General features: G+C 45.9%; 2 protein-coding genes across 27 annotated transcripts; one reads left to right on the top strand and one right to left on the bottom strand.

Annotated features, from left to right (window-relative positions):
- Window positions 1-23040: 23040 nt before the first annotated feature.
- LOC118358514 (zinc finger SWIM domain-containing protein 6-like) lies at window positions 23041-99116 on the bottom strand. 25 transcript variants are annotated; one of them, XR_008079102.1, is made up of 17 exons: window positions 98265-99116; window positions 55962-56318; window positions 55309-55457; window positions 53811-53961; window positions 47876-48055; window positions 45358-45528; window positions 42948-43094; window positions 42579-42725; window positions 39602-39862; window positions 35969-36104; window positions 31251-31408; window positions 30979-31142; window positions 30795-30876; window positions 27567-28502; window positions 27468-27486; window positions 27402-27434; window positions 23041-27335 (listed from the first exon to the last, which is right to left on the bottom strand). XR_008079102.1 is itself a non-coding variant. In XM_052479098.1 (15 exons), the coding sequence occupies exons 1-14, from the start codon at window positions 98689-98691 to the stop codon at window positions 27637-27639; spliced, it is 3396 nt and encodes a 1131-aa protein (XP_052335058.1). In that variant the 5' UTR covers window positions 98692-99116; the 3' UTR covers window positions 23041-27500; window positions 27614-27636. The 25 variants fall into 25 exon arrangements, 2 of the variants coding, with proteins under 2 accessions (XP_052335058.1, XP_052335057.1); XR_008079101.1 differs by lacking the exon at window positions 27468-27486 and adding an exon at window positions 27501-27519; XR_008079100.1 differs by lacking the exons at window positions 27402-27434; window positions 27468-27486 and adding an exon at window positions 27435-27467 and having other exon boundaries at window positions 23041-27368; window positions 27534-28502.
- A 3636-nt stretch (window positions 99117-102752) lies between these two features.
- On the top strand, window positions 102753-104444 carry LOC118358515 (small integral membrane protein 15-like). Of its 2 annotated transcripts, none has more exons than XM_035736437.2 (2): window positions 102753-102965; window positions 103797-104444. In XM_035736437.2, exon 2 carries the CDS (start codon window positions 103829-103831, stop codon window positions 104051-104053), a length of 225 nt encoding a protein of 74 aa, XP_035592330.1. In that variant the 5' UTR covers window positions 102753-102965; window positions 103797-103828; the 3' UTR covers window positions 104054-104444. The 2 variants fall into 2 exon arrangements, with proteins under 2 accessions (XP_035592330.1, XP_035592331.1); XM_035736438.2 differs by lacking the exon at window positions 102753-102965 and adding an exon at window positions 103072-103362.
- Window positions 104445-140894: the final 36450 nt, after the last annotated feature.

Consider the following 140894-nt stretch of genomic DNA (forward strand, 5'->3'; position numbering starts at 1 on the left):
TCTAACTGTTTGTCGCCAATGCTTTAAGTCTGTTGCTCCTTACTCAGCTACGTATCTCAAAAAAGTATCCTTGGATGTTCTCTGATCAGTCATACATACCATTGAGGTGAAGAGATGTATAGTTACTACACCTGGCTGCTTCCTAAATGGCACCCTATTCCCTGTACAGTGCACTATTTAGAGAATATGGTGCCATCTGAGAGACAGATCTGGCAAGGGCTGAGTCTGAAGCTAAGGCTGAGGCTGGGGGATGGCTGGGGCTGAGACTGAAGCTGAGGCTGAGGCTGGGGGATGGCTGAGGCTTGTGCTGAAGGGATGGTTGATGGTTGGGGCTGGGGCTAGGGGGATGGCTGAGGGTGGGTCTGGGGGATGGCTGAGGCGGATGGCTGAGGGTGGGTCTGGGGGATGGCTGAGGCGGATGGCTGAGGCTGGGGCTGGGGGGATGGCTGAGGCGGATGGCTGGGGCTATGGGGATGGCTGAGGGTGGGTCTGGGGGAATGGCTGAGGCTGGGGCTGGGGGGATGGCTGAGGCTGGGGCTGGGGGATGGCTGAGGCGGATGGCTGAGGCTGGGGCTGGGGGATGGCTGAGGCGGATGGCTTAGGCTGAGGGGGTTGGCTGAGGATGAGGGGGATAGCTAAGGCTGAGGGGGATGGCTGAGGCTGAGGCTGGGGCTAGAGGGTGTGGCTTAGGCTAGGGCTGGGGAAGGTAATAATCATATTGTATAACTCAAGTTAATGAACAAAGGACCAGTTGATCAACCATAAAGAATGATAGGGAGTCACTAGGAACCAGCTCATGAATTTGATCTACTTTGGCAGGACTCCATGCAGTATAAATCTGTAGTGACTCAAGTTCAGGCTGAGAGACAGTGAGAGCGAGTGAGTGAGTGATTTTCTCAGGTGATGAGTACATGCTATCATAGAATTGGAGTTTAGACAGAGAATTAGGATTAAATCTAGTGCATTTGGCTAGGTATTATCAGTATTTCCACTAGGATAAAAACAGTACACTTTATTCCTCTACAGGGTAACACGCACATGGAAGCACACAAACACAGACGGAAGCACACACACACACACACACACGTGTAACTCCATTGTTCTCCTATTGAGTGGCTATTCTCTCTTCCCCTCTCTCTCTCTGTTCATCGGTATGCAGGCAGGGTCTTGCTGTAGCAGTGAGGGCAGTGGGGGCAGACTTGGCTGTTCTGTACCCTCTACATGTCTGCTAAATGACAGTAATTATTTTCCTGGGCTGCAGACGACTCGTGCATGTTTTATTCCCACCTCCACCATCTGCCTGGCCACAGAACACTAGTGAATTCAAAAACAGACCAGTTCTCCTGTCCACATCTCTCCCTATTGGGATTCTCTATCCCCCAGTCACTTACTGAGGGGGCCCAGTCTTTATTACCAGTAACACTGGGATGTATGGAGAAATAGACAGATGATGAGATATCTCACTGTGGTCAATTGCGATAGCTAACAATGGCTCACTCACACGTGATGCGGAGAACATTCTGGCACTAAATGGCTGCCGTGCATCCTCCAGGTGGGTGCTACACATCACCGATTGGTGAGGTGAGTTACTCCTCTTTCCAATGTAAAGCACTTTCAGGTCTGGGTGGTCTGGGTTCTTGCACAAAATGGCTGCTGTTTGTGATGCTTCACCAGACCAGGATGCTATCGAACACATCAATGGTGGGAGGGTGAGTTATTCACCCTTCTCACACAATGCAAATATATGTCAAAGCAAAAGGAAAGGTACTGGATAAATACCATCCATTAAAACTAGGGGATATTGTATATTTTTTATTCTGGCATTAGCAGATGGTGCGTTGGGTGGCATCTCTTTTCCAGCCATCCAAAGACAGGCTGTGCAGGCTTTTGTACTAGCCCAGCCATAACAAACCAGATTCAACTAGTCAACGAATCATCAAGCCCTTGATGAGCTGAATTTCCCCAGGACCAGGCATGATTGAAGGTCATTGTTCTTCTGTGAATGGTTTTACTGTATTGCCCAGTGTTTCCTTTGGGTTTTGTGTGTAAAGCGGGGACAGTCGAGCCCATACACTGCAACATGCAGGGCAGCCAGAACTGACATTTCAATAGTCAAAGAAATGTCATTGAGGGGATTGAAATCAAAATGATCTGAAATATAATACCATCAATTCAATAGTTTTAAGTTTGGATTGTTGAGTTGCATGCACACACACATACACATACCTCTGCAACTCATCCTTGTTATTGCTCTCTAACACTCATTCATCAGTGGAGGTGTCAGGGACACCATGGCAACAGTATAATGGGGTTACCCTAATCCAATCCCAGGGGCAAGTGCGGCCCTGACGGAGAATGGTTCTGGGCCTGAGTCCTATTCAAGTCAAGACAATGTGTCAGAGAGCACAGACACTGGAGAAAGCCGACACTGTCTTGATTGCTCTGTTTACTCTGCCCCTCTCGCCTCTATTCAATACCCCACTTTATGTTGTCCTCCTCTCTCGCCTCTATTCAATACCCCACTTTATGTTCTCCTCCTCTCGCCTCTATTCAATACCCCACTTTATGTTCTCCTCCTCTCTCCTCTATTCAATACCCCACTTTATGTTCTCCTCCTCTCGCCTCTGTTCAATACCCCACTTTATGTTCTCCTCCTCTCGCCTCTATTCAATACCCCACTTTATGTTCTCCTCCTCTCGCCTCTATTCAATACCCCACTTTATGTTCTCCTCCTCTCTCCTCTATTCAATACCCCACTTTATGTTCTCCTCCTCTCGCCTCTATTCAATACCCCACTTTATGTTATCCTCCTCTCTCCTCTATTCAATACCCCACTTTATGTTCTCCTCCTCTCTCCTCTATTCAATACCCCACTTTATGTTCTCCTCCTCTCTCCTCTATTCAATACCCCACTTTATGTTCTCCTCCTCTCTCCTCTATTCAATACCCCACTTTATGTTCTCCTCCTCTCTCCTCTATTCAATACCCCACTTTATGTTCTCCTCCTCTCGCCTCTATTCAATACCCCACTTTATGTTCTCCTCCTCTCGCCTCTATTCAATACCCCACTTTATGTTCTCCTCCTCTCGCCTCTATTCAATACCCCACTTTATGTTCTCCTCCTCTCTCCTCTATTCAATACCCCACTTTATGTTCTCCTCCTCTCGCCTCTATTCAATACCCCACTTTATGTTCTCCTCCTCTCGCCTCTATTCAATACCCCACTTTATGTTCTCCTCCTCTCGCCTCTATTCAATACCCCGCTTTATGTTGTCCTCCTCTCTCGCCTCTATTCAATACCCCACTTTATGTTCTCCTCCTCTCGCCTCTATTCAATACCCCACTTTATGTTGTCCTCCTCTCTCTCCTCTATTCAATACCCCACTTTATGTTCTCCTCCTCTCTCCTCTATTCAATACCCCACTTTATGTTCTCCTCCTCTCGCCTCTATTCAATACCCCACTTTATGTTCTCCTCCTCTCTCCTCTATTCAATACCCCACTTTATGTTCTCCTCCTCTCGCCTCTATTCAATACCCCACTTTATGTTGTCCTCCTCTCTCGCCTCTATTCAATACCCCACTTTATGTTGTCCTCCTCTCGCCTCTATTCAATACCCCACTTTATGTTGTCCTCCTCTCTCTCCTCTATTCAATACCCCACTTTATGTTCTCCTCCTCTCTCCTCTATTCAATACCCCACTTTATGTTCTCCTCCTCTCTCCAATACCCCACTTTATGTTCTCCTCCTCTCCCCTCTATTCTATCCGGTCACAACTTGCAGGCTTGTTTTCGAATTGCTGTGCGTTTTGTTGCCAACCTATTTTGCTACCTGACAACTTTACGGGTTTCACTTTTTAATTACCGTTCATATATTTATTTATTTTTTCCTCAACTTTTTCACTCCGGACGCGATTCGTCAGGACCTCCAACAGCCGAAGCTAAGTAGTAACATTAACATGATGCCTTCTAATTGCAGCCGCTGTGCTCGCCTTACGGCGAGGATAGCTGTACTGCAAGCCCAGCTTCAGACGCAATCGTTAGGCAAGGGTAATTTCAGTGTAGGAAAGGATGAAACAGCGTCTGTGCCACCAGTAAGTACAGATAGTAGTATAAATCCCCTGGCACAGTCCCCGCAGCCGGACAACTTTCTCACGGTTTCTGGAAGGAAATGCTGTAGGAAAGCTCAACCGGTGTCGCTCATTCAGCAGACAGAAACTTTCAACCGGTTCTCCCCATTAAGCAGCGGGTCGGTGTCAGAGGCCGAGTCTTCTCTGGTCTCTACTCCTCCCGTTACGGGGTCTGAGACGCCGAAGCTTCCCACCATTAGCTCTGACAAATTGAAAACTCTAGTCATTGGCGACTCCATTACCCGCAGTATTAGACTTAAAGCGAATCATCCAGCGATCATACACTGTTTACCCGGGGCAGGGCTACCGACGTTAAGGCTAATCTGAAGATGGTGCTGGCTAAAGCTAAAACTGGCGAGTGTAGAGTATAGAGATATTGTTATCCACGTCGGCACCAACGATGTTAGGATGAAACAGTCAGAGATCACCAAGCGCAACATAGCTTCTGCGTGCATATCAGCTAGAAAGATGTGTCGGCATCGAGTAATTGTCTCTGGCCCCCTCCCAGTTAGGGGAGTGATGAGCTCTACAGCAGAGTCTCACAACTCAATCGCTGGTTGAAAACTGTTTTCTGCCCCTCCCAAAAGATAGAATTTGTAGATAATTGGCCCTCTTTCTGGGACTCACCCACAAACAGGACCAAGCCTGACCTGCTGAGGAGTGACGGACTCCATCCTAGCTGGAGGGGTGCTCTCATCTTATCTGCCAACATAGACAGGGCTCTAACTCCTCTAGCTCCACAATGAAATAGGGTGCAGGCCAGGCAGCAGGCTATTAGCCAGCCTGCCAGCATAGTGGAGTCTGCCACTAGCATAGTCAGTGTAGTCAGCTCAGCTATCACCATTGAGACCGTGTCTGTGCCTCGACCTAGGTTGGGCAAAACTAAACATGGCGGTGTTCGCCTTAGCAATCTCACTAGGATAAAGACCACCTCCATTCCTGTCATTACTGAAAGAGATCATGATACCTCACATCTCAAAATAGGGCTACTTAATGTTAGATCCCTTACTTCAAAGGCAATTATAGTCAATGAACTAATCACTGATCATAATCTTGATGTGATTGTCCTGACTGAAACATGGCTTAAGCCTGATGAATTTACTGTGTTAAATGAGGCCTCACCTCCTGGCTACACTAGTGACCATATCCCCGTGCATCCCGCAAAGGCGGAGTTGTTGCTAACATTTACGATAGCAAATTTCAATTTACAAAAAAAAAAAAAATGACGTTTTCGTCTTTTGAGCTTCTAGTCATGAAATCTATGCAGCCTACTCAATCACTTTTTATAGCTACTGTTTACAGGCCTCCTGGGCCATATACAGCGTTTCTCACTGAGTTCCCTGAATTCCTATCAGACCTTGTAGTCATTGCAGATAATATTCTAATCTTTGGTGACTTTAATATTCACATGGAAAAGTCCACAGACCCACTCCAAAAGGCTTTTGGAGCCATCATCGACTCAGTGGGTTTTGTCCAACATGTCTCTGGACCCACTCACTGTCACAGTCATACGCTGGACCTAGTTTTGTCCCATGGAATAAATGTTGTGGATCTTAATGTTTTCCTCATAATCCTGGACTATCGGACCACCATTTTATTACGTTTGCAATTGCAACAAATAATCTGCTCAGACCCCAACCAAGGAACATCAAAAGTCGTGCTATAAATTCACAGACAACACAAAGATTCCTTGATGCCCTTCCAGACTCCCTCTGCCTACCCAAGGACGCCAGAGGACAAAAATCCGTTAACCACCTAACTGAGGATCTCAATTTAACCTTGCGCAATACCCTAGATGCAGTTGCACCCCTAAAAACTAAAAAAATGTCTCATAAGAAACTAGCTCCCTGGTACACAGAAAATACCCGAGCTCTGAAGCAAGCTTCCAGAAAATTGGAACGGAAATGGCGCCACACCAAACTGGAAGTCTTCCGACTAGCTTGGAAGGACGGTACCGTGCAGTACCGAAGAGCCCTTACTGCTGCTCGATCGTCCTATTTTTCTAACTTAATTGAGGAAAATAAGAACAATCCGAAATTCCTTTTTGATACTGTGGCAAAGCTAACTAAAAGCAGCATTCCCCAAGAGAGGATGACTTTCACTTTAGCAGTGATAAATTCATGAACTTCTTTGAGGAAAAGATTATGATTATTAGAAAGCAAATTACGGACTCCTCTTTAAACCTGCGTATTCCTCCAAACCTCAGTTGTCCTGAGTCTGCACAACTCTGCCAGGACCTAGGATCAAGAGAGACGCTCAAGTGTTTTAGTACTATATCTCTTGACACAATGATGAAAATAATCATGGCCTCTAAACCTTCAAGCTGTATACTGGACCCTATTCCAACTAAACTACTGAAAGAGCTGCTTCCTGTGCTTGGCCCTCCTATGTTGAACATAATAAACGGCTCTCTATCCACTGGATGTGTACCAAACTCACTAAAAGTGGCAGTAATAAAGCCTCTCTTGAAAAAACCAAACCTTGACCCAGAAAATATAAAAAACTATCGGCCTATATCGAATCTTCCATTCCTCTCAAAGATTTTAGAGAAGGCTGTTGCGCAGCAACTCACTGCCTTCCTGAAGACAAACAATGTATACGAAATGCTTCAGTCTGGTTTTAGACCCCATCATAGCACTGAGACGGCACTTGTGAAGGTGGTAAATGACATTTTAATGGCATCGGACCGAGGCTCTGCATCTGTCCTCGTGCTCCTAGACCTTAGTGCTGCTTTTGATACCATCGATCACCACATTCTTTTGGAGAGATTGGAAACCCAAATTGGTCTACACGGACATGTTCTGGCCTGGTTTAGGTCTTATCTGTCGGAAAGATATCAGTTTGTCTCTGTGAATGGTTTGTCCTCTGACAAATCAACTGTACATTTCGGTGTTCCTCAAGGTTCTGTTTTAGGACCACTATTGTTTTCACTATATATTTTACCTCTTGGGGATGTTATTCGAAAACATAATGTAAACTTTCACTGCTATGCGGATGACACACAGCTGTACATTTCAATGAAACATGGTGAAGCCTCAAAATTGCCCTCGCTAGAAGCATGTGTTTCAGACATAAGGAAGTGGATGGCTGCAAACTTTCTACTATTAAACTCGGACAAAACAGAGATGCTTGTTCTAGGTCCCAAGAAACAAAGAGATCTTCTGTTGAATCTGACAATTAATCTTAATGGTTGTACAGTCGTCTCAAATAAAACTGTGAAGGACCTCGGCGTTACTCTGGACCCTGATCTCTCTTTTGAAGAACATATCAAGACCATTTCGAGGACAGCTTTTTTCCATCTACGTAACATTGCAAAAATCAGAAACTTTCTGTCCAAAAATGATGCAGAAAAATTAATCCATGCTTTTGTCACTTCTAGGTTAGACTACTGCAATGCTCTATTTTCCGGCTACCCGGATAAAGCACTAAATAAACTTCAGTTAGTGCTAAATACGGCTGCTAGAATCCTGACTAGAACCAAAAAATTTGATCATATTACTCCAGTGCTAGCCTCTCTACACTGGCTTCCTGTCAAAGCAAGGGCTGATTTCAAGGTTTTACTGCTAACCTACAAAGCATTACATGGGCTTGCTCCTACCTACCTCTCTGATTTGGTCCTGCCGTACATACCTACACGTACGCTACGGTCACAAGACGCAGGCCTCCTAATTGTCCCTAGAATTTCTAAGCAAACAGCTGGAGGCAGGGCTTTCTCCTATAGAGCTCCATTTTTATGGAACGGTCTGCCTACCCATGTCAGAGACGCAAACTCGGTCTCAACCTTTAAGTCTTTACTGAAGATATAATATAATAATATATGCCATTTAGCAGACGCTTTTATCCAAAGCGACTTACAGTCATGTGTGCATACATTCTACGTATGGGTGGTCCCGGGGATCGAACCCACTACCCTGGCGTTACAAGCGCCATGCTCTACCAACTGAGCTACAGAAGGACCCCAAGACTCATCTCTTCAGTGGGTCATATGATTGAGTGTAGTCTGGCCCAGGAGTGGGAGGGTGAACGGAAAGGCTCTGGAGCAACGAACCGCCCTTGCTGTCTCTGCCTGGCCGGTTCCCCTCTTTCCACTGGGATTCTCTGCCTCTAGCCCTGTTACGGGGGCTGAGTCACTGGCTTGCTGGGGCTCTCTCGTGCCGTCCCTGGGGGTGCGTCACCTGGGTGGGTTGATTCACTGTTGTGGTCAGCCTGTCTGGGTTGCGCCCCCCCCCCAGGGTTGTACCGTGGCGGAGATCTTTGTGGGCTATACTCGGCCTTGTCTCAGGATGGTAAGTTGGTGGTTGAAGATATCCCTCTAGTGGTGTGGGGGCTGTGCTTTGGCAAAGTGGGTGGGGTTATATCCTTCCTGTTTGGCCCTGTCCGGGGTGTCCTCGGATGGGGCCACAGTGTCTCCTGACCCCTCCTGTCTCAGCCTCCAGTATTTATGCTGCAGTAGTTTATGTGTCGGGGGCTAGGGTCAGTTTGTTATATCTGGAGTACTTCTCCTGTCCTATTCGGTGTCCTGTGTGAATCTAAGTGTGCGTTCTCTAATTCTCTCCTTCTCTCTTTCTTTCTCTCTCTCGGAGGACCTGAGCCCTAGGACCATGCCCCAGGACTACCTGACATGATGACTCCTTGCTGTCCCCAGTCCACCTGGCCATGCTCCTGCTCCAGTTTCAACTGTTCTGCCTTACTATTATTCAACCATGCTGGTCATTTATGAACATTTTGAACATCTTGGCCACGTTCTGTTATAATCTCCACCCGGCACAGCCAGAAGAGGACTGGCCACCCCACATATGCTCTCTCTAATTCTCTCTTTCTTTCTCTCTCTCGGAGGACCTGAGCCCTAGGACCGTGCCCCAGGACTACCTGACATGATGGCTCCTTGCTGTCCCCAGTCCACCTGACTGTGCTGCTGCTCCAGTTTCAACTGTTCTGCCTTATTATTATTCGGCCATGCTGGTCATTTATGAACATTTGAACATCTTGGTCATGTTCTGTTATAATCTCTACCCGGCACAGCCAGAAGAGGACTGGCCACCCCACATAGCCCGGTTCCTCTCTAGGTTTCTTCCTAGGTTTTGGCCTTTCTAGGGAGTTTTTCCTAGCCACCGTGCTTTTACACCTGCATTGTTTGCTGTTTGGGGTTTTAGGCTGGGTTTCTGTACAGCACTTTGAGATATCAGCTGATGTACGAAGGGCTATATAAATAAATTTGATTAGATTTGATTTGATATTCAATACCCCACTTTATGTTCTCCTCCTCTCTCCTCTATTCAATACCCCACTTTATGTTCTCCTCCTCTCGCCTCTATTCAATACCCCACTTTGTTCTCCTCCTCTCTCCTCTATTCAATACCCCACGTTATGTTCTCCTCCTCTCTCTATTCAATACCCCACTTTATGTTCTCCTCCTCTCTCTCTATTCAATACCCCACTTTGTTCTCCTCCTCTCTCCTCTATTCCCTCTCTCTCTCTCCTCTATTCAATACCCCACTTTATGTTCTCCTCCTCTCTCTCCTCTATTCAATACCCCACTTTATGTTCTCCTCCTCTCTCTCCTCTATTCAATACCCCACTTCATGGGCTATTTTTCTTCCCCCTTCCCTCTCTCATTCTACTTGTCCTTTTCTTCCCCCTTCCCTCTCTCATTCTACTTGTCCTTTTATTTCCCCTTCCTCTCATTCTACTTGTCCTTTTCTTCCCCCTTCTGTCTCTTTCTACTTGTCATTTTCTTCCCCCTTCCCTCTTTCTTTCTACTTGTCCTTTTCTTCCCCCTTCCCTCTCTCATTCTACTTGTCCTTTTCTTTCCCCTTCCCTCTCTCATTCTACTTGTCCTTTTCTTCCCCCTTCCCTCTCTCATTCTACTTGTCCTTTTCTCCCCCTTCTCTCTCTCATTCTACTTGTCCTTTTCTTCCCCCTTCCCTCTCTCTTTCTACTTGTCCTTTTCTTCCCCCTTCCCTCTCTCATTCTACTTGTCCTTTTCTTTCCTCTTCCCTCTCTCATTCTAATTGTCCTTTTCTTTCCCCTTCCTCTCTTTCTACTTGTCCTTTTCTTCACCCTTCTCTCTCTCTTTCTACTTGTCATTTTCTTCCCCCTTCTCTCTCTTTCTACTTGTCATTTTCTTCCCCCTTCTCTCTCTTTCTACTTGTCCTTTTCTTTCCCCTTCCTCTCATTCTACTTGTCCTTTTCTTCCCCCTTCTCTCTCTTTCTACTTGTCCTTTTTTCCCCCTTCCCTCTCTCATTCTACTTGTCCTTTTCTCCCCCCTTCCCTCTATCATTCTACATGTCCTTTTCTCCCCCCTTCCCTCTCTCATTCTACTTGTCCTTTTCTCCCCCCTTCCCTCTCTCATTCTACTTGTCCTTTTCTCCCCCCTTCTCTCTCTCTTTCTACTTGTGCTTTTCTTCCCCCTTCCCTCTCTCATTCTACTTGTCCTTTTCTTCCCCCTTCTCTCTCTCTTTCTACTTGTCCTTTTCTTCCCCCTTCCCTCTCTCATTCTACTTGTCCTTTTCTTCCCCCTTCTCTCTCTCTTATTCTACTTGTCCTTTTCTTTCCCCTTCTCTCTCTCATTCTACATGTCCTTTTCTTCCCCCTTCCCTCTCTCATTTAACTTGTCCTTTTCTCCCCCTTCTCTCTCTCATTCTACTTGTCATTTTCTTCCCCCTTCTCTCTCTTATTCTACTTGTCCTTTTCTTCCACCTTCTCTCTCTCATTCTACTTGTCCTTTTCTTCCCCCTTCTCTCTCTCTTTCTACTTGTCCTTTTCTTCCCCCTTCCCTCTCTCATTCTACTTGTCCTTTTCTTCCCCCTTCCCTCTCTCATTCTACTTGTCCTTTTCTTCCCCCTTCCCTCTCTCATTCTACTTGTCCTTTTCTTCCCCCTTCCCTCTCTCATTCTACTTGTCCTTTTCTCCCCCCTTCCCTCTCTCATTCTACTTGTCCTTTTCTTCCCCCTTCCCTCTCTCATTCTACTTGTCCTTTTCTTCCCCCTTCCCTCTCTCATTCTACTTGTCCTTTTCTTCCCCCTTCCCTCTCTCATTCTACTTGTCCTTTTCTTCCCCCTTCCCTCTCTCATTCTACTTGTCCTTTTCTTCCCCCTTCCCTCTCTCATTCTACTTGTCCTTTTCTTCCCCCTTCCTCTCTTTCTACTTGTCCTTTTCTTCCCCCTTCTCTCTCTTATCCTACTTGTCCTTTTCTTCCCCCTTCCCTCTCTCATTCTACTTGTCCTTTTCTTCCCCCTTCCCTCTCTCATTCTACTTGTCCTTTTCTTCCCCCTTCCCTCTCTCATTCTACTTGTCCTTTTCTTCCCCCTTCCTCTCTTTCTACTTGTCCTTTTCTTCCCCCTTCTCTCTCATTCTACTTGTCCTTTTCTTTCCATCTCCCACCTAGGATTGTATTAGGACGTTTGGATATCTTCCTGTAGAAGACCTGGCCCAGAGACAACCTAAAGTAATAAACCTGGAACTGGCATCGGGCGCACTCACACACGTACACTGGCACAACCTTGCATCGACACACTCATTCACACAAACACATGGTCACCTTATCTCTCAGTGAAAATAAAAGGAGAGGAGAAGAGGATAGGGAAGTTTAAAAATAGGGATGAGTGATAGAGAATCAATGAGAATTAGAGGGAGGAGTAGAAGAAATGAACTATCTACATATAGGGTGTGTTCATAAATTCCCTCTGGAGTGCCAGGGTGCACTCAGAGTGCACTCTGGGCCTTCATAAATTCAGAGCATTGTTCATAAATTCAGAGCATTGTTCATAAATTCAGAGGTTTTGCTCTCGGGGCATTCAGAGCGCACACTGGATGCTCTGGCCGAGGAGTAGGGTTGATCAAAGCGTTCTGACCTCACAACGGCAGTCAAGCACCCAAGCTAACTGGCTAAAGTTGGCTAGCTTGCTATCTAGCTACTTCCAGACTCAAGTGAGAGAACAAATGAGAGTTACATTCTTATGCTGTGGCTAAATGAAACATTATTCTTTTGTTTCCTCACAGTCAATAAATGTCCATTAATTGAATGACAGGCTGAAAGTACAGGAAATATTCAGCCACCATTAAAAAACATGTTCCCTCATTAAAAGCCTTCTTCAGGGTGCCTGGTCCAATCACAACCCTCCATACTGAGTGAGTGACTTCCATAGGGACACAGTGGCAGCTTGTTAAGGGGAACCGTTTATAACAGTGCGAGGAAATGGTGTGTAACTCCTGTCACTGGTTCTGCATAAAAGAGAAGCAAGGGACTAGCCTGGGGCCATCTGCATTTGCGAGTGGGGGAAGGGGTAGTGATGAAATTTGCATCCCTTTGACTCCGTATCTCTGTACAGCAGAGAAAGAAAAGACGGTGACTGGTAGGGAGGCACAGCATGTCAGCAGTATAGGATATCCAAATTTGGGTTAGTACATAGTGTGAAAAGCATGTGAACCATGCAAGTTCTAAATTCTTTACTATGTGTCATATCTGTAGAACAGCAACAGACCCATGCATTTCATACAAATAACTATAGTATTCAATCAACTAATTCATTGTATTTACATAGCATAACACTTTTCACATCTTCATTTGCCACAAAGTACTGAGCAGCGTAGGCCAGCACGCTCAAAAGACCTAGCAACAGGTGACAGTTAAGTCCTACCGGTGGGAATTTCCCTACCACCTAACACCAGTAGTTTTGTCTTTACACAGAAATGCAAAGATGTTCAGTCCCCAGATGATATAGCATAAGGAAATATTGTTAATGACCATGGTTTGTTATTCTGTAGTCTTCATGACTATTCTACATTGTGCGGAAATCTTGCTGACTAAAAATATATGCTCTTGTTTATTTCTCACTCTATCCCTCTCTTTCCTTCCGGTGTTTCTGTTAATTGGACACAGAAAGCTGCAGAGGAGAGAAGGCTGGCTAACCGCAGAGCCAATCTCAGTTTCTTATTTAGCCCTGTTGTCACACATGGAATGTAAATGATATCTCCAGCTCACGTTAAGAACACCTGCTCTTTCCATGACATTGACTGACCAGTTGAAAGCTACGATCCCTTATTGATACCACTTGATAAACCCACTTCAATCAGTGTAGATGAAGCGGAGGAGACAGGTTAAAGAAGGATTTTTAAGCCTTGAGAAATGGATTATGTACTATGTGTGCCATTCAGAAAGTGAATGAGCAAGACAAAAGATTTAATAGCCTTAATAGCCAACAAATTTGGGTTAGTACATAGTGTGAAAAGCATGTGAACCATGCAAGTTCTAAATTCTTTACTATGTGTCATATCTGTAGAACAGCAACAGACCCATGCATTTCATACAAATAACTATAGTATTCAATCAACTAATTCATTGTATTTACATAGCATAACACTTTTCACATCTTCATTTGCCACAAAGTACTGAGCAGCGTAGGCCAGCACGCTCAAAAGACCTAGCAACAGGTGACAGTTAAGTCCTACCGGTGGGAATTTCCCTACCACCTAACACCAGTAGTTTTGTCTTTACACAGAAATGCAAAGATGTTCAGTCCCCAGATGATATAGCATAAGGAAATATTGTTAATGACCATGGTTTGTTATTCTGTAGTCTTCATGACTATTCTACATTGTGCGGAAATCTTGCTGACTAAAAATATATGCTCTTGTTTATTTCTCACTCTATCCCTCTCTTTCCTTCCGGTGTTTCTGTTAATTGGACACAGAAAGCTGCAGAGGAGAGAAGGCTGGCTAACCGCAGAGCCAATCTCAGTTTCTTATTTAGCCCTGTTGTCACACATGGAATGTAAATGATATCTCCAGCTCACGTTAAGAACACCTGCTCTTTCCATGACATTGACTGACCAGTTGAAAGCTACGATCCCTTATTGATACCACTTGATAAACCCACTTCAATCAGTGTAGATGAAGCGGAGGAGACAGGTTAAAGAAGGATTTTTAAGCCTTGAGAAATGGATTATGTACTATGTGTGCCATTCAGAAAGTGAATGAGCAAGACAAAAGATTTAATAGCCTTAATAGCCAACAAGTTCTCATTTACAACTGTGACCTGGCCAAGATAAAGCAAAGCATTGCGACACAAACAACAACACAGAGTTACACATGTAATAAACAAGCGTACAGTCAATAACACAATAGAAAAAAATAGTCTATATACAGTGTGCAAATGGTGTGAGGAGGTAGGCAATAAATAGGCCATAGTATCGAAGTAATTACAATTTAGCAGATTAACACTGGAGTGATAAATGAGCAGATGATGACGTGCAAGTAAAGATACTGGTGTGCAAAATAGTAAAAAAGTAAATAAAAACAATTATGGGATGAGGTAGGTAGATTGGGTGGGCTATTTACAGATGGACTATGTACAGCTGCAGCGATCGGTTAGCTGCTCAGATAGCTGATATTTAAAGTTAGTGAGGGAAATATAAGTCTCCAGCTTCAGCGATTTTTGCAATTCGTTCCAGTCACTGGCAGCAGAGAACTGGAAAGAAAGGCGGCCAAATGAGGTGTTGGCTTTGGGGATGACCAGTGAGATATCTCTGCTGGAGCGCGTGCTACAGGTGGGTGTTGTTATCCTGACCAGTGAGCTGAGATAAAGCAGTGCTTTACCCAGCATAGACTTATAGATGACCTGGAGCCAGTGGGTCTGGCGACGAATATGTAGCGAGGGCCAGCCGACTAACGCATACAGGACGCAGTGGTGGGTGGTATAAGGGGATTTGGTAAAAAAACAGATGGCACTGTGATAGACTGCATCCAGTTTGCTGAGTAGAGTATTGGAAGCTATTTTATAGATGACATCGCCAAGGTCGAGGATCGGTAGGATAGTCAGTTTTACGAGGGTAAGTTTGGCGGCGTGAGTGAAGGAGGCTTTGTTACGAAATAGAAAGCCAATTCCAGATTTGATTTTGGATTGGAGATGTTTAATATGAGTCTGGAAGAAGAGTTTTACAGTCTAGCCAGACCTCTAGGTATTTGTAGTTGTCCACATATTCTAAGTCTGAACCGTCCAGGGTGTTGATGCTAGTCGAGCAGGCGGGTGCGGGCAGCGAACGGTTGAAAAGCATGTGTTTGGTTTTACTAGCGTTTAAGAGCAGTTGGAAGCCACAGAAGAAGAGTTGTATGGCATTGAAGCTCGTTTGGAGGTTAGTTAACACAGTGTCCAAAGAAGGGCCAGATGTATACAGAATGGTGTCGTCTGCGTAGAGTTGGATCAGGGAATCACCCCAGCAAGAGCGACATCATTGATATATAACAGAGAAAAGAGTCGGCCCGAGAATCGAACCCTGTGGTACCCCCCTAGAGACTGCCAGAGTTCCAGACAACAGGCACACTGAACTCTGTCTGCAAAGTAGTTGGTGAACCATGCGAGGCAGTCATTTGAGAAACAAAGGCTATTGAGTCTGCCGATAAGAATACGGTGATGGAGTCGAAAGCCTTGGCCAGGTCGATGAAGACGGCTTGAGCGTGGCTGAGGTGCACCCGTGACCAGCTCGGAAACCGGATTGCAAAGCGGAGAAGGTACGGTGGGATTCAAAATGGTCGGTGATCTGTTTATTAACTTGGCTTTCAAAGACTTTAGAGAGGCAGGGCAGGATGCATATAGGTCTGCAACAGTTTGGGTCTAGAGTGTCACCCCCTTTGAAAAGGGGGATGACCGCGGCAGCTTTCCAATTATTAGGGATCTTGGACGATACGAAAGAGAGGTTAAACAGACTGGTAATAGGGGTTGCAACAATGACCGCGGACAGTTTTAGAAAGAGAGGGTCCAGATTGTCTAGCCCAGCTGATTTGTACGGGTCCAGGTTTTGCAGCTCTTTCAGAACATTTGCTATCTGGATTTGGGTGAAGAAGAAGCTGGGGAGTCTCAGGCAAGTAGCTGCGAGGGGCCGGAGCTGTTGGCCTGGGTTGGGGTAGCCAGAAGGAAAGCATTGCCAGCTGTAGAGAAAAGATTATTGAAATTTTGATTATCATGGATTTATCGGTGGTGACCGTGTTACCTAGCCTCAGTGCAGTGGGCAGCTGGGAGGAGGTGCTCTTGTTCTCCATGGACTTTAGTGTCCCAAACTTTTGGGAGTTAGAGCTACAGGATGCAAATTTCTGCTTGAAAAGGATAATCTTTGCTTTCCTGACTGACTGTGTGTATTGGTTCCTGACTTCCCTGAACAGTTGCATATCGCAGGGACTATTCGACGCTATTGCAGTCCGCCACAAGATGTTTTTGTGCTGGTCAAGGGCAGTCAGGTCTGGAGTGAACCAAGGGCTATATCTGTTCTTAGTTCTACATTTTTTGAAAGGGGCATGCTTATTTAAGATGGTGAGGAAATTACTTTTAAAGAATAACCAGGCATCCTCGACTGACGGGATGAGGTCAATATACTTCCTGGATACCCGGGCCAGGTCAATTACAAAGGCTTGCTCGCAGAAGTGTTTTAGGGAGCCTTTGACAGTGATGAGGGGTGGTCGTTTGACCGCGGATCCATAGCGGATACAGGCAATGAGGCAGTGATCACTGAGATCCTGATTGAAAGCAGAGGTGTATTTGGAGGGCAAGTTGGTCAGGATAATATCTATAAGGGTGCCCATGTTTACGGACTTAGGGTTGTACCCGGTGGGTTCCTTGATGATTTGTGTGAGATTGAGGACATCTATCTTAGATTGTAGGACTGCCAGGGTGTTAAGCATATCCCAGTTTAGGTCACCTAACAGAACAAAACTCTGAAGATGGATGAGGGGCAATCAATTCACATATGGTGTCCAGGGCACAGCTGGGAGCTGAGGGGGGTCGATAACAGGCGGCAACAGTGTGAGACTTATTTCTGGAGAGATTAATTTTTAAAATTAGAAGTTCGAACTGTTTGGGCATAGACCTGGAAAGTATGACAGAACTTTGCAGGCTATCTCTGCAGTAGATTGCAACTCCTCCCCCGTTGGCAGTTCTATCTTGACGGAAAATGTTGTAGTTGGGTATGGAAAGCTCCAAATGTTTGTTGGCCTTCCTAGGCCAGGATTCAGACACGGCAAGGACATCAGGGTTGGCGGAGTGTGCTAAAGCATTGAGTAAAACAAACTTAGGGAGGAGGCTTCTGATGTTAACATGAAACCAAGGCTTTTTCGATTACAGAAGTCAACAAATGAGAGTGCCTGGGGACACGCAGGGCCTGGGTTAACCTCCACATCACCCGAGGAACAGAGGAATAGGATGAGGGTACGGCTAAAGGCTATCAAAACTGGTCGTCTAGTGCGTTGGGGACAGAGAATAAAAGGTGCCGATTTCTGGGTGTGGTAGAATAGATTCAGGGCATAATATGCAGACAGGAGTAGGGTGTGGTGCGGGTACAGTGGAGGTAAGCCCAGGCACTGAGTGACGATAAGAGAGGTTGCATCTCTGGACGTGCTGGTTATACTGGGTGAGACAGATAAACAAAAAAATAAACAAAATGGAGTACCGTGATAAATGAACAGTCCAGCAGGCATCAGCTATGTAGCCAAGTGATCATATGGTCCAGTGAACAGCAATAGATAGAGCAGGGACACCCTAGAGCACTATTTACATTTGAATGCTTAACAGGACAGGAAAATTGTCAAATTCACTCACTTATCAAGAGAACATCCCTGGTCATCCTTACTGACTCTGATCTGGCGGACTCACTTATTAACACAAATGCTTTGTTTGTAAAGATGTTGGAGTGTTCCCCTTGCTATCCGTATATAAAAGTAAACAAGATAATGTTGCCGTCTGGTTTGCTTAATATAAGGAATTTGAAATGATTTATACTTTTACTTTTGATACTTAAGTATATTTTAGCAGTTACATTTACTTTTGACACTTAAGTATATTTAAAACAAAATCGTTTTAGACTTTTACTCAAGTAGTATTTTACTGGGTGACTTTCACTTTTACTTTTTTACTCAAGTATGACAATTGGGTACTTTTTCCACCACTGGGTAGGAGGGTCCAGGCCCACCAGTTTGTGGCAAGAACTGCAACACTGCTGGGTTTTTTCACGCTCAACAGTTCCCGTGTGTATCTAGAGTGGTCCGACACCAAAAGGACATCCACCAACCAAAGGACACAACTTTGGGAAGCATTGGATTCAACACGGGCCAGCATCTCTGTGGAAAGCTTTCAACACCTTGTAAGTCCTTGGCCTGACGATTTGAGGCTGTTCTGAGGGCAAATGGGGTGCAACTCAATATTAGGAAGGTGTTCTTCATGTTGGGTATACTCAGTGTATTTTCCACTGTGTTATTTATCATGCCTTTGGCCAATCACCATACTACTCAGCGTATTTTCCACTGTGTTATTTATCATGCCTTTGGCCAATCACCATCCTACTCAGCGTATTTTCCACTGTGTTATTTATCATGCCTTTGGCCAATCACCATACTACTCAGTGTATTTTCCACTGTGTTATTTATCATGCCTTGGGCCAATCACCATACTACTCAGTGTATTTTCCACTGTGTTATTTATCATGCCTTTGGCCAATCACCATACTACTCAGCGTATTTTCCACTGTGTTATTTATCATGCCTTTGGCCAATCACCATACCCTGAATACATGTACAAAGTCTGACTTCTCTTACCTACACTATTACGAAAAAATGGTTCCAAATGGGTTCTTCGGCTGTCCCCATAGAAAACCCTTTTTGGTTCCATATACCCTCTGTGGAAAGGGTTCTACATGGAACCCAAAGGGGATTTACCTAGAACCAAAAGGGTTCTTCAAAGGGTTATCCTATGGGGACAGCCGAAGAACACTTTTAGGTTCTAGATATCACCTCTGCAACTCAGCGTATGTATCACATTGTTTGAAAACACACGTTGTTTGAGAAAGAACACATTTTCTAATGAAAATCCATCTAGTCAATAACTGAACACAGTGTAACTTCTATACATTTTCTTTTGAAACATTCTTTACTGTGAACAGTAGGACTGGTAGGGCCAAGTGGCAGAAAGGCATTGAGAAGAGTGTTTTTACTCGATTTATCCCTTTCCGTATAACACGATTTCCTCTTGTCAAAATGACCATCCTGGGGATGTTGAAACTGCACTTGGTTGCCCTGTTACTATGCATAACCATTCTGACTAGCTCTAATGGAACAGGTTTGACCTTTGTGACCCAATGATTGTAAAAGTATAAAAATAAATGCTACGTGTAACACTGTTCTGTCAAGTTTATAGGCCTCTAAATGTTATCCTGGCTTTTTAAAAGGTTTATTTGTCAAATGAATAAAAAGATGAGTCTGTTGTGTTTCCATTGGGTATAACTTATGGACAACTTTCTCACTGTGTCATGCACTTTAACTCTCTGTCCTGGAGGACATATTCATTTGGTACCTTAAATAAAGTCCTTTATATAAAGCTGGAGTTAAATAATGAGAGCTGCTCCCGCCCTGAAGTCCCCCCTTCGGCTTGAAATTAACTTCTCGCTTTTATTAATGTCCCCTTATCGCTCATCGCGCTCACTGACCCGTCTCGCCCCTTCCCACTCAACCAGAGAGAGCGCTCTAGCAAGTGGTCGCTCTCTGCAAATGTAATTGAGGGCAATTTTCAAATTAAATTTTCAAAACCCTCCTCGATCTCCGTGAGGCAGGTGGCGGGAGGGGAGTGGAGAGTGGGGAGCGGATGTCTTGATCGGGTTTTGTGGGCAGGTACCCCGGGTCGAAGAGGTGGAATGATGAACGAGGGGCATTAATCTCCATGACAGGGAGAGGAGTTAGCGCCAGTGATAGCACGGCTAACGGCTTTAATTAGCATTTAATCAGACGCCCCAGGGCCGTTGGAGGGGAGAGGAGAAGATCAAACTGTAACAGCCATAGAAGAAGAGAAAGAAGACAGTCCCACTGGTGACCAAACTGCTGGCAGCACTGCTCGCTAGCATATCACGAAGAGGCCTATGATCTCTCCTCATGTATGGTGGTTTAGATTAGTACAATGACTAGGTAACTATTCTCTTGTGCCATAAAGATCCCGACCTAATATAAAGGTCTATCAAATTTAAACAGCCAGAGAAGAGGAGGAGATCCCACTGGTGATCAGAACACTACGCACTGCTGCGGCGTAGCCCTAGTGAGCATGCACACGCTTTTCATAGGTTGTTGCATGCTGTCCTTGGGTAGGTTCCTGGTTTAAATCTGTCTCAAAGGACCATGAAAAAAGGATGCCACTTTGAAACCATCGACACCTCTTTCGGAGTCCCCAGATTAACAGGTCTTCATATATACAGTCATTGTACAAGGGGCCACTCATTTCCAGAGAGGATAGACTCAAAGACATGCATCAAGACTCACCATATACCTTTTCCCATTCTAATGTAGTATCCTTGATTTCACCCTGACACTTGTGACAAGATGCATTAGGCATGTCTGTCTCTGCAAAATGTTTCTAGTGTAGAACTAATGGTTCTCCCCACTAGACATGTAGGATTAGGGTGATATCTGAAAGTGATTTGGCGGATGAGTGAGTGAGTGAGAGAGAGAGAGAGAGAGAGAGAGAGAGAGAGAGAGAGAGAGAGGTGTGAGTTGATGGTGATGGGGATGAAAAAGGCTTTTGGCACAATGTCATTAGAGGTATACAGTGAGACCAGTCTGTTCAGGCTGCCATACTGTAGGGATGTCACACCTGTTACACACCTGTTACTGAACAGGGTCCTATGCAGGGTCCTATCCTATGCTATACCACATACACACATGGACATAGGCACAGACACAAGAACACAGCTGACCGACAATCCATTTTCTCTCAACACCGTCAATGTTACATGCATCAAGACAACACAACAATTGGACAACACAACAATTGGACAGGTCTAACTTCTCTTTGATTGATGTTTGTAAAGTGTACACTGGGAGTCGGGAAGCACGTTCAGGGAGTGAATCATTTAACAAACTAACATGGACAAAACAAAAAACACAAGCAATGCACAGACATGAAACACTGAAAAGGAAACAATGCCTGGGGACAGACCTAAAGGGAGTGACATATATAGGGAAGGTAATCAAGGAGTTGGTGGAGTCCAGGTGAGTCTGGTTAAGCGCTGGTGCGTGTAACGATGGTGACAGGTGTGCGTAATAATGAGCAGCCTGGTGACGTAGAGCGCCAGGGAGAGTATACGTGACAATGTTATTTTCATCAGGAAGATATACATTCTGAGTATCCATGTGCACTGCCAACAAATTAACCTAATTACAGTACCAACACACACACACACACACACACACACACACACACACAGAGTAGGCCTACATTCGGAAAGTATTCAGACACCTTCACCTTTTCCACATTGTTACGTTACAACTTTATTCTAAAATCGATTCAATCTACACACAATACCCCATAATGACAAAGCGCAAACAGGTTTTTAGAAATGTACCTTATTTACATAAGTATTCAGACCCTTTGCTATGAGACTCAAAATTGAGCTCAGGTGCATCCTGTTTCAATTGATCATCCTTGAGATGTTTCTACAACTTGATTGGAGTCCATCTGTGTTTAATTCAATTAATAGGACATGATTTGGAAAGGTCCCACAGTTGACAGTACATATCAGAGCAAAAACCAAGCAATGAGGTTGAAGGGATTGTCCGTAGAGCTCCGAGACAGGATGGTGTCGAGACACAGATCTGGGGAAGGGTACCAAGACACATTTCTGCAGCATTGAAGGTCCCCAAGAACACAGTGGCCTCCATCATTCTTAAATGGAAGATGATTGGAAACACCAAGACTCTTCCTAGAGCTGGCCGCCCGGCCAAACTGAGCAATCAAGGGAGAAGAGTACAGAGAGATCCTCGATGAAAACTTGCTCCAGAGCACTCAGGACCTCAGACTGGGGTGAAGGTTCACCTTCCAACAGGAAATCGACTCTAAACACACAGCCAAGACACCGAAGGAGTGGCATCGGCCAAAGTCTCTGAATGTCCTTGAGTGGCCCAGCCAGAGCCCAGACATGAACCTTATCAAACATCTCTGGAGAGACCTGAAAATAGTTGTGCAGCGACGCTCCCCATCCAACATGACAGAGCTTCAGAGGATCTGCAGAGAAGAATGGAGAAACTCCCCAAATACAGGTGTGCCAAGCTTGTAGCGTCATACCCAAGAAGACTCAAGGCTGTAATCGCTACTAAAGGTGCTTCAACAACACTTGAGTAATAAGTCTGAATACTTAAAACTGTTTTTGCTTTGTCATTATTGATGAGGGGAAAAATGACTTAATCCATTTTAGAATAAGGCTGTATCATACCAATGTGGAAAAAGGGAAGCGGTCTGAATACTTTCCGAATGCACTGGTTACACACACACACACACACACACACACACACACACACACACACACACACACACACACACACACACACACACACACACACACACACACACACACACACACACACACACACACACACACACATAGCTTGTGCTGCTGCGTTGCTGTACCCACCTCTGTGTGTTTGTGCCTTATTACTGTTCACACACAGACAGTTTCAGTGTTTGTGTCAATATTTAATGAGTGACGGGGGAGTCTGGGGACCCCACGGCTGTCAGGAGTCTGTCTGGAAGTACCACCTGTTCCCAAATCCCCAAACACACACACACTAACTAATAAACAATGTTCTCTCAACACTGTGTGGAATTGGGGATGCTGTGGCAACATTGTCCATGCTACATACCTGTAAACAGGTGTGTGGTATAGACTGGTCCAGATTTGATTCACAAACTATGGATGTCATTGAATACTATTGTGATAGAGTTGAAAACTGCATACAGAACAACTGGATCCAGTGAGTGATTCTTAGTGATTTTCCTGATTGAGTTGCACTCGCTGGTCTGTTTCTATGCCGACCATCCTGTCGAGCAACCTTGTGTATCAGAATGAGATGTACTGTAACCACACGAATACAAAACCAAGGAGCCCAAAATGTACCTTTAAAAAAACTAACTTTAATTAAGACAAACAAAAAAAAGATTATAAAACAGTGATTTTAGTTACATAAATAAATTGATATTGGTGAATCAAATCTTAATTTCATAAGCATGTATACACCATGTATACATGTATCATTATAATAAATAAAGTGTGAAAACAGAAGATTCCATTTCCTACATGAACAGAAGAAAAAAAACAGCTAGAGAGAAAGAGGAAATCCATTCATTAGAGGACGAGACACACAGGACAAAGTTTTCCACCAAACACACGAGGAAATGCTTCGTTAAAAGCACAGTGTTTACAGAGCCATTCAGTTACTAATTAAGGACACTAAAGCTGGGACCAAGGTGGCTTGGCTTTCACTTCTTGGAACGTGTTTGGTTGTTAGAACTCCTGTTTGGTTACTTCAAAACAAGGCAAGAGAGAAGGCTGTTTATTCTTTAAAGAACAAAAGAGAAAGCACTTCAACAAAAAACAGAAAAATAAAGAAACAAGACAAGTTATTAGTACAATAGCCGGACCTCGTACAGGAAGACACACAGAGTGGTCTGGTCTGTGGCGTGTTCAGAAGCAAGCGGACATTTCAGTGGAGCACAACTCTTGTCCTGAAGGGTGACAGCCCTGCTGGTTTTAATAGATCACTTAGTATCACTGACTGACCTAGCTTTCACACCACTGATTAGCCAGATATAACTCTAAAGTCTGGGAGTACCAGATAAGGAAGAGAACCAGAAGACCCCGTGTCCTTCGAGGACCAGAGTTATACACAACTGGGTGTTGGTCATTTCTCAACAGCTGATCAATGTTATGATGCCACGTAATGAAAAATCAATGCTCGGGTTATCATATGACATGTCAATGGAATACTGTACATCAGTCAAATACATACATCTGTTCATTGTGTTACGTAACCCTTGAGAGAACAAGATCATATTTTCACTGTGCTCCAATACCTTGAATAGACACCAAATCAAACTGTTGATAGCAGTTCGATAATCTGAACCAATGTCTTAGTACTGACACTACCCTTGTGAGCCTACAGTGACCCTCCATTAGCAAGGCCAATGTGATGTGTTCTGTGGTAAAAAAAAAATGAAATTGAAAGAAAAAACACTAAGAGAAAAAAAGAGCAAGCTACAGCAGCTTCAAGTATGTCACATTACATAGAATACTCTGTATAAATGAGTTAACATATACGTTTGAATCGTCCATACACAGTACAATACATGCTCATATCATTGTTTCCTGTACTCATTCCTTCTTCCTTTTTCCTGTTAGTTTTAGAGAAATCCCTGAGAACGTCTTTTGACAGTTGCTGAAGGTTATACACATAGAATAGGCCTATTAAAACTGTATTATAATGGAATTCTAATTATCCTATGGTTCCACGTGCACAGAAGTATTGACACTGGCCCATTCTGGAGCTACACTCACCGATTCTACAGATGTGCGATCCTAATTTGAGCCTGTTTGCTACAGCAGGAAAATAATCCTGCAGCAACAGGAAATTTGAACTGTGTATAAAATAAATTGACATTTTTGTAGGGGTTGATACATTTTTCATAAGGGAAAATCAAGTCAGAAATTGTGGAAAAGTGGAAATTAAACCACTTTAAACATCAAAATACAAGTAAAACATTTCCTGTATTTTTTATTTTTACCTTTATTTATGACGGCCTAGGAACAGTGGGTTAACTGCCTGTTGCAGGTGATCCAATTAAGATCCTACATCTGTACAACTAGAACCCTGGTAACTTTGGCACTGTAATTAGTTACCCAGCCTGTATTCTTGTGTACACAGAAACAGCCAGGTCACCAGGTTAGTCTTGTGAATACATAAACAGTCAGGTAACCCGGCTAGTCTTGTGAATACAGAAACAGTCAGGTAACCCGGCTAGTCTTGTGAATACAGAAACAGTCAGGTAACCCGGCTAGTCTTGTGAATACAGAAACAGTCAGGTAACCCGGCTAGTCTTGTGAATACAGAAACAGTCAGGTAACCCGGCTAGTCTTGTGAATACAGAAACAGTCAGGTAACCCGGCTAGTCTTGTGAATACAGAAACAGTCAGGTAACCCGGCTAGTCTTGTGAATACAGAAACAGCCAGGTCACCAGGTTAGTCTTGTGAATACATAAACAGTCAGGTAACCCGGCTAGTCTTGTGAATACAGAAACAGTCAGGTAACCCGGCTAGTCTTGTGAAGGTTAGTCTTCTGAAGGTTAGTCTTGTGAATACAGAAACAGTCAGGTAACCCGGCTAGTCTTGTGAAGGTTAGTCTTCTGAAGGTTAGTCTTGTGAATACATAAACAGTCAGGTAACCTGGCTAGTCTTGTGAAGGTTAGTCTTCTGAAGGTTAGTCTTGTGAATACATAAACAGTCAGGTAACCTGGCTAGTCTTGTGAAGGTTAGTCTTCTGAAGGTTAGTCTTGTGAATACATAAACAGTCAGGTAACCTGGCTAGTCTTGTGAAGGTTAGTCTTCTGAAGGTTAGTCTTGTGAATACATAAACAGTCAGGTAACCTGGCTAGTCTTGTGAAGGTTAGTCTTCTGAAGGTTAGTCTTGTGAAGGTTAGTTTTGTGAATACAGAAACAGTCAGGTAACCCGGCTAGTCTTGTGAAGGTTAGTTTTGTGAATACATAAACAGTCAGGTAACCCGGCTAGTCTTGTGAAGGTTAGTCTTGTCAAGTCCTAAGACTTGAACCAGTAACTAACCCACAATTACAGGTTTGTTGGTTTTAAGTACATTGTGCACTGTAAAAAAAAATATATATATATATCCTGTTGTTTTTACGGTAACTTACTGGCAGCCAGTTAGTTACCTGTAAAAAAGGTTACCATGAATTCCAAAGAAACTTCTGTTTAACGGTACATTACTCTAAACTTTACTGTAAACATGATTTGTTGTTACAGTGTGGGATATTTCTGGCATAATATATACAATGCTGGTACTCTTGATAATACTCCATATCCTCATCTTATGGCCCATGTGCCATTACTGTTGTCCTGCATTGTTGTCCTTAATCTAACACAGATAGTTATGATTACTGCATCTGAAACAACACCAGTCTGTTAAGACTATTTTTCCAAAACTAGAATCTAACTAATACCTATGACACAGAGAAAACACAAGTGACGAGTCAACAGAAATACTAAATGGTGGTTTTCTCATGGAGCCGAGCTGTGCAGTGCTTCCAATAGTCAGGTCTGTGTGGTTTTAAAGCCCTAGTGTCTCTTTGAGGCTGCCAATGTGTTTTTAAACAAGCGCTTTCGCACAAGGGATTTTAAGCCACTTGACATATACTCAGTATAAAACCAAGATATAAAACAGGGGGATGCTAATAATAATAAACATTTCTGTTATCTGCTTTTTCCTCTCGCACACACATGGAAAAACACACGCAACATTCACAACGTGACATTTCCTCTTCTGAAAATAAAACACACATAGTACTGTACACAGTAATAATAATAATAGTAATAATGTTTATAACAATAACAGCAAGAATGATAATACTGTGTGGCTCTGGAAATAGTTTTTTCCTTCTTCTTTTGCTTTGTCTTCCAACTCTTTACTTGTCCATGTTTAAGTCCAAAGAAGTTCAAAAGGCAGACTCAAGTTAATATAAAAGTACTAGGGGCCGACCCTGGTCAGCCGAACCTCCCCCTCGGGGCCGACCCTGGTCTGCCAAACCTGTCCCTAGGGGCCGACACTGGTCAGTCGAACCCGTCCCTAGGGGCCGACCCTGGTCAGCCGAACCTCCCCTTCGGGGGCCGACCCTGGTCAGCCGAACCTGTCCCTAGGGGCCGACCCTGGTCAGCCGAACCTGTCCCTAGGGGCCGACCCTGGTCTGCCGAACCTGTCCCTAGGGGCCGACCCCGGTCTGCCGAACCTGTCCCTAGGGGCCGACCCCGGTCAGCCGAACCTGTCCCTAGGGGCCGACCCCGGTCAGCCGAACCTCCCCCTCGGGGCCGACCCTGGTCTGCCGAACCTGTCCCTAGGGGCCGACCCTGGTCAGCCGAACCTCCCCTTCGGGGGCCGACCCTGGTCAGCCGAACCTGTCCCTAGGGGCCGACCCTGGTCAGCCGAACCTGTCCCTCGGGGCCGACCCTGGTCTGCCGAACCTGTCCCTAGGGGCCGACCCTGGTCAGCCGAACCTCCCCTTCGGGGCCGACCCTGGTCTGCCGAACCTGTCCCTAGGGGCCGACCCTGGTCAGCCGAACCTGTCCCTCGGGGCCGACACTGGTCAGCCGAACCTGTCCCTCGGGGCCGACCCTGGTCAGCCGAACCTGTCCCTCGGGGCCGACCCTGGTCAGCCGAACCTGTCCCTCGGGGCCGACCCTGTTCAGCCGAACCCGTCCCTCGGGGCCGACCCTGTTCAGCCGAACCTGTCCCTCGGGGCCGACCCTGGTCAGCCGAACCTGTCCCTAGGGGCCGACCCTGGTCAGCCGAACCTGTCCCTAGGGGCCGACCCTGGTCAGCCGAACCTATCCCTAGGGGCCGACCCTGGTCAGCCGAACCTGGTCAGCCGAACCTATCCCTAGGGGCCGACCCTGGTCAGCCGAACCTATCCCTAGAGGCCGACCCTGGTCAGCCGAACCTCTCCCTCACCAGCATCATGAGTTTCTTCTTTCCCTTATAGATCTGTTTGAGGTTGTCTATGAACTGTGTGAACTGGATGTGTCCATCTTGGGCCATGAGGAACGTCTCCCGGGTCTTCCCCAGGAACTCTATGAACTCGCTGTAGTGGCGTGGGCTGATGTGCGTGAGGCGAGAGTGCGTGGTGTTGATGTAGGCCCCGATGGTAGCATCCAGCAGCTGCCTGAGAGGAGCTTTGTCCAGTGACATCAGCTTCCCAGAGTTCCTACGGCTGTGCAGTGAGGACACCAGCCCCGGTGTGGTCAGTGTGCACCGCCGCAAAATATCCGACAGCACCGTGGCACACTTCACACTCTTCACCACCAGGGGGATGACGGCGGCCAGCTCGTTCTTTCCTAGCGAGTGACTCAGATTGCAGGCCCACAGCACGTCGTTGATGGCTGGGTGGGTATCCTGGTTGTAGCTGAGGTTTAGATGAGCCATGGCTAGCGTGGCTAGCTTGTACGCCCTCATAGGGTACCCCCTGTGCTCCATGTACCTGGCTATCGTGAACAGCTGTGTGTAGCTCATCCCCGTGGCAGCCGCATCCAGAACGATCTGGTAGGCCGTCTCGAAGGCTATGTGGTCCTTCTCGCAGAGCGTGAGGGCGGAGAGGGCACAGTTCTGGGGGTCCTTCATGGCACACTGCAGGGCCAGGGTCCGGGCGGACGAGGCCAGGTTCTCCTGCTGGTGACAGTCCAGGTGCAGCCGGACGATGGTGGTGTTGGACATGACGGTGGTGGCCACGATGCTGGTGGCCTCAGTCGGGGTGAAGAGGGTGAACCAACTCTGCATGATGCTGTCCAACGCATACACCCCTGACACACACACACAAACACACCCACCACACACACACCACACACAAGAACGAGAAGTCAGAGATTTAGCAGAGTAATTTGAATTACAATATTTATTTTGAAGCTCTCATACTGAACTAAATATGAACTAAATACAGTGAGCTCCAAAAGTATTGGGACAGTGACACATCTGATGTTGTTTTGGCTCTGTACTCCAGCACTTTGGATTTGAAATAATAAAAAGGGGGTTCTACTAAAGTAATGTACGGAATTGTTTTAAGATGGCCATAGCAGGGATCATTCAGCTATTTGATATTGAAATGTAAGACCCCTTAAGGGGTTTATTTGAAGAAACATTGAATTTGGCATCACTGCTATTAACAGATTCACTACATGGAACAAGATAGTCCCCCCAAAAAATCTAAAGGAAGTTTGTTCTGAAGTGACTGTCCTATATCTGAGTGAGATACAGTATAAGAAAGATCAGGAAACATTTTACACATACATATACATACATATATATACACACACACACACACACACACACACACACACACACATACATACACATATATATATATACATACATTATATAAAGTATATGTAAAGCATTTAGGAACCGAAAGAAGCCCGACATTAGAATAAATGGACACATTTCTTAACCAAACAAAAACATCTCTGTATGACATCTTCACCGTTCTGTCTTTTTTTTAATGAATATGTTTCATATATATACACACACATATATTTGTACATTTAACCCCTTATTTTAGGCACTAACCTATAATCCATATACACATCATTTTTTACAACTGGTACCGGGGACCTTTAGACGAGTCTTGTGAGCTTGTATAGCAAAACAACCAGCATGTACGTGTTCTTGAGAGACTCACCTTCCCTCAGAGGGGTCATATTAGTGTGTACTCAAACACTACAGACATAAGTTGGCAGATTGGCTGTACCGACTTCAGACCAGTCCCAAGACGCTTGTGGGGGGTCGTAGAGCAAAACACCAAGTTCGCGAGAGTCTTATCTTTGATTGTAGGCCAAACCGTTTGGATACTACAGACATTTTCGTGAGAAGACCGATATTCGGGATGTCTCATGGACTGACGAACACTGCTCTAGCTCTGCCACCTTTCACCACAGATGTCTCATGGTCTGACGAACACTGCTCTAGCTCTGCCACCTTTCACCACAGATGTCTCATGGTCTGACGAACACCGCTCTAGCTCTGCCACCTTTCACCACAGATGTCTCATGGACTGACGAACACTGCTCTAGCTCTGCCACCTTTCACCACAGATGTCTCATGGTCTGACGAACACTGCTCTAGCTCTGCCACCTTTCACCACAGATGTCTCATGGTCTGACGAACACCGCTCTAGCTCTGCCACCTTTCACCACAGATGTCTCACGGTCTGACGAACACTGCTCTAGCTCTGCCACCTTTCACCACAGATGTCTCATGGTCTGAGGAACACCGCTCTAGCTCTGCCACCTTTCACCACAGATGTCTCATGGTCTGACGAACACCGCTCTAGCTCTGCCACCTTTCACCACAGATGTCTCACGGTCTGACGAACACCGCTCTAGCTCTGCCACCTTTCACCACAGATGTCTCACGGTCTGACGAACACTGCTCTAGCTCTGCCACCTTTCACCACAGATGTCTCGCGGTCTGACGAACACCGCTCTAGCTCTGCCACCTTTCACCACAGATGTCTCACGGTCTGACGAACACCGCTCTAGCTCTGCCACCTTTCACCACAGATGTCTCGCGGCCTGACGAACACCGCTCTAGCTCTGCCACCTTTCACCACAGATGTCTCATGGTCTGACGAACACCGCTCTAGCACTGCCACCTTTCACCACAGATGTGTTTTACGCCCAATAGAATGAATTAATGTTAAATAATGTATTGTGTCATTTTGGAGTCACTTTTATTATAAATAAGAATAGAACATGTATCTGAACACTTCTACATTAATGTGGATGTTACCATGATTACGGATAATCCTGAATTAATTGTGAATAATGATGAGGGAGAAAGTTAGAGGCACAAATATCATACCCCCAAGACATGCTAACCTCTCACCATTACAATAACAGGGGAGGTTAGCATTTTTGGGGTGTATGATATTTATGTCTCTAACTTTTCATACATTTGTTTAGTAGAACCCCCCTTGTATTATTTCAAATCCAAAGTGCTGGAGTAGAGAGCCAAAACAATCCAACATGTGTCACTGTCCTGATCATTCTGGAGCTCACGCTTTGTGGTATATCATAGGAAGGGAAACGTTGTACACTTACCTACTTCAGTGGCACAGGTAACTAACCACCGTACCATCTCCCTCCTCCTCCAGTTCAACGTAGACAAGGTTATCCTCATCACCTGTGAATGAGAGACAGTTAGGGATGGTAGAGAGGTGCAAGTGTGTGTGTGTGTGTGTGTGTGTGTGTGTGTGTGTGTGTGTGTGTGTGTGTGTGTGTGTACCTGCAGCCCCAGCTCCAGTGAGACTTTGAGCAGTGTGATGTCTGGCAGGCTGTCCATCAGAGTAGCGATCTTGAAGGCATCCTGGCCCAGTTTAAAGATGTGAGATGAGGAATGGATGTTCTTCTGGATGGACTCTAGTACAGTCTCCAGCTTACGACTATCACCTGGACCAACAGAACAACCACATACAGTACAATGACAAAGGGACCAAAATGTATGTATGTGTGCGTTTGTGTATGTGTGTGTGTGTGTGTGTGTGTGTGTGTATATACCTTTGGCTGCAGTGAGCATGGTGGAGGCCAGTTCACACTGCTGGGATTCTATGTGGGTGAGTGTGAACCAGCGAGGGTAACGGTTAGGGACCACAGACACCATGTGATGGGGTCGCGACAGGTCACCTGACGAGGCTGTGGACTCCAACACAGGCAACCTGAGGAGCACAGAAAAACCACAAGGCTGATGTGGATCAAACACACACAAACACAAGCACGTGTACAAAGTATAATCAGCAAGATTGTGTCAGTGTTCTGGAGTACATTAAAGGTGTTGGCATACTGCAATTTACTTCCAACCAAGTCCTTCATTACAGAACTGAAGCAACAGTAGCATAGACTGTTTTCTTCACTTGAATTACTGGTAATTAAGAACATAGGCCTGCTATACCTGCTGGCCCAAAATATATCACAATATTTTTCTTACTTTTTGATAGCATTTTCTGTTTCCGAATAATAAAAGTCTAAATATGTTATGAGTTGTGCATGACCCTAGGATGGCAGTAAGTTCATTATAAGTTGTTTTAATGTCTTTCTCTATTCTTATGGTTTTATACTCAACCAAACTGACAGTTAAATAGTCCAATTTGTAGAACTTTTCATTTACTTAGCACTTTATACAAATACCGTTATAGACAGTATTGTAAAGATCCATACCGGTATGTGGATCCATACCAGTGTACATTAAAAGACGATGAATCACCCAGCCCTAGTGTAAACAGGCTTTATAGGTACGCATCTGCAGACAGACAGACATTGAAGTATACAATATTCTTGTCTTTATGTGTGCTACTGTGGGCAGCTCATCTCAGTTTCAAACCTCATCTTCCAGCCCAGTTGCAAAGGTCTCTCTTGCTGCCTTGGAAAGAGAAGAGAACCTGGGCAGATCTCAACCAATCACAAAGCTAATTGAGTCCATGGGGAAATGAGCGGATTCACCTTCCAGCCCTCTATGCCTAGACACACATCAAACCCATATGCACCCACCCACACCCACCCACCCACCCACCCAGCCACCCACCCACCCACCCACCCACCCACCCACACACATAAAAGCAACGTTACAAGACTATGCTAAATGGCAGTTTGATTTCAGAGAAAAGGGCCAGAGACACTATTGCTACGTGAGAAATACCTCCAAGTCTGGTTCTAATGTTGATTATTAGCTGAAGTATGTCAGGCCCAGACAAGGTAAACGCCTGGCCAACAGTCTGACTAGATAAAGGTGAGCGAAAGCAAGACGAGACTTGGTGTGAAATGGAGACGTGCCGATGACAAAGGGTCCGTTCCAAACACATCTAAAGATCTGATGAAACACTGGGGGATTCTGGACCATTGCTGGGGTGGAAGTAAGCAAAATGTCTCTCCCTAAACATGGAACCCTCGTCAACATTCATACCTTTGTGTGCCTTACAGAGACCCACTGGTGGGGACTGATTGTGGAGATTTTAGAAGCCAAGCTTGGAAAGTACTTCATGTTTGAGTCAAAATCTGAACTGTCTGGGCTATTGGCCGTCATATCTGCCACCAATGCACCTTATAGGGACACATCACATCACATCACATCACTGCACTCTATACTCCTCTGTAAACTGGGCATCTCTGTATACCCGTCGCAAGAACCACTGGTTGATGCTTATTTAGAAAACCCTTTTAGGCCTCATTCCCCCCTATCTGAGATATCTACTGCAGCCCTCAACCTCCACATACAACACCCGTTCTGCCAGTCACATTCTGTTAAAGGTCCCCAAAGCACACACATCCCTGGGTCGCTCGTCTTTTCAGTTCGCTGCAGCTCGTGAATGGAACGAGCTGCAACAGACACTCAAACTGGACAGTTTTATCTCAATCTCTTCATTCAAAGAAAGACTCAGTCATGGACACTCTTACTGATAGTTGTGGCTGCTTTGTGTGATGTATTGTTGTCTCTACCTTCTTGCCCTTTGTGCTGTTGTCTGTGCCCAACAATGTTAGTACCCTGTTTTGTGCTGCTACAATGTTGTTATTGTGTTGCTACCATGCTGTGTTGTCATGTGTTGCTGCCTTGCTATGTTGTCGTCTTAGGTCTCTCTTTGTAGTGTTGAGTTGTCTCTCTTGTTGTGATGTGTGTTTTGTCCTATATTTAGATTGTATTTATTTATTTGAATCCCAGGCCCCCGTCCCCGCAGGAGGCCTTTTGCCATTGGGAGGCCGTCATTGTAAATAACAATTTGTTCTTAACTGACTTGCCTAGTTAAATAAAGGTTCAATAAGTTAAAAAATATATTGTTGTTCAATGCAATGACACAGAAGCGGCATCATCTATTCCACATCAAAACAAATCCATTGCTAGTGTAAAGTACGTCACACTGCTCACTTCCTCCCATAACTAGAGCAAACTCAGGACCTCTGCCTTGTTAGCACACGTGACCGCCCTCCTGATGCGTTTTACCAGTCGGCGTCCGACGAAAAGCTAGCTATTCACTGGCACAAGTGGGAACACACATACTTTCATGAAGACACTTAGCCTTGACTTGAATCCATTTAACAGTAAGCCATAACACACCATCAGTCCCAAGCGACTGATGAGGGCAGCTCTGGTGTCAGATTGGTCCTGAGGCACTATTGCGCCCTGTCACAGCAGGGTGGGATGCTTTGAGAGAGAGGGGGAGAGGAACATATATTGTCCCGAAGCCACTCCTGCGTTGTCTTGGCTGTGTGCTTAGGGTCGTTGTCCTGTTGGAATGTGAACCTTCACCCCACTCTGAGGTCCTGAGCGCTCTGGAGCAGGTTTTCATCAAGGATCTCTCTGTACTTTGCCCCGTTCATCTTTCCCTCGATCCTGACTAGTCTCCAAGTCCTCGCTGCTGAAAAATACCCCAACAGCATGATGCTGCCACCACCATTCCATCTCTGCAAGCGGGCTGTCATGTGCCTTTTACTGAGGAGTGGCTTCCGTCTGGCCTGATTGGTGGAGTGCTGCAGAGATGGTTGTCCTTCTGCAAGGTTCTCCCACCTCCATAGAGGAACTCTGCTCTGTCAGTGACCATAGGGTTCTTGGTAACCTCCCTGACCAGGGCCCTTCTCCCCCGATTGCTCAGTTTGGCCAGGCGGACAGCTCTAGGAAGAGTCTTGGTGGTTCCAAACTTCTTCCATTTAAGAATGATGGAGGCCACTGTGTTCTTGCTGACCTTCATTGCTGCAAACATTCTTTGTTACCTTTCCCCATATCTGTGCCGACAATCCTGTCTCAGAGCTCTACGGACAATTCCTTCGACCTCATGTCTTGGTTTTTGCTCTGACATGTACTGTTAACTGTGGGACCTTGTGTAGACAGGTGTGGGCCTTTCCAAATCATGTCCAATCACTTGAATTTACCACTGGTGGACTCCAATCAAGTTGTAGAAACATCTCAAGGATGATCAGTGGAAACAGGATGAACCTGAATTCAATATCGAGTCTCATAGCAAAGGGTCTGAATACTTATGTAAATAAGGTTTCTGTTTTTTACATTTGCAACAATAAAAAAAAACTGTTTTTGCTTTGTCATTATGGGGTATTGTGATGTCATTATGGGATATTGTGTGTAGGTAGATTGATGAGGAAAAACATGTATTTAATCTATTTTAGAATGAGGCTGTAACGTAACAACATGTGGGAAAAGGGAAGGGGTCAGAATACTTTCCAAATGCAAAATAGATAGAAGTGAAAGAGAGCAACTATATATCCAGTTCTTTCATAGTCTGGTCCTGGTTTCTGGTGAACATCAGTGAGACTACTGAACTCTTTACCTCCTGGTTTTCACCCTCAGACAAAGTAAACACTTCACAAACGTCATTTCACTTCCCCAATCTATCCATCACAGGAGCCGCTGGAAACCTCTTCTCAAGACATCTTCCTGATATACAAAAGCTCCCCAAGCCACCGCAGACTATCAGTGGAGGCTACATGGAACAGTCATTTCACACTAGCTGGATACCAATCTTCATAAATTCAGGTGATATTCCAACACCCCTGCACTAGTGAAATCAGCAGGGTGTGTGTTCAGTACATACACACTACTTCCTTGAGCTATAGAACTCCTTAGCACTAAGCAGTGGTTTGAATAAGGAGAGGCTGTGTAAGTCTATCATAGTGTTCTAATGGGTTGATAAAAGCCAGTCCTTTTACCTGGCCTCTATATTTAACCAGCAGCCCCTGTCCCGTGGGAGAGGGAAGGTATACGCTGCTATCATATTAAACCAGCACCACATAATGAACACATTTATTATGTGACAGACAGACAGACACCCAGGTCCCTGGAGTAGCTAGACGTGGCCACAATATTCTACCTCACCCTCTCCTTACACAGGGCTGGGTGGGGAGAGAGGCGGGTTGGGAGGGCGGGAGGCGAGGGCTGACTACGGTATAGTTTGGGCACTACTCAAGCCAAAGTTTTTCGGCTTGCATATTTCAGTGCCCAATTATACGTGACGTAGCTCTCATTCATTGACAATCATTAAGCGTCGCCAGTGTTGGCAGTGTTCACAAAGCATCTCAATGCGAAGCCAATGGCAGAGAGGTTTTGGTATTAGCCATGTAGCTGTCCTGACACTGTTGACCAGGTGTGTGAGAGCCATCTCATAACACAGTCATTAAAATCTCGTTAACATCATTCATATTCACTGATCCAGCTCCCCCTTCCAAAAACAATATCAAAACAGAGCCACTCTGCAACTAATAATAAAAGAGAGCCTCACCGCATGGCTCTGAGTGCAATCTTGTACGCCAGTTCAGCGTCGTGAGGTAGGAGAGAGGTGAAGAGGTAGCGGGTGAAGGTGTGCATGGGAACACTCTCTCTGTGGACAATCTCTCCGTGGCCGCTGTACGGCCCACCTGGAGGGACAAGGAGAGAAGAAGAACACGGGACAGAAGACACGTGGTTCAGACAGGAAGTCAGGGTGAAACAGTTTGCTGATGGAACAAAGACAGAAATATCAGTTGCAAAAACAGGAAATGCATTTAATTTAACATTGGTGGAGTTAAGGAGAATGTTTAATTGCTAAACTGTAATTACTTCGCCACTACGGCCTATTTATTGCCGTACCTCCCTAACCTCACCTCTTTTGCACAAACTGTATGTAGATTGTTTTTCCCTATTGACTGTATGTTTGTTTACTCCATGTGTAACTCTGTGTTGTTGTTTGTGTCGCACTGCTTTGCTTTATCTTGGCCAGGTCGCAGTTGTAAATGAGAAATTGTTCTCAACTGGCCTACCTGGTTAAATAGAGGTGAAATATATATACAGTATATCACAAAAGTGAGTACACCCCTCACATTTTGTAAATATTTGAGTATATATATTTTCATGTGTCAACACTGAAGAAATGACACTTTGCTACAATGTAAATTAGTGAGTGTACAGCTTGTATAACAGTGTAAATTTGCCGTCCCCTCAAAATAACTCAACACACAGCCATTAATGTCTAAACCGCTGGCAACAAAAGTGAGTACACCCCTAAGTGAAAATGTCCAAATTGGGCCCAATTAGCCATTTTCCCTCCCCGGTGTCATGTGACTCATTAGTGTTGCAAGGTCTCAGGTGTGAATGGGTAGCAGGTGTGTTAAATTTGGTATCATCGCTCTCACACTCCCTCATACTGACTGGTCACTGGAAGTTCAACATGGCACCTCATGGCAAAGAACTCTCTGAGGATCTGAAAAAAAGAATTGTTGCTCTGCATAAAGATGGCCTGGGCTATAAGAAGATTGCCAAGACCCTGAAACTGAGCTGCAGCTCGGTGGCCAAGACCATACAGTGGTTTAACTGGACAGGTTCCACTCAGAACAGGCCTCGCCATGGTCGACCAAAGAAGTTGAGTGCACGTGCTCAGCGTCATATCCAGAGGTTGTCTTTGGGAAATAGACGTATGAGTGCTGCCAGCATTGCTGCAGAGGTTGAAGGGGTGGGGGGTCAGCCTGTCAGTGCTCAGACCATATGCCGTACACTGCATCAAATTGGTCTGCATGGCTGTCATCCCAGAAGGAAGCCTCTTCTAAAGATCATGCACAAGAAAGCCCGCAAACAGTTTGATGAAGACAAGCAGACTAAGGACATGGATTACTGGAACCATGTCCTGTGGTCTGATGAGACCAAGATAAATGTATTACATTTCACATGCTGTTGTGCAAATGGAATAGACAACAGGTGGAAATTATAGGCAATTAGCAAGACACACCCAATAAAGGAGTGGTTCTGCAGGTGGTGACCACAGACCACTTCTCAGTTCCTATGCTTCCTGGCTGATGTTTTGGTCACTTTTGAATGCTGGCGGTGCTTTCACTCTAGTGGTAGCATGAGACGGAGTCTACAACCCACACAAGTGGCTCAGGTAGTGCAGCTCATCCAGGATGGCACATCAATGCGAGCTGTGGCAAGAAGGTTTGCTGTGTCTGTCAGCGTAGTGTCCAGAGCATGGAGGCGCTACCAGGAGACAGGCCAGTACATCAGGAGACGTGGAGGAGGCTGAAGGAGGGCAACAACCCAGCAGCAGGACCGCTACCTCCGCCTTTGTGCAAGGAGGAGCAGGAGGAGCACTGCCAGAGCCCTGCAAAATGACCTCCAGCAGGCCACAAACAGAACCGACACCATGAGGGTGGTATGAGGGACGTTTGGCATTTGCCTGAGAAGACCAAGATTGGCAAATACGCCACTGGCGCCCTGTGCTCTTCACAGATGAAAGCAGGTTCACACTGAGCACATGTGACAGACGTGACAGTCTGGAGACGCCGTAGAGAACGTTCTGTTGCCTGCAACATCCTCTAAGATGACCGGTTTAGAGGTGGGTCAGTCATAGTGTGGGGTGGCATTTCTTTGGGGGGCCGCACAGCCCTCCATGTGCTCGCCAGAGGTAGCCTGACTGCCATTAGGTACCGAGATGAGATCCTCAGACCCCTTGTGAGACCATATGCTGGTACGGTTGGCCCTGGGTTCCTCTTAATGCAAGACCATGCTAGACCTCATGTGGCTGGAGTGTGTCAGCAGTTCCTGCAAGAGGAAGGCGTTGATGCTCTGGACTGGCCTGCCCGTTCCCCAGACTTGAATCCAATTGAGCACATCTGAGACATCATGTCTCGCTCCATCCACCAACGCCATGTTGCACCACAGACTGTCCAGGAGTTGGCGGATGCTTTAGTCCAGGTCTGGGAGGAGATCCCTCAGGAGACCATCCGCCACCTCATTAGGTGCATGCCCAGGCGTTGTAGGGAGGTCATACAGGCACGTGGAGGCCACACACACTACTGATCCTCATTTTGACTTGTTTTAAGGACATTACATCAAAGTCAGGTCAGCCTGTAGTGTGGTTTTCCACTTTAATTTTGAGTGTGACTCCAAATCCAGACCTCCATGGGTTGATACATTTGATATCCATTGATCATTTTTGTGTGATTTTGTTGTCAGCACATTCAACCATATAAAGAAAAAAGTATTTAATAAGAATATTTCATTCATTCAGATCTAGGATGTGTTATTTTAGTGTTCCCTTTATTTTTTTGAGCAGTGTATATATATTTTTAAATGTGTTTAAAAAGAATGGAGAATGATTGCGTACAGTATACTTGTGTGTGTTTTTAAGTAGCTAAGACGGTGGCTTTCATAGTTTCCTCCTCCTAGTCCAGACGAGAAAGGGTCACGCATCACAAAGCGCTCTCCATGGCGTGTTGAATGGGAGACTAGGCCTCCCTCCCCTTGCCTCCGCGGGGTTTTTACACTGAACAGGCCCCCCAACCACAACACAGCCTGGGACTCAATTACCAACCAGGCCAAAGGTAGTTGGTTGTCCTAGGCAGAGGCAGAAGTTAGGGTGGGACTGGCAGTTTGAGTGCTGGGTCTCCGAGATGGCCACCATCTCTCCCACAACCAAACCCCAGCAGTCACATTCTGTCCCAGTACAAGATTATAGTACAATCTGTCTGTGTCAACACAATGTCCCCGGTGTTACTTTGTGAGGCGAGGGAAGGAGAAACTATGGAGAGAGGAGAGACTTGGAGAGAGGAGAGAGTCTTGGAGTGAGGGAAGGATAAGCTATGGAGAGACTAGGAGAGAAGAGAGGAGAGAGTCTTGGAGTGAGGGAAGGATAAGCTATGGAGAGACTAGGAGAGAAGAGAGGAGAGAGACTAGGACTGGAGAGAGGGAAGGAGAAACTATGGAGAGAGGAGAGGAGAGACTATGAGAGAGGAAAGGAGAGAATAGGAGAGAGGAAATGACAGACTAGGAGAGAGAGGAAGGAAAGAGAAAAAGCCCTTTCTGCTTTCACAGCTACAGTAACACACATATCCAATGCAACCCTATGGTAGATTATTGTACACTTTAACCAATAGTGTGTCCTCACTCTCTAACAGGAAGACCGCTTGCTTGCGGAAGATCTTGACCAGCATGTCATCCAGCTCCACTTCCTGCAGCTTGGCTAATAGCTGCTCTTCGTTGCGACACACCTTCTCCTGGGCATACAGCCCGTCAGGCATCACCCTCTGCTGGCCTAAGCCAATCAGAGCAGTCTCTACGGCCAGCGCCACGTACGATTCCCCCTCGCCTAGCAAACGCTGCACTGGAAACCGCTGCAGCTCTGCATGACTCACCACGCTGGAACAGTCTGAGAGAGAAGAGAAAAACAAGAGAAAGGGGGGAGAGAGAGGTCAATGTTCAATAGTCAGTTTATCTGTTCTTTGAGGTTTGGAGGCTCCCTCCTATTCCACACCACTGAGGGTCAGGCCGTCCCAAATAGAACCCTATTCCACACCACTGAGGGTCAGGCCGTCCCAAATAGAACCCTATTTCACACCACTGAGGGTCAGGCCGTCCCAAATAGAACCCTATTCCACACCACTGAGGGTCAGGCCGTCCCAAATAGAACCCTATTCCACACCACTGAGGGTCAGGCCGTCCCAAATAGAACCCTATTCCACACCACTGAGGGTCAGGCCGTCCCAAATAGAACCCTATTTCACACCACTGAGGGTCAGGCTGTCCCAAATAGAACCCTATTCCACACCACTGAGGGTCAGGCCGTCCCAAATAGAACCCTATTTCACACCACTGATGGTCAGGCCGTCCCAAATAGAACCCTATTTCACACCACTGAGGGTCAGGCCGTCCCAAATAGAACCCTATTCCACACCACTGAGGGTCAGGCCGTCCCAAATAGAACCATATTCCACACCACTGAGGGTCAGGCCGTCCCAAATAGAACCATATTCCACACCACTGAGGGTCAGGCCGTCCCAAATAGAACCCTATTCCACACCACTGAGGGTCAGGCCGTCCCAAATAGAACCCTATTCCACACCACTGAGGGTCAGGCCGTCCCAAATAGAACCCTATTTCACACCACTGATGGTCAGGCCGTCCCAAATAGAACCCTATTTCACACCACTGAGGGTCAGGCCGTCCCAAATAGAACCCTATTCCACACCACTGAGGGTCAGGCCGTCCCAAATAGAACCATATTCCACACCACTGAGGGTCAGGCCGTCCCAAATAGAACCATATTCCACACCACTGAGGGTCAGGCCGTCCCAAATAGAACCCTATTCCACACCACTGAGGGTCAGGCCGTCCCAAATAGAACCCTATTCCACACCACTGAGGGTCAGGCCGTCCCAAATAGAACCATATTTCACACCACTGAGGGTCAGGCCGTCCCAAATAGAACCCTATTTCACACCACTGAGGGTCAGGCCGTCCCAAATAGAACCCTATTTCACACCACTGAGGGTCAGGCCGTCCCAAATAGAACCCTATTCCACACCACTGAGGGTCAGGCCGTCCCAAATAGAACCCTATTTCACACCACTGAGGGTCAGGCCGTCCCAAATAGAACCCTATTCCACACCACTGAGGGTCAGGCCGTCCCAAATAGAACCCTATTCCACACCACTGAGGGTCAGGCCGTCCCAAATAGAACCCTATTCCACACCACTGAGGGTCAGGCCGTCCCAAATAGAACCCTATTTCACACCACTGAGGGTCAGGCTGTCCCAAATAGAACCCTATTCCACACCACTGAGGGGTCAGGCCGTCCCAAATAGAACCCTATTTCACACCACTGATGGTCAGGCCGTCCCAAATAGAACCCTATTTCACACCACTGAGGGTCAGGCCGTCCCAAATAGAACCCTATTCCACACCACTGAGGGTCAGGCCGTCCCAAATAGAACCATATTCCACACCACTGAGGGTCAGGCCGTCCCAAATAGAACCCTATTCCACACCACTGAGGGTCAGGCCGTCCCAAATAGAACCCTATTCCACACCACTGAGGGTCAGGCCGTCCCAAATAGAACCATATTTCACACCACTGAGGGTCAGGCCGTCCCAAATAGAACCCTATTTCACACCACTGAGGGTCAGGCCGTCCCAAATAGAACCCTATTTCACACCACTGAGGGTCAGGCCGTCCCAAATAGAACCCTATTCCACACCACTGAGGGTCAGGCCGTCCCAAATAGAACCCTATTCCACACCACTGAGGGTCAGGCCGTCCCAAATAGAACCCTATTTCACACCACTGAGGGTCAGGCCGTCCCAAATAGAACCCTATTCCACACCACTGAGGGTCAGGCCGTCCCAAATAGAACCCTATTCCACACCACTGAGGGTCAGGCCGTCCCAAATAGAACCCTATTCCACACCACTGAGGTTCAGGCCGTCCCAAATAGAACCCTATTTCACACCACTGAGGGTCAGGCCGTCCCAAATAGAACCATATTCCACACCACTGAGGGTCAGGCTGTCCCAAATAGAACCCTATTCCACACCACTGAGGGTCAGGCTGTCCCAAATAGAACCCTATTCCACACCACTGAGGGTCAGGCCGTCCCAAATAGAACCCTATTTCACACCACTGAGGGTCAGGCTGTCCCAAATAGAACCCTATTCCACACCACTGAGGGTCAGGCCGTCCCAAATAGAACCCTATTTCACACCACTGAGGGTCAGGCCGTCCCAAATAGAACCCTATTCCACACCACTGAGGGTCAGGCCGTCCCAAATAGAACCCTATTCCACACCACTGAGGGTCAGGCTGTCCCAAATAGAACCATATTCCATATATAGTGCACTACCTTTGACCACAGTATTTGAGACAGGCCCGAGATCTCCAGATACTTTTTTTCCATATCACTGGGCCAAGCTTAGGGTATGCCTTGACTATGTTTGACTAGGAGAGGAGAAAAGAGAAAGACAAGAGGAATGTGAGTGAATGGTGAGGGGTGAGAGGTAGAGGGACCATCTGAGTGAGGGAGATGAGAAGAAAAAATTCAAAGAAAAGTAGAGAGAGAGACAGAAGACTAGATGAATATGTTTAGTACCTGAAAGGTCAAGGCATGTGTTGGCCCCCTCCTCTGCCCCCCGTCCCGTCTCAGTGAGGGTGCTGAACAGGGTGCCGATGGGATCTAGAGGGTGACCCACCCAGCCCTCCATGTTGGTTATGGAGGTGATACCTTTATGGAGCAGCTCTGTCACGAACAGGACAACACATGTAAACTACCGCTCACAAACCTATTAGGCTGCAGCAACGTCCCAATTAGCAACAAACACCGTGTGCCTCAACTATTTATTGTAGAAACGTTTTCAGCAGGTAAAAGTCCCATTAAATTGGTGGACAACGCTTTAGTACTTAATGGGGGTATAGAACAGTGGTATAATATTCATATTCGGTCACTTAAGGACAGTCTGACCTTTCTTATGTCTGCGGAAATGCTCCAGCTGCCTCTGCTGCTGCCGCCGTAGTGTATTCACCACGGCAATGGCCAATCGCAGCGCTTCACGGGGGTAACCATGGGAACGCAGGGCGTCCACCCGAGCACACGCCGTCGGAACGTGTTCTGAGAGCGAAAGAGACAGATGCTACGTGTCTTGATCACATTCTATAAGGCTTTTGGCTTGTGACCACTCATATTGACAAAGGGCAACAGACACACACAGACGCACCGTCCACACAGACAGTCACAACGTCCAACCACACACACAGTCACAACATCCACAAACACACAGTCACAACGTCCACACACACACAGTCACAACGTCCACACACACAGTCACAACGTCCACACACACACACAGTCACAACGTCCAACCACACACACAGTCACAACGTCCACACACACACAGTCACAACGTCCACACACACACAGTCACAACGTCCACACACACACAGTCACAACGTCCACACACACACACACACAACATCCACACACACACACACACAGTCACAACGTCCATACACACACACATACACACACACACACACCATCACAACGTCCACACACACACACAGTCACAACGTCCACACACACACAGTCACAACGTCCACACACACGCAGTCACAACGTCCACACACACACGCAGTCACAACGTCCACACACACGCAGTCACAACGTCCACACACACACGCAGTCACAACGTCCACACACACACGCAGTCACAACGTCCACACACACACGCAGTCACAACATCCACACACACACACCGTCACAACGTCCACACACACACCGTCACAACGTCCACACACACACACCGTCACAACGTCCACACACACCGTCACAACGTCCACACAAACACACACACCGTCACAACGTCCACACACACACCGTCACAACATCCACACACACACCGTCACAACATCCACACACACACCGTCACAACATCCACACACACACACCGTCACAACATCCACACACACACCGTCACAACGTCCACACACACGCCGTCACAACGTCCACACACACGCACCGTCACAACGTCCACACACACGCACCGTCACAACGTCCACACACGCACAGTCACAACGTCCACACACACACAGTCACAACGTCCACACACACACCGTCCACACACACACACAGTCACAACGTCCACACACACACACCATCACAACGTCCACACACAGTCACAACGTCCACACACACACAGTCACAACGTCCACACACACACAGTCACAACGTCCACACACACACCGTCACAACGTCCACACACACACCGTCACAACGTCCACACACACACCGTCACAACATCCACACACACACACCATCACAACGTCCACACACGCACAGTCACAACGTCCACACACGCACAGTCACAACGACCACACACACAGTCACAACGTCCACACACACACAGTCACAACGTCCACACACACACAGTCACAACGTCCACACACACAGAGAGAAACACCGTCCACACACACTGTCCACACACACAGAAACACCGTCCAGACACACACAGAAAAAACGTCACACACGCAACCTTCCATACACACACACAACCACACCCTGATAGTCCACACACACACACACACCCCGCCAATCCACACACACACCGACAGTCCAAACACACACACCGACAGTCCAAACACACACACACCGACAGTCCACACACACACAAACACCGACAGTCCACACACACACACTCCGACAGTCCACCCCCCCTACCGTCCACCCACACACACACACCCCACCCCCACGTCCACCCACACACACACACACACACAGATCCCCACTGTCCACACACACACACACCCACCGCCCCCACACATATACGTCCAAACAAACACACACCCACGTCCACAGTCCACACAAACACGCACCATCCATACACACACCCACCGTCCATCATCTACTCACACACCCCCCCACACTCCCCTCCACACACACCACACCCCCACAAACACACACACACAGCCCCGCACACACACCCCCCACACACACCGCACTGCCCCCACACACACACACACACACACACCCACACACACACACCCCGCCCCCACACACACACATACACCCCGCCCCCACACACACACACCCCGCCCCCACACACACACACATACACCCCGCCCCTGCCCCACACAGACACCGCCCCCACACATACATACATACATACATACATACATACATACATACATACATACATACATACATCCCGCCCCCCACACATCGCCCCCATACCCCACCCCGACACCGCCCCCACACACACGCACACTGACCCCCACACAAACACCACCACCCCACACAAACACCATCCACACTGTCCTCTTTACACACCCATCATCCCGATACACACCCCCCCCCCCAAAAAAAAACACACACTCACCGTGCCACATGGGCCATCCGCGTGTGTCGAAGAGCGAGCCATCCTGGTTGTCGTGGTAACAATAGTTGGCGTAGAGGCCACTGGCGATAATGTGCTGCAGGTGGCGGTCCTGCCAATGGAGGTCACACGCCTCGATGGCCCGCGTGAACACCGTCCTGTGGGGACGCAACTCTGAAAGGAGAGAAACTAGCATTAGATTGAGGGGAGGGAGAGAGAGAGAGAAACTAGCATTCGATTGAGTGGAGGGAGGGAGGGAGGGAGGGAGGGAGGGAGGGAGGGAGGGGAGGGAGGGAGGGAGGGAGGGAGGGAGGGAGGGAGGGAGGGAGGGAGGGAGGGAGGGAGGGAGAAACTAGCATTAGATTGAGGGGAGAGAGAGAGAGAGAGAGAGAGAGAGAGAGAGATTGAGAGGAGGGAGGGAGAGAGAGAGAGAGAGAGAGAGATATTGAGGGGAGGGAGGGAGAGAGAGAGAGATATTGAGGGGAGAGAGAGAGAGAGATTGAGGGGAGAGTGAGAGAGAGAGAGATTGAGGGGAGAGAGAGAGAAACTAGCATTAGATTGAGGGGAGGGAGGGAGAGAGAGAGAGAAACTAGCATTAGATTGAAGGGAGGGAGGGAGAGAGAGAGAGAGAGAAACTAGCATTAGAATGAGGGGAGGGAGGGAGAGAGAGACACTAGCATTCGATTGAGGGGAGGGAGGGAGAGAGAGAGAGAAACTAGCATTAGATTGAGGGGAGGGGAGGGAGGGAGAGAGAGAAACTAGCATTAGATTGAAGGGAGGGAGGGAGGGAGAAACTAGCATTAGAATGAGGGGAGGGAGGGAGAGAGAGACACTAGCATTCGATTGAGGGGAGGGAGGGAGAGAGAGAGAGAAACTAGCATTAGATTGAGGGGAGGGAGGGAGAGAGAGAGAGAAACTAGCATTAGATTGAAGGGAGGGAGGGAGAGAGAGAGAGAAACTAGCATTAGATTGAAGGGAGGGAGGGAGGGAGGGAGAAACTAGCATTAGAATGAGGGGAGGGAGGGAGAGAGAGACACTAGCATTCGATTGAGGGGAGGGAGGGAGAGAGAGAGAGAAACTAGCATTAGATTGAGGGGAGGGAGGGAGAGAGAGAGAGAAACTAGCATTAGATTGAAGGGAGGGAGGGAGGGAGAAACTAGCATTAGAATGAGGGGAGGGAGGGAGAGAGAGACACTAGCATTCGATTGAGGGGAGGGAGGGAGAGAGAAACTAGCATTAGAATGAGGGGAGGGAGGGAGAGAGAAACTAGCATTTGATTGAGGAGAGGGAGGGAGAGAGAGACACTCGCATTAGAATGAGGGGAGGGAGGGAGAGAGAGACACTAGCATTAGAATGAGGGGAGGGAGGGAGAGAGAGACACTAGCATTAGAATGAGGGGAGGGAGGGAGAGAGAAACTAGCATTCGATTGAGGGGAGGGAGGGAGAGAGAGACACTCGCATTAGAATGAGGGGAGGGAGGGAGAGAGAGACACTCGCATTAGAATGAGGGGAGGGAGGGAGAGAGAGACACTAGCATTAGAATGAGGGGAGGGAGGGAGAGAGAGAAACTAGCATTCGATTGAGGGGAGGGAGGGAGGGAGGGAGGGAGGGAGGGAGGGAGGGAGGGAGGGAGGGGGAGAGAGACACTAGCATTCGATTGAGGGGAGGGAGGGAGAGAGAAACTAGCATTTGATTGAGGGGAGGGAGGGAGAGAGAGAAACTAGCATTCGATTGAGGGGAGGGAGGGAGAGAGAGAAACTAGCATTCGATTGAGGAGAGGGAGGGAGACAGAGAGACACTCGCATTAGAATGAGGGGAGGGAGGGAGAGAGAGAGACACTCGCATTAGAATGAGGGGAGGGAGGGAGAGAGAGACACTAGCATTAGAATGAGGGGAGGGAGGGAGAGAGAGACACTAGTATTAGAATGAGGGGAGGGAGGGAGAGAGAGACACTAGTATTAGAATGAGGGGAGGGAGGGAGAGAGAAACTAGCATTCGATTGAGGAGAGGGAGGGAGAGAGAGACACTCGCATTAGAATGAGGGGAGGGAGGGAGAGAGAGACACTCGCATTAGAATGAGGGGAGGGAGGGAGAGAGAGACACTAGCATTAGAATGAGGGGAGGGAGGGAGAGAGAAACTAGCATTCGATTGAGGGGAGGGAGGGAGAGAGACACTAGCATTAGAATGAGGGGAGGGAGGGAGAGAGAGACACTAGCATTCGATTGAGGGGAGGGAGGGAGAGAGACACTAGCATTAGAATGAGGGGAGGGAGGGAGAGAGAGACACTAGCATTAGAATGAGGGGAGGGAGGGAGAGAGACACTAGCATTAGAATGAGGGGAGGGAGGGAGAGAGAGACACTAGCATTCGATTGAGGGGAGGGAGGGAGAGAGAAACTAGCATTAGATTGAGGGGAGGGAGAGAGAGAGTTCAAACATTAGCTGCAGGCTAACAACAGAGAGAGAGAGAGAAACACAGGGGAGGGGGAGAGAACGAAAGAGAAAAGAGACCTGTCTCGCACCTTGGTTGCCATGGGCACCCTGAGGCAGGGAGTGGGTGAGGTTGGGCAGATCGTTGCCATGGTTACCATCCTCCCAGGGACACACGTCCACGCTGTTCCACCTCCTCAGCTGTTTTAGCCACCAACACTTCTGCTCCGTCTTACAGTGGGGGTTTAGCACGATGCACATCCACAGAGCACCTGTACACACACACACACACACACACACACACACACACACACACACACACACACACACACACACACACACACACACACACACACACACACACACACACACACACACACACACACACACACACACACACACACACACACACACACACAGCGTTGTTATTTAGCGACACTAAAGAAATGGGTTTTAAAGTTCATCCAACTTTTCAAAGTCTAGGGTTTAGAAAGTTATCCGATCAATTCTTTCCCTCCAAACAATTTGAAGGTAGTCGCATACTTAGTAGATGCAGTCTTGAACTGACACACAATACAACTGTTCACGTACTGTCACAGACACAAATCAATACTAGCTAGGTAAACAGAAACAAACTAAAGACAAAGTGAATAAGTCTCAGAGGATATCACAACACATTCAGGGATATATATATATATATACATACCTCCCTTCTCACCTCATTTGCTCACATTGTATATAGACTTGTTTATACTGTATTATTGACTGTATGTTTGTTTTACTCCATGTGTAACTCTGTGTCGTATCTGTCGAACTGCTTTGCTTTATCTTGGCCAGGTCGCAATTGTAAATGAGAACTTGTTCTCAACTTGCCTACCTGGTTAAATAAAGCTGAAATAAAAAAATAAATAAAGGACGATGGTGTCACAAAGACAAACCAAAAACACATGCACGTGTACACACACACAGCTATTACAACTACAATTGGACATTAGGCAGCGATTGATGGACGAAAGGGGGAGAAAAATGTTGAGAAACGCGGAGAGGGACAAGGAGGGAGGGAGAGAAAAAAGAAATGGAGATGAAGTAGAGAAGGAATGAAGGAAAGCTTTGTGTCTGGAGGAGACAAGTAACGGCCCTGAGGTGGAGGGAAAAACAAAAGAAGAAAGCAGCCGAGAGGCAGCATTTGCCACACATCAAGCAGTCAGAGAAGGACTCTGGGAGAGACTGATGTCTGGACTTCAAAGCATCGTTACACTTCCAAAAACACAAACTAAAGCAGCCAAACTTCCACAATGTGGGTGTGTGTTCATCAGTCTGACGAAGCCATCCCTAAAAAGCAGAGAACAAGGCCAGAAGCAAAAGAGACAACTAAAACAAAACAACAAAGGCTGGAGATAAAACAGCAGTCATTGTCATGGTAACAGACCGGTGGGATTCTGAGTTCTGACTGTCCGTCTAGTGATTAGGAGTAAACAACCAGTAATCCATTCAAAGACCGGCGCTTAGTCTCTGCGCCTACCCGCTGGGGCGGTCCTCATTCACACATGAGCAGGAGAGCAGAACCAACATAACACAGGCTACACACGTGTGTGTGTGTGATCTGTACTAACGCGAGTACTTCCTATCCACAGTAGTATGGTGGATAGCATGTGTCGGTGACAGTGGCATAGGTTCATAATAAAAACAACAGCAGGCAAGGAAGATCGTTTGTTGTACAGTACATACAATTTGCCTCCAGGACGGCCTGAATTCTTCAGGGCATTCTATAAGTTGTTGGAAACGTCAAGCTGACGCAATGGCATCACGCAGTTGCTGCAGATTGGACGACGGAGCATTCATGCTGCGAACAGCCCGTTCCATCTCATCCCAACGATGCGAACAGCCCGTTCCATCTCATCCCAACGATGCGAACAGCCTGTTCCATCTCATCCCAACGATGCGAACAGCCTGTTCCATCTCATCCCAACGATGTGAACAGCCCGTTCCATCTCATCCCAACGATGCGAACAGCCCGTTCCATCTCATCCCAACGATGCGAACAGCCCGTTCCATCTCATCCCAACGATGCGAACAGCCTGTTCCATCTCATCCCAACGATGCGAACAGCCTGTTCCATCTCATCCCAACGATGCGAACAGCCTGTTCCATCTCATCCCAACGATGCGAACAGCCTGTTCCATCTCATCCCAACGATGCGAACAGCCTGTTCCATCTCATCCCAACGATGCGAACAGCCTGTTCCATCTCATCCCAACGATGCGAACAGCCCGTTCCATCTCATCCCAACGATGCGAACAGCCCGTTCCATCTCATCCCAACGATGCGAACAGCCTGTTCCATCTCATCCCAACGATGCGAACAGCCTGTTCCATCTCATCCCAACGATGCGAACAGCCTGTTCCATCTCATCCCAACGATGCGAACAGCCCGTTCCATCTCATCCCAACGATGCGAACAGCCCGTTCCATCTCATCCCAACGATGCGAACAGCCCGTTCCATCTCATCCCAACGATGCGAACAGCCCGTTCCATCTCATCCCAACGATGCGAACAGCCCGTTCCATCTCATCCCAACGATGCGAACAGCCCGTTCCATCTCATCCCAACGATGCGAACAGCCCGTTCCATCTCATCCCAACGATGCGAACAGCCCGTTCCATCTCATCCCAACGATGCGAACAGCCCGTTCCATCTCATCCCAACGATGCGAACAGCCCGTTCCATCTCATCCCAACGATGCGAACAGCCCGTTCCATCTCATCCCAACGATGCGAACAGCCTGTTCCATCTCATCCCAACGATGCGAACAGCCCGTTCCATCTCATCCCAACGATGCGAACAGCCCGTTCCATCTCATCCCAACGATGCGAACAGCCCGTTCCATCTCATCCCAACGATGCGAACAGTCTGTTCCATCTCATCCCAACGATGCGAACAGCCTGTTCCATCTCATCCCAACGCCAGCCTGTTCCATCTCATCCCAACGATGCGAACAGCCTGTTCCATCTCATCCCAACGATTTCCATCTCATCCCAACGATGCGAACAGCCCGTTCCATCTCATCCCAACGATGCGAACAGTCTGTTCCATCTCATCCCAACGATGCGAACAGCCCGTTCCATCTCATCCCAACGATGCGAACAGCCCGTTCCATCTCATCCCAACGATGCGAACAGCCCGTTCCATCTCATCCCAACAATGCGAACAGCCTGTTCCATCTCATCCCAACGATGCGAACAGCCCGTTCCATCTCATCCCAACGATGCGAACAGCCCGTTCCATCTCATCCCAACGATGCGAACAGTCTGTTCCATCTCATCCCAACGATGCGACAGCCTGTTCCATCTCATCCCAACGATTGTTCCATCTCATCCCAACGATGCGAACAGCCTGTTCCATCTCATCCCAACGATTGTTCCATCTCATCCCAACGATGCGAACAGCCTGTTCCATCTCATCCCAACGCCTCATCCCAACGCCAGCCTGTTCCATCTCATCCCAACGATGCGAACAGCCTGTTCCATCTCATCCCAACGATGCGAACAGCCCGTTCCATCTCATCCCAACGATGCGAACAGCCCGTTCCATCTCATCCCAACGATGCGAACAGCCCGTTCCATCTCATCCCAACGATGCGAACAGCCTGTTCCATCTCATCCCAACGATGCGAACAGCCCATCTCATCCCAACGTTCCATCTCATCCCAACGATGCGAACAGCCTGTTCCATCTCATCCCAACGATGCGAACAGCCTGTTCCATCTCATCCCAACGATGCGAACAGCCCGTTCCATCTCATCCCAACGATGCGAACAGCCTGTTCCATCTCATCCCAACGATGCGAACAGCCTGTTCCATCTCATCCCAACGATGCGAACAGCCCGTTCCATCTCATCCCAACAACAGCCTGTTCCATCTCATCCCAACGATGCGAACAGCCCGTTCCATCTCATCCCAACGATGCGAACAGCCCGTTCCATCTCATCCCAACGATGCGAACAGCCTGTTCCATCTCATCCCAACGATGCGAACAGCCCGTTCCATCTCATCCCAACGATGCGAACAGCCTGTTCCATCTCATCCCAACGATGCGAACAGCCTGTTCCATCTCATCCCAACGATGCGAACAGCCCGTTCCATCTCATCCCAACGATGCGAACAGTCCGTTCCATCTCATCCCAACGATGCGAACAGCCCGTTCCATCTCATCCCAACGATGCGAACAGCCTGTTCCATCTCATCCCAACGATGCGAACAGCCTGTTCCATCTCATCCCAAAGATATTGGGTTGAGGTCTGGGGACTGACCAGGCCACTCAAATAAACTGAACTCACCGTCATGTTCCAGGCAACGTTTTCCCCTCCTCAATTGTCCATTGTTGGTGATCGCATGCCCACTGGAGACGCTTCTTCCTGTTTTAGCTGATAGGAGTGGAACCCGGTGTGGGCGTCAGCTGCAATAGCCCATCCGTGACAAGGACCGATATGTTGTGTGTGTTCTGAGATGCCATTCTGCACACCACTGTTGTACTGCGCCATTATTTGCCTGTTAGCTTGCACGATTCTTGTCATCATCTTCAACCTCTCATCAAAAAGCTGTTTTTGTCCACAGGACTGCCGCTGACTGGATGTTTTTCGTTTGTTGTACCATTCTCTGTAAACACTAGACACTGTTGTGCGTGAAAAGCCCAGGAGGCCGGCTGTTTCTGAGATACTGGAACAGGTGCGGCTGGCACCAACGATCATACCACTCTCAAAGTCACCTAGGTCCCTCGTTTTGCCCATTCTAGCGTTCAATCAAACAGTAACTGAATGCCTCGATATCCGTCTGCCTGCTTTATATAGCAAGCTAAGGCCATGTGGCTCACTGTCTGTAGGAGCGATCCGTTTTCGTAAACGGGGTTGTGTACCTAATAAACTGTCCGGTGAGTATGTGTGTACTCACCGGCCAGGAAACACCCGTGCTCAGGTCTTTTCAACGCAGGTCTGACCAATCAGATTCCACGCTTCAAAATTGCTTCGATCACATGGACTGGGATATGTTCCGGATAGCCTCAGACAACATTGACGTATATGCTGACTCGGTGAGCGAGTTTATTAGCAAGTGCATCGGTGATGTTATACCCACGGTGACTATTAAAACCGCTACTTTTAATCATGGCAAGGCAACCGGAAACATGGCCGAATACAAACAGTGTAGCTATTCCCTCTGCAAGGCAATCAAACAAGCTAAGCATCAGAATAAAGACAAAGTAGAGTCGCAATTCAACGGCTCAAACAAGAGATGCATGTGGCAGGGTCTACAGTTAATCATGGATTACACACAGTAAATCCGCCCCATCGTGGACATCAACGTCTTGCTTCCAGACAAATTAAACAACTTCTTTGCTCGCTTTGAGGACAGTGCCACTGACACGGCCCGCAACCAAAAGCTGTGGGCTCTCCTTCACCGTAGCCAATGTGAGTAAAACCCTGCCGGCCCAGACGGCATCCCTAGCCGCGTCCTCAGAGCATGCGCGGACCAGCTGGCTGGTGTGTTTACAGACATATTCTGCAGTCTGCTGTGCCCACATGCTTCAAGAGGGCCACCATTGTTCCTGCACCCAAGAAAGCTAAAGTAACGGAGCAAAACGACTATTGCCCCGTAGCACTCACTTCCGTCATCATGAAGTTCTTTGAGACTAGTCAAGGATCATATCACTAGGCCCACAGACGACACAATCACATTGCACACTGCCCTAACCCATCTGGACAAGAGGAATACCTATGTAAGAATGCTGTTCATCGACTCCAGCTCAGCATTTAACACCATAGTACCCTCCAAACTCATCATTAAATTTGAGACCCTGGGTCTCGACCCCACCCTGTGCAACTGGGTCCTGGACTTCCTGACGTGCAACTAGATGCACAAGCATTTCGCTACACTCGCATTAACATCTGCAAACCATGTGTACGTGAATATTAACATTTGATTTGAATGAACTCAATCTGAATTAATTATGCTGCTCATTAGTGTGTGTGCTCACCTAGTTCATCCCAAAGCTGTCTGTACTTGTCTGTCATGGTGGTGCCCTGCTGTCTCCACAGTGCCAGGCGAGGGTCGGCCATGAACTGTTCTGTGATCAGTGTTAACATCCTGGCACCGTTGGAGTCACGCATACGAAGCATCTCCCTCACCTATGGGACAAGGAGGACAGCATCCGTGTGTGTAAAGGAATCAGAAAGCAGGCAGATATTAAAACCAGGGGTGTTAATGGTCAGCCAGTCTTTACATAACGGTCAAGACATTAGTGCTAACGAAATATTTCCCATTAGTGCTAGGGTTTAGGCTGTGTCCCTAATGGCACCCTATCCCTATGTAATGCACTACTTCTGACCAGAGTCCATAACATATTCATTATGTAATGCACTACTTCTGACCAGAGTCCATAACATATTCATTATGTAATGCACTACTTCTGACCAGAGTCCATAACATATTCATTATGTAATGCACTACTTCTGACCAGAGTCCATAACATATTCATTATGTAATGCACTACTTCTGACCAGAGTACATAACATATTCATTATGTAATGCACTACTTCTGACCAGAGTCCATAACATATTCATTATGTAATGCACTACTTCTGACCAGAGTCCATAACATATTCATTATGTAATGCACTACTTCTGACCAGAGTCCATAACATATTCATTATGTAATGCACTACTTCTGACCAGAGTCCATAACATATTCATTATGTAATGCACTACTTCTGACCAGAGTACATAACATATTCATTATGTAATGCACTACTTCTGACCAGAGTCCATAACATATTCATTATGTAATGCACTACTTCTGACCAGAGTCCATAACATATTCATTATGTAATGCACTACTTCTGACCAGAGTCCATAACATATTCATTATGTAATGCACTACTTCTGACCAGAGTCCATAACATATTCATTATGTAATGCACTACTTCTGACCAGAGTACATAACATATTCATTATGTAATGCACTACTTCTGACCAGAGTCCATAACATATTCATTATGTAATGCACTACTTCTGACCAGAGTCCATAACATATTCATTATGTAATGCACCATTTCTGACCAGATGGGTCCAGATCAAAAGTAGGGATTTGAGTTTCAGGCTAAATGTTTGACATTACGTTACATCTACACTTGAAGTGCATATGACAATGCAGAAGTTGACACAGCATTTAGTCTTCTCTACACAAGAGGAGTGTGAGTGTACATCAAGGACTAAAAACAACATCAAACCTCAACAATGACACTGTTTAATGTACATGCCAACTGCCATGGTAATGGGCCTTCAGACTAACAGAGGCTTTGATATGAACAGAAACAATGCAGCATTTTGATGTTAATGAGTTTGTATATGAAAGGAGTTGTGTTTCAGCTAGTAATACTCGTTTTAAAGTTGTACATAGAGAAGCTGTGAGGAGGAGAGTACTCTGTACTAGACTGAAAATATTCAGTGTCTAAAGGAGGAGAGGGGGGGGTTACCTTACTGAACAGCAGGTTGAGTTGTTTCCCAGAGCCGTGGTATCCTCCCTGAGAGAGGAAGAGTTTCACCTGCTCCTGGACCTGCTCCTCATCCAAGTGCCAACAGTTCTCATCATCTACACTGGCTCCTGCCGTGGGATCCGGGGCCCCTGCACACAGAGATACGACACAATTTATTAATTTAATAAATAACTCTACTTCAGGCAACTTGTGGAGCTGGGTAAACCTGAGAGAGGAGTCATATTCCTCTGTATGTTTGTTCTATTGTCTTCCTCTCTGCCTTGTTGGGAAGGGCCTGTGAGTAACCATTTCACCGGCTACATCGGTTGTTCACCAAGCATGTGACAAATACAATCTGATTATATCCCTCCCCCGACCTCTCCCTCCTTTCTAAGGTAAATAAAACCCAGGTCTATAGTGTTGTTTAGAGATGGACAGAGTGTTTCGTTTGCAGGCAGCATCAGACTAATGAGCAGCATTGAGCTTCCTTTACCTTTAGCTCACAATCAATGTCCTCAGTGGGGCCTACGTGTACACACACACACACACACACACACACACACACACACACACACACACACACACACACACACACACACACACACACACACACACACACACACACACACACACACACACACACACACACACACCGTGGACCTGGTTGATCTCGGAGTTAGTTGACAGTATCTCATCAGCCAGTTTCTGTGCGGTGGGCAACACCTCCGTATGATGCACTGATATCAGGTACTGGACAAACTTCTGCAGCTGATCTCGGCTCATCTGGAACAGTGTCTCTGAGATGGGCAGGTGCAGTTTGACCTGATCGGGCTTCCGTACGCGGTACAGGGCCAGCGCTACAACGTGGGCGCAGTAGAAGATGTCCTTGTTGCCGCAGCTACAGGTTACTGCGGTGATCTTACAGCGGTCGAAGCTGACGCTCACGCTGCAGATTATCTCAGGCTGAGAGGACGTGGCCGGGTCTGTTACCGTGCCACTCAGATGAAACCCTGGGAAGGAAACAAAAAGAGTGAGTTTTAACAAGCCTTTATTGTACAAGCCTTCAACGTGGCATTGACTATAAAATAAAAGTGAAGGAGGGAGAGAAAGAGGGAGGGAGGATATAGAGGGAGAGAAAGGAGGGAAGGAGGATATAGAGGGAGAGAAAGGAGGGAGGGAGGATATAGAGGGAGGAGGGAGGGAGAGAAAGAGGAAGGATAGAGGGAGAGAAAGAGGAGAGAGGGATAGAAAGAGGAGAGAGGGAGAGAAAGGAGGGAGGATATAGAGGGAGATAAAGAGGAGAGAGGATACAGAGGGAGAGAAAGAGGGAGAAAGAGGAGAGAGAGGGAGGATATAGAGGGAAAGAAAGAGGAGAGAGGGGGATATAGAGGGAGGATATAGATGGAGAGGGAGGATATAGAGGGAGAGAAAGGGGAGAGAGGATATAGAGGGAGAGAAAGAGGAGAGGGAGGATAGAGGGAGAGAAAGAGGAGAGAGGGAGGATATAGAGGGAGAGAAAGAGGAGAGAGGGAGGATATAGAGGGAGAGAAAGAGGAGAGAGGGAGGATATAGAGGGAGAGAGAGGAGAGAGGGAGGATATAGAGGGAGAGAAAGGAGGGAGGATATAGAGGGAGATAGGATACAGAGGGAGAGAAAGAGGAGAGAGGGAGGATAGAGGGAGAGAGAGAGGATAGAGGGAGGATAGAGGGAGAGAAGGAGGAGAGAGGGAGAGACAGGGGAGAGAGGGAGCATATAGAGGGAGAGAGAGAGGAGAGAGGGAGATAGAGGGAGGATATAGAGGGAGAGAGAGAGAGGAGAGTGAGGATATAGAAGGAGAGAGAGAGAGGAGAGTGAGGATATAGAGGGAGAGAAAGAGGAGAGAAAGAGGAGAGAGGGAGGATATATAGGGAGAGAGGATACAGAGGGAGAGAAAGAGGGAGAAAAAGAGGAGAGAGGGGGGATAGAGGGAGAGACAGAGGAGAGAGGGAGGATATAGAGGGAGAGAAAGGGAGGATAGAGGGAGGATATAGAGGGAGAGAAAGAGGAGAGAGGGAGGATATAGAGTGAGAGAAAGAGGAGAGAGGGAGGATATAGAGGGAGAGAGGATACAGAGGGAGAGAAAGAGGGAGAAAAAGAGGAGAGAGGGGGGATAGAGGGAGAGACAGAGGAGAGAGGGAGGATATAGAGGGAGAGAAAGAGGGAGGGAGGGAGGATATAGAGGGAAAGAAAGAGGAGAGAGGGGGGATATAGAGGGAGAGGGAGGATATAGAGGGAGGATATAGAGGGAGAGAAAGACGGAGAGAAAGACGGAGAGAAAGAGGGAGGGAGGATATAGAGGGAGAGAAGGAGGATATAGAGGGAGAGAAAGAGGAGAGAGGGAGGATAGAGGAGAGAGGGAGGATATAGAGGGAGAGAAAGAGGAGAGAGGGAGGATATAGAGGGAGAGAAAGAGGAGAGAGGGAGGATAGAGGAAGAGAAAGAGGAGGGAGGATATAGAGGAAGAGAAAGAGGAGAGAGGGAGGATATAGAGGGAGAGAAAGAGGAGAGAAAGAGGAGAGAGGGAGGATATAGAGGGAGGAGAGAGTGAGGATATAGAGGGAGAGAAAAAGGAGAGAAGGAGGAGAGCGGGGGATATAGAGGGAGAGAAAGAGGAGAGAAAGAGGAGAGAGGGAGGATATAGAGGGAGAGAAAGAGGGGGGAGGGAGGATATAGAGGGAGAGAAAGAGGAGAGAGGGAGGATAGAGGGAGAGAGGATACAGAGAGAGAGAAAGAGGGAGAAAAAGAGGAGAAAGGGGGGATATAGAGGGAGAGAGAGAGGAGAGAGTGAGGATATAGAGGGAGAGGGAGGATATAGAGGGAGAGAGGATAGAGGGAGAGAAAGAGGAGAGAGGGGGGATATAGAGGGAGAGAAAGAGGGATGGGGGAGGATATAGAGGGAGAGAAAGAGGAGAGAGGGAGGATAGAGGGAGAGACAGCAGAGAGAGGGAGGAAAGAGGGAGAGAGAGGAGAGAGGGAGGATATATATATGTTTTACACCTTTATTTAATCTTTATTTAACTAGGCAACTCAGTTAAGAACACATTCTTATTTTCAATGACGGCCTAGTGGGTTAACTGCCTCGTTCAGGGGTAGAAAGACAGATTTTCACCTTGTCAGCTCGGGGGACCCAATCTTGCAACCTTACAGTTAACTAGTCCAACACAATAACGACCTGCCTCTCTTTCATTGCACTCCACAAGGAGACTGCCTGTTACGCAAATGTAGTAAGCCAAGGTAAGTTGCTAGCTAGCATTAAAGTTATCTTATAAAAAACAATCAATCATAATCACTAGTTAACTACACATGGTTGATGATATTACTAGATATTATCTAGTGTGTCCTGTGTTGCATATAATCTGACTGAGCATACAAGCATACAAGTATCTAAGTATCTGACTGAGCGGTGGTAAGCAGAAGCAGGTGTGTAGACATTCATTCAAACAGCACTTTATTGCGTTTTGCCAGCAGCTCTTCGTTGTGCGTCAAGCATTGCGCTGTTTATGACTTCAAACCTATCAACTCCCGAGATGAGGCTGGTGTGACCGAAGTGAAATGGCTGGCTAGTTAGCACGCTAATAGCGTTTCAAACTTCACTCGCTCTGAGCCTTGGGGTGGTTGTTTCCCTTGCTCTGCATGGGTAACGCTGCTTCGATGTGGTGGCTGTTGTCGTTGTGTTGCTGGTTCGAGCCCAGGGAGGAGCGGGACGGAAGCTATACTGTTACACTGGCAATACTAAAAGTGCCTATAAGAACATCCAATAGTCAAAGGTTAATGAAATACAAATGGTATAGAGGGAAATGGTCCTATAATAACTACAACCTAAAACTTCTTACCTGGGAATATTGAAGACTCATGTTAAAAGGAACCACCAGCTTTCATATGTTCTCATGTTCTGAGCAAGGAACTGAAACGTTAGCTTTCTTACATGGCACATATTGCACTTTTACGTTCTTCTCCAACACTTTGTTTTTGCATTATTTAAACCAAATTGAACATGTTTCATTATCTACTTGAGGCAAAATTTATTTTATTGATGTATTATATTAAGTTAAAATAAGTGTTAATTCAGTATTGTTGTAATTGTCATTATTACAAATACATTTTTATTTATTATAAAAATAAATTAATTTAAAAACGGCCGATTAATCGGTATTGGCTTTTTTGGTCCTCCAATAAATCGGGATCGGTGTTGAAAAATCATAAATCGGTCGACCTCTAGAGGACGTAGAAGCCCAAACCTCTAAAACCTTTAAACAACATACACAAAAACATCAAGCATGGGAGATGTATATTAAATCAAACAATTCATTACAAAGCCATGTCCTCTCAATAAAGGCATGCCATGTGTAACGGTAGACCTTCATAAACCTTATGAAAGAGGTGCAAAGATATATTCCATATACCCCTAACATCAAATTATGACCACATTGAATACAGAGCGAAGTCCTGTGGCACGGAATCAAATCAACGGAAACAGAGACTGCAGGTTGGGTCAGCAATGGTAGCAAGACAGATACTGTGTGTTAGAGTGAATAATAGAGCTGGCTCGTTTTAATAGTGTTTGATCTCCTGAGCTCTGCATTTCCAGAGGCGGGGGGATACTATGCATCTATGAATATGCATGAGGAGGGCGGGGCTGCAAGTGACAGTCTAGAACACACACTGATGAGCATATGAAAGAGACCCAGCCAGCGTGAGACCATGCATTTATTAATATTGGGGAGGGGCCAGGGAGACAGAGTGTGTTATTAATTAATTTATGTGCTGAGGAGAGAGTTAGAGAGATAAAGATGAAAACGTATCGGGGCCAAGTGGAGACATGCATGTATAAATCCACTTATCAAAGATCTGTGAGTGTTGTGATTTCAGGCGTGTATTAACAGGGATATCTAAGCTGCCACAGCTACTCGACATGGGGCGTGTGTGTGTGTGTGTGTGTGTGTGTGTGTGTGTGTTCTCCAGCCTTTCCCAGTCCAACGAGTTGAATAACAGAACATCAGAAACATGCGGCTCAAAGACAACTTGGCAGCTCTGATACACCCCTTTGGAAATGTAACACCTACTGTAATGTATCTTTAGCAGACCAGAAATCCACAACAGGCTGAATAGGAATAAAAAGTCAAACAAAAAGTTTTAAAGAATACAAAACGTATGTCAATCTCTTACAAGCAGATACATTCCATAACATAACAAACACCAAGGTCTATCCCATTAAGACTGCTGCCGGGGCTCTTTAGTGGGTCCTCCATCCATCTTAGTTCTCTCCCTCTCTGTTTGACAGATGGGTCAGTAATGACCTTTCTTCTTTCTCTCCTGTACATCGGTTTGGCCACCACAAACTAGTCCCACGTGAAAAATGCACTTTTAATTGAGCTAATTGCTGAGCACAGGAATGTAACTATTTACACACCCTTCTCTCCCTCTTCTTCCCATCTGCTGGTTGGTATGAAATCTTCAGTATCTCATGTGCTAGCTATTAGACTGTGTTCCCCTCCCTGCCCCCCTCAGCCCCCTCCCAAAGTGCAGCTAAGGGCTGCTGTGTGTTGGAGAGGCCAGGGCAGACATTTTTAGAACAAGGCCTGTGTGAGGTTGCCCTAGAAACACCCTCATGACCACTCTGGTGAAATCACACTTGGCTTCGAGAGAGAAACATAGAGCGTGAAAGCGCAAGAAGTAGAGAGTGTGTGTGTGTAAATGCACAAGGGCCCCCAGACCACCCATACACTTGGGGGCCCACATCAAAGCACTAGCCCAGATACTCCCTCTGCGCTTTGGAAACTGCATGAGTGGTGATAAGCCAGCAAGCTCTCTTGACCAGCTACAAGCCCTCCTTCCTCACATTCAACAACATGGGGCCCCCAAAATACCAAACCCCTGCTCTCATTTCAGGGAGAAGGAGAGGCCACAGCCCCTCCAAAATTAACCCATGCAGACCCACAGGAGCAAGAATGTAGCCTTTATATATGGGGTCTTATAATAAAATTGGGTTGAGCATTCCCACATTAAGAGACCTAGTCGAGGCTGGAAGGCTGCTTGCCGAAGCACAAAAGCTCTCAGTGTGCAACCATCCACTAGGATAAATTAGATTGGGGAAATATATGTGTGATGCTCAATCAAATTAAGATTCCAAGTCGATGGAAAAATTCAGCCACAGGGGCGGTTGGCTCATTAACATTATTTGCAGAATTGGTTAGAGCGAATGTCACTTTAAATCTAATATGACACAGTCGTGTGTGTGTGTCTTTTTCCTCAATTGGATTTGCTCAACTCCTGTGTCCTCTCTCCTCCGTCTTCTCTGGCCTCCTTTAGAAAGGTCAAAGGTAATCGACGAGAGGAGAGGGAAAGTGGTAGAAAATATGCTTGTATGAAATGAGACTCTCCTTCTCCAATCGCGCGGCATCATGCCAATGATGTTTATAGGGTGGAATCCAAAGTATAAAAGGTGATAACTATTTTGCTAGTAGTTGTGTATCGTAAGTGGTGTATCGTTTAAATGTTTGCATGCTTTTCTCCTTCGAAGAAAACAATAGCTGTTTCAAATGGGGTTTGGCAGATTTCAAAACTCTTCCGCAAAAATTTCAGAAAGGATACACTTGTGCTTCCTCACCTAAAGGAGGCTATCGAGGAGGGGAGGACCGTCTGTTGCCTACTAACGAATTCTCCTCAACCACTTAGAGACAGAGGAGAGAAGACAGAGCAGAGAGGACGGAGGTGAGACGGCAGATTTGTCCAAATAAGAAAAGGCCTGTGTGTGAAAGAAAGAAAGATGTAGGCCTATATAGACAAGGATAGAGAGAGGACAAGAGAAGCGAGGCTTTAGCTTTGACATTTAATCACATTACCACATGAGCAACAGTCAGACAGGGAACAGCTCAATCCAGTTCTGTACCAAAGCAAGCCAGAGCCAAGGTCCATTTCAGCTCAGTAGAAGACCGCGGTAGAAGGGGTATGGATCCTATGTTAGTCAGAGGAATCCTCCAGTATATCTAAAAAAGCACAGAGCTCGTTTGGAATTCCATATAGCCTGAATCAGAGGACCTGAGAGGAGATCTGACCAGCATGTGAAGAATGGTGCGCTACTGCAGGAGAGGAAAGACAGTTGGGTGGGTGGAACCAGAGATGGGATGAATATCCCCATGGGCCCTGGTCAAAAGTAGTGCACTAGATAGGGAACAAGGCGCTATTTGGGATGGACAATTGGAGGTCTAGGGGGAAACGAAGAACCCTTTGAAAAGTGAGTGAGCAATCTGTTCAGCCCTTAGGCCTATATTAGTGATGTCATTATCTAAAACAGCCTCCGAAGGGCTGGCTGTCTAACTCCAGAGGAAATCTGAGAAGGAAAGATTCAGAGGTTTTAGGGCGTGGGTGTACACCTCAGTCTTACTGGGAGTGGAGGGGCTTATGTGTATTCCAGTGGTGGCTGCTGAGGGGAGGACGGCACATAATAATAGCCAGAACGGCACAAATGGAATGGCATGCATTTGATACTCTTCCACTGATTCCCCTCCAGTCATTACCACGAGCCCCAATTAAGGTGCCACCAACCTGTGGTGTATTCCCATGTGAGAGAGAGCCAGAGAATGAGAGTGGTCCTATAAGGAAGCCCTCATACAGAGACCATAAACACTGATCAATACATTTACACAAGGGACGCTGCTTTGGGAGTGCTGTAGTGTGTGCGTGTGTGGTCTAGGTGAGGGTCAAGCTGGAATAGCACAGCTGAGCACCAAGGGTGGCCATGTTTGTGCTATGACCTCTCTGAAACATCAAAGGCCTTGTCCTCCACAGGAGCAGTCACACCAACCAGAGCCAGCTGTAGCCTAGAAAATTAACCCTTTTCTGATTTTTTACATTTATGAATTTCAATTCCATTACTTCTACATGTGAATTTGACAGCAAATGTGCATATTGATCATCAGGAGGGTGTGTGTGTTTGGAGGTGTCATCCTGCGTCTACTTAACTGACAGTCGACTCTGGTCTAGCCGGGTGAAGCAGCCACGCGATCCATCAGGAATGACTTGCAATTTCCAAACTATCACTTACAAAATGGAGTCTAATTTTGTTGGATTGGACAGTCAGACCCAGTCTGTTTTACTGGCCTGTTGAGTGATTCTGGAGCTTGGCAGAGGACGGCTGTCTGACTAGCCGTGAGACATTCAACTGAATTATTTGGACAGCAGGGTTTTAGCAAGCCTCTTTGAAACCACATGCCTGCTTTGGACTCTCAGTCTATACATCCGTCAAACCATGTGAAGAGGTATGAGGGAAATTAGAGATGTATGGAAATTAGCATGTGTAATTACCAAGAAAAGTCCCTCAAGAGAGTGTCTTGGCTGAAGATGAACGCAAGTGGTTGGTTGGTGTGTGTGTGTGTGTGTGGTGTGTGTGTGTGTGTGTGAAGATGAATGTACTGAGGATCCATTGAAAAGCCATTGTCAGCTCTTTAAAGCAGGCTAAGTGTGTTTGTAAGGACAAGCCTCTACATCAGGAGGGGGATTACAGACAGTGACACATGAGGCTAGACCTATAAACAGCTACAATGTCACGAGACGGGTACAAATCCAAACACAAAAGAAACATGAAAAATATGGTTGGGTTTTGATGACGATGGCCAAGGGAAATCTGAATGTGCTTCTCACACACCTTCGAACAGAGAATCAGAGGGGAAGTAAAAAGAGAGTGTGTGTGTTAGGGGCGACTAGTCAGGAAGTAACCTTCCCTTTGCCCCTCCCATTCCGTTGGAAAAATCAACTGACAGGCTAGACTCCCCCAAGCGTGCACACACAAAAAAAAATTCCCTAAACCCTATCAAGGATAGTAAAACCAAACATACACACCTACCTGACTACTAAAGTATGCTTCCTACTCCCACAAACACAGCCCCTCTTTCTTTCTCCCTCCTCCCAGCTGCCTAGCCCTAAACTGACCTGCTGTGTGTGTGCTGACGTCACACACCAGACACACACATATAACGGCCTTAGACGAGGGGGAAGCAGCATTCCAGCACTGTGTTCACAAACACACAGGAAGCACTCAGCTGTAGCAAAGGGTGAGGGATGGAGGGATTTGGCCGTGAGCCAGAGTTCCTCTGAGCTCTTCCCCTTTCTGCTCCAGCCAGCCACAGTTTGTGAAAAGCAGCCCTGCCAGTTTGGGCTTAACCCCTCCCTTCCTGGAGTCACCCAGGTAATTTACCAGCATCTAGAGTGTTCCAATTCTGATATACCAACGCCACAACCCCCACGCCGCACACACACAAGCAGGCCACAGTCCAAGATAACGATGGCTAAAAGCACACACATACATACATTTAACAACTAGCAAAAAATATATATTTGACCTTTATTTAACTAGGCAAGTCAGTTAAGAACAAATTCTTATTTTCAAATGATGGCCTAGGAACAGTGGGTTAACTGCCTTGTTCAGGGGCAGAACAACAGATGTTTACCTTGTCAGCTCGGGATTCAACCTTGCAACCTTTCACTTACTAGTCCAACGCTCTAACCACTAGGCTACCTGCCGCCCCAATCCAGAATGCATGGGTGAGAGAAGGAGTGGGGATACCTTGGAACACACAAGCACGGCACCCCCTCGTCCTGTCACGCAGAGAGAAAAATGAAACAGATAATGGCAGCTTGGAAGACAACCCCACGAACCCCAATATCTTTGTTTGGCATTTTGCATTCACTGTAGTGGTGCGTTTCCTGCTTACTGTCCTGAGAGTCCATATCAATAAGACTACACCTCTCAAACTCTCCCACTACTCAAACATTACTCCTATCATCTCTTGGTTTGCAGTCACACAATGAATATCCATTTATGAATGACATGGTTTCAAGTGGTAGCCTATACACAACTCCTAATTCAAAAGACAAAGAAGGCTGCAGAGGGCTCAGAAGCACAACGTCCCATACACTAATTCCCTCACTGCTCCAGGAGCTGATCATCTCCCATACGAATCACAAAGGCATGTGACCGCACATACGGTGGAAGACGCGCGTATCACTACGCCGTCTTACCTTTACATTTAGGCGACTTCACAGACCTACACTGAGCCCGGTTGCTCAAATGACTCCCTATTCAGTGCACTACTTTCGACCAAAGCCACTGGGGAATATGTTCAGGATAGGGTGTTATTTGAGCTCGTCTTTGTCCTTCCTGAACCTGCCTTTGTCTAGCTATGTATCCCAGAGTGGGCCGTGCGGCGCTGAACCTGTACCATGTCAGAGGTAATACATCAGACATGACATCTTCTACCCCCAAACAGAGATGACAAGTGTCATTCTTCACACTAACCACACCGGACAAAGCCAGGAACAGGAGGAAGGATGGAATGGAGGACGGGATGGGGGGGTGCTCACGTTTAATATCACTTGACACGCGTCATCTAGCATCTCTCAGCCCTCCACTGAGGCTGTGTAAAAGCCTCAGCCGTCATACACACACATCAAACAAAGACCAAAACAAACATCTCACGAGCCCAGCGCTGCTATCGACAGATACTGAGGAGGAGAAGAGACAGAAATACAGTTCTATTCACCTGCTTGTAAATACTGTGGTCGAAACTCCTGCCTGTAGGCAATTCCTGTAAATACTGTGGTCGAAACTCCTGTCTGTAGGCAATTCCTGTAAATACTGTGGTCGAAACTCCTGCCTGTAGGCAATTCCTGTAAATACTGTGGTCGAAACTCCTGTCTGTAGGCAATTCCTGTAAATATTGACATTGAGGTTAAGGATATTCTCTCATGGGCAGGCGATCAATGGATAGCCAACATTGTCTCTTAACACTGTAAGCATCTTACATTATACAGTACCACTTTTCTTATCTCACACAAACACATGGAGGCAAACAGTGGGCCTACTGAATGAGTCGATGACTTGCCTAAGAGCGGTTACTAGAATAGGGAACTGAGTCCTCCGAATAGGTCTGTAGATACTTTAGGTTTCGTCTCTCCAGCTAAACGCAGACAGCTGGTCTTATCAAAACCCTTTCAGAACCCTATCCCTGTGAAATGGCTCTCATTGCATGTAAATAACTACCCTTTATTGATGGATGATTGAGAGAAATTGCCCACTAGTAGAGAGAAGGGAATATTTCCCCTAGAGCTCTTTGTTGACATGGGAGTAGCCATGATAATGCTGGCTGGTTGTCTAAGTGATCCCCCACAGGGAGTGGTATTTGACCATCACCAGGTAGGCAGCCTCAACACACCGTCTGGCAGGTCAGCCCACCAATGATTCACAAGTCTAGCTGGTGTCTATTCTATTCTATTCAATTCCATTATATTACATTAGACAACACAATATTATGTAATTGACTGCTTGAATCAACACCATCTGTAAATATGCTACCTCTGACTAATCATATTAATGAAATGTTTCATCTGTTGTGTGTTTGGAGATCGTCATTAGTTCCATTTGAGATGATACAGTGGATACACAGGGCAGGGATTGGGTGGGGTTGAGAGACCCCCCTCCACCTCCCAGCTGATCAAGATGGCATCCATCCTTGAATTAGGTCAATGAGTTTGTCAAAATGAGAGAGCGAGCGAGATCTCTGGACTAATGGGGTTATGGGAGCAGAACCAAGCAGCTGGTTTAAGCAGAGTTCATCATATTCATCACATTGGTTAGACAGCCAATTACAGATACAGGCCAATACACTCACATGTGGAAACACACACACACTAAGGCTGGGCGATATGGCCTAAAAATCATGGGGGTTCAAAATATGAATCTCGATTTTTGGGCCATATATTTAAAAGGAGCTTTGTTGTACATCTAACTCTAGAGTCTAAGCTGGGGGGGGGTCTGCTCAGCTAGCATATAGAATCATTTATAGTGCCTTCAGAATATATTCACACCCTGAATTTGAAATTGATTCAATTGAGATGTTTTGGCCTCCACACAATACCCCATAATGTCAAAGTGGAAGTATGTTTCTAGATTCTTTTTTTTAACTAATGATTTAAAAATGCATCAATAAGTATTCAACCCCTTTGTTATGGCAAGCCTAAATTTGCTTAACAAGTAACTGTGTACAATAATAGTGTTTAACATGATTTTTTAATGACTACCTCATCTCTGTACCCAAAACATACAATTATATGTAATGTCCTCCAGTTGCACAGTGAATTTCAAACACAGATTAAACCACAAAGACCAGGGATGTTTCTCAATGCATTGCAAAGGGCCCCTCTATTGGTAGATCAAAAAATGCAGACAATGAATATCCCTTTAAGCATGGTGAAGTTATTAATTACACTTTAGATGGTGCATCAACACACCCAGTCACTACAAAGATACAGGCGTCCTTCCAACTCAGATTTCACCATGAGGCCAATGGTGACTTTAAAACAGTTAAAATTCAACAGCTGTGAAGGGAGAAAACTGAGGCTGGATCAACCACGTTGTAGTTACTCCACAATACTAACCTAATTGACAGAGTGAAAAGGAAGCCTGTACAGAATAAAATATTCCAAAACATGCATCCCGTTTGCAAAATGGGACTAAAGTAAGTACTGAAAAAAATATGGCAAAGCAATTTTTGTCCTGAATACAAAGTGTTATGTTTGGGGCAAATACAACACATAACTGAGTATCGCTCTCCATATTTCAAAGCATAGTGGTGGCTGCATCAAGTTATGGGAATGCTTGTAATCATTAAGCAATGGTGTGTTTTTCAGGATAAAAAAAATAAAACAGAATAGTGCTAACCACTGTCAAAATCCTAGAGGAAAACATTGTTCAGTCGGCTTTTCACCAGACACTGGGAGATTAATTCACCTTTCAGCAGGACAATGTACTAAAAACACAGGAAGTTTATTTTAAAGTGTCTGTCCTATTTCTGAGAGATATAAGATCAGGATTTATTTTTTTAAACGGACACATATTTGACCCCTTTTTAGGCACTACTTCCATATTTAACAGGTACCAGACTACCTTCAGGCAAGTCTTGTGGGTGTCCTAGAGCAAAACAAGCAGCATGTACATTCTATATAGGGGCCATAGTTTGTAGGTCAAACCGTACATACATTTTTGCGATTTTTTCTGACACACTTCTGTAGCTCTGCCACCTTTCGCCGCAGATGCAGAAGGCCAAAATCGATAACTCTCGCTTAATTAAAGCTACCCCCTACTTTTTTCAATTCCCGCCTGAAGACATACCCAAATCTAACTGCCTGTAGCTCAGGCACAGAACCAAGGATATGCATATTCTTGGTACCATTTGAAAGAAAACACTCTGAAGTTTGTGTAAATGTGAATTGAATGTAGGAGAATATAACACAATAGATATGGTTTTGATAATACAATGAAAATAAACATACGTTTATTTTTATTGTTGTATCATCATCTTTAAAATGAACAATATAAAACAAACATTCAGATAGGATGATGGGGACAATTTCAGTGAAAAACATAAGAGGGCAACAGTAGTTGTGCAAAGTTTCAGAATGATAACTTCCAAAATGAGTGTGCTACATGACATTTATCATGAAGTCACCCAGGTGTCCCACACAAGTAACCCAAATGTACCCAAGTGGCCAAATTGGTGAAGTTATACATTTTGAACAGAACAACTGTATTCTAACCCCCCTTAAATTAATTGTACTCAATCAATTTCTTCTAAAACTGTGTGTACATCTGTATATCTAGACTTAGATTTAGCTTTCCCTGACTTGGTCGCCATACTGATTGATATACAAACAGCTGAAAATGCGGTTTACCAAAACAATGCTGTGCGCAACATGCGTGGCTCCTTCCGGTATGAATAGTCAATGGCGAATGACCCTCTTTACGCCGGAATTTACTACATGGGTTGGTCTTCCAACACATAAACATAACATATTGCCGTTTACCTCAGCTCATTGGCTATCTACCCAGCTAGATTTCAAGACGATCAGTGGTCATTGGGTTAAAATACAGTCAATCAACGAAACAGAGGGCAAATCATTGGTGCATAATGATGTCATGACTTGTTGTCTTCAAATCGGTTTCTTTCAGTCAATAAGTCCTGCGAAATGACCCATCAGGTCTGGTTGTGTTATAAACAAACCAGTTGATTACAATGAAACCAAACATGACTGGAAAAGTCACATTTAGTGTGTGTATTTACCTCGAATGTGTCGTCGAAAATGGAATGAGACGGAATTCACGAAACAAGCGGTTCACAAAATGTTTCGTGTTAGGCTATAAAAATGGATTTTATCAAACAGAAGACCATTCATTGTGTAACATGAGCATTGGGATTGCAAACAGAGGAAGATCGTCAAAGGTAAACAATTTATTTTATTGCAGTTTGTGATTTTGTTACGCCTGTCCTGGTTGAAATAGTTGTTTTTATGGGGCTCTATCCTCAGATAATCGCATTGTATTCTTTCGCAGTAAATCCTTTTTTAAATCTGACAATGCAGTTGGATTACCAAGATTCTAGGCTTTCAAAACATGTGAGACACTTGTATTTTCAATTAGATTTCCGTGGGGCTGTGGAAATTGACTCAAGAGGGTGTAAAATGTCAAATACACAGCATTTCAAACAGTCAGCAATAATATAATGAATTCAGAGTTCGTGAAATTATACCGAGGCTGAATATAAACCTTCCACAACCTGCTTTTTTGCAATTCACACTAATCTGGCTTTCAAGTCAGCCTAAAAAAATGCCATTTTTGCTACAAATTTAACCAGAACCATGCATAATACACATTCACTATTGACAAACCTCTTATAGCATTATTGAAAATGAACACAGGCCTCTTAAACAATCTCTCAAGCACCACGTGCTAGTGAGTAGCCAGCTATGTTTTTATATTTGACGTTTAGCCAACTTGAAATCTGCTAGCTAACATGGTAGAACAGTTGAACTGTTACGGACACACCCTTCTGTCCATCTCCAACTTTTAACAGCATGTTCAATTTGTTCAGATGTTGAAATCAAGTGGCTTACCTTATTTCTCAGAATGAGAACGAGTTGCCAATTCCATATATAAATTGTGTTTTATGATTACTGCACATTTATAAAACACAGACTAGAAAGCTAGTATAACATTCTTTGGCTAAAATCTTGCAGCGGTATGTGCACACAAAAAACTGAACATTTATTTTCCAGAATCAATTCCAGATCAATGAATTGACAAATCTAGATACCGCCCAAGTTTAACAGGCCTTCCTTCATACCCGGATTTAAGGTATTACCAGCATAGCACACAAGGGGCTGCTAAACACACCAGAAAAGCACATCTTTTACCAGAATGCTAAAAGAATTAGCACAAAGTAATAGCGAAATCACATCAACAATGTTAGCTAATTGCTTAATTTTTTATTTTATTTTTTATTTCACCTTTATTTAACCAGGTAGGCTAGTTGAAAACAAGTTCTCATTTGCAACTGTGACCTGGCCAATATAAAGCAAAGCAGTTTGACACATACAACAAAAGAGTTACACATGAAACAAGCAAACAAAACGTACAGTCAATAATACAGTAGAAAAAGTCTATATACAGTATGTGCAAATGAGCTAGGATAAGGGATGTAAGGCACTGGTGACCAGGGAGCTGAGATAGGGCGGGGCTTTACCTAGCAGAGACTTGTAGATGACCTGGAGCCAGGGGGTTTGGCGACGAGTATGAAGCGAGGGCCAGCCAACGAGAGCATACAGGTCACAGTGGTAGGTGGTGTATGGGGCTTTGGTGAGAAAACGGATGGCACTGAGATAGACTGCATCCAATTTGTTGCATAGACTGTGGGGAGCTATTTTGTAAATTACATTGCCAAAGTCGAGGATCGGTAGGATGTCAGTTTTATGGGGGTATGTTTGGCAGCGTGAGTGAAGGATGCTTTGTTGCGAAGCCGATGCCAGATTAAATTTTGGATTGGAGATGCTTAATGTGAGTCTGGAAGGAGAGTTTACAGTCTAACCAGACACCTAGGTATCTGTAGTTGTCCACATATTCTAAATCAGAACCGTCCGGAGTAGTGATGCTGGACAGGCGGGCAGGTGCAGGCAGCAATCGATTGAAGAGCATGCATTTAGTTTTACTTGCATTTAAGAGGAGTTGGAGGCCACGGAAGGAGAGGTTTGTTAACACAGTGTCCAATGGTGTCAGAATGGTGCCGTCTGCGTAGAGGTGGATCAGAGACTCACCAGCAGCAAGAGCAACATCATTGATGTATACAGAGAAAAGAGTCAGCCCAAGAATTGAACGCTGTGGCGGTCCGATTTGACACACTGAACTCTATCAGAGAAGTAGTTGGTAAACCAGGCGAGGCAGTCATTTGAGTATCCAAGGCTGTTGAGTCTGCCGATAAGAATGTGTTGATTGACAGAGTCGAAAGCCTTGTCTAGGTCGATGAATACGGCTGCACAGTACAGTCTCTTATCAATGGTGGTTATGATATCATTTAGGACCTTGAGCATGGCTGAGGTGCACCCATGACCAGCTCTGAAACCAGATTGCATAGCGTAGAAGGTACGGTGGGATTCGAAATGGTCGGTGATCTGTTTGTTAACTTGGCTTTCGAAGACCTTACAACAGGCAAGGTAGGATAGATATAGGTCTGTAGCAGTCTGGGTCTAGGATGTCTCCCCTTTGATTAGGGGGATGACTGCAGAAGCTTTCCAATATTTGGGAATCTCAGACGATACGAACGAGAGGTTGAACAGGCTAGTGATAGGGTTTGCAACAATTTCGGCAGATAATTTTAGAAAGAGGGTTCAAATTTGTCTAGCCTGGCCGATTTGTAGGGGTCCAGATTTTGCAGCTTTTTCAGCACATCAGCCATCTGGATTTGGGTGAAGGAGAAATGGGGAGGCTTGGGCGAGTTGCTGTGAGTGGAGGGCTGGTGATCAGGGTAGGGGTAGCCAGGTGGAAAGCATGGCCAGCCATTGAAAAATGCTTATTGAAATTCTCAATTATCGTGGATTTATCAGTGGTGACAGTGTTTCCTAGCCTCAGTGCAGTGGGCAGCTGGGAAGAGGTGCTCTTATTCACCGTGGACTTTACAGTGTCCCAGAACCTTTTGGAGTTTGTTCTACAGGATGCAAATTTCTGCATGAAAAAGCTAGCCTTAGCTTTCCTAACTACCTGTGTATATTGGTTCCTAACTTCCCTGAAAAGTTGCATATCACCGGGACTATTCGATGCGAATGCAGAACGCCACAGGATGTTTTGTGCTGGTCAAGGGCAGTCAGGTCTGGAGAGAACCAAGGTCTATATCTGTTCCTGGTTCTACATTTTCTGAATGGGGCATGCTTATTTAAGATGGTGAGGAAGGTACTTTTAAAGAATGTCCGGGCATCCTCTACTGACAGGATTAGGTCAATATCCTTCCAGGATACCCAGGCCAGGTCGAATAGAAGGGCCTGCTCACTGAAGTGTTTTAGGGAGTGTTTGACAGTGATGAGGGGTGGTCGTTTGACCGCAGACCCATTATAGACATAGGCAATGAGGCTGAGATCTTGGTTGAAAACAGCAGAGGTGTATTTGGAGGACAAGTTCGTAAGGATGATATCTATGAGGGTGCCCGTGTTTACGGATTTGGGGTTGTACCATTGTGGTTTCATTGATAATTTGCGTGAGATTGAGGGCATCAAGCTTAGATTGTAGGATGGCCGGGGTGTTAAGCATGTCCCAGTTCAGGTCACCTAACAGCACGAGCTCTGAAGATAGATTGGGTGCAATCAATTCACATATGGTGTCCAGGGCACAGCTAGGGGCAGAGGGAGATCTATAGCAAGCGGTAACGGTGAGAGACTTGTTTCTGGGAAGGTGGATTTTTAAAAGTAGAAGCTCGAATTGTTTGGGTACAGACCTGGATAGTAAGACAGAACTCTGCAGGCTCTCTCTGCAGTAGACTGCAACACCACCCCCTTTGGCAGTTATATCTTGTTGGAAAATGTTATAGTTAGGGATGGACATTTCAGGGTTTTTGGTAGTCTTCCTAAGCCAGGATTCAGACACGGCTAGGACATCCGGGTTGGCAGAGTGTGCTAAAGCAGTGAATAAAACCAACTTAGGGAGGAAGCTTCTAATGGTATCATGCATGAAACCAAGGCTTTTACGGTTACAGAAGTCAACAAATGAGAGCACCTGGGAAGTAGGAGTGGAGCTAGGCACTGCAGGGTCTGGGTTAACCTCTACATCACCAGAAGAACAGAGGAGTAGGATAAGGGTACAGCTAAAGGCTAAAAGAACTGGTTGTCTAGGACGTTCGGAACAGATAGTAAAAGGAGCAGGTTTCTGGGCACAATAGAATAGATTCAAGGCATAATGTACAGACAAAGGTATGGCAGGATGCGAGTACATTGGAGGTAAACCTAGGCATTGAGTAAGGAGAGATATTTTCTCTAGAGACGTTTAAACCAGGTGATGTCACCGCATATGTGGGAGGTGGAACTAAATGGTTGGTTAGAATGGTTGGTGAGCAGGGCTAGAGGCTCTACAGTGAAATAAGACAATAATCACTAACAGGACAGTAATGGACAAGGCATATTGATATTAGGGAGAGGCATGCGTAGCCGGGTGATCATAAGGGTCCAGTGAGTGGTTGGGTTGGCTGGAGACACGGCGATTCAGACAGCTAGCAGGCCAGGGATAGCAAGCTAGCAGAAGGGCTTTAAATGGACGTCTTAATGTAGGAAAGTGTTTTAGCCTCCACGTGCGGTGACGTCGATAGACCAGTCGTGATGAATTAGTAGGGTTCTGAGTAGCAGAGGGGTCCAAGTCCAATTGGAAAAAATAGGTATAGTGGCCTAAGAAATTGGCCGATGGATCTATTTTCAGCGAACAGTCCAATATGCTCTAGACAGCTAGCTGGCCACGGCTAGCAGCTAGCAGGCGGTGGCTAGCAGCTAGCAGGCGGTGGCTAGCAGATTCAGGGGACAATGCGATGTAGAGGCCAGTTGAGTACCCCCCTCGAGCAGATTACGTTGTAATCCAGTCGTGAAGGATCGGCGCAGTTCCGTGCCCCGTACCGGCAGTAGAAGGGGTCTGGGTATTGTAGCCCAGGAGTGGCTGATGGGCCTCTTCAGCTAGCCGGGAGAATGGGCCTAGCATGGGCTAGCTTCAGGCTAATTGGTGCTTGCTTCGGGACAGACGTTAGCCAGGAGGAGTCACTCGGGTGGCAGCTAGCTAGCTGCGATGATCCAGGTGAAAAGCTCAAATGAACAAACTAATTGCAGAAACAGGCAAATCCAGCTCATAAAGTTATACAAGCGTAGTTAGTAGCTACAAATGTCATTTTCGGTGTGTGTGGACATATACAAGCGAAAGTGAACAAGAGAAATTGTGCAAATGAACAAAGTTGTGATAGATGCTTTTCTGAAGGAAGAGCAGCATGTGTACATAATGTGACAGGTAAAATGTTCTGGGGAACTACGGTAAGCTTCATCATTTAAAATAATGTGACAGGTGAAATGTTCTGGGGAACTACGGTAAGCTTCATCATTTAAAATAATGTGACAGGTGAAATGTTCTGGGGAACTACGGTAAGCTTCATCATTTAAAATAATGTGACAGGTAAAATGTTCTGGGGAACTACGGTAAGCTTCATCATTTAAAATAATGTGACAGGTGAAATGTTCTGGGGAACTACGGTAAGCTTCATCATTTAAAATAATGTGACAGGTGAAATGTTCTGGGGAACTACGGTAAGCTTCATCATTTAAAATAATGTGACAGGTGAAATGTTCTGGGGAACTACGGTAAGCTTCATCATTTAAAATAATGTGACAGGTGAAATGTTCTGGGGAACTATGGTAAGCTTCATCATTTAAAATAATGTGACAGGTGAAATGTTCTGGGGAACTACGGTAAGCTTCATCATTTAAAATAATGTGACAGGTGAAATGTTCTGGGGAACTACGGTAAGCTTCATCATTTAAAATAATGTGACAGGTAAAATGTTCTGGGGAACTACGGTAAGCTTCATCATGTAAAATAATGTGACAGGTGAAATGTTCTGGGGAACTACGGTAAGCTTCATCATTTAAAATAATGTGACAGGTGAAATGTTCTGGGGAACTACGGTAAGCTTCATCATTTAAAATAATGTGACAGGTTAAATGTTCTGGGGAACTACGGTAAGCTTCATCATTTAAAATAATGTGACAGGTGAAATGTTCTGGGGAACTACGGTAAGCTTCATCATTTAAAATAATGTGACAGGTGAAATGTTCTGGGGAACTACGGTAAGCTTCATCATGTAAAATAATGTGACAGGTGAAATGTTCTGGGGAACTACGGTAAGCTTCATCATTTAAAATAATGTGACAGGTGAAATGTTCTGGGAACTACGGTAAGCTTCATCATGTAAAATAATGTGACAGGTGAAATGTTCTGGGAACTACGGTAAGCTTCATCATTTAAAATAATGTGACAGGTGAAATGTTCTGGGGAACTACGGTAAGCTTCATCATTTAAAATAATGTGACAGGTAAAATGTTCTGGGGAACTACGGTAAGCTTCATCATTTAAAATAATGTGACAGGTGAAATGTTCTGGGGAACTACGGTAAGCTTCATCATTTAAAATAATGTGACAGGTGAAATGTTCTGGGGAACTACGGTAAGCTTCATCATTTAAAATAATGTGACAGGTGAAATGTTCTGGGGAACTACGGTAAGCTTCATCATTTAAAATAATGTGACAGGTGAAATGTTCTGGGGAACTACGGTAAGCTTCATCATTTAAAATAATGTGACAGGTAAAATGTTCTGGGGAACTACGGTAAGCTTCATCATTTAAAATAATGTGACAGGTGAAATGTTCTGGGGAACTACGGTAAGCTTCATCATTTAAAATAATGTGACAGGTGAAATGTTCTGGGGAACTACGGTAAGCTTCATCATTTAAAATAATGTGACAGGTGAAATGTTCTGGGGAACTACGGTAAGCTTCATCATTTAAAATAATGTGACAGGTGAAATGTTCTGGGGAACTACGGTAAGCTTCATCATTTAAAATAATGTGACAGGTGAAATGTTCTGGGGAACTACGGTAAGCTTCATCATTTAAAATAATGTGACAGGTGAAATGTTCTGGGGAACTACAGTAAGCTTCATCATTTAAAATAATGTGACAGGTGAAATGAAGAATGTGATCTTTATCTCCTAACGTATTGCACAAGTTGACTGCAGGTAATAACTTAAAAAAGGTAACAAAAAATATTTACATTTATTGAAAAACTGCAAATAAATAGTTGACGGTATTGAAAAACATCCCGTTGCTATTTCCAAATACCCCAGTAAACGCTATATACGGTATACCACCCAAGCCTATTCATTGATACTTCTGTTTTAGTAGTGTCTGCTCTGTGTGCAGTTCGAGGAGTATCATTAGAAAGGTTAACTTGTCCTCTACAGTTAAATAATGTCTCTGTATCTCTCTCCATATGACCCATTCTGTTGGACCACACCTTAAATAGCGAGTTGAATCCACTTGTCCGAGAGGCACGACGACTCCCATTGTTAGGGTGGAGACATGAGCATCTCGTCATTATATATAGATCTGTAGTGGAAATGGGAAGGTGCATAGAGCACAGAAGGAGACGAGACCAAAAAGACAACATTAGAACAAGCAGACAAATGCAAAAAAAAATGTAAATAAAAACTTGATTCTGTGATAAACATTTGGACATTCGCACAAAAAATACATTCGATACATCACCTAGCCCTAACGCACACGTACATACGTATGCATACATAAACACTCCCTAAACCACAAGTTCTGACAAGTCACACAAGTCAACACAAGTCAACACAAGTCAACACAAGTCAACACAAGCAGGAAAGTTCTTAACATCAACCTTCAGCCAAAACACTTTCTCTGCCCAAAACTCTCTGATCACAAACACTCTGCATCACAGCTTTGATTTCATTGATCAGTTACAACAGTTTTAGGCCTAACTATTTGCCTCTCCTTTCCCTTCCTTCCCACCCTCACCTCCTCCCTCCTTTCTGTTTGGTTGTATTCGTCATCACTTTGTGTGTGTGTGTGGGGGGGTGGGGGGAGGGACAGGCATTTTGAAGAATCCATATATCAGGTGGGAGGTTGTTCTGCGTCGTAGGTAATAAACGGCAGAGCAGTGAAGGCTACGAAGTCCCACAGGTTTGATTGGTTTTCATTGTCAGTGCCTGGTTTGAAATGGTCGAAGTGGGACTCCAAAAGGTGTCCAAAAACAAATTTTGTACTGAGAATGAATATCTATAAATCAGTGTTACTGTACAAGAACTAGGGTTACAACAGTAGGGTATATTACCGGTAACCTTCGAAGTTTACCAGTAAACTACCAGCATTTTGGTACCTTTCAAGGATTTTATCACAAGAAATCGAGTGGCCTTTTTGGGTTCTTCAGATTATCACAGGTGTCTAATTATCTCTGGCCCTCTGTCATATATTTACTTGTGATGATGCCACACAATCAAATAAGATGGATTTAAAATACAAAATTCAACGACAAAGATGTAAAACATTCTCCTAAATATAAACCATAAACTTAATGAAAACCATTGGTGTTTAATATATGAGGGGTTCAGCTTGAAAAGTTTTTTTTACTATGTCAATATGTCTTTGTTTTAAATGTTTTAGCACAAAACTGGTGGCTGTTGTGAAAAAAGTAAATAGTTGAATAAGTTGCAGAGGTAATAAATAATGACATTTTCAATAATGAGGCTATTTTGTCTATCTACTAGAAACTCATGGACAATATGGTCATATATAAAACATGTAAACTGCAGGCCTACAACATGAAGACACGAGCACTGGTGCTCCAACTGTCAGTTGACCTTGAGGTCAGGAAGAATGTGTCAGGCCTACCAGAGTTACTCATGTAAACTGACAATATAATGCTTACAATGAATCCTTCCGCACGCCTACATCTGTAAATCAGACTCAGTAGCCTATCTGACAAGGATTTACACACAAAAAAAAATGCATGTTGTCATAGCATCCCACCAACATTTCTGTCTGTCTGGGACTAGGCACAGCTTCTCTTCCTTCAGATGCATTTTTACATGATCATATCAAACAGTGGACTAAGCCTATAGTACTTCTCATGCTACATATACATACCCTGATACATTTAGTACTTAAATCTCTGACAGCTGAACAGTGAGGTGGACAATTATTGTTTAAAAAGTAAAAAACAATAGACTATAACGTTTGGCATATACTACACAACCCTATACTACACACGCTACACAACCCCACGCTACACAACCCCACGCTACACAACAATATACTACACAAACATATAATACACAACCCCACGCTACACAACCCCACCCCACGCTACACAACCCCACAACCATATACTACACAACCCCACGCTACACAACCCCATGCTACACAACCCAACGCTACACAACAATATACTACACAACCCCACCCAACAATATACTACACAACCCCACACAACCATATGCTACACAACCCCATGCTACACAACCCTATACTACTCCACGCTACACCATATTCTACACAACCATATACTACACAACCCAACGCTACACAACCGTATACTACACAACCATATACACACACGCTGCACAACCCCACGCTACACAACCCTATACTACACAACGATACACAACCATATCCTACACAACCATATCCTACACAACCATATACTACACAACCATATACTACACAACCCAACGCTACACAACCGTATACTACACAACCCCACGCTACACAACCCCACACTACACAACCCCACAACCATATACTACACATCCCCACGCTACACAACCCCATGCTACACAACCATATACTACACAACCCCACTCTACACAACCATATACTACACATGCTACACAAGCCCACGCTACACAACCCCACGCTACACAACAATATACTACACAACCATATAATACACAACCCCACACTACACAACCCCACGCTACACAACCCCACGCTACACAACCCCACAACCATATACTACACAACCCCACGCTACACAACCCCATGCTACACAACCATATACTACACAACCCACCCTACACAACCCTATACTACACACGCTACACAACCCCACGCTACACAACAATATACTACACAACCCCACACCACACAACCATATGCTACACAACCATATACTACACAACCCAACGCTACACAACCGTATACTACACAACCATATACTACACACGCTGCACAACCATGCTACACAACCCCACGCTACACAACCATATACTACACACGCTACACAAACCCACGCTACACAACCCCACGCTACACAACCATATCCTACACAACCATATCCTACACAACCATATCCTACACAACCCAACGCTACACAACCATATACTACACAACCATATCCTACACAACCCAACGCTACACAACCCAACACTACACAACCATATACTACACAACCATATCCTACACAACACAACCATATACTACACAACCCCACGCTACACAACCATATACTACACACGCTACACAAACCCACGCTACACAACCCCATGCTACACAACCATGCTACACAACCATATACTACACACGCTACACAAACCCACGCTACACAACCCCATGCTACACAACCATATACTACACAACCATATCCTACACAACCATATCCTACACAACCCAACACTACACAACCCCACGCTACACAACCATATACTACACACGCTGCACAACCATGCTACACAACCCCACGCTACACAATCATATACTACACAACCCCACGCTACGCAACCATATACTACACACGCTACACAACCCCATGCTACACAACCCCACGCTACACAACCCCACGCTGGGCTAGACAATCTGGACCCTCTCTTTCTAAAATTATCCGCCAAAATTCTTGCAAACCCTATTACTAGCCTGTTCGACCTCTCTTTCATATCGTCTGAGGTCCCCAAAGATTGGAAAGCTGCTGCGGTCATCCCCCTCTTCAAAGGGGGAAGACACTTGAGACCAAAACTGTTACAGACCTATATCCATCCTGCCCTGCCTTTCTAAAGTCTTCAAAAGTCAAGTGAACAATTTTGAATCCCTCTGTACCTTCTCCACTATGCAATCTGGTTTCCGAGTGGGTCATGGGTGCACCTCAGCCACGCTCAAGGTCCGAAACAATATCATAACCGCCATCGATAAAAGACAATACTGTGCAGCCGTATTCATCGACCTGGATTTCAGTGTGTCAAATCGGAGGGCCTGTTGTCCAGACCTCTGGTAGTCTCTATGGGGGTGCCACAGGGTTCAATTCTTGGGCCGGCTCTTTTCTCTGTATACATCAATGATGTTGCTCTTGCTGCTGGTGATTCTCTGATCCACCTATCCGCAGACGACACCATTCTGGCCCTTCTTTTAACTAACCTCCAGACGAGCTTCAATGCCATACAACTCTCCTTTCGTGGCCTCCAACTGCTCTTAAATGCAAGTAAAACTAAATGTATGCTCTTCAACCAATCGCTGCCTGCGCCCGCCCGCCGAGCATCACTACTCTGGACGGTTCTGACCGAGGTGTTTGTAGTTGTCCGCATATTCTAGACTGTAAGCTCTCCTTCCAGACTCACCTTAAGCATCTCCAATCCAAAATTAAATCTAGAATCGGCTTCCTATTTCACAACAAAGCCTCCTTCACTCATGCTTCCAAACATACCCTCATAAAACTGACCATCCTACCAATCCTTGACTTAGCTGATGTCATTTACAAAATAGCCTCCAACACTCAGCAAATTGGATCTCAGTGCCATCCGTTTCGTCACCTAAGCCCCATATACTACCCACCACTGCGACCTGTATGCTCTCGTTGGCTGGCCCTCGCTTCATATTTGTCGCCTAACCCACTGGCTCCAGGTCATCTATAAGTCTTTGCTAGGTAAAGCCCTAAATTGTTATTATTTTGCCACTATGACCTATCTAACTCTAAAATCTTACGACATTTGCACACACTGTATATAGATTTTTACTATTGTTATTGACTGTACATTGGTTTATCACATGTGTAACTCTGTTTGTCGCACTACTTTGCTTTATCTTGGCCAGATCGCAGTTGTAAATGAGAACTTGTTCTCAACTGGCCTACCTGGTTAAATTAAATAAATAAAAATATGCTACACAGCCATGTGTTTTATGTATTTACTACCATTCCACTCATTCTGCTCCAGCCATTACAATGAGCCAGTCATCCTCAATTAAGGTGCCACTAACTTCCTGTGTGTCACAGCTATGGGTGTCTCTGAACCTTCCTTCATGTGTCAGTAATACGGTTTGATGTGTCCTGCTGCCGTTGACGAGTCTTACAGTGGGCTGTCAAACACACAGAGAAACACCGACAGGTGTCTTACGTAGTACACGTCTCCCACTGATGTGCCTCCCACTGAGGCCTGGATGGGCCTCGTCACAGCATCCTCCAGTCTGACAGACAGCGATGGGGAATAAAGGCACTCCCCCCTCCTGGGCAACCATCAAACTCAAGCCCCTGGTCTGGCTTGCCTCGGGAAGTGACGAGGCCCACTATTCCTGGCCATTGTGTTTCCCTACCTCTCCCACCGCCAATCGTATTTCACATGTTTCATTCCCAAAGAGTGAGTGTGTGTGCGCGTGCGTTTCCAAACCTTCCCTGCTGTCAATCATATGTCACATCATATGTATTATTCTTTCTGTGTGTTAGTGTGTGGGGTCAGGGTGGGGGGGAGACATGCAGAACAGGTTGTGTGTGGGGTCAGGGTGGGGGGGAGACATGCAGAACAGGCTGTGTGTGGGGTCAGGGTGGGGGGGAGACATGCAGAACAGGTTGTGTGTGGGGTCAGGGTGGGGGGAGACATGCAGAACAGGCTGTGTGTGGGGTCAGGGTGGGGGGGAGACATGCAGAACAGGTTGTGTGTGGGGTCAGGGTGGGGGGAGACATGCAGAACAGGCTGTGTGTGGAGTCAAGGTGGGGGGGGGACAGGTAGAACAGGCTGTGTGTGGGGTCAGGGTGTGGGGGAGACATGCAGAACAGGTTGTGTGTGGGGTCAGGGTGGGGGAGACAGGGAACAGGCTGTGTGTGGGGTCAGGGTGGGGGGACATGCAGAACAGGCTGTGTGTGGGGTCAGGGTGGGGGGGGGAGAAAGGCAGAACAGGCTGTGTGTGGGGTCAGGGTGGGGGGGGACAGGCAGAACAGGCTGTGTGTGGGTCAAGGTGGGGGGACAGGTAGAACAGGCTGTGTGTGGGTCAAGTCAGGGTGGGGGGGACATGCAGAACAGGTTGTGTGTGGGGTCAGGGTGGGGGGAGAAAGGCAGAACAGGCTGTGTGTGGGGTCAGGGTGGGGGAGGGGACAGGTAGAACAGGCTGTGTGTGGGGTCAAGGTGGGGGGAGACAGGCAGAACAGGCTGTGTGTGGAGTCAAGGTGGGGGGACAGGTAGAACAGGCTGTGTGGGGGTCAGGGTGGGGGGAGACATGCAGAACAGGCTGTGTGTGGGGTCAGGGTGGGGGGAGACAGGCAGAACAGGCTGTGTGTGGGGTCAGGGTGGGGGGGGTCAGGGGACAGGCAGAACAGGCTGTGTGTGGGGTCAAGGTGGGGGGAGACAGGCAGAACAGGCTGTGTGTGGGGTCAGGGTGGGGGGGAGACAGGCAGAACAGGCTGTGTGTGGGGTCAGGGTGGGGGAGGGAGACAGGCAGAACAGGCTGTGTGTGGGGTCAGGGTGGGGGGGGGAGACAGGCAGAACAGGCTGTGTGTGGGGTCAGGGTGGGGGGGGAGACAGGCAGAACAGGCTGTGTGTGGGGTCAGGGTGGGGGGAGACAGGCAGAACAGGCTGGGGGAGACAGGCAGAACAGGCTGGGGGGGTCAGGGTGGGGGAGGGAGACAGGCAGAACAGGCTGTGTGTGGGGTCAGGGTGGGGGGACACAGGCAGAACAGGCTGTGTGTGGGGTCAGGGTGGGGGGAGACAGGCAGAACAGGCTGTGTGGGGTCAGGGTGGGGGAGGGAGGGAGACAGGCAGAACAGGCTGTGTGTGGGGTCAGGGTGGGGGGGAGACAGGTAGAACAGGTTGTGTGTGGGGTCAGGGTGGGGGAGGGGGAGACAGGCAGAACAGGCTGTGTGTGGGGTCAGGGTGGGGGAGGGAGACAGGCAGAACAGGCTGTGTGTGGGGTCAGGGTGGGGGGAGACAGGCAGAACAGGCTGTGTGTGGGGTCATGGTGGGGGACAGGCAGGGAGACAGGCAGAACAGGCTGTGTGTGGGGTCAGGGGGGGGGAGACAGGCAGTGTGTGGGGTCAGGGTGGGGGGAGACACAGGCAGAACAGGCTGTGTGTGGGGTCAGGGTGGGGGGAGGGGTCAGGGTGGGGGGAGACACAGGCTGTGTGTGGGGTCAGGGTGGGGGGGAGACAGGCAGAACAGGCTGTGTGTGGGGTCAAGGTGGGGGGGGGACTGGTAGAACAGGCTGTGTGTGGGGTCAGGGGGGTAAGACCCAGACTATCATCCTGTCCAGGGTGTGCACTTGTACAATCTGCCTCACACTAGCCTACATAAACAGGAGATGGGCTCCTGCCCTATGGGCCGTTGTGGCTGGGACTTACTAGAGAAGCAGGGTTGGACCCAGATTGTAGTAGTAGTACTGAACATAACAGTATGACAGTGGACGGGAGGACAGTAAGACTCATCTCTTCAGTGGGTCATATGATTGAGTGTAGTCTGGCCCAGGAGTGGGAAGGTGAACGGAAAGGCTCTGGAGCAACGAACCGCCCATGCTGTCTCTGCCTGGCCAGTTCCCCTCTTTCCACTGGGATTCTCTGCCTCTAACCCTATTACAGGGGCTGAGTCACTGGCTTACTGGGGCTCTCTCATGCCGTCCCTGCAGGAGGTACGTCACCTGAGTGGGTTGATTCACTGTTGTGGTCATCCTGTCTGGGTTGGCCCCCCCTTTGTGGGCTATACTCAGCCTTGTCTCAGGATGGTAAGTTGGTGGTTGAAGATATCCCTCTAGTGGTGTGCGGGCTGTGCTTTGGCAAAGTGGGTGGGGTTATATCCTTCCTGTTTGGCCCTGTCCGGGGGTGTCCTCGAATGGGGCCACAGTGTCTCCTGAACCCTCCTGTCTCAGCCTCCAGTATTTATGCTGCAGTAGTTTGTGTCGGGGGGCTAGGGTCAGTTTGTTATATCTGGAGTACTTCCCCTGTCCTATTCGGTGTCCTGTGTGAATCTAAGTGTGCGTTCTCTAATTCTCTCCTTCTTTCTTTCTCTCTCTCGGAGGACCTGAGCCCTAGGACCATGCCCCAGGACTACCTGACATGATGGCTCCTCGCTGTCCCCAGTCCACCTGGCCATGCTGCTGCTCCAGTTTCAACTGTTCTGCCTTACTGTTGTTTGGCCATGCTGGTCATTTGTGAACATTTGAACATCTTGGCCATGTTCTGTTGTGGTCTCCGACCGGCACAGCCAGAAGAGGACTGGCCACCCCACATATGCTCTCTCTAATTCTCTCTTTCTTTCTCTCTCTCTCTGAGGACCTGAGCCCAAGGACCGTGCCCCAGGACGACCTGACATGATGACTCCTTGCTGTCCCCAGTCCACCTGACTGTGCTGCTGCTCCAGTTTCAACTGTTCTGCCTTGTTATTATTCGACCATGCTGGTCATTTATGAACATTTGAACATCTTGGCCATGTTCTGTTATAATCTCCACCCGGCACAGCCAGAAGAGGACTGGCCACCCCACATAGCCTGGTTCCTCTCTAGGTTTCTTCCTAGGTTTTGGCATTTCTAGGGAGTTTTTCCTAGCCACCGTGCTTCTACACCTGCATTGCTTGCTGTTTGGGGTTTTAGGCTGGGTTTCTGTACAGCACTTTGAGATATCAGCTGATGTACGAAGGGCTATATAAATAAAATTTGATTGATTGACAGTAGTACTGAACATAACAGTATGTCAGTGGAAGGGAGGACAGTAGTACTGAACATAACAGTATGTTAGTGGAAGGGAGGACAGTAGTACTGAACATAACAGTATGTCAGTGGAAGGGAGGACAGTAGTACTGAACATAACAGTATGTCAGTGGAAGGGAGGACAGTAGTACTGAACATAACAGTATGTCAGTGGAAGGGAGGACAGTAGTACTGAACATAACAGTATGTCAGTGGAAGGGAGGACAGTAGTACTGAACATAACAGTATGTCAGTGGAAGGGAGGACAGTAGTACTGAACATAACAGTATGTTAGTGGAAGGGAGGACAGTAGTACTGAACATAACAGTATGTCAGTGGAAGGGAGGACAGTAGTACTGAACATAACAGTATGTCAGTGGAAGGGAGGACAGTAGTACTGAACATAACAGTATGTCAGTGGAAGGGAGGACAGTAGTACTGAACATAACAGTATATCAGTGGAAGGGAGGACAGTAAGCAGGATACCCAACTGTTAGTACTATGATTTCCCTTTGTAGCGAAGTCAATTGCAGAAATTCAGTTAACGTTTTTTCAAAATTCTGTTACCAATAACAGAAGAGTTTTAATCAATAATTAATAAACAAAAAAACGCAGGTGTAGGCAACTACATTCAGCCAAGGGCTGATTTATGTCAGAGCAGATGGTCGACCATAATTATAATAATTTGTACACTACAAATTGACCCCCAAAAAAATAAAAGGCCAACAATAGATTATTGTTATTTTCAAATACAATTTCACAGCTTGATTACATTGAGACACAATCACATGATGAAGAAAACACTGTGTGTGTGTGTGTGTGTGTGTGTGTGTGTGTGTGTGTGTGTGTGTGTGTGTGTGTGTGTGTGTGTGTGTGTGTGTGTGTGTGTGTGTGTGTGTGTGTGTGTGTGTGTGTGTAAATTATTACTAAAAACACTTGTGAGATGATTTTGGCCCACCTGTGTCACCTGTTGCAGATCCCTACCGTAACTAATTAATATGTGTACCTTTACTTGTTACTTCTGTGAACGTTCATTACATCCGTCCTCATGAAGGAGAGAAATCAGAAAATATCTTCAAGATGTGGCTTTTGGGAAATGGAATTGACACAATACAATGTTTCTTAAACTTATAGAAGGCAAATATTTTCTCCAAAATAAAATAAAAGTGTTGATATTTGTTGGCAGGGGTCTTGCCTTATTGTGTGCTGATGCATTTCTAATACCTAAGACTTTTTCTGGTAGATGTTGAGACTGTCACGGTCATCATAAAGAGGAGACCAACTGGGGACCGTCTCTGGAGACCCCGGACTGGGGACCGTCACTGGAGGCCCCGGGCTGGGGACCGTCGTTTGAGGCTCCGGACTGTGAACTGACGCCGGAAGCTCTGGACTGGGTACTGTCACCGGAACCTAGAGCGACGGTCCCCAGCCCGGAACCTCCAGCGACGGTCCCCAGCCCGGGGCCTCCAGCGACGGTCCCCAGCCCGGGGCCTCCAGCGACGGTCCCCAGCCCGGGGGCTCCAGCGACGGTCCCCAGCCCGGGGCCTCCAGCGACGGTCCCCAGCCCAGAACATCCGGCGATGATCCACAAAGCGACGGTCCCCAGCCCGGGGCCTCCAGTGACGGTCCCCAGTCCAGAACATCCGGCGATGATCCACGCAGCGACGGTCCCCAGCCCGGGGCCTCCAGTGACGGTCCCCAGTCCAGAACATCCGGCGATGATCCACGCAGCGAGGGTCCCCAGCCCGGGGCCTCCGGCGACGGTCCCCAGCCCGGGGCCTCCAGCGACGGTCCCCAGCCCGGGGCCTCCAGCGACGGTCCCCAGCCCGGGGCCTCCAGCGACGGTCCCCAGTCCAGAACATCCGGCGATGATCCACGCAGCGAGGGTCCCCAGCAGGGCCTCCAGAACATCCCCAGCGGCGGATCCACCCTGCGCGAGGGTCCCCAGCCCGGGGCCTCCAGCGACGGTCCCCAGCCCGGGGCCTCCAGCGACGGTCCCCAGCCATCCGGGATGATCCACGCGACGGTCCCCAGCCCGGGGCCTCCAGCGATGGTCCCCAGTCCAGAACATCCGGCGATGATCCACGCAGCGAGGGTCCCCAGCCCGGGGCGGTCCCCAGCCCGGGGCCTCCAGTGATGGTCCCCAGTCCAGAACATCCGGCGATGATCCACGCAGCGAGGGTCCCCAGCCCGGGGCCTCCGGCGACGGTCCCCAGCCCGGGGCCTCCAGCGACGGTCCCCAGCCCGGGGCCTCCAGCGATGGTCCCCAGCCCGGGGCCTCCAGCGACGGTCCCCAGCCCGGGGCCTCCAGCGACGGTCCCCAGTCCAGAACATCCGGCGATGATCCACGCAGCGAGGGTCCCCAACCCGGGGCCTCCGGCGACGGTCCCCAGCCCGGGGCCTCCAGCGACGGTCCCCAGCCCGGGGCCTCCAGCGACGGTCCCCAGCCCGGGGCCTCCAGCGACGGTCCCCAGCCCGGGGCCTCCAGCGACGGTCCCCAGCCCGGGGCCTCCAGCGACGGTCCCCAGTACAGAACATCCGGCGATGATCCACGCAGCGACGGTCCCCAGCCCGGGGCCTCCAGTGATGGTCCCCAGTCCAGAACATCCGGCGATGATCCACGCAGCGAGGGTCCCCAGCCCAGGGCCTACGGTCACCCAGCCCGGGGCCTCCAGCGACGGTCCCCAGCTCGGGGCCTCCAGCGACGGTCCCCAGTCCAGAACATCCGGTGATGATCCACGCAGCGCCGGTCCCCAGCCCGGGGCCTCCAGTGACGGTCCCCAGTCCAGAACATCCGGCGATGATCCACGCAGCGAGGGTCCCCAGCCCGGGGCCTACGGCGAGGATCCGCAGTCCAGAGCCTCCGGTGATGATCCACAGTTCAGTGCTACAAGAGCGGACTACGTGTAAATAAGGGGGGCGGCGTCCAGAACTAGGGCCTCCAGAGGTTTGATGCCCACACAGACCCTCCCATATCGGTTTAGGTTTGCGCCCGGGAGTCCGAACCTTTTGGGGGGGGGGGGGACTGTGTGGGCATCAAACCTCTGTATCTTTGTTTTCTTTATCATTTTGGCTAGGTCAGGGTGTGACGAGGGTGGTTTGTTTAGTTTTTGCATTGTCTAGGGGTTTTTGTATGTCTAGGGGTTATTGTATGTCTAGGGGTTTTTCTCATCTAGGTGTTTATACGTCTATGGTTGCCTAGATTGATTGAGAACCAGAGGCAGCTGTTTATCGGTGTCTCTGATTGGGGACCATATTTAGGTATATTCCTTGGATAGAATAACAACCCACCAACTATGTTTAGTTGCCTGTTCTGCACTAGCCAGATTAGCTTCACGGTTCGTTTTATTCAGTATTTGTTCTTTCATTAAATAAGTATGTACGCTTACCACGCTGCGCCTTGGTCTCCTCATTATGACGACTGTGACAGAGACCCATTTTCCATCCGTTTGACAAGAAATGAAAGCCTTTGTTCATTCCAATTTTTCAGGATGGAAAAAATATGTCTTAATATATTTATTTGTATCTTTCATTTGACACCCAGTTTGACATGCACCTACAAACTTCACGTTGGTGCTCATTGGTCTTTTTACATGGAAATGATCATATACTGCATGAGTACGTGCAGCGTGCATGCATGTGTGTGTGAGGGAGCTAGCGTGTGGTTGAGGGGTGAAAGTGGGGGTCAGAGAGAATCAGAGCTATAGAGCCAAACGCTCAGCTTAGGCAGGACTATGGCTGGAGCCAAGGCAAGGGGCCAGGAGAGGAGGGAGGGGGCTGGGAACGGGAGGAGGCTGGGGCAGAACCAGGGGCCCCAAGCCAGTTGTGGCTCTGCAGCAGTAAAGCTATTCATTAGGCCTGTAGTCATGACACACTGAGCTCCCAAAAAGGTGGAGAGAGAGAGAGAGAGAGTTGAAAGGGTGTGTAATTAAGGCAGAGCAGCACGTATACTGGCCTTGTTTCTAGAAAAGTGTTGAGATGAGATTTGAAGACGAGGAGAGTGGTTGAGGTTTTGCCACAGGACAAGCTGCTGCTGGGAGAAAATCACTTTCCAGGCTATTATATATCCATTCAGATGAGCAAGTCACTGTGATAAAAGCATTTGTCTGTGTGTTCAATTGAGTCAGCAGTTTTGAGCCACTGCAGTTGGACAGTCATAACTACACACTGCATATCAATGAGCTGCAGGTGGACAGTCATAACTACACACTGCATATCAATGAGATAATAGGCTATAGTGAGGGAAATAGTGCATTGCATAAGGGAAGGACACACACACCCCTCCTATTGATTGGCATATGCAGAAGGTGCACAGACCCTCTTCCTTCCCCTTCACAAACTAACCCCTCCACAAACTAACCCCTCCACCAACTAACCCCTCCACCAACTAACCCCTCCACCAACTAACCCCTCCACCTCCCCTCCAAACTAACCCCTCCACCTCCCCTTCACAAACTAACCCCTCCACCTCCCCTCCACAAACTAACCCCTCCACAAATTAACCCATTCCTCATTCCAACTCTCCTCCCACTAACCCATTCCAACTCTCCTCCCACTCCACCCCCCCGCCTCTATCCCCATCGCTCCCCTGGTCCTCTTCTCTCCCCCTCTCGCTCTCTCTCTCTATGTGGGGGTTGATGGCGGGAGGGAGGGTGTGGAATATAGATCATTGGGAGATGGATAGTGGACCAAGAGCTCCGCTCGATCCTGCAGGTCCCAGACCAGAGATTAACTAAATATTAACTGACACAAACACAGGGGACAGACACAGCTGCTGCTACTGCCTGTAGGACTATGGAGAATGCTTTTATCCTCCATATTCACTGGAGAGAGACGCACACATGCAAACACACACCGGCAGACACACACAGAGACATGTTAACTGCAAAGTGCACACACACACACCAGGGGCAAGCTGGTAATCACAGTCTCTCCTCCCCCTCCCGGCCAGGGCGAATGGAGCGAATGAAAAAAGGAATAAATCTTTATTAGGAGACATGTCCCTACTCTATCGATCGACCGCTCCCTCCCTCCCTCCCCTCTCTCTCTCTGCTTTCTTTTGTTTTTATAGGCGTGTCTGCCATCCATCCAGTCCAATAGACTCTGACTGTAAGTCACAGAGAAAGCCATTACCCATCACTCCCTGGATTACACGTGTCTCAGTACAGAGCCCTGCGGAGGCTGGGAGGAGGGCCTGACTGGGTTCTGCTGAGAGGAGGGCCTGACTGGGTTCTGCTGAGAGGAGGGCCTGACTGGGTTCTGCTGGGAGGAGGGGTTCTGCTGGGTTCTGCTGGGAGGAGGGTCTGACTGGGAGGAGGGCCTGACTGGGTTCTGCTGGGAGGAGGGCCTGACTGGGTTCTGCTGGGAGGAGGACCTGACTGGGTTCTGCTGGGAGGAGGACCTGACTGGGTTCTGCTGGTTAGGGGAACATCCAGGCCAGAATGGGCCACATCAGACAGACACAGCACACATCTAGATACATGCATCAATTATGCTAATCAAGCACTCCAAATGGTAGCCTGTAACAAATATGGCCACTGGTGTCCCCCACTCCCCACCACTGAATGTTGCTTTGGATAGGAATGGTGTGGTTCAGAGAGCAAAGAGCCCCAGGGCAGGTCTGGCTCATGGTACTAGAGCAGAGTTTCCTGTGGGAGCCTCACGGACACAGGAAGTAGAAAGGCCTACAGTGTATTTCCATTCTAGATGGATGAGCATAAATAAGATATGAGCTTCTATTAACATTACAGGAGGGTAACTAGCTCCGACTTTGCTGATTGCTACTTTGAGGGAAATGTATTTACTATAACTGTGATATGTGCGTCTCCTAAATGACTCAAATGTCAAATGTAAATGGAGAAAAATATGAGCTTCTATTAACATGCTTACTGGAGGGAAACTGGAAGACATGAGCTTCTATTAAAATGCTTACTGGAGGGAAACTGGAAGACATGAGCTTCTATTAAAATGCTTACTGGAGGGAAACTGGAAGACATGAGCTTCTATTAAAATGCTTACTGGAGGGAAACTGGAAGACATGAGCTTCTATTAAAATGCTTACTGGAGGGAAACTGGAAGACATGAGCTTCTATTAAAATGCTTACTGGAGGGAAACTGGAAGACATGAGCTTCTATTAAAATGCTTACTGGAGGGAAACTGGAAGACATGAGCTTCTATTAAAATGCTTATGCATGAGCTACTGGAGGGAAACTGGAAGACATGAGCTTCTATTAAAATGCTTACTGGAGGGAAACTGGAAGACATGAGCTTCTATTAACATGCTTACTGGAGGGAAACTGGAAGACATGAGCTTCTATTAAAATGCTTACTGGAGGGAAACTGGAAGACATGAGCTTCTATTAACAGATATTCCGCCAGTTAGGATGTGTTTATTAGAAAACAGTCATGTGCCTGTGGACAGTTCCTGGAACTGAATGACACAGCTGGGGACAGTCTGACCTTTGGCCTAGTCCCCGAGGGGTCAAGTGATGAGGTTAGACTGAGGCCAGCTCCGTGGAGGAGGAGAGTGAGTGAACACCTCCACCCCTTGAGTGTGTGTGAGGGGTCATCGCCAGGTAAACTGTTCATTCTGAGGGGCCAAACAAAAAAGGTGCCAAAACAAAACAAAATAACTTGCCTGGCGCCCTGAGGCTATGAGACAAGTGTGTGTGAATGGAAACAAGATAGGATGAGAACGAAGATTGACAGGAATGCCATCCACCCTCATCTTTAGAATGCCTAGACTCTATCCAGGCTGAAACACACACAGCCATATTTACAATTTTGCCTACCTTTAACAACATATAAAATTATTTCAGATTTGCATAAAATTCTCCAAACACAACAGTAACCGTTGAGCCGTAAACAACCCAAACCAGTTGTGGTTCAGATAGGGACAGGGAGAAACCTTCACACCACCCAGCCCTTCAGTGGCCCCGGTGGTCGCTCGCCATGTTTGTTTTTGGGCAGATAGAGATGTTTGTTCTCAAATCAGTAACGACAGCAGGTAGGATAACCATCAACCACTTTACTCCAGGCTTACAGACTGAGGCACGGATGGGGGCACGCACACACACACACACACACACACACACACACACAGAAACGGGATCCAGGCAGAATGGGGGCAGGGTCCAGCTTAGTGCTTATTTCAGAAGCAGCACATTGGTGCAAAGAGGAATTAATTATAAAGAAAAAGAGAGCCAAATGCTGAGTTTGGCATTCCTCTGCTGTTATTATTGCCAAATCGAGAGAAGAGAGGACTGGTAATAAAAGTAATGAAATGAAATTGAGAACATTTAAATGGGGTCTTGTCATTGGTGCTATAGCCATCTCTTTCCTCTTTGTTCCCTCCCTCTCTCCTCTGGTTTGAGACAAGAGCATATGAGCGCCATTCTGGGGAAGACCGAATTCTTGGAAAGTGTCATGACACAACCCAGCACCGGGCCAAGACTGGAGACAGGAAAACACCACAGGCTGGGGCTGAAGACTGAGGCTGGAGAATGGAACTGGAGAAGGGGGCTGTATGACTGGTGGTTAGGGCTGGAAGATCCATAACAGTTGGGCCTGAGGCTATAGGGTGAGGAGCTGAGGGCTGGAACATGGAAGGTGGAGAGAGGAACAACAGCTGAGGTCTGGAAGGGGAGGGGAACAGGGGCTGGAAAGAAATAATAATAAGAAATAATAGCCATTTAGCAGATGCTTTTATTCATAGGGACTTACAGTCATGTGTGCATACATTTTACTGGAAGTTGGGGAGGGGAATATGAGCTGGGAACTGGAAGCTGGAATACAGCTGAAGTATCTGTGAGCTTCTTCAGAACTAGGCTACACCCTTTGTGTATCCTCTGCCTATCTTTAAGCTCCCACCTCGGTTAATGTGTTTCCATGACAAAGCAGCTGAAACGAAGCCCATCTTGTATCCAGTCAGCCATACGAATGAAACTGAGTCGTAGGATACCGGTTTTCCCTAAAACACTCCTTACCTTTGGATGGTGCTCCCAAAGATGATGGATGAATGAAGATTGTAAACGGCCTGAGTGAACTAATGAAAAGAAATAGTGCGTTGAGGTCGACTTAACTGTGTGTGTATCCCATAGACAACAATGTTATAGCAGCAGGATCTGGTCTACTTAGTTCATTTACGATTATTGAACCAGAAAAAAGAAAATGAGAAAAAAAAACTGCAAGTGTGGTGTCTCGCTTCCTCTTCAGTCTCTGGTGTGCTCATGTTCCATTTGGAAAGACAGTTGTTTACACTAACCCAGACCCGGCCATGTTTCTATGACGATAGGATCCCAGGGTCGGTCACATGGCAAGGGGAAAAGGGAGTCCCAGGGCCCAATCCAATCACAACAAGCTAACCAGGTTACTGGGTTAACAGAATGGTTAACAGAATGGTATGGGCGTATAGCGGTCATTAAAAATATTCATGCGAGTAGACCGCTGATTGGTCAGCTGATCCTCCTCAGCAAGATGGCATCAGATACAAGTTTGAGGTGGGGGTTTGTGGGTTGTCTTCAATGTATGCTTTGGCCACAAATATGAGTATAGGATGAGTCAACAACATTATTTGGGTATGAGTTAACAGAATATTTCACTGAACAGTTAGCATACTTTAAGAAGTGGCCATGAAGGAGATACATCTAAACAACCCTTAGGCCAGGTGGTTGTTTTAAAAGAAACTGTGCTCAGATAACTAACCTGAAAAAATAATGGAATAAACCATAAGGAAATAAAGGCTCCTCTACAACAGGAGAGTGTAGAGGCCTAGAGCTTTCTGCTTACATAGTGCCCAAATGGAGCCACAGAGAGATTCGAAGACAACATGGACATGCAACATTTAAGTTCCAGATCATAAATCATGCACTTCTGTGAACTAAATACCTTTCATTCAATCAATGGAGAACAAACTGGATGAACTCCATCTTATCAACAGGACCTGAAGAACTGTAATATCCTATGTTTCTCAGAGTCGTGGCTTTATGGTAGAGTAGCCAGACTGAAGCCACTCTTCAGTAAAAGGCACATGACAGCCCGCTTGGAGTTTTCCAAAAGGCACCTAAAGGACTCTCAGACCATGAGAAACAAGATTCTCTGGTCTGATGAAACCAAGATGGAACTCTTTGGCCTGAATGCCAAGCGTCACATCTGGAGGAAACCTGGCACCATCCCTACGGTGAAGCATGGTGGTGGCAGCATCATGCTGTGGGGCTGTTTTTCAGCATCAGAGACTGGGAGACAAGTCAGGATCGAGGGAAAGATGAACGGCGCAAAGTACAGAGAGATCCTTGCTGAAAACCTGGAGCTAAGCACAAGCAAAATCCAAAATCTGCTTTTCACCAGACACTGGAAGGTGAATTCACCTTTCAGCAGGACAATACCTTAAAACAGACGGCCAAATCTCCCCTGGAGTTGCTTACCAAGAAGTTGGTGAATGTTCCTGCGTGGCAGAGTCACAGTTTTGAATTAAATATTTGTGCAAAGATCTTAAGAGACTTACCCAGATAGACTCAGACCTGTCATCGCTGCCAAAGGTTATTCTAACATGTATCGACTCTGGAGTGTGAATACTTACGAAAATTAGATGTTTCGTATTTTATTTATTTTATTTATTCTCTGTTTTCACTTTGTCTTTATGTGCATTGTGTGTAGACGGGCGGGGAAAAACAAAAACAATTTCATCCATTTTTGAATAAGACTAACCTTACAAAATGTGGAAAAAGTGAAAGGATCTGAATACATTCTGAAGACACTATCTTCCTCAATTTCCTTGTAACCCTGAACATGGTACGTCCTCTATATAGCCAAGTTATCGTTACTCATCGTGTATGTAATTACTTTTATTATCACGTGCTGTTACTTTTCTATTACTTCTTTATTTTTCCTTCTCTCTGCATTGCTGGGAAAGGCCAGTAAGTAAACTTTTCACTGTTCGTAAACACCACATGTAGACTAAGCATGTGACGGATAAAAGGCTTTCATTTGACAATGCCTGAAATGTCAAAGCAGGCCCCTGAAGAACTGAAGAAGCTTTTGCTGAAGAACTGAAGCAGAGAAGTGAGGTTGTGTGTTCTCAATACACACATGTTCAATGTCACTGTCTTAGTCACAGGCAGAGACATTTAAACCCATGAACACGTACGCCAATTCTCATCCTCTCATGCACATGTGAGTAGTAACCCTAAACTTAGCCGAACTCTGCTAGCCAAACCGACCTTCGCTTGAACAACGAGAAAACAGCCGTAATAGAAATCTGTCATTCATTTTTACATAGTCAAATAAAAATATGTGCCTGAAAACGAGTCATCTCGTTGAATGACAACAAATACTTTATAGAAGAATGCCTACTGTTGACCAATCACCGATGAAGGGGTGTAGACTTCAGATCCGAACTTCAGCTTGCACAAAAATGTTGTGCCCGAACAGTCAAAAAATTGTTTTTTAAATTACCCAAGTCCAAACCTAACAAAAAAGTCACATAATGTCATCATAATATAAGCACAAACTCTTCTGAACTATTAAGTATGCGTACACCTTAAGAGGTCACTGTTGTTTTTTCACCTGCTAATGAGGCTAGTCCCCCCCCCCCCACCACCTTCCTCCATCTTTCTCTCTGGAGTGATTTACCCTGTGCTGTGCCCATGACATAGTGCCCAATGTTCAGCTCAATGCTGCTGATAAATAAAGGTGATTTATAGGCGATATGAAGTCGATGTGAAGGCCTAAATTGGGATGAAATACAAACTGATGACACTACTGCTTGTGCACTCATTATTGCCGTATAAATGCTTAAGACATGGTTTACTAGGAGGCACACAAACATGCACACAGCAAAAGCATGAAGTCAACTACTTTCAGATAACTGCAACATGATGTCATAATCCAATCCATAGCTCATAATTAGGGCCAGGAGTTTTGGGGCACTTTGAGGCACTGTGCATTTACAGGCTTTCCAGCACTGTCCACTAGTGTTGCTGTGGCCTCCAATCAATCAATCAATGGCTGTGTGTGTGGGGGGGCAGAGTGACAGCTGACAGCTGATCCTATTGCACTTATGAATGCAGGTATATTAGGGCTCTAGTAAAGGGACTCAAACCTGGATCCAGCGACTGCCACTGGATTTCTCTCTCTCAAGCAAGTGAAATAGATAAAACAAAAGTTGTTTTTTTACAGTAAACACTACACTCAAAATGCCAAAGGATAGAGACATATATATATATATATATATATATACAGTGTTGTAACCATGTGCAAATAGTTACTGAGTCTGTACATAGTCAATGCCATATAGCATTTTTGTTTTGTCATGATTTGGTTGGGTCTAATTGTGTTGCTGTCCTGGGGCTCGCTCTCTCTCCATCTCTTCTACCCATTCTCTCCTTATACTGCATCCCCCATCCCCCCTCCTGGTCTATTCTTCAAACTCAGCATTGATGTACACGGGGGTGATTAATGTCTTTGAGAAACAGATAAATAATCAGGAGACCAGGGGGCTGGTAGTTGCCCTTAGGGGAGTAAATATGGAGCATTTTATAGCTGTTCACCGGGGAGAGGGGGAGAGTACAGACTCATTCAACTAGATTAGCTTTTACACACAACAACCTCTGCCTTCTCGCTCTATTCATGTACTGTCTTTCATCAACACCCCAATAGTACACACACACACACACACACACACACTTTGGACAAATCCTCCAGCGGTTGACAGCCCCCTCCCTCCCATGTCACCCTGCTTTTAAGCCGTTCCTCCTGTGGCAGCCTATCCCCTGGGAGAAGATTGCATATTTTATTTATCACTTTATTTTACCTGCAAAAATTTGGGGGCGAAAATTGCAATCAGCACAACAGGCCCTCCTGCTGAGGGTTCACCTGTCATCCTCCCTCTCCCTGCTAGCATGCAGAATGAGACAGACAACACACAAACTCCTCTTTCCAACCATCTCCCTCTTTTACACACACACACACACACACACACACACACACACACACACACACACACACACACACACACACACACACACACACACACACACACACACACACACACACACACACACACACACACCTCACCAAATCTGAACCAACACTCATTTGCTAACATGGCAGGCAGCACACAAGTAAGCATTAATGCAAAAGGAATCTGGTAAACAGCTACGAGCTGGTGGAGGGATACTGTTGTGCACAACATATGATCGAAGACCCAAAGAGCTGGAGAAATACAGATCCTTCTAAAGGGAGAGAACCAGGGGAGGAGGGACGGGGAAAGATCCTGCATATGTAATCAAGTTTGCAGATTGCATTAGAATTCAGATGAACTGGGGAGGGTAATGAAATGAAAATGCTGAAGCGTTTCCAAGGGTGGGGAGGCAGAGTGACAGCTGAGCCTATTGCACTGATGAATGCAGGAATATTATGGCTCTGGTAAAGGGAGGCAGGAGGGTTGAAGCCACAGCAGGCTAAATGCCTATATTTATTTAGACTCGATATCCTACAAATAATGCATTATGGAATAGGACGCATAACTGTACGATATTGGCAATGGCATAGCCTACACTAGCTCGTGCCATCTCATAGCCTACTCATTTTCTCGTGCTTGGAAAAATCTCCCACGAAAGCTGAAAAGCAGTAGAAAAAAAAAGCTTACATCTCACAAAAGGTGTTTGGCAAACAAAATAGAAGCGCTGTGGCTTTAAATCGCTGTCCCTCCCAACCATTCTACATATATACAATTTATCCAGTGGTGAACAGATATGGGGGCTTTTGTTTGGTTACCCATTGGAGGTGGAAGAGAACGCAGAAAAGACAAACGATCACAAAAATATGAACAAAGTGCTATGCGTTCAAATGGGAACGGCTCAGGGTAATTTTATATGCGCACTGGGCAAAAACAAAGGGAAACCTGTTCGTTACTCTGCCCCCCTCACTGGAAATGACAGAATAGCATGGAATGAATGCGGGTAGATAATGTCAATTCTCTCTCCCACATGACAGATATACCAACGTGGGTTAGCTAACTGTTATTCCCCGGCAAGCATCATATTTCCCAGTAGCCTAGCGATAGATACTCACCGACTTGCAGTACGTTGTCCACCCAGCCGCCCTCCAGCAGAGTGACACCCCGTAGGAAAGGCAGCTGAGTCTCTTCATGATTTTCCCCGATAGTTCCACTCTCTTCTCCTCCGGCGTTGAACGAAGAATACATGCAGATCTCCTTTTCGCTCCTCGGAAAGGACCAGTACACGATCCTTCTCTGGACGGGTTCAGGAATACGTTCGAACCGTTCCTCCACCCGTTGGAAGGGCCACTTCTCCGCGACTCTCCGCGCCGCTATGTCTAGCAGCGATTCGGGGTTGTGTGTTTTTCCCGATCCCCCTGGAGCGGACCCCGGACCGCCACACAGTACTCCTCCAGCCCGCTGCCCCTGTCTGCATGCCGGGTTGTAGCCGGGCCTGCAGCAGAGCCGCTTGGCCGGGGGCTGCTGGACTCGCTCCGCCATGATTGCACCGCTGTAACTTGCAGCACAGTCTCCCCGATCATATAAACGGGATACGGAAGAGAAAAGGGCACTCCAACCGATTGTTTGCCGTACATGGAGAGACGACCCTTATTTGGAATAGTAGGCGGTTTCTTTTGGGTTCGGCGAAGTCCTTTGTGTTGTCAAATTAACCGAGATGGGTGGGATCCTTGGTCATCCTGGGCCGATTCCAGCGCACAAGTGTCGGTAAAAAAGGAGCTATAGGCGGAATTCCCAAACGTCGGCAAATCCTTTGTGAAGCCATTCCGGAGCGAGAAGGCGGGGCCCCAGTGTGTGGTGATGGGGGGATACTAAAAGACGAAAATACTCTGAAGTTTGTTAGTGTTTGAGTTTAAAGACGGGGTCTTATCCAAGGGCGGTCTTATAGTTTCCCACAGGGGTTAAAGGGGCAAGAGTTGAAGCCGCATTTTTGGTATTGAAGAAGACATCTACAACCGTAGGCTCTCTCCTCTCAATAACATCACGAGTGACTGGGTTGTTTTCTTAGCAAGTTCAGAGGGCTCAACTGTCAGTGAGGGAGAGGGCGTGGGAGGAACGTAAGGAGATGGACGGCTCGTCCATTCTCTAATCATTATATCAATAAGGGCCTTATTCAATTAACAATGGCCTCTCTCTCTTTCTGTCTAATGAACAAAAGTAAATACCAAGAATACATTCCAACATTGCATTCTAGCTCAAGGACTCACACGCACACACGTTTGACAAAAGTGCCTTCATTTTCTTTTCCTGTGTTGTAAATTAACTGGGGTACCTTTTTATGAATGCCCATATTTATAAAGGGTTTGTGAATAGATTAACGTTATAACTAGCCTATAGGCCTAGACTTTGGTATAGGCTGATAGAATAACATGCTATGTTGAAACAATAGGCTGGTTTAGAAATGGAACCATAAATACTTATATTTGTCCAGTTCATAGCAGCCTTTTCATCCATCTCACAGCTCAAGCACCAACATGACTGAGTAAAAAAAATGTTATATTACTGATTAAATAAGGAATATTCTGTTAACAACTTACCAATACATATCATTTGTAAAGTCAACTAAGCTTAGGCCCAGAAAGGTTCACATTCCAAGTGGGCAAATCATAATTTGATCTAGTACAAACCTACGGTCTCTTGCATGCTGTGATTTTTATTTTAATAATAATAATAATAATAATTATTATTATTATTAATTAATTAATTATTAATTATTAATTATTAATATTATTATTATTATTATTATTATTACGGTCTCTTGCATGCTGTGATTTTTATTTTATTTTCTATTTGACAAATTTGACACCACAAAAATACATGGAAACTCATGGACTCATTCACTGAACAGGAAAGAAAAACCTTGCCGTCTAATAATGAGCATTATTAATCCCAACTAAAAGCAAACTCTCTGCTTGGTATGTGCATTTGCCTGTCTGGTTGTCCTGCATGCGTTTCAGGCGAACCCCCCCTCCTCCCCTGTGTGCAGAAGCCTTTGAACTGCAGGTGTGACCAACCCCGATTTGGTTTCAATACTTTCACACAGGAAGTTCAGACAGCCTGATGCTCCTTTGTTGTGAAGTTCAACTTTTTTATTTTCTCATTAAATATCAGAAAACTGGTGATCAAAACTTTTGGCCATCGATTCAAATGACATTTAACACTGCCTTCTACGGTTTAAACTCAAATAAACAAACACTGATGCAGATAAAGTTACATAGGCCTGCGTTTTGAGAACTTTCCAACATTGGCCTACCCCAAACAAGTGTCAAAACAGCATGGTCTCAAGATGGTTGCCTTCAAAGAAGCACACTTGTAACCAGTGTTGGGGAGTAATGAACTACATGTAGTTCCACCAGTAAGTTAACTACATTTTGCAGCAGATTGGTGGTAGTTTAACTCATTTCAAATCTAGGTAGTGTTTTCAGTAGTTAAATGTTTTTGCCAGTAGCTAACTACTGGAACTGCACTACTTTTTTTTCCAAAAATAAAATATGGGGGAAGTAGGCAATAATTTCCTTTTGCAACACATTTGCCGAATTCTAATTCTCATTGGAAATTTAGTTGTGTTTAATAGGCAAATTTACACCTTATGTTAACAATGATTTGTTCTTGCAATTTGTAGTCATTGACATTTCAGATTTACACATGATCATTTTTCAGAAAGTCATTTGGAGGTAGTGAACTACTTTTTCAAAGTAACTTTACTTAAGTAAATGATATTTACCTTAAGGGTAGCTTAAATAAAAGTTGTTCCTTTTAATGTCGAAATAAACATGTCTCCAACCCCCTGATCACACATTCACAAACTGAAATATATGTGCGTCAGGGGAGGATGACTCATAATAATGTCTGGAATGGCGAGAATGAAATAAGCATCGAACACATGGGAAGCCATGTGTTTGGTGTATTAGTTACCATTCCACTGATTCCACTCCAGCCATTACCACGAGCCCGTTCTCCCAAGTTAAGGTGCCACCAACCTCCTGTGGTGTGTGTACATTGTATAATCAATTAGTGAGAGAGAGCCTCAAATATCACATAAAATGTGTATATCCACTCTATTGTTGATAATAGAGCCTCCCACAATGCAGGCGATTGACTGCAGCATGAAGTTGGTTAACAGCAAATGCTGAAACTTGCAGTGAATTGCAGTCAAAACTTCAAATCAAATCAAACTTTATTTGTCACATGTGGGGTCAATATAATAGTACAAAACAAATGGGCGGGGGGTTGTCAATGTAATATTCCGGTGGCCATTTGATTAGTTGTTCAGCAGTCTTATGGCTTGGGGGTAGAAGCTGTTAAGGAGTCTTTTGGTCCTAGACTTGGCGCTCTGGTACCGCTTGCCGTGCGGTTGCAGAGAAAACAATCTATGACTTGGGTGACTGGAGTCTCTGACTATTTTATGGGCTTTCCTCTGACACCACCTATTATATAGGTCTTGGACTGCAGGAAGCTTGGCCCCAGTGATGTACTGGGCCGTACGTACTACTCTCTGTAGCACCTTGAGGTCAGATGCCGAGCAGTTGCCATACCAGGCGGTGATGCAACCATGCTCTTGATGGTGCAGCTGTAGGACATTTTGAGGATCTGAGGACCCATGCCAAATCTTTTCAGTCTCCTGAGGGGGAAAAGGTTTTGTCGTGCCCTCTTCACGACTGTCTTGGCGTGTTTGGACCATGATAGATCATTGGCGATCTTCATGCAGTCGACATTTAGGTGCAAGTCAGACAATTTTTATTCCCACAATGCAACACACTTTGAAAGTCAGTGACTAACGATGGTCACCGACTTGACAAAAGTGATCCACTCAAAAGCACCCAATAGGCCGTGTTTGATAGCATCAAATCCATGATGTATTGTTGGTAAATGGTGACTGAATGAGCTACAAATAATAATGAGTAGCGTGATTTGAGTAGTAGACGGCACAATATATATTTATATATATATATATATATATATATATATATATATATATATATAAGAATAACCAGGGGCACACTCAGACATAATTTACAAACAAAGCATTTGTGTTTAGTGAATCTGCCAGATCAGAGGCAGCAGGGATGACCAGAGATGTTCTCTTGATAAGTGTGAGAATTTGACAATTTTCCTGTCCTGCTAAGCATTTGTAATGTATTGAGTACTTTTTGGTGTCAGTGAAAATGTATGGAGTAAAAAGTAGATTATTTTCTTTAGGAATGCAGTGGAGTAAAAGTTGTCAAAAATAGTAAAGTACAGATACCCCCCAAAACTACTTAAGTAGTATTTTACTACTTTTTTTCTTAAGTACTTTACACAACTCTCAGTCAATCAGCAGTCGCCTGTACTATCTATCGGCTTCAACATCGAACAATACCAATTTTGGTACCTATAATACAATACACTTTGAAAGGTAGTGACCGACGATTGTCACCGACTTGACAAAAGTGATCAGCTCAAGACCATCAAATCCATGATGCATTGTGGGTAAATGGTGATTGACTGACTGATCTACAATGTCGAACAAGCCCACTTTTGGTCCAGTAGTGCAACACAATGAAAAGCGGCTTGACAAAAGGGATTTGCTCAAACGCACGCATGAACTTTCTTGAATTTGTCTAGAGTCTGAGGTCACTGGTATCCTTCTATCACAATAAAACTACAATTCCATACATGCCATGCCAGGCTGTACACGTCATAACCACGAGCAAGAACCAACTTCCTGGTGGTAGGGTGCCGGATCAGCGTGGGATAAAAACAAAAATCTCTGTTAAGTGAGTATGTTAACCTAATTATACCACTGTTATATAGCCTTGATTTAAATAGTTGTCGCTGTGTTTACTGCGAAACTAGATCAAAGTTGCTAGGGCGATGAGGCTGTTTTACAACGCAAATAAGATAGCTAGCTACCTACCTAACGTTAGCGTAATTGATTACAGACGCTAACTGAGTTTGTTATGTAGCTAACGGTTAGTGGCTAAGCTAATGTTAGTTGTAAAGAGGCAATCTGTCTTTTGCTTCTCCAGTACTAAAGTAACGTATATTCAGTGCGTTGTGCATAGGCTATTTCATGCTCATGGAATAACTATTTTGGGCGTGGAACTATCTGTGGTTGAGACTTTAAAATTACAGAGGCAGTTTGACTGTTTTCCACTTGTATACCAGTACACGGTAGGTATATAATCTAGCATACAATACATCCAAAGTAAACATAACATTGGTTAGATTTGAAATTAAAAGATGTCACCAGATTCTGAAACTGGGTGGGTGAAGCAACAGAGCCTAGGCTACTTCCATTTGACATTTTAAGTCATTTAGCAGAGGCTCTTATCCAGATTAACTTACAATTAGTGCATTCATTTTAAGATAGGTGAGACCACATCATTCGTATAAAGTACATTTCCCCTCAACAATTTATCAAAGTCGGTGCTAGTAGGAAAAGATAAGTGTGTTTATTTTGGGGGGGAGTAGCAGCACCTGTTGGTGGTGAGTAAATTGTACCCAGTCAGCAGTTTAATGTTCAGCAGGGCAACAGTGTGTAGGCAGTGGCAATGTATTGTTGCTAGCTTCTTATGTTTAAATAATAAACCTTCTCCATGTTCCAGGTTTGGGATTGGAGTTGCTGTTGGCGATCAGGATGATTGACATGCGGGCGTGGGCGGAGTACCTGGTGGAATGGGCGGCCAAGGACCCGTACGGCTTTCTGACCACTGTCATCCTGGCACTTACACCCCTCTTCATCGCCAGCGCCCTGTTGTCGTGGAAACTGGCCAAGATGATTGAAGTGCGCGACCGCGAACAGAAGAAGAAGCAGAAACGTCAGGAGAATATCGCCAAGGCCAAGAGGACCAAGAAAGACTGAGCTGTGGAGGGAGAAAGAATAGCTACAGTACACAGCTATGCTCAACACTCTCTTTACTTGCAACACCGCTCCCCCTCGCCTCCTCAACCCAGTCCAGTGCAGGACCACAGACCATCACTCCTGTCCAGTGTAGGAAGGATTGTAGGCCCTACATGGTGGCCTTACAGAGCTGAGAGGGAACTGTATAGACAGAGGAGGCTCATTTGATTGGGCGATCAGCGTGTGAACCGGGATTCTGATTATGGTTGTGTTGCAGTACTTAGCATTCCATTTGTAACAACTCCATTCCAATGATTTCATAAACTACTTTGATTGTTTATCTCCATTTTAAATGACTTGTTCAATTTCTGAATCACTTGCATGTTTTTATTAAATGAAGATCTAAATAAAATAGGCTTGTATTTCTTGCAAAACATAATTCACCATAACCCTGCCTGTATGACGCTTAATTGAAAACGGTTGAGTTCCGACCTGACTTGATGCGCAGGCATTGTACTGCATCAACCACTGGTTTTATGTCATCAACTGTTCAGTCGGGCATAGACTGCTATATCATAGCTGATAATTAAACACCTATCCAATTGTTTTGAGATCTGGCAGGAGTCTGGTATGAACTCTGGCAGGAACTTGACCAAGATGTGTTCCAGGCAGTTGTCATGCATGGGCTTCATGTAGTTAAAAACAATATTTGGTTAAAAGGTTTGTAGTGTCAGATGATGAGGTGTATATCATACATATGTAAAGACATTAATAAAAAGTGTCACACTGAAAATATTTATGTATGCCATTTGGGCAAACACTTTATCCAAATCAACTTACAATAGTGTGTGCATACCTTTTTATATGGGTGGCCCCAGCGGGAATCAAACCCACCATTATGACATTGTAATTGCCATGATCTACCAACTTAGAAACACTACCACCTACTTGCCAGCACTTACATCACATCCCAGTTTGCTCAAGCCTGGTAGTTTAATTTAAAATCCACAAAAAAAATCATCAAATATACCTTGATTACCTACAACACAACTCGTATACAAAGCCTTTATAGTTGGAGATCAGAAAATGTGTCTTCTACACCCCATGAATGCCACGCACTATATCAAGTATTCCCCGATTCAACACAAAATGTTTTTCATGTAAGAGAGCTCCCATTAGTATACATCATGTCTGTTGTATTCATTACTGCAAACCGTAATAAAACGTGTTGTGGTTGGAAACCACTTGCGTCAAACTTGTTTGAAATGACCGGTTTCCATTGCCAAGCATTTTGCTAAGGTGTGCACTAATGAATACGATCCAGCCCCAAGTTCCCTATACTAAAGGAGAGGGATTATGAAGCTTCCTTCCTCTACCTTGCTGCTTTCAATTGACCAGTCTTTTCAGGTGGGTCACTGAACAATGGTGGTGAGGATGGAAGGAAACTTGTGAAGTTCTATTTCGTGTATACACTGTGTTGTGTGTGTACCATTGTGTGCGTTAGGTACCAGTATCATGGCAAGGAAATAAGGATCCAAACATAGGCAGACATTTCTTAATAAGGTAAACAGTTCACACAACAGCAGGTTTTTAAAAGACCATAGAGGTCAGTCTGCTTCGGGTTTTATGTTTTACCCTGGAAATTCCAGTATCGCAATACTGTTGTTTTTTTTTGTGTGTGTGTGTGTGTGTGTATATCTTGGCTGTTGGTGTCCAGGAGTCAGGCTGGAATATGTTAGCTGTTCTGACATGCTCCTCGCTGGTCACTGGCTAGCCGAAGCTGAAGGCGGCATGGCCCTGGGCTGTGGTCTGAGTAGGCCAAGCCACCAGCCCCTCCTCGTACTCCTTAGGAAGCAGCTGTCTCTCCTCCACCTCCCTCGCCTTGCCTTCTGTGTGCTCCCTGTAGTTCTGGTTCCTCACCAGCTACTGTGAAGGGAGCGCACACACACACAAATCAAATTTATTTATATAGCCCTTCGTACATCAGCTGATATCTCAAAGTGCTGTACAGAAACCCAGCCTAAAACCCCAAACAGCAAGCAATGCAGGTGTAGAAGCACGGTGGCTAGGAAAAACTCCCTAGAAAGGCCAAAACCTAGGAAGAAACCCCCCCTATGTGGGGTGGCCAGTCCTCTTCTGGCTGTGCCAGGTGGAGATTATAACAGAACATGGCCAAGATGTTCAAATGTTCATAAATGACCAGCATCGTCGAATAATAATAAGGCATAACAGTTTAAACTCTAGCAGCAGCACGGCCAGGTGACTGGGGACAGCAAGGAGTCATCATGTCAGGTAGTCCTGGGGCATGGTCATAGGGCTTAGGTCCTCCGAGAGAGAGAAAGAAAGAATTAGAGAAAGCACACTTAAATTCACACAGGACACCAAATAGGAAAGGAGAAGTACTCCAGATATAACAAACTGACCCTAGCCCCCTGACACATAAACTACTGCAGCATAAATACTGGAGGCTGAGACAGGAAGGGTCAGGAGACACTGTGGCCCCATCAGAGGACACCCCCGGACAGGGCCAAACAGGAAGGATATAACCCCACCCACTTTGCCAAAGCACAGCCCCCACACCACTAGAGGGATATCTTCAACCACCAACTTACAAACCTGAGACAAGGCTGAGTATAGCCCACAAAGATCTCCGCCATGGCACAACCCAAGGGGGGGCGCCAACCCAGACAGGATGACCACATCAGTGAATCAACCCACTCAGGTGATGCACCCCTTCCAGGGACGGCATGAGAGAGCCCCAGTAAAGCCAGTGACTCAGCCCCTGTAATAGGGTTAGAGGCAGAGAATCCCAGTGGAAAGAGGGGAACCGGCCAGGCAGAGACAGCAAGGGCGGTTCGTTGCTCCAGAGCCTTTCCGTTCACCTTCCCACTCCTGGGCCAGACTCCACTCAATCATATGACCCACTGAAGAGATGAGTCTTCAGTAAAGACTTAAAGGTTGAGACCGAGTTTGCGTCTCTGACATGGGTAGGCAGACCGTTCCATAAAAATGGAGCTCTATAGGAGAAAGCCCTGCCTCCAGCTGTTTGCTTAGAAATTCTAGGGACAATTAGGAGGCCTGCGTCTTGTGACCGTAGCATACGTGTAGGTATGTACGGCAGGACCAAATCAGAGAGATAGGTAGGAGCAAGCCCATGTAATGCTTTGTAGGTTAGCAGTAAAACCTTGAAATCAGCCCTTGCTTTGACAGGAAGCCGGTGTAGGGAGGCCAGCACTGGAGTAATATGATCAAATTTTTTGGTTCTAGTCAGGATTCTAGCAGCCGTATTTAGCACTAACTGAAGTTTATTTAGTGCTTTATCCGGGTAGCCGGAAAGTAGAGCATTGCAGTAGTCTAACCTAGAAGTGACAAAAGCATGAATTAATTTTTCTGCATCATTTTTGGACAGAAGTGTCTGATTTTTGCAATGTTACGTAGATGGAAAAAAGCTGTCCACACACACACACACACACACACACACACACACACACACACACACACACACACACACACACACACACACACACACACACACACACACACACACACACACACACACACACACACACACACACACACACACAGATTTAATATCAGAGGTAAAACCAAGGCTTTTGAACACACTCTTTTTGAGGGGATAGTTAGGAGTCCTCTAACAACTCATCCATAAGAGCTCAACCCTGAACGTCACACATCAGCGGCAGCTAAAGCTACTATCCAGTCCATGGTGTTAGTTTTGCCTTGGCAGAGCCAGAGAGCCATGGCCAGGGAGGGATGTCTGGACTTCTTGCTGTTGTGTGTTGGCAGCTGAATTAGCTGGCTGTGAAGGGAGAGGGGAGACCAGGGCCAAACAGCTCTGCTTTGGGGAGCGAGGCAAGCATATGCAACCGCTTTTCCAGCCTGTTAATGACATGATTTAATCCAATGAATTTATGTCAACTTGGACAGGGACAAAATTAAGCGTTAAGGAAGGGGGGGGGGGCATAAAGTGCCAGGGGAGCGGTTTTGGCTACACCACTGTCCAGCTGTGGACGACTGCACTGGGCAGACAGTACACCGAAAATTGGAATAGAATGTTCTGGCAACACTGAGGTAGGAACGGCATTGGCCATTGGCATGGAGTATACAGAGAGGGGCTGCCTGGGTATTAGCCTTGTAGAGGCTTTCCCATAGCCTCCATGTTTGAGAATAGGAAAGTTAGCAGGCTAACCCTTTGATCCTGTTCTGTGACGTAGGTATAGCATTTGACGTCTAGCTATGGGCCCTGGTCTAAAGTAATGCACCACATAGGGAATAGGGTGCCATTTGGGACACCACCAAAATGAGAAGTGTGACTGTTGAGCCCATAGAGATAGATAGAGGGCTCATCTTTGTATCTGTGCCATTATAGCGTCTGTGACAGCATGGGCAGCGCCATTGAGGCAATCTCCATTTTGAAGTAGTCAATTATCTTCTTCACGATTAGCTGATCCTTCCTGATGACCCGGTTGGACATGACTCCAACAGGGTCACCAGGAGAGATCAGACAATGAAGTTGAAAGTCCCACCCAGTTGACTACATTAAAATGGTGGAAGTCCTCAATGGTGCTACCCATGCTAACACAGCCTTTTAGCCACTAGAGGCCTCTATCATTCTCTATGATTTACTCCCACCACAACCTGTCCCATCGTCTGCCAAACAGACAGACGGACACAGAAAGACAGAGCTATTTACTCAACACCCGTCCCCCAAAATTTTGTGGCTCTGTTGAAAATGGAGAAAAAGCTAAACAAAGTGTTTCTCCTAGACTCTTCCCTCCCCATACCCAGTCCCCAAGAGCTCCCACAAACACAGCAGGGGTACGCACTTCAATGGAGGGGGCTGCTTCCTCGCTTCCTGGAGAAGGGAACAGACAGACGAGAGTTAGAACACCCATACCACTGCACAAACAAAATGAACAGTTACCGGTCATTTACACTATAGAAGCAGCACTCGCTTGGCCACGCTAGTCTCGCCCTCATGTGGGTGCTACGTATCAACAGCCATTGTCAGTCAATCCAGCAGGGGTTGAAAGCTATGGTCAGTCGCATCGCAATATCGCAGAGGATTTGAATAAAGTTCAGCTTTCCCTAATTTTAGTCCGGCCCTGTTCAGCTCCCTCGCCCTTGCTCGGATCGCTCAATGGTCCCCTTCCCACTCCGTTCTCTCGCTTTCCTACTATTGAAAGGGAATAGCGGGCCTCCCGGGTGCTGCAGTGGTTAAGGGCAATGTACTGCAGCGCCAGCTGTGCCATCAGAGACTTTGGGTTCGCGCCCAGACTCTGTCGTAACCGGCCGCGACCGGGAGGTCCGTGGGGCGACGCACAATTGGCCTAGCGTCGTCCGTGTTAGGGAGGGCTTGGTCGGTAGGGATGTCCTTGTCTCATCGCGCACCAGCGACTCCTGTGGCGGGACGGGCGCAGTGCGCGCTAACCAAGGTTGCCAGGTACACAGTGTTTCCTCCGGCACATTGGTGCGGCTGGCTTCCGGGTTGGATGTGCGCTGTGTTAAGAAACAGTACGGCTGGGTTGTGTTTTGGAGGACGCATGGCTTTCAACCTTCGTCTCTCCCGAGTCCGTACGGGAGTTGTAGCGATGAGACAAGATAGTAGCTACTACAACAATTGGATGTCACGAAATTTCGGAGAAAAAGGGGTAAAAAAAAGAAGAAAAAAAAAGAAAATACAAAAAAAGAAAGGGAATAGCTTCAGATGTTTCACCGTGCGATGCCGCTTCATAGTGTAAACGGTCCGTTACACGTGACATCCAATGTAACGGTATTGAATCACTTGTTTAACTTTGTAGTTAAAGTAACACAATATCTAACTAAATAGTAAGTGATCTGAACATAATTTTGCCTATTTCCTTTCTTTAGAATTCCAGTGTGATACATGGCACGATAACATCTAGAATATGGCATCTCTGTGATTTACCAGTCTAAGCAGAGAGGATACTGTAGTAATGTACACATTTAAACTACTATACAGCATAAAGAAAGAGACAGTAGATCTCTTCTACTCTGATCCTTGGATTAACCTCTCTCTCTCCATCTATCGCTCCCTCCTTCTCCAAAGCAAGTCAGAGACAGAGAACTTTTCCTATCTAGTTGTCTGGAAAATGGAAACAGTTTTTGAGATTGTCAGATAGGGTGCCCTTGATACATTCATGAATACATTTCTGAATAAATAGGTGATTCATGTTTGTTCTAGTACAGTTTGTTGTTGCCTAGCACTATTGTGTAATCTGTACTACAGTGGTATTCCGAGCCCCAGATTCACAGGTCCCTTGACTTAGACTGTAGCATGGAGACTAGCAGGCATCCATATAGCATACAGCTAAAGTGTCAGTAACCCACCCAGAGATGTCCCCACGTTACCATCCCACTCTGAGGATATGCTACCTTCCAGGTACTCAAACTCTGTAGCGTTAACCGCCACCACCACCCACTTGGCCCAGACTATCCACCCTGAGAAAACAACGAGAGAGAGAAAGAGAGATCATTTTTAAAACATCAATACAGGAAAATAGACCTGTAAACAAGTGCATAAAAAACAACCCACACAGCCAAACACAATTGAGATCTCACACACATGCATGCACGTACGCGAAACGCACGCACGCACACACACACACGAGGGGTGACAGTGTTCTGACAGGCCATGGATGATTAGCTCGTGGCCCTCAGGCCTGCTCCTCAGATCTCTCAGAGTGTGTCCAAATCTGGGCTAAGCCTTATGTAAATCAGCCCCCCTAACCCACCAACCACAGCACCCCTAAATGTAAATCAGCCCCCCTAACCCACCAACCACAGCCCCCCCGCCCCTCACTGACACCCTCATCTAATTGCAGCCCTCCGCTAACAATGCCCTCCAAATCAACGTCAAGCCGTATAGGAGACAAGATAGGTCAGATATCACAGGCAACAGAAGGGAGATGAGCTGAGAGGCATACTAAAACCCTCTGTCCCATTCTGTATTCTACAGCACTACTAGCAGGACCAACACCAATTATTTGGGGGGGATACTGCTGATTAAACAAGTCGAGCAGGCACAGTGACATCCAGATGAAGAGAGGGATAAAGGGATGAAGAGAAAATGATTGAGCAGTAAAGGTTCTCACAACATTCCTTAATGATGTCTGTTTCACATTCCCAGAAGTGTGTGTGTGAGAGTAAGAGTGAGAGTAAGAGTGAGAGTGAGAGTGAGAGTGAGAGTGAGAGTGAGAGTGAGAGTGAGAGTAACGACCGTAGTTCGAATGAGACCAAGATGCAGCGTGAGGTAGGTTACTCATATTCTTTAATGATAACCAGGAAAAACAAGAAAGAGAAAACCAACGAAACGTACAGCCTTGTAGGGCTCAACAGCAACAATACAAGAACAAGATCCCACAACATAGGTAGGAAAAAAAGGCTACCTAAGTATGATTCCCAATCAGAGACAACGATAGACAGCTGCCTCTGATTGGGAACCAAGCTCGGCCAAACGCAAAGAAATACAAAACATAGAATGCCCACCCAAATCACACCCTGACCAAACCAAATAGAGACATAAAAAGGCTCTCTAAGGTCAGGGCGTGACAGTGAGAGTAAGAGTGAGAGTAAGAGAGTGAGAGAGTTAGAGAATGAGAGAGAGTGAGTGAGAGTGAGAGTGAGAGTGAGAGTGAGAGTTAGAGTTAGAGTGAGAGTTAGAGTTAGAGAGAGGTTGGGCTCTACATTATGAATGTAGCGGCAAGAGAGAGATGATCTGTGGCGAATGCAATGCACATTTGCTGTTGTGAAGGATGAATTGATGGACATTTGCTGTTGTGAAGGATGAATGGATGGACATTTGCTGTTGTGAAGGATGAATGGATGGACATTTGCTGTTGTGAAGGATGAATGGATGGACATTTGCTGTTGTGAAGGATGAATGGATCGACATTTGCTGTTGTGAAGGATGAATGGATGGACATTTGCTGTTGTGAAGGATGAATGGATGGACAAGCTTCAAGCAACATCATTCTGTCAACATTCCATCACCATTCCACTCCAGCCGAATCCATTAGTCTTCACAGAGCTGAAGACAGTGGACATTGACAAATGGCACCACTACACAGACATACACGCTACCCACGCGCGCGCTCTTGGTCCAGGAATAACAGATAGATTAGACGTGTGGATGGATGAGGCAGTAGAGGACTATGTCCAACATACATGGCCTCTTCTCTTCATCTCCTTTCCTTCGTTTGCACGGATCTTAAGACACGGGACAGGTGAAAGCAATCAGATACAGGCCAAGTAGGTCTATTTGTTTCACCTGTCACATTTTCCATCACATCAGTGCAGATCAAATCAAATCAAATTTTATTTGTCAAACACATGGTTAGCAGATGTTAATGCGAGTGTAGCGAAACGCTTGTGCTTCTAGTTCCGGCAATGCAAAAATAACCAACGAGTAATCTAGCTAACAATTCCACAACGACTACCTTATAAACACAAGTGTAAAGGGTTAAAGAATATGTACATAAAGATATATGAATGAGTGATGGTACAGAACAGCATAGGCAAGATGCAGTAGATGGTATCGAGTACAATATATACATATGAGATGAGTAATGTAGGGTATGTAAACAAAGTGGCATAGTTTAAAGTGACTAGTGATACATATATTACATAAAGATGGCAAGATGCAGTAGATGATATAGAGTACAGTATATACAGTGGGGCAAAAAAGTATTTAGTCAGCCACCAATTTTGCAAGTTCTCCCACCATAATTTGCAAATAAATTCATTCAAATCCTACAATGTGATTTTCTGGATTTTCTTTCCTCGTTTTGTCTGTCATAGTTGAAATGTACCTATGATGACAATTACAGGCCTCTCTCATCTTTTTAAGTGGGAGAACTTTCACAATTGGTGGCTGACTAAATACTTTTTTGCCCCACTGTACATATACATATTAGATGAGTAATGTAGGGTATGTAAACATTAAATTAAGTGGCAGTGTTTAAAGTGGCTAGTGATACATTTTTTACATCAATTTCCATCAATTCCCATTATTAAAGTGAGCTGGAGTTGAGTCAGTGTGTTGGCAGCAGCCACTCAATGTTAGTGGTGGCTGTTTAACAGTCTGATGGCCTTGAGATAGAAGCTGTTTTTCAGTCTCTCGGTCCCAGCTTTGATGCACCTGTACTGACCTCGCCTTCTGGATGATAGTGGGGTGAACAGGCAGTGGCTCGGGTGTTTGTTGTCCTTGATGATCTTTATGGCCTTCCTATGACATCGGGTGGTGTAGGTGTCCTGGAGGGCAGGTAGTTTGCCCCCGGTGATGCGTTGGGCAGACCTCACTACCCTCTGGAGAGCCTTACGGTTGTGGGCGGAGCAGTTGCCTTACCAGGCGGTGATACAGCCCGACAGGATGCTCTCAACTGTGCAGCTGTAGAAGTTTGTGAGTGCTTTTGGTGACAAGCCGAATTTCTTCAGCCTCCTGAGGCGAAAGAGGCGCTGCTGCGCCTTCTTCACAACGCTGTCTGTGTGGGTGGACCAATTCAGTTTGTTCGTGATGTGTAAGCTGAGGAACTTAAAACTTACTACCCTCTCCACTACTGTCCAGTCGATGTGGATAGGGGGTGCTCCCTCTGCTGTTTCCTGAAGTCCACAATCATCTCCTTTGTTTTGTTGACGTTGAGTGTGAGGTTATTTTCCTGACACCACACTCCGAGGGCCCTCACCTCCTCCCTGTAGGCCGTCTCGTCGTTGTTGGTAATCAAGCCTACCACTGTAGTGTTGTCCGCAAACTTGATGATTGAGTTGGAGGCGTGCATGGCCACGCAGTCGTGGGTGAACAGGGAGTACAGGAGAGGGCTCAGAATGCACCTTTGTGGGGCCCCAGTGTTGAGGATCAGCGGGGTGGAGATGCTGTTACCTACCCTCACCACCTGGGGGCAGCCCGTCAGGAAGTCCAGTACCCAGTTGCACGGGGCGGGGTCGAGACCCAGGGTCTCAAGTTTAATAATGAGTTTGGAGGGTACTATGGTGTTAAATGCTGAGCTGTAGTCGATGAACAGCATTCTCACATAGTTATTCCTCTTGTCCAGATGGGTTAGGGCAGGAACAATGGTGGGCCTCTTGAAGCATGTGGGAACAGCAGACTGGGATAAGGATTGATTGAATATGTCCGTAAACACACCAGGCAGCTGGTCTGCACATGCTCTGAGGAAGCGGCTGGGGATGCCGTCTGGGCCTGCAGCCTTGCGAGGGATGTCATAAGGTGAATGCACCAATTTGTAAGTCGCTCTGGATAAGAGCGTCTGCTAAATGACTTAAATGTAAAATGTTAAATGGTTAACACGTTTAAATGTTTTACTCACACCGGCTGCAGTGAAGGAGAGTCCGCAGGTTTTGGTAGCGGGCCGTGTCAGTGGCACTGTATTGTCCTCAAAGCGAGCAAAGAAGTTATTTAGTCTGTCTGGGAGCAAGACATCCTGGTCCGCGGCGGGGCTGGTTTTCTTTTTGTAATCAGTGATTAACTGTAGACCCTGCCAAATACCTCTTGTGTCTGAGTCGTTGAATTGCAACTCTACTTTGTCTCTATACTGACGCTTAGCTTGTTTGATTGCCTTGTGGAGGGAATAGCTACACTGTTTGTATTCGATCATGTTTCCGGTCACCTTGCCCTGGTTAAAAGCAATGGTTCACGCTTTCAGTTTTGCGTGAATGCTGCCACTAATCCACAGTTTCTGATTTCGGAATGTTTTAATCCTTGCTGTGGGTACGACATCGCCGATGCACTTTCTAATGAACTGACTCACTGAATCAGTGTGAAGAAAAGGAGACGAGGAAAGGAAGAAGACGAGGAAAGGAAGGAGTCCATAACGCTATTGAGATACACCCATAATAATCAGGCTAAATAGCCTACCTCTCTTTAGTTCTTAGCTATAGTCAAGACTAATGGATCATTTTAAAGGCAGAAAAAATATTGTAGGGTAAGAGTTGAGACCCCTGGTCTAGACCCCTGGTGTACAGTAGTTACTAAGCTATATAGACCCACTGCAGGGTAGCCTACATAGTAGCTGGGCCTATCAATTGGTTCATACATTAAAACAGGTAGTAAGCTAATTATAAACAGGTCTTATCCACATTTGCATTGGGTGTGTGTGGTGGAGGATACATTTATGGTGGAATTATCCTACAGTCCCTACAAGCATTATATTTAGCTAGCGCTTAGCTAATAAGAATGAATAGAAGCAATCACTCCCTCTTTCTCGAACACATCTACCTCTCTCTCTCTCTCTCTCTCTCTCTCTCTCTCTCTCTCTCTCTCTCTCTCTCTCTCTCTCCAACACCCTCCCTCTAGCATGGTTTACATGTACATTTGACATTTTACTCATTTAGTAGACACTCTTATCCAGAGTGATTTACAGGAGCAATTAGGGTTAAGTACCTTGCTCAAAGGCACATAGACAGTTTTCACCTAGTTGGCTCTGAGATTCAGTTACCGGGCCAATGCTCTTAACTGCGAGGCTCCCTGCCGCCCGAGGCTTCCCTAGGGTCCCCTCCCCTCCCCTCGCCTCGCCTCGCCTCGCCTTGCATTGACTAAATCCTTCCACCATGGCTTTTATTCTTGGATTTCAATAACAAATATGTACATATATATTTATGAAACAAGCCCATTCCTCCCACCACACTGAAACCCGTGCCCACATGCACACAAACACACACATATAGACACGCACACGCACGCACACACACATAGACACGCACACACACACACGCACACACACGTGAGGTCCGTCCATCCGTCTGTACATCTGTCAGGGGTAAACCTCTCTCCGCTGTCTGTTTCAGAGTAAGATAAACACATTTTATTATGCACTCCATCCAATTACAGCTGCAACAGAACCCACAATCAAAACAGATCCTCCTAAATAACTATGGCTTGATTTCTGAACGTTGACCTTGTTGTAATACAAATACTCCTTCGAATAATACATAATACAGGCTATAATATAATAATGCACAACAATACTACCCAAACAGACTCACAGAGGAGGAACATAATAGGCTACACACACTGTTACATGTTCTTGTGCTTCACCAGAGAAGAGAGTTAACCCATCATCACATGAAAAATGGATCTACGCCAGTTTGATGAAAGGAGCATTCTGAGACAATAACGTGAAAAATCCCCCACAGTATTTCTGTCAGCCATTTTCATCACAACCACCTCAGAGCGGAGCTCTCAGTCTCAACAAAGCATGCAGGCAGGCTACACACTGAGTATGCCTACCTTTAGTGAATAGACTATATACCTTAGCCCATGGGCTAGGCAACCCTGGTCCTGGAGTGCTGCAGGCACTTCATATTTTTTATTTAACCGACCTGGTGAGTGGGGGAGGGGTGTGCGGTGCTCTTTCTCTCAGCGGGACCATATGACAGGCCTGCCTCACCCACCCTCACTAGGGGGGCACAGAGTCACCCATCACACACACACACACACACACACACACACACACACACACACACACACACACACACACACACACACACACACACACACACACACACACACACACACACACACACACACACACACACACACACACACACACACACACACACACAGAAGGCCCAGGTTAACCTGCAGGATGGAAGGGAGGACACAGTGCTGCTCACCATGAAGGACGAACGCAGCGCAGTGGAGAAGAGTGGAGAGGGGAAGGGGCCACGTACAGTCAGATGAAGTCCCTCCTCATGAATATTGATGAGCCATCTCACCTGTCTGAGCGATTCATCTGCCAGGCTGCGATGAGTCCAGGGGGAGGAGGGAGGAGCAGAAGGGAGGAGGGAGGAGGGGAACGGATGTTTGAGGGGTTGCTGTGGCAGTAGGGACGGCAGCCAGTCAGTGATTCTCCTCTGTTACGAGGGATGAGCTGTGTGTGCTCGTTGAACCCTGAACAGACCCTGTTAAACTCCATCACCTGCTTTAACACACCCCTAAGCATCCGCGTGCGCGCACACGCACACGCACACGCACACACACACACCACACACATACACACACGCAAACACACATACACACACGCACACACACATCATCCACAGTCCCAGAGAGGTTCTATTGACGGGGACCTTGTCCCTTAGTAATGCCAGCCATGGCACAAAACTGGGACAGTACTCTACAGGGCCGGAAGCCTTTTGGGGCAAAATATTTAGTGGCCACCCCCGACGGCAGAGAGACATTTTTTTATTTTTAAAGTCAATTTCCTGCAAAAGGGTCAATGCAGATAGTTAAATAGTAAACCAAATAGCTACCCGGATGAACTATTACCAAGCGGTGATGGAGCCAGTCAAGATGCTCTCAATGGTACAGCTGTATAACTTTTTGAGGATCTTGCGGTCAAATGCCAAATAATTTCAGCATTTCAGAGTGGGAAGAGGCCATTAATGTCGTGCCCTCCACACGACTGCGTTGGTGTGTGTGGACCATGACAGATCCTTAGTGATGTGGACGCAGAGGAACTCTCGACCCACTTCACTACAGCCCCTTTGATGTTAATGGGGGCATGCTCGGCCTTCCGTTTCCTGTAGTCAACTATCAGCTCTTTACTCTTGCTGACGTTGGAGAGGTTATTGTCCTGACACCACACGGGCAGTTCTCTGACGTCCTCTCTTCAGGCAGTCTCATCGTTTTCGGTGATCAGTTGTTGTGTCTTCAGCAAACTTAATGATGGTGTTGGAGTTGTGCCTGGCCACACAGTCGTGGGGGAACAGGGAGTAAAGGAGGGGACTAAGCACGCACCCGTTTTGAGGGTCAGCATGGTGGCTGTGTTGTTGCCTACCACCTAGGAGTGGCCCATAAGGAAGTCCAGGATCCAGGTGCAGAGGTAGGTGTTCAGTCCCATGGTCCTTAGCTTAGTGATAAGCTTGGAGGGCACTATGGTGTTGAACGCTGAGATGTAGTCAATGAAAAGCATTCTCACAGGTGTTCCTCTTGTCCAGGTGGGAGAGTGCAGTGCAGAGTGCAATAGAGATTGCCTCATCTGTGGATCTGTTGGAGCAGTATGCAAATTGGAGTGGGTCCAGGGTGTCTGGGATTACGGTGTTGATGTGAGCCATGACCCAACCTTTCAAAGCATTTCATGGCTACAGATGTGAGTGCTATGAGGCGATATTCATTTACCCTGGCATTCTTGGTACAGGGATTATAGTGGTCTGCTTGAAACATGTAGGTATTACAGACTCTGTCAGGGAGAGGATGAAAATGTCAGTGAAGACACTTGCCAGCTGGTCAGCGCAAGCTCTGAGTACGTGTCCTGTTAATCCATCTGACGAGCGTCAGAGCCGACATAGTAGGATACGATCTTAGTCCTGTATTGATGCTTTGCCTGTTTGATAGCTGTTCAGAGGTCGTAGCGGGATTTCTTATAAGTGTCCCTATTCATTTCCCATTCTTTGAAAGTGGCAACTCTAGCCTTTAGCTCAGTGTGGATGTTGCCTGTAATCCATCGCTTCTGTATGGGATATGTACGTATGGTCATTTTTGGGACGACATCGTTGATGCACTTATTAATGAAGCTGGTGACTGATGTGGTAAACTCCTCAATGCCATCGAATGAATCCCAGAACATATTCCAGTCTGTGCTAGCCAAACAGTCCTGTAGCTTAGCATCCGCTTCATAGGACTACTTCCTTATTGGACGCATCACTGCTACTTCCTGTTTGAGTTTTTGCTTGTAAGCAGGAATCAGGAGGATAGAGTCATGGTCAGATTTTCCAAATGGAGGACGAGAGAGAGCTTTGTATGCAATTCTGTGTGGGAGGTAAAGTTGATCTAGAGTTTCTTACCCAAAGCTACTGTTCTGTCCTGCCGATGCATAGAAAAACAGTTAGATGTATATTATCCATGTCCTTGTTCAGCCACGACTCTGAGAAACAGGATATTTCAGTTCTTCAGGTCCTGTTGATAGGATAGTCTCGAACGGAGCTTGTCCAGTTTATTCTCCAGTGATTGTACGTTCGCCAATAGAACGGAGGATAGAGGCGATTTATCTACTCGCCGACGTAGTTTCGTCAGGGTGCCCGCATGTCGGCCTCTCTTGCACTGTCTCTTTCTCTTCCAAGTCTCTAAGATTAGGGCCTGATCCCAGGTAAGTAGTATGTCCTGCGCCGCAGACTAGAAGTAGAAATCTTCATCCAAATTTTTGGTCAAAGGAAACAGGAGAGAGATGGAGGAAACATGTTAAATTTTTTAGCTAAGATCAGTGTAAAAAACACAAAATTGTATAATTGTTAAGGAGCCGTAAAGTGGTAGCTATCCATTCCAGCGCCATTCTTTCCTGGGCATGTGCCCAGTCAGTATTGCGTGCCCGGTCAGTATTCGGCCATGGTTACTACAAGTTTAGATAGCTGGCTAGACTAACTTGCCAATCTAAAAAATGTTAGCTGACATGGCAAATTTAATGACTGTGTGAAAAACTGCTGATGCACCTAATATCTGAATTGCATCTTGTGTATTCTACTATTCTAACTCTAACAGTTATTTGAGACCTCAACTGAGTTCCCAATTATTATTTTTTTTATTATTATTAACATCCATCCATCCATCCATACAGGCAGCACTCCAAATCTTGAATTTAAGACAAAAAAGTTGCCACCAAATGTTACATATTTTATTGTATTTTTTTTCTCCAGAAACCTTGACCAGGACCTTTCTCCTGCCTTAGCTGTGTGCTGTAGAGTGAGTAGTCATGTCCTGTCTAAACCCTCTGTATGGAAATGGACAGCTTCATGAAGACAGAGTAACCTGATAAGAAGAAGAAATACGGGTGCCACCCCACCTCACCCACCCAGCCTGCCTGCCAACTAGTGTAGTATAGGTTACCCTATCCCCTAGTACCCTACCTTACCCACACCTTCCCCTAAATATCCTCCCTGGAAAAAGTTGCTGCAAGGGGCAGTTGCCATGGTGACTGCTTTGCCCTGACAGGATGAGGTTTGATGGTTGTAACTAACAGTGAGTGATCAGGAAAACAAAGAAAAGCAAGGAAAAGAAGACATGGGTTTTAGAGGTAGGTCAGTTTCATGTCTGTGTTCATATTTGAACTCACAGTGTGAATGAACTACTGTGACCTCAGGCTGGTTTCACAAGGCTAGAAAATGTCAGAAAAGCACAAACACACAGACACTACTGCTTGCACACTCAACATTGGTGTATAAGTGCTTAAGACATTGTTTACAAGGATGCACATACACATACTTTTCAGTCAGATAAATAGCCTAGATTATGATGCAACCTCCGAAGCAGCCTGTAGTGTCATTGTTCACCTAATAACACACTCTAAAGGGCAGTCGGTATCATTCACCCCTCAAACCACTGCATCTTACTGTTATGTTGTTGTGGAACATCGACTATACAGCAGGTAGTGAATCCAGTCTTGTATGGTTACTGACCTCTTTCTCTCTCTGAGCTGTATGTTGCTTCTCCCTCCCAGCACATGATGTCCATGAAGAGAGCTGTCCACCCCTTTCTATTCTCCTACACTCATCACACCATTCAACGAACCCCTCTCTTTCTGCTTCCTTCACCTTCCCTCTATCTGTCAGCTTGCCCCCTCACTCTCTCTCTCTCTGTACTCATCCGTGTCCTCCAACCTCTCATTTCATCCTCTATCTGCCAGCATGCCCCCCTCTCTCTCTGTACTCATCCGTGTCCTCCAACCGCTCATTTCATCCTCTATCTGCCAGCATGCCCCCCTCTCTCTCTGTACTCATCCATGTCCTCCAACCTCTAATTTCATCCTCTATCTGTCAGTATCCCCCTTCTCTCTCTGTACTCATCCATGTCCTCCAACCTCTAATTTCATCCTCTATCTGTCAGTATCCCCCTTCTCTCTATTTCTCCCTCTCTTCCGCCACATTATCATTTCAACCTTTTTGTCAGTAATCCTCCCTCTCTCCCCCTACCGTCTCATTTCACCTTCTCTGTTAGAATTCCATGTGTATCTCTCTCCCTGTATCTCTCTCCCTGTATCTCTCTCCCTGTATCTCTCTCCCTGTATCTCTCTCCCTGTATCTCTCTCGCTGTATCTCGCAGCCTGTCTGTTTTAAGAGAATACTGTGAATTCAATAAGCAGAGAAGGTTTGAGGCTGGAGGGGAGGAGGCTGTCTGTCTTTTCTGTCTGACCTATCTGACAGACAGAAGTGTAAAGCCCTATCAGTCCAGAACTAATCTAACTGACAACAGAGTAAAGCCAGCCAGCTCCGTGCAGCACACAGCTCAACTGAAAAACATAATCTAAATAGCCTTATTTGTTTTCTCTCTCTCCACACTAAAAGTCTCTCCATATTCAATCTCCTGTTGAAATAGGGGACTCCTGGGTCAGACTAGGAGGTTGTCTCTAGTGGTGAAGCAATAACCATTGAGGCCAGCCTACAGCGTAGCCTACGTAGCCTACATGCTACCACATCTACTGAGCCACACTCACACAGGCCTTGCTTATATAGCTCTTTTCTGTCAATCCTGTCCTTTTGGGGCAGGACCAAAGGAGAGGGCAAACCAATGAGAGAAGCTTGTCAGAACTGGCTTCACAGGAAATACACAAGGTTCAGTAAAATATATGAACTCCAATTTACTTCTATGGTCATAATGTAGGCTTACTCCTAATGCATTTGTAATACAGCCAAGTTAACTGTGAGCCAGTTCCTATAAAAGAACACTTACGGCCTGGCTAATGTGTGTCCATATCACTGCTAGATGAAATGTAGATGTAGATGAAATGTAGTTTATGAAAGATCAATAAGGAAGGTTGGTCTGAATGCTCATTTAACTTCAACCAGGTAGGCTAGTTGAGAACGAGTTACCATTTGCAACTGCGACCTGTCCAAGATAAAGCATAGCAATTCGGCACATACAACGACACAAGGTTACACATGGAATAAACAAAACATAGTCAATAATACAGTAGAACAAAAGAAAACAAAAGTATATATATACAGTGAGTGCAAATGAGGTATGATAAGGGAGTTAAGGCAATAAATAGGCCATGGTGGCGAAGTAATTACAATATAGCAAGTAAACACTGGAATGGTAGATGTGCAGAAGATGAATGTGCAAGTAGAGATACTGGGGTGCAAAGGAGCAAGATGTTTATGTACAAGTGTAGTAATCTGTGAGCTGCTCTGACAGCTGGTGCTTAATGCTAGTGATGGAAATATGAGTCTCCAGCTTCAGAGATGTTTGCAGTTTGTTCCAGTCATTGGCAGCAGAGAACTGGAAGGGAAGACGACCAAAGGATGAATTGGCTTTGGGGGTGACCAGTGAGATATACCTGCTGGAGCTCGTGCTACAAGTGGGTGCTGCTATGGTGACCAGTGAGCTACGGCGGGGCTTTAGCTAGCAGAGACTTGTAGATAACCTGTAGCCAGTGGGTTTGGCGACGAGTATGAAGCGAGGGCCAACCAACGAGAGCGTACAGGTCGCAATGGTGTGTAGTGTATGGGGCTTTGGTGACAAAACGGATGGCACTGTGATAGACTGCATCCAGTTTGTTGAGTAGAGTGTTGGAGGCTATTTTATAGATGACATCACCGAAGTCGAGGATCGGTAGGATGGTCAGTTTTACGAGGGTATGTTTAGCAGCATGAGGGAAGGAGGCTTAGTTGCGATATAAGAAGCCAATTCTAGATTTAATTTTGGATTGGAGATGCTTAATGAGTCTGGAAGGAAAGTTTACAGTCGAACCAGACACCTAGGTATTTGTAGTTGTTCACGTATTCTAGGTCAGAGCCGTCCAGAGTAGTGACGCTGGTTGGGCGAGCAGGTGCAGGCAGTGATCGGTTGAATAGCATGCATTTAGTTTTACTTGTGTTTAAGAGCAGTTGGAGGCCACGGAAGGAGAGTTGTATGGCATTGAATCTCGTCTGGAGGTTAGTTAACACAGTGTCCAATGAGGGGTCAGAAGTATACAGAATGGTGTCGTCTGCGTCGAGGTGTACCAGAGAATCACCAGCAGCAAGAGCAACATCCTTGATGTATACAGAGAAGAGAGTCGGCCCGAGGGTTGAACCTTGTGGCACCCCCATAGAGACTGCCAGAGGTCCGGACAACAGGCCCTCCGATTTGACACACTGAACTCTATCAGAGAAGTAGTTGGTAAACCAGGCGAGGCAATCATTTGAGAAACCAAGGCTGTCGAGTCTGCCAATAAGAATGCCGTGATTGACAGTCGAAAGCCTTGGCCAGGTCGATGAATACGGATCCACAGTAATGTCTATTATCAATGGCGGTTATGATTTCGTTTAGGACCTTGAGCGTGGCTTAGGTGCACCCATGAGCAGCCCTGAAATCAGATTGCATAGCGTAGAAGGTACGGTGGGATTCGAAATGGTCGGTGATCTGTTTGTTAACTTGGCTTTTGAAGACCTTAGAAAGACAGGGGAGGATAGATATAGGTCTGTAGCAGTTTGGGTCTAGAGTGTCACCCCCTTTGAAGAGGAGGATGACTGCGGCAGCTTTCCAATCTTTGGGGATCTCAGACGATACGAAAGAGAGTTGAACAGGCTATAGTAATAGGGGTTGCAACATCAGCTATCTGGATTTGGGTAAAGGAGAAATGGTGGGGGCTTTGGCGGGTTGCTGTGGAGGGTGCCGGCCAGTTGACCGGGGTAGGGGTAGCCAGGTGGAAAGCATGGCCAGCCGTGGAGAAATGCTTATTGAAATTCTCAATTATAGTGGATTTATCGATGGTGACAGTGTTTCCTAGCCTCAGTGCAGTGGGCAGCTGGGAGGAGGTGCTCTTATTCTCCATGGACTTTACAGTGTCCCAGAACCTTTTGGAGTTAGTGTTACAGGATACAAATTACTGTTTGAAAAAGCTAGCTTTAGCTTTCCTAACTGCCTGTGTATATTTCTTCCTAACTTCCCTGAAAAGTTGCATATCACGGGGGCTATTCGATGCTAATGCAGAATGCCACGGGATGTTTTTGTGCTGGTCAAGGGCAGACAGGTCTGGAGTGAACCAGGGACTATATCTATTCCTAGTTCTACATTATTTGAATGGTGCATGCTAATTTAAGATGGTGAGGAAGGCACTTTTAAAGAATAGCCAGGCATCATCTACTGACGGGATGAGGTCAATGTCATTCCAGGATACCCCGGTTAGGTCAATTAGAAAGGTCTGCTCACATACTGTAAGTGTTTTAGGGAGCGTTTGACAGTGACGAGGGGTGGTCGTTTGGTCGCAGACCCATTACGGATGCAGGCAATGAGGCAGTGATCGCTGAGATCTTGATTGAAAGCAGCAGAGGTGTATTTGGAGGGCGAGTTAGTTAAGATTACATCTATGAGGGTGCACGTGTTTACGGATTTGGAGTCGTACCTTGTAGGTTCATTGATCATTTGTGTGAGATTGAGGGCATCAAGCTTGGATTGTAGGATGGCCGGGGTGTTAAGCACGTCCCAGTTCAGGTCACCTAGTAGCACGAGCTCAGAAGATAGATGGGGGGAAATCAATTCACATATGGTATTGAGAGCACAGCTGGGGGCAGAGGGAGGTCTATAGCAAGCGGCAACAGTGAGAGACTTGTTTCTGGAAAGGTGAATTTTTAGAAGTAGATGCTCGAATTGTTTGAGTACAGACTTGAATAGTAATACAGAACTCTGCAGGCTATCTTTGCAGTAGATTGCAACACCGCCCCCTTTGGCAGTTCTATCTTGGCGGAAAATGTTATAGTTAGCGATGGAGATTTCAAGGTTTTTGGTGGTTTTCCTTAGCCAGGATTCAGACATGACTAAGACATCCGGGTTGGCAGAGTGTGCTAAAGCAGTGAGTAAAACAAAGTTAGGGAGTATGTTAACATGCATGAAACCAAAGCTTTTATGGTTACAGAAGTCAACAAATGAGAGCACCTGGGGAGTGGAGCTAGGCACTGTAGGACCTGGATTAACCTCTACATCACCAGAGGAACAGAGGAGAAGTAGGATATGCTAAATGCTATACGAACTGGCCGTCTAGCACGTTCGAAACAGAGAGTAAAAGGAGCAGGTTTCTGGGCACGATAGCATAGATTCAAGGCATAGTGTACAGACAAAGGTAAGGTAGGATGTGAGTACATTGGAGGTAAACCTGGGCATTGAGTAATGATGAGAGAGATATAGTCTCTAGAGACATTTAAACCAGGTGTTGTCATCGCATATGTAGGAGGTGGAACAACATGGTTGTTAGCCGTGTGTGGAATGTCATTCACTATTTACCTCATTACCTACACTACCATTCAAAAGTTTCGGGTCACTTAGAAATGTTCTTGTTTTTGAAAGAAAAGCACATTTTTGGTCCATTAAAATAACATCAAATTGATAAGAAATGTATTGTAAATGACTATTGTAGCTGTAAATGGCTGATTTGTAATGGAATATCTACGTACAGAGGCCCATTATCAGCAACCATCACTCCTGTGTTCCAATGGCACGTTTTATCATTTTAAAAGGCTAATTGATAATTAGAAAACCCTTTTGCAATTATGTTAGCACAGCTGAAAACTGTTGTCCTGATTAAAGAAGCAATAAAACTGGCCTTCTTTAGACTAGTTGAGTATATGGAGCATCAGCATTTGTGGGTTCGATTACAGGCTCAAAATGGCCAGAAACAAAGACTCTTCTGAAACTCGTCAGTCTATTCTTGTTCTGAGAAATTAAGGCTATTCCATGCGAGAAATTGCCAAGAAACTGAAGATCTCGTACAATGCTATGTACTACTCCCTTCACAGAACAGAGCAAACTGGCTCGAACCAAAATAGAAAGAGGAGTGGGAGGCCCCGGTGCGCAACTGAGCAAGAGGACAAGTACATTAGAGTGTCTAGTTTGAGAAACAGACGCCTCACAAGTCCTCAACTGGCAGCTTCATTAACTAGTATCCGCAATACACCAGTCTCAACGTCAACAGTGAAGAGGTGACTCCGGGATGCTGGCCTTCTAGGCAGAGCTCCTCTGTCCAGTGTCTGTGTTCTTTTGCCCATCGTAATCTTTTATTTTTATTGGCCAGTCTGAGACATGGCAGAGTCGCCTCTGTGGAGTATCTGGCTGCTCTGTTTACAGATTCCCCGCAGTCATGAAACACCATTGGTGACACAAGACTCAAGAACTGTCAGAAAAGTGAAGAAACATTTTTGCCCATCAAGACCTGAACCCAGGCAGCTGTCAAAACAGGGTTTGCTTTATAATTTAATCGCTGGGAAATAAAGTCTGAACGATTTCGAGTTTAGTTTTGCAGTTATGCTAACCAGGTATTAACAACAACACTAAATTAGCCAAAATGACCTCGATAATGTATAGTCTAGCTATTAGCATGTGTCGCGTGAGTTTTTTCACCATTGAAATTCCCCTTTATAACAAAGGATTGTAATGCCTCTATCATTGCATTACAGACTAATGTAAACCTACTATTCCTAATATGGTGAGTAGATTGGATAGTGATCATTTAGGTTATTAATTAGTGTGCAGTAGCATAGGTTTATGGGCTGTCAGATACATTTCTTTCCTTTGCACAGAAGAAATGTGGCCTTTCATAAACATTTCATGCAATTCTTCTACACTTTATATGACTGGAGACATTAGCAGAATCTTTTTTAATATGATGGTATTCTAGGCCTACTCTGACACTGACAACAGATCAACCTAAATGACCTCGTTTTGAAAGAAACCATGTATTCTAGGGAAAGGGGTCCTAGCTAAAAGGGATATATAGCTTTTGTCAAATTAATGTAAAATGTTATATTTTTGCATTTTAGCTAGGTAACGTAACTTTTTTTTCCAAACCTGCTAAATTATTCTAATCTACTATGAAATGTCAAATATTACTTTCATTTGACAAAAGCTGGAACCATTCTAGCCATGACTGTGAAAAGGGGAGAAGCAAATTGTACAATATGATGTCCATATAGCCTGAAGGACATTATTATCCAATAAAAGTCCAACACAATGATAATGTGATAACTTCATTCATGAGGGAAGATGTATGGACATTACAGCATAGGACAAAGGCCTCAGTGAGGTAACACATCAGGTTATCCAAGCCCAACAATAGATTCCATCTTTAACACTAAAACACCTTGAATGAATTTAAAACAACCCTGATAGTGTAGGTGACCTGAAGAAGACACCCATGTCGACTGGATTCCCACTGTGAAAATGAGCAATTCTGCAGCCGCATCAGTTTCTACTTTGTCCTTTTCCAGATATGAAAGAAGAAAACCCTCAGTTATATGAAATGGTTGTCATAGGCTGTGCTTCGGACAATCTGAATGACTTTGTTGTGTCATTTACGTAGAGATCACCTTCACCTTGTCATCATGACAAAAGTGCCGCCTTAAACCAAAAGTGCAGCCTTAAACTATTAATATATGTCATGTATTTTGTCACGTTTATTAGAATAACTGGACCAAAGCGCAGCGTGATCTGGATTCCACATCTTTTTATTTCTAGGTGAAACTCACAGCAAAACAAAAACAATAAATCTCGAAACGAAACGTGATGCTAACAATAGTGCTAACAGGCAACTATACATAGTCAAGATCCCACAAAGCACAAAGGGGAAAATGGCTGCCTAAATATGATCCCCAATCAGAGACAACGACAGACAGCTGCCTCTGATTGGGAATCATACCAGGCCAACATAGAAATATAATTACCTAGATGAGAATAGAGAATAAAGGGAATAGAGAATAAAATGCTCACTATGGTCAGGGCGTGACAAATTTAGGATGTGTAAAAGACAATTGTTGATATTGTAAACATTCTGTACTTTAATAATAGACTATTGTTGTATAGGTGAAATTAAAAGTATTTTGTCATCTCTGTTTTGCCTAGCCCCATTTAATAAAAATATTTATTATAGCACAACTATTGTATTTCTTTTACAATTTAAACACATTTAGCATAGACAATGTAATTGTTGTGGTAGTTTTAGGCAAAACATCTTCATTATCACAGCGGCACCACCAAGTGCCACTCAGACCTTCTGGGGAAAAAAAGTATCTGGCATTGAACTTGGTTGTAGTTGTATGTTTAAAGCTAAGGACCCCATCATCTCATTGCTTCAAGACATTTCACAACCTCGATCACAAGGTTTATACAAAATCCAGTATAATGATTAGCCTCATACATTGTCTACTGGTATCGTTTTTAAACTGAGAACATATAGCTGAACAATTCAAACAATGTGTGAGAAACTATTCTCTAACAGTAGCAAACATTACATTAGTAGCTCATTTGAGTTAGGGGTGGCAGGGAGCCTAGTGGTAGTGGCCTAGTGGTTAGAGCGTTGGACTAGTAACCGGAAGGTTGCAAGTTCGAATCCCCGGCCTGACAAGGTACAAATCTGTCTTTCTGAACAGACAGTTAACCCACTGTTCCTAGGCTGTCTTTGAAAATAAGAATTTGTTCTTAACTGACTTGCCTAATAAAATTTAAAAAATAATAGTAATACACCATTTTTTATGCATATTTTGGGATGTATTTACAGTGTCTTCAGAATGTTTTCAGACCCCTTGACTTTTTCCAAATTTTGTTAGGTTACATGGTGACAGGTTTCCCTCCAGATGTGATGCTTGGCATTCAGAGTTCAATCTTGGTTTCATCAGATCAGAGCATCTTGTTTCTCATGGTCTGATAGTCTTTATGTGCCGTTTGGCAAATTCCAAGCGGGCTGTCATGTGCCTTTTACTGATGAGTGGCTTCCGTCTGGCCACTCTACCATAAAGGCCTGATTGGTGGAGTACTGCAGAGATGGTTGTCCTTCTGGAAGGTTCTCCCATCACCACAGAGGAACTCTGGAGCTATGTCAGAGTGACCATCGGGTTCTTGATCACCTCCCTGATCAACGCCCTTCTCCCCGATTGCTGTTTGGCCGGGTGGCCAGCTCTAGGAAGAGTCTTGAAGGTTCCAAACTTCTTCCATTTAACAATGATGGAGGCCACTGTGTTCTTGGGGACCTTCAATGCTGCAGAAATGTTTTGGTACCCATGACCAGATCTGTGCCTCGACACAATCCTGTCTTGGCGCTGTAGAGACAATTCCTTCGACCTCATGGCTTGGTTTTTGCTATGACATGCACTGTCAACTGTGGGACTTTATATAGACAGGTGTGTGCCTTTCCAAATCATGTCCAATCAATTGAATTTACCACAGGTGGACTCCAATCAAGTTGTAGAAACATCTCAAGGATGATCAATGGAAACAAGATGCACCTGAGCTCAATTTCGAGTTTCATAGCAGATGGTCTGAATACTTATGTAAATAAGATCTCTTTTTTATTTTTAATGAATGTGCAAAAAATTCTTACAACTTGTTTTTGCTTTGTCATAATGGGGTATTGAGTAGATTGCTGAGGATTTTTACATTGTTTATCCATTTTAGAATAAGGCTGTAACGTAACAAATGTGGAAAAAGTCTAGGGGTCTGAATACTGACTTTATATGTCAACTTACCCTCGTTCTCTCACTTGCTGTTTTTCAGCAGCAGTTTTTGACAGCCATCCACCTCCCCACCATCACCAGCTATAATAACCTTAAGACTCGTCATTGGAACTCCTTTTCCCCAGCGGGTTTTTTTAAATGCCAGCAGCACTGCGTAGAGCACCTGCCATCACATCATCTGCCTCTGAGGATCTTCCCTTGGAGATGTCATATTCAATATTTGTTGTTCATTCAGTTAAGCCTGTACTCGATTGAACTTGGCATGATGATGGGTACTGGAAAAACAAACTTAATTGAAAGCCCATGCATGGCAACGTTGCTAATCAATGAAGATTATGTCCCAAGCAGCTCTGGCCATAGGCCTCCATGATAAACTCAGTGCTGAAAAGAGGCCTACATCTTCCTTCATCTACCCCTAGGGACAGCTTGTGGTGGAGTAAACAGTCTCCCTCTGCTGTTACTTCTTCCATGCATACTGTATGTGCAGCCTGAATGAATGCTCTGATGACACAGAGCCATCTGTTGTGTTAAGTGTGCTGAGGCATAGAGTGTTGAGAATTCACTAGCTCTCTCTCTCTCTCGTTTGCACGCACACACAGTCGCACAACAACAACCAAAGAATATCACAACTGGAAGCATAAAATGCACACTTACTTCCTGGAACAGGGCCTCAGAATCACCTGATGTTTGGTGTGGCGTTCTTTTATGTTTTTAATCAGGCCTGGATGAGATCTTTAAGGTCAGGTCCTTCCGCAAGGCTCACAAAATCATTTTAGATCCAAGCCACCCCCTGTACCCGGACTTTGAAATACTCCCCTCTGGGCGCAGGTATAGGGCACACCTTAGCAGTAAAAACAAAACCAGACAATCATTTGTGCCAGGTGTGATATCCCTCCTAAATAGCTCGGGCTAATGTTCCTATCGACTCAGTAAGGCCAGCAGGCTAGTTTTTATTATTTTAAAAATGTTTTATTGGTATGTAACTGTTATGAAAGTTGTCTTGTCAATTTTGTCTTGTATTTAAATGCCACTTTAAATGTGTACATGACACTGCAAAAAAACATTCCCCATGGGGACATTTAAAGTCAGTAAGTAAGTAAGTAAATAAGAGAGAGACAAGTCAATATCTCTTTTCTCTCACACATCGTGGTGCACCTCTGAAGCCCTCGGATCCAAATCAAAGTTTATTGGTCACAAACACAGAGTAACAGATGTTATAGTGCTTCTGTTACTAGCGCCTAACAATGCAGTAAAATGGCAAATCCATTTAAAAACCTGAAAGAACAACAAGAAATCAAGAAATGTATACGTATCTACACCAGATGAATGTACACAAGATATACTAGGAATGATATGTACAGCATTAGATATATCAGAGTGAGCTATGTCAAGAATCCAGCAGATAGATAAACACAGTACAAGGCTACTTAGCAAAATTGATAGAATTTCATTAAATTAGCTTCCGGACTTGAGAATATCAATAATATGTCTGTGAATGGTGTGTGTAGACAGTATGTGAATAGAAAAGGTCTGTATAGCAGTAGTTATATAGGATGAGTCTTGACTAGAATACAGTAAAACAAATCTGAAGTGGGTAAAACTGTATGTAAACATTATTAAAGTGATCAGTGCTCTATAACTATGTACATAGGGCAGCGGTCTCTCAGGTGCAGAGTTGAGTACCGGGTGGTAGCAGGCTAGTGACAGTGTTTAAGGTTCAGGGCAGGGTACTGGGCGGAGGCCGGCTAGTGACAGTGTTTAAGGTTCAGGGCAGGGTACTGGGCGGAGGCCGGCTAGTGACAGTGTTTAAGGTTCAGGGCAGGGTACTGGGCGGAGGCCGGCTAGTGACAGTGTTTAAGGTTCAGGGCAGGGTACTGGGCGGAGGCCGGCTAGTGACAGTGTGTAAGGTTCAGGGCAGGGTACTCGGCGGAGGCCGGCTAGTGACAGTGTGTAAGGTTCAGGGCAGGGTACTGGGCGGAGGCCGGCTAGTGACAGTGTGTAAGGTTCAGGGCAGGGTACTGGGCGGAGGCCGGCTAGTGACAGTGTGTAAGGTTCAGGGCAGGGTACTGGGCGGAGGCCGGCTAGTGACAGTGTGTAAGGTTCAGGGCAGGGTACTGGGCGGAGGCCGGCTAGTGACAGTGTGTAAGGTTCAGGGCAGGGTACTGGGCGGAGGCCGGCTAGTGACAGTGTGTAAGGATCAGGGCAGGGTACTGGGCGGAGGCCGGCTAGTGACAGTGTGTAAGGTTCAGGGCAGGGCACTCGGCGGAGGCCGGCTAGTGACAGTGTTTAAGGTTCAGGGCAGGGTACTGGGCGGAGGCCGGCTAGTGACAGTGTTTAAGGTTCAGGGCAGGGTACTGGGCGGAGGCCGGCTAGTGACAGTGTGTAAGGTTCAGGGCAGGGTACTGGGCGGAGGCCGGCTAGTGACAGTGTTTAAGGTTCAGGGCAGGGTACTGGGCGGAGGCCGGCTAGTGACAGTGTTTAAGGTTCAGGGCAGGGTACTGGGCGGAGGCCGGCTAGTGACAGTGTTTAAGGTTCAGGGCAGGGTACTGGGCGGAGGCAGGCTAGTGACAGTGTTTAAGGTTCAGGGCAGGGTACTGGGCGGAGGCCGGCTAGTGACAGTGTTTAAGGTTCAGGGCAGGGTACTGGGCGGAGGCAGGCTAGTGACAGTGTTTAAGGTTCAGGGCAGGGTACTGGGCGGAGGCAGGCTAGTGACAGTGTTTAAGGTTCAGGGCAGGGTACTGGGCGGAGGCCGGCTAGTGACAGTGTTTAAGGTTCAGGGCAGGGTACTGGGCGGAGGCAGGCTAGTGACAGTGTTTAAGGTTCAGGGCAGGGTACTGGGCGGAGGCCGGCTAGTGGTGACTGATGGCCTGGAGATGGAATCTCTTTATCAGTTTCTTGGTCCCAGCTTTGATGCACCTGTATTGTCTCCGCCTTCCAAATGGTAGTGGGGTGAACAGGCCGTGACTCGGGTCCTTGTGGCTGAGGTCCTTGATGATCTTCTAGGCCTTCCTGTGGCACTGGGTGCTGTAGATGTCCTGGAGGGCAGGCAGTGTACCCCCGACAGAGTTGGGTAGGTTATTTTCTAAATGTAATCCATTACAGTTACTAGTTACCTGTCCAAAATTGTAATCAAATCAATTTTATTGGTCACATGGTTAGCAGATGTTAATGCGAGGGTAGCAAAATTCTTGTGCTTCTAGTTCCGACCATGCAGTAATATCTAACAAGTAATCTAACAATTTCACAACAACTACCTTATACACACAAGTGTAACGGAATGGATAAGAATATGTACATATAAACAAATGGATGAGCGATGGCCGTGCGGCATAGGCAAGATGTAGTAGATGGTATAGAGTACTGTATATACATATGGAGTACATATACATACATATCAGTAACGTAACTTTTGGATTACCCAAACTCAGTAACGTAATCTGATTACATTCCGTTACTTTTAGATTACTTTCCCCTTAAGAAGCATTAGAAGAAGACAAAAATGTTAGTTACCATATGAATGATATCTATTGCAGGATAAATCAATGTTAAAGTTTACATAGCTGGCCATATATGGATGTTACATTTTACTTTGTGGGTTGGTTTTGTAGGCTTCTTCTTCACGTTCTACTACATATACTACTATGATTAAATTATATCTTTACATTACAATCCAAAGTCTATCAGAATTCCAATCATTCCAATAAATGTTATACCCCTTGATCATCAAGAATAGAACTTGGAAATATGGAAGTATACAGTAGATTAGCCAAATTGTTTTCCCTGAGCATGACCCTAAATCTAAGGATTTATTAGCCAGTCCTACTCTGTTGTTTATGATTTGCTTGTCATGGAAGACTGATTGGTCTCATAAATGCTGCGCTCATGGAATGGCATGCTCTGAGCACTACTGAAAAGTGCTATTTACATGTGAAAATGAATGCCATATGATGCATGGGCCTGGAGAAATGTAACCACTCTCAGATTAATAAACATAGCTATGGATGTTTTAACCATGTTATGAGGCTATACAGTGTTTGTTTACATTTACAACATTGGGAAAAAACAAGCTTATATTTTATATTCTTCAGGAATCAATGGATGTGTATACTGTATATATATATTTATACGTTTAAAAAAGTGTCCATTAGGCCTATCAATTATTTATTTTTTATCAGCATGAAATAAATTGAGCAATAAAAGCCCCACTTTTATTCCATAGACTGTGATCCACACTGTGCAGCTGCTGCAAGAGCACATTTTTCACTGGCTGTCCACTGGTTTGAAAAACAATGATTGATAGGCAGCATTATTGGGTTCAAATACACATTTAGATTTGTGAACAGCCATCCACAACAACCACAATCCGTAAGGTGCAAATAGTTAAATGAGAGAGCAGCAGTGTGATTCACACCAATGCACTATGTAGACATCAATAATAGGTGATATCCATATCATCGTAGACTACACCACTGCTGCCATCCTTACCTCCAAGCATTTATTTAAATTGGATAATCTTTGGATGTCGACAGCAGTTGCACCATTGGAAGACATAGCTTGGACTGTAGCCTACAAAGCCTATTCCAGCAATCCATCAAACACATTTGGTGTGTCATCAGAGTGGTCTCTGATTTGTAGTCAGATTCTCTCAGGTGGAACAAATTTAAACTTGCGCCTTTTTTCAATGCTGATTTGAATGTCATTGAGGAAACAGAGAAGTATTAAATATTTTTTTTTCGCAAACACCCTTTCTGAATTTAAAAGTAATCCTCAAAGTACTCATCTAATTTTTCAAAAGTATCTGTAATCTGATTACAATATTTTAGCTAGTAACGTAACGGATTACAGTTACCACTTTTTTGTAATCCCTTACATGAATCGGATTACATGTAATCTGTTACTCCCCAACCCTGAACCCCGATGATGGGTTGGGCTGACCTCTCCACCCTCTGGGGAGCCCTGCGGTTGCGGATGGTGCAATTGCCGTACCAGGTGGTGATACAGCCCGACACGATGCTCTCAATGGTGCATCTGTAAAAGTTTGTGAGGCTCTTAGGGGCCAAGCTGAATTTCTTTAGCCTCCTGAGGTTGAATAGGCGCTGTTGCGCCTTCTTCACCACGCTGTCTGTGTGAAGGGACCATTTCAGGTTGTATGTTATGTGCACGCTGAGGAACTTCAAGCTTTTGACCCTGTGTCCATCTATGTGGATGGGGGCGTGCTCTGTCTGCAGTCTCCTGTAGTCCACGATCAGCTCTTTCGTTTTGTTGATTTTGCGGGAGAGGTTATTTTCCTGGCACCACTCCTCCAGGTTCCTCAGCTCCTCCCTGTAGGCTCTCGTCATTGTTGGTAATCAGGCCTACCACTGTTGTGTCGTCGGCAAACTTTCGCAGTGAGAAACAAAGGAGATGTGCTGATAGAATTTTGGGAGCGTTTTCCTCAGATGTCCTTTATTTAAGTCCCCAGCTACAATAAATGCGGCCTCAGGATCTGCAGTTTCCAGTTTGCACAAAGTCCAGTGTAGTTCCTTGAAAGCCGTCGCGGTGTCGGCTTGTGGAGGGATGTACACGGCAGTGACCATAACCAAAGAAAATTCTCTCAAGAGGTAATGCGGCAGTTGATGGTAAGGTATTCCAGATCGGATTCCTCCTCACACAGCGCATGGACCAATAGATTACAACTGAATAGCATACAGTGCTAAGTGAATAGCACAAAGAAAAGACATCCTTTTCACCTGCACATGAAAGGAGGCTGCCTTTTCCCCTGTCCACTATTGAGCAGCCATTGATTCCAAGACAAAGGCTACACCTCCTCAAAGAGGCATGAAAAAAATAGCAATCATATAGGCAATTATTTTACAATCTGCCTGCAGCGGGCGATAATGTCAGCTCTCCTCTCCCTAAATAAAAGGAGGGGAAGGCGTCAGTGCTGCAGCCCTACCATTAAGACAAATGGCCCAATCCCCAGAATGCTTTGCTTTCATCCAGGCAGTGTGATAGGGTGTCCCTGCGGTATGAGACTGGGTCTGGGGACACACAGAGAGACACAGAGGGGCACACAGAGATGCACAGAGAGACACAGCGATGCACAGAGAGACACAGGGAGGCACAGAGATGCACAGGGAGGCACAGAGATGCACAGAGAGACACATGGAGCACAGAGAGGCACAGGGCGGCATAGGCTTAATAGGCTCTGTGTTCATATTGACAGAGCATTGTAGCCTGGTAGACAGATCTAGACTATGTTTGCCTTCAGCCAACTCCTTTCTCAGGCATTCTGGGGATTTGTCTTAATGGTAGGTGACCACCAGGCAGTTCAGGCTAGGGGCATGGAAGTAGGCCTACTATTAATTTATAAGGCATAGATAGAGGTTCTGTGTACTCATTACATTTATCAGATAGTCAGTATGTTTCTCCTTTAGCATGAACATGGCAAATGAGTTAGCTAAAGCAAGAGTGTCTTTCTGGCAGAGGCAGGAGCACCAGCAGCAGAGCAGAGCAGAGCTGGGCCGAGCAGTGCAGGATGCTGCTGGACCCAACATTTCACACAGTAACACAACCACTCTGATATTCTACAGAGCTCTGCACAGGCATCAAAAAGAGTACAGAGAAATGAAAGAGATGGATGATGGTCAATGGTGTAAAGTACTTAAGTAAAAATACTTTAAAGTATTTCCCGACACCCAAATGTACTCGTTACATTTTCAATGTTTAGCAGGACAGGACAATTGTCAAAATCACACACTTATCAATAAAACATCCCTGGTCGTCTCTACTGCCTCTGATCTGGTGGACTCACTAAACACAAATGCTTAGTTTGTATTATGTGTTGCCCCTGTCTATCCGTAAATAAAAAATAAAAATTGTGCTGTATGGGTTTCTTAATATAAGGGATTTGAAATTATTTATACTTTTAATTTTGATACTTAAGTATATTTAAAATCAAATACTTTTAGACTTTTTGATGCTCTCGAACATGGACCATTGGACGTGTTCGAGCGGATCACTTTTGTCAAGTTGATGGTCACCGCCTTTCAAAGTGTGTTGTATTATGGGAACCCGACGGTGCAGCTGAGGAAGGAAGATAAAAAGTAAGTGATGGAGAGGATAGAGAGAGAAGGGAGAGGATAGAGAGAGAAGGGAGAGGATAGAGAGAGAAGGGAGAGGATAGAGATATAAGGGAGAGGATAGAGAGAGAAGGGAGAGGATAGAGAGAGAAGGGAGAGGATAGAGAGAGAAGGGAGAGGATAGAGATGGAAGGGAGAGGATAGAGATAGAAGGGAGAGGATAGAGAGAGAAGGGAGAGGATAGAGAGAGAAGGGAGAGGATAGAGATAGCTTGAACTAAATAACAACACTGGAATATGTTTCCCTCAGCTTTTGTCCATTAGAGCTTAGTGACCAATTCTGTCCTGGGCAAATGAACACAACACACATCATTACTTACGCCCCAGTTTTCTGCAGCGCAACAGATTGGAGAGGGATAGAAATAGGAGCAGTAAAGCACAACAAAGGTATTGAATTGAATTTATTTTGTGTAACAGACATATACAACAAAATGTACTGGACGACATCACTTGAAATAATTAATTAAAACGCTTGTTTCCAAAGTGGTCCTCGATGGTAAAAACAATAACACACATATAGCCTAATATAGGGGACAAGACAGATAGAGACAGATGAATAGATTGAGCAGATAGATCGTTGAGAAAGAGAGAGCTACATATGCATCTACGAGAGAGACACAGTTTAAGGTGAAAAAGAGCTCACTTTAACAAGACATATGGACTGAATAATACATACCTTTTATTTTCACTAGGTTGGCATGAGAAATAAAGAGGAGAGAGTGCGCATGTGTGTGTAGCTGATGATAGAGCACAGCTCTGGCCTTCCTGAGGAAGAGTGAGTGGGAAAAAGGACCATTATGACCGGTGCAATTACACAGCCAATATGTGATGGCAATAAGTGTGCTTGTTTTTTTTTTTATGTTTTTTTTATTTCACCTTTATTTAACCAGGTAGGCTAGTTGAGAACAAGTTCTCATTTACAACTGATAAAGCATAGCAGTGTGAACAGACAACAACACAGAGTTACACATGGAGTTAACAATAAACAAGTCAATAACACAGTTGAAAAAAAGGGGGAAAAAAAGAAAAAGAAGAGTCTATATACATTGTGTGCAAAACGCCCGAGGACGTAGGCGAATAATTACAATTTAGCAGATTAACACTGCAGTGATAAATGATCAGATGGTCATGTGCAGGTAGAGATACCGGTGTGCAGCAACTAACTGGAAGGAAAGGCGGCCAAATGAGGTGTTGGCTTTAGGGTGTTGGGTGTTGCTATCGTGACCAGTGAACTGAGATAAGGCGGAGCTTTACCTAGCATGGAATTGTAGATGACCTGTAAGATTGATTGATTGGAACTTGATGCCTCGCCTATTAATGCATGAAAGGCCCTATTGAGAAATCAACATAGGCCTAGTGACTGAACAACAAAAGAGGTCCCAATACTAGTAGCAACATCAGCAGCAACACTGCCAGCAGCAGCAACACTGCCAGCAGCAGCAACACTGCCAGTAGCAGCAACACTGCCAGCAGCAGCAACACTGCCAGTAGCAGCAACACTGCCAGAAGCAGCAACACTGCCAGTAGCAGCAACACTGCCAGTAGCAGCAACACTGCCAGTAGCAGCAACACTGCCAGTAGCCTAGGCCTACAGTAGATTGCGCTCTGCGATGTTTGAATACTCAGCCACCTACATGCTTAGAAACAGCTTAACGGTAACCTGACATTAGTAATGAGTATGGGGTGGGCAGAGGTCTCCCAAATTAAACAAACAGATGACTGACCATGACAACAGTCTCAGTACAGTTAGTAAGCAAATGGGTAATAGGGCAGTATCTCGTTTCTAAATCCTACACCCCGAGTGGGAGATCATCTGGTAAATGAATACAGCGAATATGGTTTTATAGACTGAGAACGCAGTCCTAGTCAAACCACTTGAATCTGGTCGAAATTCATCCATTCATGTAGGCCTATTTCTTTGTGTCCTTGTGCTAACCAACAGGATATGGAAGGTTAACTAACAGCATCATGTCCGAAGGCGGAGTCCTCCTCACACTTTGGCATATAACCCCTGACAAGGAGCCGTGTAAAGTCATTGGTCGTGTGAAGGAGAGGAGACGAGGTAAAGAAACTATTTCAGTCTACAGGAGAACAGCATGTATGTCCTCGACCTTGTTAAATGACAACAGTGCCTAGTCACTACGGATTAGCCTGCTGACTCATATCGGAGGCCTGGCTTATACGTTATGCTACATACTGCTTCCATGGGAAGATCTCAATTGCATACTCCTCGCATCCTCTCCCCTCCTCAAAATCCATTGGAGGAGAAGGTCAGGGGGGGACCTCTGGCTTTCTCATTCAATGGGTTTTGAAAAGGAGACAAGGAGATAGGGGAGAGGATGCAATTGAGATCTTCCCCATGTCTCAACTTGGAGATCTGACCTCGTTCTACATCCTCATACACAGGATGGAATGTGTTTGTCTGAAGAGTAGAGGGAGATTGTAATTATGTGACAAGGTTGCAGTGTCATATTATATAATGGCTTGAATGGGATGTTTAAACAATGATGGGCTTCAGTGAGCTGTCAAATGTCAAATGTGCTGCAATTAACAGACAAGCAAGTGGAGAGTGAGAAGAAGCTTATGTAGGTTGAAGAAGCTTATGTCATTTGTATGTGTACAAAAGTATGAGGACACTTGCTCGTCGAACATCTCATTCCAAAATGATGGGCATTAATATGGAGTTGGCCCCCCTTTTGCTGCTATAACAGCCTCCACTTGTCCAAGGACTTGCTTCCATTCAGCTACAAAAGCATTAGCGAGGTCGGGCACTGATGTTGGGCGATTAGGCCTGGCTCTCAGTCTGTGTTCCAATTCATCCCAAAGGTGTTCAATGGGGTTGAGGTCATGGCTCTGTGCAAGCCAGTCAAGTTTTTCCACACCGATCGACAAACCATTTCGGTATGGACCTCGCTTTGTGCAAGGGGGGCATTGTCATTCTGAAACAGGGCCTTCCTCAAACTGTTGCCACAAAGCTGGAAGCACAGATTCATCTAGAATGTATTTGTATGCTGTATTGTTAAGCTTACCCTTCACTGGAACTAAGGGGCCTGAACCATGAAAAACAGCCCCAGACCATTATTCCTCCTTCACCAAACTTTACAGTTGGCACTATACATACTGGCAGGTAGTTCCACTCCAGCCGACGCTTGGCATCGCGCATGGTGATCTCAGGCTTGTGTGCGGCTGCTTGGCCATGGAAACCCATTTCATGAAGCTCCCGACTAACAGTTCTTGTGCCTAACGTTGATTCCAGAGGTAGTTTGGAACTCGGTAGTGAGTGTTGCAACCGAGGACAGACTATCTTCTCACGCTATGTGCTTTATCATTCGCCGGTCCCGTTCTGTAAGCTTGTGCGGCCTACCACTTCGCAGCTGAGCTGTTGTTGCTCCTAGACGTTTCCACTTCACAATAACAGTACTGACAGTTGACTGGGGCAGCTCTAACAAGGCAGAAATTTGACAAACTGACTTGTTGAAAAGGTGGCATCCTATGACGGTACCGCATTGTAAGTCACTGTGCTATTTAGTACGGGCTATTCTACCTCCATTGTTGTGTTACAGTATAACTTTAGACCGTCCCCTCGCCCATACCCGGGCGCAAACCAGGGACCCTCTGCACACATCAACAACAGTCACCCACGAAGCATCATCGCCCCACAAAAGCCGCGGCTCTTGCAGAGCAAGGGGAACCACTACTTCAAGGTCTCAGAGCAAGTGAAGTCACCGATTGAAACGCTATTTACCGCGCACCACCGCTAACTAGCTAGCTGTTTCACATCCGCTACATTTGTCTATGGAGATTGCATGGCGGTGTCCTTGATTTTATACATCTGTCAGCAATGGGTGTGGCTGAAATAGCAGAATCCACTAATTTGAAGGGGTGTCCACATAATTTTGAGAATTTAGTGTATATTATATCAAAACAGGTTCATATACTCCATCTAGTGGTCATATCTTACAAAGCAAAAAGTGACAGCCAAGATCTCAACAACATTGTAACAAACAGACAATGTGATCATCTTGATTTAAAGCATAATTGTGTTGGACGTTTGGTCACAGTTTTACCTATATTTCTAATATTGAAATTAATATTAGCGAGCTACTGTTACAGTCTGCACACATTTACTTTAACGTTAGCTAGGTAGCGTAAATGCATAACTTCTCGTTACAGTAATAAAATCGGACAGTTATAGAAGATAACTGAGTAGCTACTAGACTAGTTAGAAGTAACGTTATCTATGTTTGACAAAACAGAGGAGTTCGTCTAGGTCAAAGT

Source organism: Oncorhynchus keta, chromosome 25 (assembly GCF_023373465.1).
Source record: "Oncorhynchus keta strain PuntledgeMale-10-30-2019 chromosome 25, Oket_V2, whole genome shotgun sequence".
NCBI classification, from domain to species: Eukaryota; Metazoa; Chordata; class Actinopteri; order Salmoniformes; family Salmonidae; genus Oncorhynchus; species Oncorhynchus keta.

Bases quoted from the DNA above. Each gene is read 5' to 3' on its own strand.
- LOC118358514 (XM_052479098.1), bottom strand. From the start codon at position 98,691: ATGGCGGAGCGAGTCCAGCAGCCCCCGGCCAAGCGGCTCTGCTGCAGG. The intron at 42,726-42,947 runs GTCAGACTGTCC...TGTTCGTGACAG, and splicing joins TTTCCGCAGACATAAGAAAG to AGCTGCTCCATAAAGGTATC. The intron at 30,877-30,978 runs GTACACACACAC...TCTCATTCACAG, and splicing joins CACTGGAGCTGGGGCTGCAG to GTGATGAGGATAACCTTGTC.
- LOC118358515 (XM_035736437.2), top strand. From the start codon at position 103,829: ATGATTGACATGCGGGCGTGGGCGGAGTACCTGGTGGAATGGGCGGCC.